Raw genomic sequence first — 143,018 nt, forward strand, 5'->3', positions numbered from 1 at the left:
AGAACATTGTGATAGAAAGACATGCTTTTTTTTTTTAAATGCACATATGATCTGCTGCTTTTGCAAGACAAAAATAAATAAATAAGAATTCTGAAAGCCACTAGAAGCTTTTGACCTTATAAAGATGATAGAATATACAGAGATGTGGTTAGTGAGTGATGGTTGGAGTGTGGGTGTAGATAAGGGAAGGAGAAGGTCAGTTACTCTTATATTACAGTGGTTTAGCATATGAGTCCCATAGTATACCGTTGAAAATCTACAACCGGTCTCATTACACCTTTTTTTTTTAGAACATTGACAGTGTACAACGCTACATACAAGATACAGTGTCATACTGTAGGTTATGGCTGGATGGATCCTCAGAACAAACTGAGGCAGGTCAAATTACAGTACATCATTGCCACGCAGCCTGCAAATACACACTATAGCAACAAGGTTATTGGCTAAGATAAGCTGGGTGTGCTGGCATGAGATGAGACTGGCTTCGATTACCAGTCTATTTAAACAGCTGTGAAAACACAGACAGCACAGAAGTTGGCAGCATGTCATGTCATTTGTAAAGTTGAGTGTGTGTGTATTGTGTCCATATCCAACATCAGAAGTCAGACTCACTTTGTTGACACTACTGACGGCGTTGGGGCTTTGCTACTGGTTATGACTGTCTGGCATCACACCATAGTAGCTTATTATGAAAATGCTTGAACATCAACCCATTCGTCTTCTATACAACCCCTAATCATGGTCACACATTCCCTTACTGTAGCATCTTTTAACCACTTAAATCTTCTAGTAGTCTTAGTAAAACCGACCTGAGTTACAAATGTATTCGGACCGCTTTTTCCCCCCCATCTATTCTACACCAAATCCCTTCGCCAAAAATAGCCAAGATCACAACGCGCCTACAAGCTTATAGATCTACTATTTTTGGCAAATGTTCCCCCCAGAATAGGCATGCTGGGGTTCAAGTGGTTAAGTGTTATGTAGTGTCATTGACCATATTCACACAGAGGCCATTCTGCTCTTACTTCATACTCGGGAAGGGGACTCGAACCCGACAGTGTATGAGTATCAATTAAGATCAAAATGGCCACAGTGTGAATATTGTCAATTGGCATTAGTTGCAGCGTTGATTGCACCCCCATTGCCTCGCTTCTTCCTGTCATGTCACCCAACTCTTTAATAACAACAACGTATCATTAGCCACAGTGCTTGGTATCAGATTCCTTACCCTCCACAAAACAAAAGTTAACATTGGAGGGCATGGGAAATAATCTACACTGCAGACCACTGGCTAAAGAGAGCTGATGTGTGTTCCATCATCAACATGTGCATAACACTTGAATAGTAAAAGCACTGTTCAACACCGTGCATGTGGGTGTGTATAGAGAACACTTGCTCTGTTCCAAGTCGTTAGCCAATGTACATAATGGAACCAACCATCAACCATGGACTGCTCGAGAGAGAGAGGGATTTATACTCGGTTGCGCACTGTGTCGTGCACCAAAAATAGCAGATCTACAAGCTCACAATGCGTCGCACTGCTAAGCGGTGTGAGCTTGTTGATAGCCATTTTCAGTGCATGGCCCCAGAGCACAACTAAGTATAAATCACCCTTTAATACCCCATCTTTCCTATGATGCCCCGCCCTCTCCCCCCCCCCCAGGACGATCCTCGACTTCCTCCCTCGTCCGCCCGTACTTTGCATAACTCCCTCCTCTTCCTCAGTGCTTCTGCAGCTCCTTCATCCTGTTGAGGGCCGAGCCTGCCTGGAACCATTCGATCTGTGTGTCGTTGAAGGTGTGGTTGAGCTGCATGGTTTCCTCGCTGCCGTCGACGTGCTTCACCACCGCTGACAGAGCCTGGGGAGGAGGAGGAGCAAATATTCAAAAAATGCCTCCCAATGTTAGCAAATGCTTGCCGTTTTACCAATATTGGGACCACAATTCAGTGGCTCACCCTGTGCGCACCTCCACACGAGGCGTGTACCACAGGCAGTGTACTTGGGTGCTCAATTCAGCAGCATAGGATTAGAGCAAATGACAGTGAATGCCCTCCGAACAGCTCACCTTTCCTGGAACGAAGGATTTGAGTCCTCTGATGGAGATCTTGTCATCTGGGCGGATCTTGTCGTAGTCTGAGGGGTTGTTGAAGGTCAGAGGCAGCATACCCTGTTTCTTAAGGTTGGTCTCTGAAAGCAGGACATAGACCAGTAAGGAGAGGACATTAGTCATTGTGACTGTGTAAGCAATATTGGACAATATCACAAAGACGTTTGTGTCCAAAATGTTTGTCTACTTGATGAAAATAGAATGAGAAATAAGGTTTTGAATCTTGTAAAAGCAGGGTTACAAGCCAAGATACGTAGCAACTGTGTAGTGTTATAGTTGCAAGACATTGCTTGTGTCCAAATTGTCACAATCCTACAGATAGCAGACAAAGGTTGTGAACAAGGACGGGTGGTGAGAGGAGTACCGTGGATTCTGGCAAAGCTCTTGACGAGGATGACTCTCCCTCCGAGGTGCCTGGGTTCCAGGGCAGCATGCTCTCTGCTGGAGCCCTCACCATAGTTATCGTCTCCGACCACTATCCATGAGAGACCGTTGGCCTAAAGGCACCAACACATACAGTACACACACACAGCTGGGTCAGATTTGAAGTGCACTGCACACAAACGGTGCATGTTTTTCTTTTAGATAGTCATCTCAGGTTTGGAAAAATAATTATGAGGGGAGCAACGCTCCTGTACCTTGTAGTGACGGGCCACATCAGGCACACCTGCGTACTCTCCCGTTAGCAGGTTCTTGAGCTTGTTAATGCCATCATTCTCGATGTTGACGGCTCCAATCAGCATGTTGTTGGAGATGTTGTCCAGGTGGCCACGGAACTTCAGCCAGGGTCCAGCTGCACTGATGTGGTCTGTGGTGCATTTTCCCTTCACCTAGGAAGAAAAGAGGATATTTCTACATGTTTTCTCACAGTGAACAGTAGAGCCCGACTGATGCCAGATTTTTGGGTCTAGTGCCCATTCAGATTTTGGATACTGACCACTGATTACAGATGTTTTGACTGACATTTTGTTAAAACACTTATAAGCAAGCAAAAAGGGTTTCAGTATACTGTATATCTCTGCTGTCCAGCGCGAACCTGCTAACTCCAAAACGCTCATTGTTCAGGAAACGAAAAAACAAAATATAAGTTTTTCAGGAAATTAAAACTTTTTTTAAAACAAAGCAATACTGCCTCATCAAAGTTGGTATAGTGACTTTGTATATTGTCAGATACTTGCATGTGTCATTATATTATCAACACTTTCCCCAAATCGCGGGTAAATCAACACTTTACCCAGCGCAAGTGGAGTTAGTAGTTTCAGACGAGCAGAAATCAAGCTGAAATGGAGTTAGGTGTCCAAACAATAGCTCCACTTGCTGCTGAGGGAGAGGTTTCAGCGCGACAGAAATGCTATGAACGCCTTTCTTCTTGTCACATTGCTCTCCTCATTAAACACTTCATAGATTTTAGAAATATAATTACTTGTTTTCATAACATTAGCGTCAGTGCTAAGTTTTATAAACAGGTACACTGCATAGTTTTAACAGACTACGGGGAGTTTGTTTACATGTTCCTCCTCCTCCACTGCGCAGCGCGCTCTACTACTCATGCTGTGAAAAAGGCAGCACTGGAGAGGAGAGGGGGGAGTTGTTTGTTTTTGACGGACAGTTTGAGGATCCAATGGAGTTGGGAGTTTTCGTCAGAGGCGCTTTTTAATACTTTTCATTGGTTCAAATGTTTTGATTTTTTACACAGACGTAAAGGGTGTTCAATAGCGTCGATTTATGAAAAAAAAAAAAAAAGATGAAAATGGAGTTAGCTGGTTCGTCCTGGACACCGACGATATATTAAACTTCAATATAGGAAAAGAACATTTAATTATATTATACAATGAACAGGCAAATATAAAATAAATAATAAAAATCTACTGTGGCAGGTTACCATGTCAATAGAGGTTTTCTTGCTGAAGCTTGTGCAGAGTAAATTTGGAAATCCATCAGCCATTGTGGCCACTAGCCATGCTGTATGTCTTTTACACCTCATAAAAAAAACATGCTTGTAAACACCCACCACTCCCGCTCTCCCACTGACCTTGATGAGAACCTGGAGGCCCTCCAGGTCTTTTCCGCTCCACTTGTCAAAGGGCTCCAGCAGCTGCAGCCGGTTGCTCGTAGGGCTTACGTCCACCGCCACGGCAGTGCCGTCGGATGGGGGGTGCTGGTAGGTGTCCTGGCCTGGGTCAAAGTCCTTGGTGGGGAGCTCGTCTCCATAGGGCGGTTCCAGCTTCCACTTCTCACCATTTGGAGCTGTCAGGAAGTCTGTCTCCGGGTCGAAGTCGAGGCTGCCGGCAATGGCCATCGCTGTGACGATCTGGGAGGAGGGATAGTATAGCCAAGCAAGTTCAGGTTAAATGAAACTATACAGTGGGAAGTATATACCACACACACACACACACACAAAAGATCACCTAAACATGTCAAACTCCTAATGGAGATAGTTCTGTGCACTGCATGTACCTCGGGGGAGGTGACGAAGGCGTGTGTTTGAGGGTTAGCATCGTTCCTGGCCGTGAAGTTCCTGTTGAAGGAAGTCACGATGGTGTTCTTGTCTCCCTTCTTGATGTCTTGCCTGAATGCAAAACATTCACAACATTGAATTTACAGCACCTCTATAAAACAATGGCCTATGTGCCGTTCACACAGAGCACAATAACTATAAATATGTCATTTAAAAACGTGTTCTAACGGCCTTGGCCGCAGTGTGGTGGTCCAGGCACCCTAGGCTGCAATGCCAGCCTGACAGCGTGTAGCGGGTTCAAATCCCGATCCCGACGACATTTGCTGCGTGTCACTCCCCATCGCTCTCCCCATTTCCTGTCAGTCTACTGTCCTATCATTAAAAAGGCATAAAAGCCCCAAAAAAAACTTAAAAAAAAAGAAAATTGTTCTAACTTAAGTGGATGACAGAATCCACACCACAACGATAGTTGTAAACTATATCGTTTTGATCACTTTCAGAGCTATTCGATGAATGACAAACATTGAAAGCCAGTCAAAGGACATCTGGGATGCATTCTGTCTCACTCACCCTCAGAAAGTTGTGTTATTAACGGAGAGATGAGGAGACGATTATGAACAGCTAACACAGCTGGTAGAATAGCTGGCATTACCTCAGGTAGGCTCACCTCCTTATAATTCATGATCAGTCACATAATTATATTCTGTCTTTCAGCACCACGGAGCTTGTAGCAGATCTACAAGCTCACAATGGGTCGCAGGGCAACACATTGTGAGCAACCAAGTATAAGGGCAGTAAGTCTGCTCATCTCATTTAGATTACATTACAAAAATATGTGGCATGTTGTGTTGTTTGGCCACCCACCTGTCCCACTGTCCGATACATGGACCACATGCGTTGGCCATCACCACGCCTCCTACGTCATTCAGGATCTTTGACTGTGGGAGGACACAAACATGTCGTTAGCTCAAGAATAACAGTTTCTATCAATCTACGCCCCCCCTAAACCCAAAACAAAAACAATCTGCGTAAAGGGTTAGGATTAAGATCCATGTAGTAACATGTAACTTTTCAGAATTCCACCTCAAGTTTTCCACTACTACGGACCACGGCCACGTCACATAACCATAAACATACATGTATACACACACACACACACACACACACACACGCATATATATATATATATATGCGCATATAGAGATTCGGTTGTCCGAGCCACATATCCGCCTGCTATGCCCATATATGGTTATGTGCATATATGGGGCCGACTGATTTCAAGCTCGGCACACGCATCGGCAATTACTTGAGGGAGTGTGGTGCACGCATAGAGTTAAAAATAATAGAGAGGGCACCGGATATCCCAATGGCCAGCATGTCCAACGCGCTTCAATGCGACCACTGGGTTCTGGGGGCTTGGGTGCACGCCGCAGAGTCGTTCGGATATGCGGTTGTCCAGATAGAATCGCCGATCTGACCGATATGCCCATACATGGATATCCAGTTGTCCAGAACTACCGATCCAACCAATATGCCCATATATGGGCATGCCAATATACTAATGACTTCAGGGATCTCCAATATATGGGCATAAAAGGGACACAGACAGACGTGTACAACGGGTACTCTGTAGGCCTGTCCCCAACTAAGGATTTGTTTAGTCTAATCTAATTGGCGACTAATTGCCATTAGTCGACTGGCAGTCGACTAATGCAACACCAAAAAAATTAAATAATGAATCAATCTGATTCGACTGCCAATCTCTCAGTCAAATCATGCAAAAAATATGTTATGCAATAGAGGAACATTACATTTGGGCTGTAGGGGTGCTTAGTGTCCGATTTAACATATACTATTGGTTTCTCCCAATAAATCATGATGTATATCCTATTTTTGGCAAACTATAGTTAATTGATATAACAAACTAGGCCAATCTCTCAGTCAAATAAAAAATAAAAAAACAAGATTCGACTAAGAGACACGCAGTCGACTCGGACCCCCCGCGACTAATTAGTCGACTAGTCGAGGTCAGGCCTAGTACTCTGACAAAGCCCCCGACACTAAAGGCAACTCCGCACCAAACAGACTCGTCCAGACTATTGCAGACTACTCCAGACTGCAACAGACTGGTATTCGGTTGGCAAAAGTTGCCATTTAAGTCTGTCAGCCGACTGGCCATTCATGTGCTAATTTGACTTTTAGCGTGCCAGCGTTGCCAGGTCTGCTTATTATAAGCGACTTTGGGCTTGTTTCCCTGCAAAGCCACTTAGGGATGTTCCCAGCGTTTTTTCTTCACTGACGTGCAGTGGTGTAAAGTAACTAGTACATTTACTCAAGTACTGTACTTAAGTACAATTTTGAGGTACTTTTACTTTACTGGAGTATTTCCAATTGTCTATACTTGTACTCCACAACAATTATTTGAAATGTTTAGTTACTAGTTACTTTGCAGATATAAATCATTATGAAACATACATTAACCACTTTAGCCCTATTTTATACTTTTAAGCTATTTGAAAATAGCAGATCTACAAGCTCACAACGTGTTGCGATGCACGCGTTCTGAGCTTGTAGATCTGCTATTTTCAAACATTTTTGTACTTTTACTTTTGGTACTTTAAGTACATTTTTATACCAATACTTTAGTACTTTTACTCAAGTAAATGTTGAATTCCGGACTTTTACTTGTAACAGACTCAGAGTACATCTATTGCATTCAAGCCTGGAATTTCGTCATTTTAGGGGCAAGGCCACTTGGCCTTTGGTGTTGTAATTTTTTGGAGGGCACAAAGGCCCTGCCCGGCCTTCCTGCCAGGGCAGGAAGGCCATCCAAAAAAATTATAAAGATTTTTAAGTCCAAAAATGATTTTTAAGTCCACGGAAATAATGCATTTAACTTGAAGGTTAAGGATGATTGTATTTTAATATATTATAAGAATAGTATAACTATCTGTGAAATATTACCCATTTATTTCACAAAATAATGTGTTGGCAAATGACCAATATTTAGTTATATAGGTCTCAATATGTCACATTCAGCCCTGGACTTCACTGACTGAAGTAGCGGTCACATTAATCACATTAGATTCACAGAATGTATTTTACCCACAAGTTATTTTCATTCAAATGAAATGTGAATGAACTTGCACTAATAATGACTTTAGTTGATTTTTCACTCTTTAAAATATAGTATTTCTTAATTATTAATAATTACAGCTTGTAGATTGGCTATTTTCACGATTTTAAATTGTTTTTAAATAATAATAAAAAAGGAACATACAAGATTTCCACCCGACAGCCATAATATATAGCCAATATATGGTTCTGTATCAGTATATGAGTCCGTTTTTGAAGATTTCATTCTAATTGGCTACTAGCCTGAATATGAATTTCATGAGCCTGGGTAGGTCACCCTGGCTTGGCGGAGATAGCACTGTAGCACACTCCGCACAGCAGCAGCAGCAGGTGAAAGCAATTCACTTAATTGCTCGTTCTCTCTCCCTCTTTCCGTCTCCTCAATCTCTCTCCTCAATTTACACACCTGCTCCCAATCACCACAGCGCAAAAGTAGGGCAAATCAATCAATCTCTCTCTCTCTGGAAGCAACAACAAGAAACAGTGAATGTAGGTTTTCATAGACATGGTCGCTTGTTTCTCTCACATAATCTGGCAACACCGACAGCCCTCTGTTGTCACTGCCACTGCGCTACCAGTCGGCTAAAAAGCTGAACATGTTCGGTCGGCTCTGGGTCGGCCGAAAAGGTCCCGACGGACCCCCCGACGGACCCCTAACCGACTGGCCGACGCTTCCCGAAGCCAATTCGGCCCAAAATCGGGCCGACTCAGATTGGTCTGGAGAGGGCTTAAGACTCAGACATATTGGTCGGATCGGCGGTGCGACATAGTGTCAGGGCAGGGTAGCGGCCTGAACTCTAGATGTGAGGGCCGCATAGCGGCCCAAACCTCTAGTCACTCAGAATTCCGACTGTCTGTAACAATCCTATATTCAAATTGGCTAATGGGAGGACGGCCGGCGGACGGACAGACCACATTGTCACACTCATGTCACTATGACTCGGCTCTGCCATATAAGGAGTTCCCATTTCAGCTACGCCCAGATATGGAGTGTGCTGTGTAACCTCATAATGTGCCGTCATGGCATCAGGCGCAAACAAATCAGTCAGCTCCATATATGGAGCTCGGCGCCATAGATGTGAGGGCCGCGAAGTGGCCCGAACCTCTAGTAAAGAAGAAATACAAAAAAAGGGGGAATGGATCACTGAGATAGTGAGACAAATAAAGGTTTTACTCTTTTCTCAGTGTGTCGGCCTCAGTACTCACGTATCCATCACGCTCGATGGTGGCACGGATTTGCTCCGAGCCGGGGGAGATAGTGAAAATGGACTTGCACGTCATCCCCTTGTCCAGTGCCTGCTTGGCCAGGGAGGCTGCCCTGCCCATGTCCTCGTAACTGGAGTTGGTGCAGCTGCCAATCAAACCTATAGTAAGAGGAAGAGCTCTTTGAGTCTCAGAATAAGCGGCATGCCACAGAACGTTGGAGAGTGAGATGATGATGAATCTTGTTCAGTAAAAGGTTTGCACAGATAGCCAGCACGTCTGTATATGGTTCCATTTTGCAGACATTGCTTACCGACTTTGACCTCCAGGGGCCAGCCATTCTTCTTAGCCACAGCACCGATTTCGGAGACTGGGTGTGCCAGGTCAGGGGTGAAGGGTCCGTTGATGTGGGGCTTCAGCTGAAGAGGGGATGGAATAGAAAGTCTGAATGTTAGAAGAATATACAGTGCCATGTTGCAATCTTGTCCCTCATGACAACTGATAAGCAAAGATTCTGTTACATGGAAATTAGACATTCTCCAAGTACATTTAACTTCATATTTCACAGTCCGAGCTTAAGTTGTCTCAAACATACACTTGTAAATGATTCAAGATAATTATTTCCCCCTGCATAAGGCTCTAGTATATGCTGAGAAGTAAAACATATTTGGTAAGCATTCTGATTGGGATGCGAAGACAAAGCTTTGCATGCATGAACCATTGAGAAGATATGCAAATAAGTAAATAAAGCACGCACATACAAAGTTAAAATGCCAGGTGCTGGGCAGAAACAAATATTAAAAGAGAACAGAGTTTGCACACTGGATCAAACTCTGAGTGCATTTGTTAATGTAGATTAGATGGTCAATGAGTTAAGGTATGGCCATTACTATACTGTAGGTTATGCATGTGGTGAGGTCATAATTTTGAAGAACTGACCGTGTCCAGGTCGATGTTTATGATCTGATCATATTCACAGCCCTCATCAGGAACCAGCAGGTCTGCGTTCTCATCAGACAGGGCAGCGATATCTGACAAGAGACATCAGGATACAGGACATGAAACAAACTTTCTACATTCTCACCCTTTGAAGATCTCAAAGCTTGCAAAGTATATCAATCACTGTGTAACTTCATCTAGTGAATGAGAAATTGTGAAACAGGATAAATATTCATCTCAATCTGTGGTGAAATGTTTGCTGATCAACAGAATTTGCATGAATATTGTGTTATCACCAAAAGGCTTTCAGCCTGGCTGAGGCAACAGGTAGAGTATGTAGGGGGTGGGGCGGGCGTATGTTCGAAGTCTATGACTTTAAAAGAGATGACTAAGCATAGAATTTTGCTTGTAAATCAATCTTTTTTCCAGGAACTATTTTCAGCTAGACTTTTCAAACGAATCCGTGTGAAAAGCAATGATATCACAACTTTGACCAAAAAAAAACTGCACATTTATATTTAGCGTGTTGGATTACCAATTTCTTTGTTTTTTAATAATAATAAAAAATCTGTAACAAATAGTATGTTCCATACCCATTTCAAGAACCCTTGAAAGAACGTTTCAAGGGTCTGAAAGTTGATTTTCATACTGTACTTTAATTAATGTAATCCAATGGCTATGGCTTCCTCAAAAATCTAACAAACCATTGAATACTTGGTCAAATAGTTAGCAGTAATGTCATGCACACTCTGGGTCGTGGGCTAACCATGGTCTTTTAATAACCCGCATATGATCCAGAGATGTCTACGTGAAACACATTAAAGCCAGAGGAATGACATCATACCTGCACGTCCTGTCTTCTCCAGATAGGTCTTCATGCGGTGATTGTAGGGAAACACTGAGGTTGTGGCTCCAATTTCTGCTCCCATGTTGCAAATAGTGGCCATTCCTGAACCACAACCACACCAACACATCATGTTTTATATTGGAAAACAGACATGCACTTCAACATGTGATAAATATGTGTAAAACAGACCAACAGCTCACATATGGACATAACAAATAAAGCACGTCCAGGTTTCCTGGAGGCATTTTAAAGTTAAAAGCTAAAACTGTGTTTTAGATAATGACTATGATGATGGCATTCTTCATTCAAGAGACACTAGGACAGACACAGAACACCGATACTACATGACGATAAAAGCAACATATTCGAAACTGGGTAAATTTTCTGCAGAAAATAAAAGCCTCAACCTACATGAATGAGGAATCAACTATATGAATAGTTTGATGTAAAATATTATGCGACGCATTTTCAGATCATTTATTTGTCACGTCCCTGGTGTGTAACAACCTTTAGACTCAACAGAACAGCAAGTGCCTGGTAACCCCTCCCTACTGACCGGTGCAGGAGATGGAGTCAACTCCAGGACCGTAGTACTCCACGATGGCTCCGGTGCCTCCCTTCACTGTCAGGATGCCGGCCACCTTCAGGATGACATCCTTAGGAGAGGTCCAGCCTGACAGTCTGCCTGTCAGATTCACTCCTATCACCTGTTATAATTACAGAATTACCAAAGAAGAAGAGTTTGGTAAAGTAATCACAGACAGCTGTCAGGAGGTAGAAAGTAACTTCACTGAACTTCAACAACTGTAATTGTTGTACTCAGATTCTAGTGTGCGTGTACATTCCCACGGTAAACAAGGAGTTAATCACCCACGTGTGCAAGGTCTGCATGAATTACCAATATGTGCATGTAATTTCCCAATCAAGCCTCTGTGGGAATGGGACACGTTTCCAAAAGGAAGAGGCAAACAAGACAGTAACGTAAGGAAAGCAAAACGTCACCAAAATTCAACAGGATGACCTTTGCGCTTAGAATCACTGTCCTACACTGGGGAAGTCACGAGTAGGATCCGGACATCGGCCATGTCTCCTTGAGCACAATGCCGAACAATACTTGATCACCACATTGTAATAACCAGTCTGAATAACAGCTAAAATTGTAATTTCAAAACTACTGACCTTGGGACACTTGAGCTCCCAAGGGATCCCAGCCATGACATCAACGGCGTCGGCTCCACCAACTCCGATGCAGATAGACCCCAATCCACCGCCGTTGGGTGTGTGGGAGTCTGTGCCAATCAGCATTACTCCTGGGTACGCGTAGTTCTCCAAGATAATCTGAATGTTAATGCATAGAATGTTACATCACTGATGGCATCCATCTATAAATTCCAAGAATCAACACAGACAGACAGAATACACAGGCAGACAGCTGCCTGTTCTTCCCCAACATTGTCTCGTCTATTGTCTGTCTATTCCTATAAATACATTTAAAAAAACATAAAGACCTGAGGCAGATTCTACAAATGCCTTTTAAAATCAGTAGTTCTCACACTTTCAAGATAAAAAAGGGGGGGGGGGGAAAGGCAGATTTACAAGCTTGTAGCACGGCACAAAGTGACCCGCTGTGAGCTTGTATATGTGCCATTTTTAAATAGCCAAACGCTAAAATGTAAAATGAACATTTTAATGGGTAAAGAATATATACAGCAGTTACAGTATTTTGACTATTAGTCCAAAAGTTCTAATTCTAAATAAATCCAGTCGTACCTGATGGATGATTCCAGACCCTGGCTTCCAGAATCCTACTCCATATTTGGCTCCAGCGCTGGCCAGGAAGTTGTACACCTCCAGGTTGATATCCTGGGGATAAGAAACATGACGGCCACTTGGTTAAAACCAGGTTAAGCTTAACTACTTCTGGTATAGCAACAGTAAACATATGATATAGAGTACATACAGATGAATACATTAGTACATATAGACAAATATCACATAAAAGCAGTAGTAATAGCAGTATTCATGGTATTTCTTGAAGTGATTTCACTGTCAAATTCTAAGTAACCGAAAGCATGTTTTGAAAATCACTAAAAGACCATCATTAACCCTGGATGTCCGAGCAAACATCCAGACCCTCTGCCTAATGTCACCTCACCTTTGCCCTGGCAAGGTCCTTAGCCCCTCCAATCTGGGCTTCGATCAAGTGGTCGCAGTGGATGGTGGAGGGCACGGCCACCTTGGGCAGACCGCTGCTAATAAACTGCAGCATGGCCATCTGGGCCGTAGCATCCTGCATGGCCACGCGGTCGGGGTGCAGGCGCAGGTAGGTGCGGCCGCGGTCGATCTCTTGGTTGTGGGGGTCATCCAGGTGGCCATAAACAATCTTCTCTGACAGGGTAAGCGGCCGGTTCAACCTTAGGGGTAGACATAGTGTGGTTGTAGGTATGGTACAAAGCACATCTTGAGAATATGCACTTTACTTGTAGAGGATTTAAACATTTTAAGATTTTTTTTTACCAATCTCTATTGTAGAGTATTTAATACAAAAGAAATAACACAACTACAGTGGTTGGAGGTAGTCTCCCTACTCTCCCCCAAACTTTTTATTCTGTGCTTGGGCAGGAACCTATTGGTTGACAAGAGGTATTGCCTGAAGCTTAAAGCGCAATATCTCCCCTGCCCAAGCAGGCATTCCGTCTTAGGTAATGGGTTCAAATCCATGGTAGGACATGAATCTTAATGGATGGCAGCCAGCTGTAAATTCAAGCACATTTCAAGGACCATAAAAGGTGGACAAGTGCACTTTTTCCAGAGCATCAAATTCACAGTAATGATCAATCCAATTCAAAACCCACGCTACAATGATCGGAGTACAGTTGCTACCTGAAACAGTTCAATAAATTCAATAACTATGAATAAAGACAAATATTATCCATTCGAAATATGACCACACACACACACACACACACACACACACACACACACACACACACACACACACACACACACACACACACACACACACACACACACACACACACACACACACACACACACACACACACACACACACACACACACACACACACGTTAAGATATATTACTTAAGTTCACACACACAGCGGACTGGTTAAGATATATTACTTAAGTTTAAATTTGATAATTAAAGCTGCAATGATTGTCTCTTGAAAGAGCTAAGGCTGGTACAGTCTCTAATATGAAGCGGAAAGCTATTCCAAAAGTGAGGTCCTCTGAATTTGATGGAGAATTGATTCTTGTGATGCTTACAGTAGTGCTGATAAAAGAGAAATCATGGTGTATTTATAATAAAGCCAATTGAGGAAATGTTTAATATTTCACTATGATTTGTCTATAGTGCACAATGTAGACTTAAACACCATGGTCAATTTAGAATGCAAGACCACATGAGTGAAACCTCCACCTCCCCCCAACATTCCAACTGTAATTAGCAGCCTAGAGAAGAACGACTGCTGGCCTAAAATGATAGGGTTGCAAAAGCAATGCATAGATGTGCAGTGAACACCCATTACCACGTCTCACTCAACACACAGACAACCCCACTCCCATCCGCCACAAAAATAAAGAAAATACACTAAACACACAAAATTCAGGGGAAAACAAACAAACAAAATCATGCTAGTTCAAACACTGGGAGTCAATTCAAATACTGGGGTTGACACGTGCTACAAATGAATGATGCCAAAAACATGTGGAAAAACTAACAGTAGATAAATAAACTAAATAATACAAAGAGATAAGCAAGTGTTGTACAGAACCGCTTAGTAAAGCCAGTATAAATATTATAGATTACCTTTTGCGTACGATGTCAAGGTTTGACCTTAGCTTCCCATAGTTTACGTAGGATGTGGGTTCAAAGCGGCTCATAGAAACCTTGGCCTTGGCATTGAATGCTGCGGAGACGTGAAACCGCCTCGCACCTTGGCCCAAGGCCAGCTGTAACGATAGAAAGAGGGAAAAAACATTTTAAATTTTAATATGATCTTATTGTCTGATAATATGGACTAAGTTAACCACTTGAACCCTAGCATCCCTATTCTGGGGGGAACATTTTCCAAAAATAGCACATCCACAAGCTCCCAACTGGTCACAACAAAATGTTGTGAGCTTGTAGATCAGCTATTTTCGGCCAAGAGATTTGGAGTGGAAGGAAAAAAGCAGCAATGGAGGACCCCGCTTAACTCAGTACTAGTTTACTATAGAGGATTTAAGTGGTTAATACCTATCCATGGATGTTGCAGAGCTACTGTATCCTATATTATGCAGCAAAACATTTGACTCAGCTGTGATAATTCTAAATCTAATTTAAATTGCAGCATAACTAGGAAACAAGAATATCACTCCCATCTAAGTTCAACTTGAGTCACAGTGTTTGTTGGGTAAATAAACTTGAGCGTAAGGAAGGGAGGGGAAGTCACAGGACAGGTGGAGAGCTTGGCATGCGTGAGGGGCGGGCAAAGTCTTATACAGTATGCAGGGGTTGACACTAAGGCCTCAGAGGCACTTGCCCGTCGGCCAAGTACAGGTCACGTTCTACTTGCCCAAAGGTCATGTCCAGTGACTTGCCAGAAAAGTTGCCATTATAAAATGGTAGGTAAAATTTGAATTACCATTCATTTTAACACTTATTTTTTACTTTCCATTTGCGAATTCTGGGGCTGCATGACATAGACAAAATCGTTCCATTTGCCACTGATGGCGTGTGTGTGTGTGTGGGGGAGAGAGAGAGGGAGTACTCTGGCCACGTGCAAGTGTTTATAGACAGATATCTTGTGTTGTGTTTATGTGCTAATAAAAGACTGTTGCAAATGCAATCGCCACTCAGAAACGTACTTGGCCGTAGGGGCAACCTGAAAGCAAACTCCACCTGCCCGCTGCCCGACCTTTTTATTTACCTGCTACGGTCGGGCAACCGTTGACGTCAACCCCTGGTATGTATGTACTCATAAAGTATTCTAGGACAAATTTTCAGAGTCAAGTCCAGTTGTTGCTGATATAGTTTGATTTCTGAAATCTGAAATTGTGAATATGATTTGGAAAGCCCAACAGAGCCAGCTGTCCTCTACGTTTATCAGTAACGTTATTACAACGTAATGAACCGTTTAGTGAAAGTACAGCTAAACCTACATTCTGTATACTGATCTTTGGCATTTTTCCACTATCAGGGCACTGTGGTAGCTGGTTAGAACATATGTTAGTCAGTCCACACAGTAAAATTTGATTTTTTTTTTACAGTGCAACTAAAATGAAGCTGATTGATTGATTGAACACTTTTTTAACAGTTTGCAAATAAAAATCACGGTGGCAAAGATTTATACAAAAGAATGCTAAAAGGATAACACAAATAAGCCCAGGGTTTGTTTCCATTAACGTCCCGTGTATTCAGCTCATCGAGACATTTAAAGACAAACGATAATATATAGTATAATATGCAAAAACAACATATACTGTATAGGAGTAGTAATAAGAAGGAAAGATAGGTAGGCTACAGTAAACAGTCGGGGTGGAATGACAGCTGTCATTGTTCAGGAATGCAGGTATTGTATTAGCCCTGAAACATGACTGTCATATCATGACAGACAAGCGTCATGTGAACCATGGCTAGTATTGTATATACAGTAGCCATTTAATTTCAATATGACCTTAAATTCGTTTCAACACCAACAGCATAGACATCATGGTGTAGGAGTCATACTCTATATTCGATCCGTCTCTCTGGTATGGTCCCTGCGTCCAATGATGTTAGAAGTACTCACATATTTTACTTAAAGGTAGGGTAAGTGATTTGCGTTGGTTAAAATAATTGTTAAATAGCTCTATATTCTGATAGTACTCATTGCTATAGAGTGTTTGTTCAGTATTAGGAGTCTCCTTGTCTCTCCACCTCTTTATTAAACAGAAAATGCATTTTCGTTTCAGTTTCAGTTTCATTTCCAATTTTATCCAACCAGGACAGAGAACTCAATCAGGATACAGATTAAACAAGTGAAATTGGAAGTGATGACACTAAGAAATGAGCAGACAAAATTGGAACTGGAACACTATACAAATTAAGCTTAAAAATTGGTACTTTCTCCTGATTGGCTGAGATTTTGACACCTACCGAAAAATGTATTTTCTGTTTATTAAAGAGCTGGAGACTCAGGGAGACATCTGTTACTGAAAAAACACTCTATAGCAATGATTACTATCAGAATATAGTATTTTAATCTTTTAACAAAATACTTTTTGTTTTAACCAAAAAATATCACTTACCCTACCTTTAAGTAAAAGGTATCAATACCACAATGTGGAAAGGCCACAATTTACTCCCATTTCACAAGTTCAATATGTATAAAAAGAATCTTTTGAAAGCAGATCTACAAGCTCACAACACGTCGCAGGCTATTTTCAAATAGCCAAAGTACATTATTATATAGGGTTGTTGATGTACATTTTGTAATAATATTCAAAATCTTCCAAGTAACTAGTAACTAAAGTAAAAGCACAATATTTTCCTCAGAGATGTAGTGGAGTAGAAGCAAAAAATATTGAAAATTGGAAATACTTCAAAATTTTACTTAGGTACAGTACTTGAGTAAATGTACTTAGTTACTTTACACCACTGGTCATACTCTATATTAGATCCATCTCTCTGGTATGGTCCCTAGAGTCTCTGGTCAGTCGCCCTGCGCCACTAACCTTGTGTTAACCTTGCTGATAAAAACCCCACAGCCCTCCGTTCAAATCACATCCAGATCAGATCAACTTAAGGCTCAGTGTCACGGTGTTTCAGGTGTGAACGTTAACACAACGATCAGCTTCAAGGTGGTTGTGAAACATCATCCATAAACCTGATCCTCCTCCCAGTGGAGCCACATACAGGGACACTGAGGTGACCTGAGCGAACCTGCGGTCGGTCTCTGATGGGCTTGTCAGTCGTCCCGGCGGCCCGGTGGGGGTCGGCCAGGGCCCGGTTCCCACCCGACCCGGATATATTAATGATAATAACAAATAATATTTAAGAAAACGGGGCTCACAGGTGCTCAAAATGCAGACTCTTACCTGAAGCCGGGCGACGGTCAGACAGTAGGTTGCCATTTTGTTCACTGACAAAGATGTGTCGAGCAATGTTGACGTCACGGTTTTGTTAGAGTTGATGTGTCGCTTGGTGTTGACGTCACGTGTAGCGTTGCCATGTCTGCTTATTGTAAGCGACTTTGGACTTGTTTTTCTGTAAAGTTGCTTGTAAATTATTGGTAGTTGCGGGTTGCGGTTTTTTGGGGCTTGTCTCTAAAGTGTAGTTGCTTATTTAGGCTTGCTTCCTAATGTCTGAATTATCATTTAAACCAGTGGTTCTCAAATATTTTCATGAAAATGTTTGGACCATGGAGCATTTGTGTTGTTAGAATGTTTCGAAAAATATTCCAAATATTCCACATTTTATTGCAAGAGTTTTTGAAAATAGCAGATCTACAAACACACAATGCGTCGCTCATGTGCTCACGTGGCCTAAGTTGCTTCTTTTGGGCTTGTTTTCCTAGATCTGGCTGCTTATTTCTCTCAAAATTTGGCAACACTGGTCACGTAGTGTCGTCTGACACATGGTCCTCGAAGGACAAAGTAAGACTTTATTTTAAATCCTTTTAGAACAATTATCTCCTGCTCAAACAATTGACTGGTTTTGTATCTGAGCACCTGAATTATTTAAATGCGTTATTATGAAGCCAGTTATTTAAAATGTTTAATCTGTTCACAACACATTGGGTGCCAGAGGTTTATTAAAATATTATACTTTGAGTGCCAGGACTTTTTAAACATTTTGAACCTTTTTCGAGTAGTCACAAAATATTTTCAGTGATCACCGTCCTCACGGTGATCCCCTCATTACACACATACAGGTCTCGTACAATCGGGGGGAAAAAAATTAAAACATTCGGAAATCCATTCCATAGTTGCAGCCAGTTCAAAATAGTTAAATTAACATTGTAAAAAAAAAAAGTGCACAGGAGCCGAGATACAGGTTTTTGAAGTTAACCAGGAGGTGGATTGGAGTCTAAATCTTGTAGGAGTGGATATTTCCTGTTGCTGTGAAGGAAATAATAAAAAAAAAAAATATATATATATATATATTTTTTTTTTTTCAAAAACCGTATATATACGGTTTTGGCACTCAACGTTAGTATGCGCAAAACCGTATATATACGGTTTTGGCACCCAAGTCATTTGAATATAAGAGTTTTATAAAGCTGAAAGGACTACGCAGTTATATTCATATAAACTAAGTTATTTTCTGTTATTATTATTTTTTGTACAGATTTCTCTTCAATCTCCATTATAATAATTCAATTAATAAAACAATTATAATTATTTTTTCTTAATTATTATATATTAATACTGCAACAAAAAAAACTAGGTAAAAGTTCAAGTGGAGTTTTTTCTTTCTTCCATGAGGCCATGTGACCAGAGACTAATAAAAAATGTCAGGTTAAACCTGTACTGATTTTCAGATCTCTAGGTTAAAGGTTGTCTACTCTCTCTAGTCTAGACATGAGGTGGAAAGACTGGTGATGCGAGGTTAGTCTAGAGTAGACACATAGACAGAGGCAGACAGACAGACAGACAGACAGACAGACAGACAGACAAGGTCTAGAATCTAGACTCTAGATAGATACACTATATATATATATATATATATATATAGATAGATAGATAGATAGATAGATAGATAGATAGATAGATAGATAGATAGATAGATAGATAGATAGATAGATAGATAGATAGATAGATTGATTGATTGATTGATTGATTGATCGATTGAATACTTTATTAACAGTTTGCTAATAGTACAGTGGTACGATTATACAATGACGCTGAAAGTATAACACAAAAAGCCCTAAGGGCTTGTTTCTAGAGATGCACGATATAATCGGTAACGTATCGGAATCGGCCGATATCGGCCCATATCGGCCATATCTGTACCGAACCGATCTCAAAATAAACCCGATTAAATTCACCGATATTGTATAATAAAATGACCGAGAGGCGAGAGCAGTCTGTCTGCCTGTCTCTGTCTCTTTAAGAGAGCACAGCTGTAGCTCCGCCCCCCTCCACACGCTCTACATGCAATGTCTCTCAGACAGTGCATTGCTGCACTACGCAGCGGAGCAGGCTAGGCTGCACAGAGAGTGGAACTAACAGCAAACTAACAGCAAACAAACTCTTCACGTCCATAGTTCATACCCAGAACAGTCAGAGGGTTTCTTGTACATCTTAAATTAGATTAGAGTAGGGATACTGCGGAGGATATATTTTGCCTCGTTATTTAACATCGACGTAACAAACACTCGTTAGTCGTTACTCGACTCGAGTGCAACCAGCGGCTGCTTTTGAACAAGCAAGCTGCTTGTGTATTTAACCACAGAGAATGAGCACAAATTAACTCTCAGCTGGTAATGTTTCTGTCTTTGACATCCTGTTGTCCTACAATCTGTAGTGTAGTGTACGAGCTAAACTCACTGTCTCTTTCTTTCTCTCACACACACACACACACACACACACACACACACACACACACACACAGTGGTAGTTCCAGGGAGTTGTGATTGGGAGAGCTAAGGGGGGCTTTATTGTTTAGAGCAGAGGGCCAGAGGCTAATTAATTTAGGCAACAGACAATATGAATAACACTAATAACAAACTAGATTCAATGATCTTAGTTCCATAGGCCACATAACATATGGTTTTGTGTTATACAAAGATTCAAATAATTCTGTGATGGCTTATAGCATACAAAAATGATGTCATAGTTAAGTTTGTTACTTATATATAATTATAATTAATGTATTTATTCCATAAATATTTTTCATCACAGTAGGGTTAGTGGAGAGGAGGGTTTACCATCAACTTTCACCAGTAAAACAAATTAAAATAAAAAAATTCAGCAATGAGCTCAATATAAATATGATATATAATATATCGGTATCGGATCGGTATCGGCAGATATGACCCAGCAAATAATCGGTATCGGTATCCAAAAAACAATATCGTGCATCTCTACTAGGGAGTCCTCAGAGTTACTACAGGGGGTCCGCCAAATCTTTGTGTGATGGGGAAAATAGCAATCTACAAGCTCTTGAGCTTGTAGATCTGAAATTTTCAGAGAGTTGGTGGGCTAAATATTGGCTAAATATTGAAGGTTTAAAAGGTTAACTATCTTAAAATACACATTAGCATGAATCCATCTATGAAATCTATGAAAAAGCTTAAAGGTATCATGACATTCATTTTCACTTTTTTTATTTTCAATGTTTTATTTGGGGTTTTATGACCTCAATTACACACCAAAAAACCTGAACTTAGAACATTCAGTGGATTTTCTGTGGTCTGGGGTTTTCTGAATAATTAGGCTGAAAAGTAATCTGAGCTTGGCCCTTCGACAGTGAGGTCACAGTCGATTAATCCCGCCCACTCTCCTCCTCGCCCCTCCCCTATCCTTTCCTTTGGGGGGGCGGAGCAGAGGCGATGATTGACAGGCAAAATCCCTCACCAGCGACACCCGCAGGCAAAGATTTCTTTTTTCATTGCAGTTGAAAAGGCTTTAGAAATGTGAGAGAAAAACACCTGCCATGGATCACTGGAATGGAATTTTCACTTAAAACTTTTTGTACACTTTTGAAGGACCAGGACAAAGACTTTGAATGTGGTGTAAAAGTGAATGTCATTAAACCTTTAATCTGCAACACAACTTTACACAACATGTCCCTGCTTCATCTCTCTCTCAGCTAAGGGGTCCTTGGCCTGAAAAACGTTGAAGACCCCTAGAGAATCACTGGTTTAAACAATGTGCAGTATCTAACACCAACAGTAGAGGGCAGAAATGCGCCAACGGGCTTCTTCTAGTCAGCCGGAAACACACGCAGAAGGCAGAAGAAAGCAAGCTTAGAAGAAGAAGAGTCAAAGGTGAAAGTTGAGCCACCATCTTGTTAGCAACAACATGGCGAAGCATCACCCTGACTTGATATTCTGTCGTAAACAAGCTGGTGTCGGTACGTTTCATTTCACTTCTCCATCGCGCTGGTTGGCTGTTTCGTCACGAGAACGTTACAATATTTATTGTAACTGTTAATGCTTGAGATAATCCTAACTCCGCTCCGTTTAGCTACAATGCTAACGCTACGACCTGGTTACGACGTGCAGTTCATTCATATGAGCTAGGCAGGCTAACCTCACGACGTTGATCAATAATGTTATTATTAGACCAGAACGTTGCGAATGTACATCATGCTTTAATTTTGACGATGAGTGTGGCGAGTTATTCCTGTATACAACGTTACGTTATTTAGACTATGTTGGCTACGATGGCTAGCTGTTAGCCACATAACGTTAGTAGCAGGGTTGCCATGTCCTCATATTATAAGCTAATTTGGGCTTGTTTTTCTGTAAAGTTGCTTTACAGAAAATATTGGTGGTTTTGGTTGTTTGGGCTTATTTCTAAAGTGTAGTTGTTTAAACCAGTGATTCTCAAACATTTTCCAAATTAATATGTATTTGTCCACAGACCCTCCCCCAATCAGAAAATATTTTGTGCCAGGGATACAATATATTTTGTGCCAGGGATACAAGATTTGTGGTGTCAAAATGTTTTTTTTTAAAATGGCAGCTCTGCAAGCTCACAACGCATCGCATCATTGTAAGCTTGTAGTTCGGCTATTTTCAAATAGCCGTTGCCTAGTTGCCTCTTTGGGGCTTGTTTTCACAGACCTGGTTGCTTATTTATCTCGCAGAATCTGGCAACACAGGTTAGTAGCTACATTGTGAGGAGGATGAAGTGTCCTGTCCTGATATTTTGTTTTTCTTTCTCAGCTATTGGAAGACTCTGCGAGAAATGTGAGTACTAGTATGCACAACTACAAACTCACTTTGCTTATGCTTTCTGATTCTCACTTTGTTTCTTGTTTACTCTTAGAGGAGCATTTCACCCAGTTTCAAGTATCTTCATAATTGGTCCTCACTCAGTGATGCTCATTAGAAGATGGCACATTTTCAGTCTACTAATACTGCCTACCAGCGACACCATCGATGGGAATGCCAACTTAGCAGAAACTACAGCCTTTCTCTTGGAAAGATAACACACAAATAGCAGCCTGTTCTTGCGTCAATTAAAATGTTTCAAGTGACCAAACCTGCCTACCACAGCCATCCTTTGAGACACAAAGTAGAGTGAGTATACATAAATGGTGCCTTCTTATGAGCGTTCGTGAGGACCAATTATATGAAGATATGATTGAAAATGGATGAAGTGGTCCTTTAAGACGATTGACTACAGTATTCATTCCATAACCTGGTTAACCACCCTGGCCGTTTGAATTCACATCATCTTGTCTCTCCTGCAGACCGGTCTGGCCCCAAGCGCTGGGTGGGCGTTTTGCAGGAACCAAAAAGTGGAATAACCAATCGGTGTCTGCGCTCAGGGTCCTGTGATTGACAGACGCTGATTGGCCCTCATTTATCAATGCAGCGTAGAAACCAGCTTAAAAATTCGAGCCCAGAAATCGGCGTACGACCACGTCCGCGTGTGATTTATACAGTCAATCCCAGTGTGCAAATCGTCTGAGGCTTCATAAATGTGACGGCTGAAACGAGTCATTTAAATAACACGCCCTTAAATATTCTCGAAACGCCCCGATTTTACGACATGAAGAACCATAATATGACCAAACAAAGTATGGAAAGCCAATAAGAAAGAGTTAACCCCGCCTGCCTCGCTGCCTGTCATGTCCGTGTCCGACAACACACACACACACTCCTACTTGTAAGCCCAACTGTGCATGTTGGCACACTGTGGAAACTGTAGTCCTACAGTCTTTGCCAGTGGGATTACCATGTATTCCGTCAATCTTTTCAAATACTAGTCGACATGAATGACACCAATCACATCGTCATGAATGAAATACGCTTGTATATTAATTTAACCCATTACCAAGCAGTGCATGCTCAAGTTACACTAAAATAAAGCAGTCATGTATCCCCCGTGAGCAGAGGTCTGCAACCTGCGGCACATGTGGCTCTTTAGCCATGTGGCTCTTTAGCCCTTCCCGTGTGGCTCCCTGTAGCTATAGAAAACATTATGGAAATTAACAATGTTTTGGGGGGTTTTCTTTTTCACATTTAAAATTGTATTTATCGTTGCTGTAATATGAGACATGGATTCTTACGTGCTCCAATAAGTGTAGAATAAATAATACATTTCTGTCAAATTTGCGTCAAAGCCTGCAACACATTTCTTGGCACGGCACCGGCAATAGTGGGCTAAAATAGGTTTTGCGTCTTTTTGGTCCAAAATGGCTCTTTGACTTTAAAGGTGTCCGACCCCTGCCCGTGAGTCACGGTTTGCCGTGACACCATGTTTATGAGAGAGAGCCTGGCTCATAATCTGAACGTTTATGGAGTGATTCATGAATGCATAAACATTAATGGATGAAGGCTGGTGTTTGCTGGGATCAGTGGTATAATGGCGATTTTCCCCCCCCCCGCGGTATGGTACGGCGATGGCGTGCACGGCACGCACGTGCACCGTACCGTACATGCGCGTAAAAAAAAACTGGCCACACACCGTGGTGTCCCGTCCAACGACCAAAACACCACAGGCTGGGATGGTTATATCTCCGATCTCCCGTGGCCCAAATCCACAGCGTGAAAATCACCTGCGCTGGGCACCAGTTTGGAGCATCGAGCTTTTATTTTAACCCAGGTTGCACATAACTCCAGAAGACGTAGCTAGTATACGTTTGGAGACTTCACTGTCCATGAAAAGATTACAGTGGCGCCGGTCCCGACTCCCGAGAATGCTCTCGCATAAGCGCTCGTATAGGTCTGAGCCAGATCTGCAATCTTATCTGAATGACTGTTAAAGCACTTGTTTAAATGGGTGAATCATTAAGCACCTAACTTATAACATTGCAAATAGGCTGTTGGATTGTTTTTCATCGCTTGATTTGAATTGCTTGTCATTGTCACATAAAATGGCGTGCATGTCCATATGTGCCTTTTATAAAATGTTATATTTTTACAGGGATTATTTATTAGTGTTAGATATACATTTTGGAGTGGATACATGTGTCCAGATGCCTGTTAAATTGTTATACAATGTTGCACCGCATGTCTACGATGGAACAAACTGGTGTAGCCAAAGCCTACATGACCTGAGACCAGACGTGAGATTTGGTCTGTGCAAGCTTGATAAATGAGGGCCATTTCTATTCCACTTTTTGGTTTCTGCAAAACGCCCCCTTGGCGCTTGTTGCCAGACCGGTCTGCAGGAGACGCATGAGAATTCACGTGACTGGGATGGTTTATGAGGCTATTCGTTCCACAGCCAAATATTTAAATGTGTTTTCAATTACTCTGCACTACCAAGCATGCTGCTATATATGTTACACTTCCTACATACCTCTGTTATACCCTGTACATTTTGTACCTCTTTTTGCCGCCTCCTCCTTTGTTACTGTGACTCATACTCGCATTATGTAATTACTTTTTCCAGGTGATGGTAAATGTGTGATATGTGATTCCTATGTGAGACCATGCACACTGGTGCGTATCTGTGATGAGTGCAACTATGGCTCCTATCAAGGCCGCTGTGTGATCTGTGGAGGACCTGGTGTGTCTGATGCCTACTACTGTAAAGAATGCACCATCCAGGAGAAAGATGTAGGTTGATTCAAAAACTGTTGGTATTGGTCACTTCATGAAAATGGTCTTATTTTAGAATATTAACTAATGTAACAATAGATGAATGCATAACTAAAACAAACCGAAATGTCTTAATAATCTCAAGCACATTCTTAGTCTAAATTATATTAAAAACCTGCTTCCCTGCTCTTTCCCTATTTGTCCATACAGCGAGATGGCTGCCCTAAGATTGTGAACTTGGGCAGCTCCAAAACAGATCTGTTTTATGAAAGGAAGAAATATGGATTCAAGAAGAGGTGAAGACACACTAGACCAATTACCAGCGCCTTTACTACAGATTTTCTGTGAACCTTTTTTAATAACTTTTTGATTTGTCAGTAAAGATCTTTTTATATTACTTCTGTGTTCCTCTCTGGTTTCTTTAAATACTATAATGCTTATGTTCATTATTACACAAATCATGCAAGCCATCTCAAATAAATATAAGCATTTAAACAAGAAATGAACTGGGTCCAATGAACCATTATTGTAAACCCCATAACATTGCTGCTGTTTTCTATTATTTTTCATGAGCCTATGCTTCAGTCAAATGGAACCGTCCACGAATGTCAAGATGAACCTCTAAATTAATCTGCTGTAGAAAAGATGATCGACTAGTTTGTAGCATCACTTGTTATGACTGTAGAGAGACTCTTTCATATTTTGTCCACCAGGTGGCTGTATTCCACATTTGTATACAGATATGAACATTACAGTGTAGTGTAATGTTTTGATAGTGTAGTTACTACACTATATCAGAGGTGGTTAGAAAAGGTAATGGCCAGATAATGTTCCTTAGTATCTTTCTTTAATATATACAGTTTAAATTTAGAAGGGAGTTTTAGCTCACAGCTACACTGAATCATGAATTGATCTGCAAGTTTCAATATTTTGCCAGCTAAAGTCAATTTTGTGTATTGGAAATGGACCAGACTGGTGATGATCAGAATCAATGCATTTGCTTCTATATGTATGATTGTCTTGGTGATGCATAGAATACAGATGTGCTGCAATTTACCACAAATGTGATGAGAGAAAATGCTTCAAAACAATCTAGTTTTTCCAACAATGCTTTACTAATATATACAAGTTTGGACACAAAACACAGTCACACTTAAAATGCCAACTATTCATTTTGTGTACAAAAGAATAAAAACCAAGATAAAAACAAGTCCCTCAAAGTTAAGAAATGTTACCAGTTAAACAGCAACTGCAACTTAAGCATATAAAAAGGAAATTCATAAAAATGACAAAAACAAATCAGGAAGCTCATTTGTTAAGGGTCAGGTCAGCTTTGCCCGTAGATGATCATTCAGTATGATTATTACATTGCCTGCATGTATGGATATCTTGCATTGTTTTAATTTGAGCAACTACAGTAATGTTCTCAATTAAATAAAGTATTTGCATGAGCACACTTCTTTCACATTAGTTTTCACAAGTAAATACCTTTCCCTGAAAAAACATGAAGAGGTGAGAGCTTTGGTTAAATATTCCCTTACTTTTATGGCTTAACAGTAAATGTTGAATACTTGAATATTTTTTTATATAAACAAATATTACAATACAAGGGGATGGAAGCACCACAGCAACATAGCGTAATGCCTTTTCCTCACCTTTCAGTCTGATATTAAAATTATAAATATCCATGGATCATTGTAAAAGTTTTAAAAAAAAGTACAGATAAGTGCAAATCCCAGAAAACCTAGGGACAAAAGCTTGACTTTAGCTTGTGATATGTTCCTAATTTGTTTGTTTCCCCCTGTAAATCTGTAGACTGCATTCATATGGCTGAGGAGTAAGTAGAAGACTGTAGACACAACTAAGGGATGCTTGTTCATGACAGGTAAACAGACCCTGGTCCAAGAGACTTCATGAGACTTCCTGGTTTGTCTAAGGTCAAAATAAAACATAACCCTGCAACCCACATTTCCCACAGCTGTGTGTGAGGGCACTTAAATTTGAGCCCTAAGGTTCATTTGCCCCTCAAATTATTAGCGGTACAGGAGTTAATCCACTATGGCAGATCACACAAGTTTCCCGAGGAGCTAGGTGAGCTAAGTAGTAGTACACAAGAGAAGTTGTGTGATTTTAGGTGTTTGGTAGAGATTGTGTTCTGTGAGTAAAAAACTAAACATTCTAAAACCCCAAAACACAGTTATTACAGCCTATATGCACGAACCTGGGTTCACAATGCTATTTTTATTGTGTGTGTGTATATATATATATATATATCTGTAAAATAATGAAACAAGTATAGAAAATATAGTTCTATTTACATGCGTCAATGTACTCTACACAGTATGACATTTCCGAAGCATTGTTGGCATTAAAATAATAGACACGTCAATGAGACAAATCACAAGAGAATCTGACTTATCACCACGAACAAGAATGAAATGCTATAGGATAAAGCCTAATATTAGGCTTAACAATAGTGAGATGAAGACTCAAAGAAAAGAAACCATTAAGTACAAATCTGTGCTACTGTTGGAGTAGAGTACACATTTTCTCTTTAAAGGTAGGGTAAGTGATTTTCATTGGTTAAAGTAAGTGTTAAATAGCTCTATATTCTGAGAGTACTCATTGCTATAGAGTGTTTGATCAGTATCACTCTCCAGCTCTAGAGTTTTTATTAAACAGAAAATGCATTTTCAGGTCGGGATACCAATTGTATCCAATAAGGATAGAGAACTCAGTCAGGATACAGATTAAACAAGTGAAATTGGAAGTGATGACACAAAGTATTGAACAGACAAAATTGGAACTGGAACACTATAAAAATGAAGCTGATAAATGGGTACTTTCTCGTGATTGGCTGAGATTTTGTCACCTACCTGAAAATGTATTTTCTGTTTGTTAAGAGAGACAGGGAGACAGACCCCTGTTGCTGGACAAACACTCTGTAGCAATGATTACTATCAGAATATAGTGCTTTAACCTTTTAACAAAAAAACGTTTAGTTTCAACCAAATATATCACTTATCCTAACTTTTAAAAAGAAATATCCTATGAAGTTGAAATGACCGGCATCGTCAGTCATCCAAATCTTACTGGACATAAGAAAGAAGTAAATTTGCCATGTAACAATATACAATGTGAAAAATATAAGCGTGGTTTTCAAAACTTATTTAAAATAGTGGAAAGGAGTTGAAGCAAACTTAAATAGTCTGCATTGCTATAATGTCTTTTATCCAAAGCGCTTTGAAAGGTGCGTTACATTCACCCATTCACACACTGACGGCAGAGGCAGCCATGCAAGGCACCACTGCTCATCGGGAACAGTGAGGGGTTCAGTGTCTTGCTCAAGGACACTTGAACACAAATTCAGGAGGAGCTGGGGTTAGACCCTTAATTATTGCAAATTAAAGTTGCAATCAACATTGTTGCTTTTTCAAAGCTATTATGACATCTTTTCTTGGTTACTGAATTTGTTACCTGAAGAATAGTCACCCTCACCCCCCACCCCCAGAAAAACACAAAAAGAACCCACCCATCCATGCCTCTCCACACCAAGTCACATCCCAAATCCTCCCGATTATCTAATTTGGCAAAATGGTGTACAAAACTGAGCTGAACACACCATAAATGCGGTGCACTGAAGAAGCTCTTGGAAGTCCATCAACACACTCACACCACACAAATGTATGGTCTTTTAAAAAACAAAACCAGTGAAATAAAAATAGAAATATTTTTCAAAAGACAAAATCCTATAGCATGCCATTTGTTTATACATGAAAATGTCATGTAAATCTTCACACACCCTTCCTCTTCATCCTCATCTCCATCTGGTCATGCACCAGTCTAGCTGCATGATTCATTTATTCACTTGCCATTTCCCCCAACAGAAAAATAAATGAATAAATCAGTGATAGTCTAGGAGTCTTCCTCTTGCGGCGCACTTGAAAGAGAAGAGAAACAGGGAGGTGAATCACACAGGAAACAGGAAGGAAGTTCAACATGAGGTTAAGGGAAGAGAGGTTAATGCCATATTCATTTTCATACACTGTTAACAAACTGTGATGCCTTTCTGCTGTGTGAGCCTGAGTAAGTTTTTGAAATACTACTACTTGAATGTGAGACTACATGATTCCAAAGAGACAATTTGTATTTTGTCTTCATGTCTGAATGGTTGACAGTTTAACAACTTCTCCCTCCACTTTCTTACCCCCTCGTCTCTTTCTCAGCTCTTTGTCCAATTCCCTGCATACCACAGTTGAGTAACATCTTTTCAGTGGAACAGGAGAAAATGTAATCTATGAGGCACTACTTTGACCACTATAAACTGGTTTATGAAAACAATGACACAGCAAATCCCTGACCTGATTTTCTTTCTTTTTTTAATGACTGATGCAATCTTGTGTGCAAAATGGCAATACTTCTCAACTCCACGTCTAGGCACCCATTGTACTGCTAGTTTTTATTCTAGCCATCTAGGGACTAATTTAAACCTTGGAAACTAGTGTGGAACGCAGCTAACATGTTTGCCTAAACTTTCCTGGTTCCCAAGGACTCGATACAAGAAGTATGGCAATAGGGGCAGGCCAGTTGCTATGTGTTTATGTGCACATATAATTGTTGTTAACACAGTCCCTTACAGTTGTCCGAACTTGGATTCATAGCGGGATACGACATTCTTGGAGCGGCCACATTCCTTCCGGAGCTCAGACACTTCTGTCCGCAGTGCCACGTTTTCGCGCTCAAGGAACGCGGCGCGGACAGTAATCTGGTTTTCCTTTAGCCGGCGAGCATCACGAGAACGCTTTGCCGCAACGTTGTTCTTCTTCCTCCGCTGCCAGTACTTATCATCCTGAGATGAGAAAAGTTTTTTTTAATTTAATTTTAATATTATAAGAACAATATGAATATTAAAGAATAATGTTGCACCTGATGCAGTGTCCGGATTGAGAAACTCTCTCTCTAAGCTTACCTTCTGTTCCTCGGGCACTAACACCTTCTTTGCTTTCTTGATCATTGGCTGAGGCTTGAGCTCCTCATCTGTGAACTTGTGCTTGCGTGGATTGAACAGTTCGCCTCCAGGCACACTGGACAACACCAGGTCAGTGGGGTCGGGCTCAAAGTTGACGTCCACCTCGACTTCCTCATCCTCGGTAGGCTCTGGGGTCATCCTGTTCTCGTCTGTGGTCTCGTCGTCTGTGTGAAGGATGGTGAGAAAGATCATTTAACCCATTAAGATTAACTGCCAGAATTATTTTCATATTTTTTTAGCCAGTGCCAGAGTTTTTCATTGGAAAAAAAAAAGTACTCAGGAGCCGAAATACAGACTTTTTAAGTTTTAAGTTAACAAGGAAGTGGATAGGAGTCTAGATCTTCAACTAATCATATCTCCTTGGTCTTTGGGTGAATTTTTTTTCTTCACTTCACGTAGATCTACGCGATTGGCACGTGGCGGCTTTAAATCGGTTCGCGTAGATCTACGTGATTGGCAGTCAATGTGTTAAGACCTGAGGCTGATTCTGCCTTCTATTAGTTTGCACACTTTCAAGATTTTTCAAAAATGTTCAAAAATAGCACAAAGTGACATTCTATGAGCTTGGGTATAAGGAATTGTACAACATAAACAAACAAGACTACTTCATCGGACATAGTAGATATAGCTTGTTTGTTCATAGGTGCATGCAAAACACTGAACTCCTGCCATCGCTACCCAGTTAGACCAGTTTCAATTTTTTCCCTCCCACTTCCCAACTTCCACACACAGCACATTCTAGTGTTGTATGACTTTCAAAATACACACTAACAGGCATTTCAAAGCATGCCATGTATGTATAGCCTAGGCCCTCAAGAGTTTAAATGCTACATGTGACAGAGTGACTCCAACAGGTGGAGAAAGGGTGCTCAACAGGTCAAAAACATGCTGCTGCTTCTGTCATTCTATGCAAAAATGTCAACTGAAGTATTCAGTGTACAGCAGTTAATACAAAATGCTCCAGCTTATAAAAATGTACATTAAAAAAGGTGACAACAAAGCTGTATGTCTATAAAGTGCTATGTAGTACCACCTTAATGTAATCTACAGAATACTTCAGTAAATATCTTTGTCGGAGGAACCTCAATTTTTCATTATTGCCTGTAACTGAACTTCAAGAATAACTCAAACTGTAATATTATAAATAAATAAAAGTTCTGTGTCAATAATGAAAAAACACTAAACATTTGCATTTGATGACTGGACATACACAGATTGCTGGTTGCTTGTAACAATAATAATCCTACACTGTCAGCTTTAAGATAGCTTGAGGGGACAAAAATCCAGAAATCCAACCTTACATGCCTCCCTTCCTCTCTCCACACTTTCCTCGCTTCCTTCCATCTTTCCCTGCTCACTCACCTGAACCGATGTCTGAGCTCATGACAACTTCCTCTTCACAATGGTCCAGCTCCAGTATGGGCAGCAGGCCCACTTGGGCGGCTGGGGTCTTGGCAACCACAGGGGCCTTGGCGGTCACAGGGCCCTTCGTTGCCTGGGCGGCACGAGCAACCACTGTGACTTTTGTCTTGCTACTCTTTGGCGAGTCTTCATCCAGGGAGGGGGCGATTCCATTCTCAATCAGGAACTCCTCCAGGTCCATGTATTCCAGGTGGAAGTTCTCACCATCGTAAGGGATGGTCTTGTCCCAGATGGCCGGGGTCAGGGCGGCCGAAGGCCCCATCCCACTCCCTCCTCCACCAAGGTCAACATTGTCTTCAAGGGCAAGCTTTTCTTTGTCCGTCTCTGGAAGACAACAGTACACACAACAGTGTATGTCAGCAAAGTAGTAAATACAGTATATGCACACAAGCATGAAGCAGACACACACATTTTCACACATCAACATGCACAATATGTATACACGCAGACAGGACACACACTCAAGAGTTGATTCGATGCTTCCGGAGGAGTGAGCAACTAGGTGGAAGAATGACTTTTTATTTTCGTGAAAAGAGTAATGTGAGATGATGAGTAAGGAGCAGAAGGCAGTCTAATTTAACTATGGAGGTCAATGGAACAATTGATCAGAAAAAGGTCCACTGAAAATGCCCCAAATGCAGACGAGTGACAAAGTAAAGGAAAATCCAACATAAAATATGTTAAAGGTATCATGACATTCATTTTCACTTTTTTTATTTTCAATGTTTTATTTGGGGTTTTATGACCTCAATTACACCCAAAAAACCTGAACTTAGAACATTCAGTGGATTTTCTGTGGTCTGGGGTTTTCTGAATAATTAGGCTGAAAAGTAATCTGAGCTTGGCCCTTCGACAGTGAGGTCACAGTCGATTAATCCCGCCCACTCTCCTCCTCGCCCCTCCCCTCCCCTATCGGGGCGGAGCAGAGGCGATGATTGACAGGCAAAGTCCCTCACCAGCGACACCCGCAGGCAAAGATTTCTTTTTTCATTGCAGTTGAAAAGGCTTTAGAAATGTGAGAGAAAAACACCTGCCATGGATCACTGGAATGGAATTTTCACTTAAAACTTTTTATACACTTTTGAAGGACCAGGACAAAGACTTTGAATGTGGTGTAAAAGTGAATGTCATTAAACCTTTAAGACGTTGGGCCATTATGAGCGACCAGAACAGCTCCAATACACCTTCATTTAGATTCTACAAGTCTCTTGAACTCTACTGGAGGGATGGAACACCATTCTAACAAAGACTGTTCCCCATTTAGTTTTTTAACGTACAAAATATCCCATAGATGTTTTCAATTGGGTTCTGGTTCTTCTTGTGTCTTTAGACCTGCAGCTCTGTTGAGACGAGCCAGAACGTCTCCTTGTTCAGGTCAATCAAACTACATTTGGTTAAGATCTGGTGATTGCGAAGGCCAGCCTATGATTCACGTCATGTTCATACTCATCAAACCATTGCATTCAGTGACCCCTAGTGTCCTGTGCATGGGGTCATTGACATCCTGGGAGAGACCACTCCACCCAGAATAGAAGTGTTTCATCATGGGATGAAGGTGAGCACTCTGAATATCTTTGTATTGATGCTCCAGATTTAAAGTGACTCTTCCCTCTACAAGTAGACCCAAACCATGACAGGAAAATGCCCCCACACCATAACAGAGCCACTGGACCCCCTCACTGTAGGGATCAAACATTCAGGCCCAATTGTGCAGAATATGATTAAGGACTCGGTAGTACCTACGGCTTTTGAAGCACTTAACTCTTAAATGTGTATTTTTCTTTGAAGGGGTTTATACACTGCAACCCTAGGATAAATCCATTTCTGTTTTTTTGGTATGCTTTTTACCCCTTTTTCTCCACAATTAGGTAGTTTTGCCAATAAATCCCTTTCTATGTAGCTGTGGATGGACTGTTCTTGCTGACACAGTGGGATCCCGTCCTGCATTGACATTCTCAGTCACATGAGGAAGAGATGCTCTTGTTTTTCCTTACACATTGCACTAATGCATGAGCGTCACAGTCATTGAATGTACAATTTCGACCATAATTCTCAACCCTATAATGTCCCTATTTATTAATATCTTTCCCATAAATTAAAAAGCAGTTGTCACTTTAGTCACTGTTCCTATTGGAACTCAAACAAGCTGAGTAGTCTTTGTGACCTCCTTTGAGATCCTGCCATCCCTGCCACAATAATGAACCCTCTTTCATAGTCACCCTGGACCCACTCAGCATTTTTATATAGGCTATGCCACAAATAGGATGTTAATTGCTTAATTGTATCATGCAGTCCACCTGTATGAAATCATCTGCATTGTTTTCCACTCACTTATTCAGATTTTCCTTTCATATCTCCTAAATCCATGTAAACCATGTAAATCCCTGTAAACGGTTTGCTTGGCTCCTACTTGTAACTTGCATGTGTGTAGTACATTTCCTCACTAGATTTGTCTTTTCCTTTTTCATATATTTCCTATCTAATATTTCATATCAACCATCCACTTCTTTTTATTCATTTTATGACAAGGCAAAACAAGCATTTGTACAGTACACATTAATAAACCGATGAAAATCTCCTTTTTAAATTACTTAAAGCTCACTCTTTTATTTATCCCCAGTGTCTCAATGTCAAATATCCCAGTTACAATTGACCCCTGAAGACAATGTTTCTAGGTCAGGGGTCTTCAACAGGGGGTCAGGGACCCCTAGGGGGTCCTCAGAGCTACTATAGGGGGTCCACCAAATCTTTGTGTTTTTTACATTAACCACTTGAACCCTAGCATCCCTATTATAAGGGGAACATTAGCGGGAAATAGCAGATCTAAAAGCTCTGCAAGGCATTGTGAGCTTGTAGATCGGCTATTTTCTATTCAGTTATTTATTTGTGTCAGAGTATGCTATGTCTTCTTATTATCCACAATAAGAACTGGCTGGCACACAATGTTCTATTTATGCTTGTTACTTTACCATCAAGCAGTACATGTAAGTTTATCAAGCAATACAAGAATCTGTATGATGGAATTTTTGTAGGGGGGGAAAGGAGCAAATCAAGTACTAAGGTTTTAGTCATTAAATGTCTGAAATGAACAAGAAAACATGAATTTAACACTCATGATAGTCAATGAAGCTATAGTATCTATGAAAAAGTTTAATCTGCAACACAATTGTAAACAATGTAGTGGGGGTCCCTGCTTCATCTCTCTCTAGTCTCAGCTAAGGGGTCCTTGGCCTGAAAAACGTTGAAGACCCCTGTTCTAGGCTGTGGTCCCAACAACGTGCGCACAATAAGCAGTTTCGGGATTTTTCGGCTCAACTCGTTCAAACACGAACTCTTGCTCCACACACGACACGAACCTACTGGACTTACCGTCGTCGCCCTCGAGTAAATTCGGCGGTGGTGTTTCCATGATTTTCTTAAAAACCAAAGGGAGTGACCCATTCAACCCCGTGGTCGTTTCAAGTGTGATGGTTAATGGCTCCAGCTTAGACATCCTTGCTCCTTTAGTTTTATATAATTATTATTAACAAGCAAATGTCCATAAAATGATTCTGTTCGCTCAATAACAAGTGGATCAGCCGATTACCAAATATATGCCCCCACACTGAAGCTGTCGTTGATCTGAAATAAGCGCAATAAGTGCTGAACGGTAAGAACAGTGTTCAAGACATCACAGAACAGTGCAGTGAATGCATGGCCCGATTGTACAATAATTCCGTGGTCAATAGAAGCCGCGCCTCTCCTGCTGTTGATAGGCGAGCTTTGCGTCAAACATCATGAATATTAACCACAGACTTAGCCCTGAAACATGACGGTCATGGATTAACTTCAACCTGGTGTTAGCACTTTCTCCATGTACGGGCCCGTACATCTACATAAACGCTCAAATTTCAAATATAAAGTACTTACCCCATGGCTACGGATGTTACAATTATGTACGGGCTCGCAGAAGTACCCGTATCATCCTTATTGTTCAATAAAAATGATTTTAATCCGATCGGTGGCCATTTTCTCCGTATTTTCGTATATGCTTTCAACTACGCGACCCTATCGATTGGGAGGTGTATTGCACTCTGTCTCTGATAGATTATAACTCTATGAAAAAATGACCACCAATTGGATTAAAATGCTTTTTATTAAACAACACGGAAGATACATGTACTTTTGTGCACTCGTGCATAATTGTAACATCTGTGGCCATGGGGTACGCACTTTATATTTGAAATTTGAACGTTTATGTAGATGTACGGGCCATAAATAGAGAAAGCGCAAACACCAGGTTGAAGTTCATCCATGACGGTCGCGACGTGACAGACGACCGTCGTGTATCCATGGCTACCACAGACCGTAACAAAAAATAAAATAAAATAAAAATATATTAACGTTCTAATGAAACAGCCTGCTGTTGACAGGCAGCTGTTGGGGTCAAGCGTAATGAATATCAACATTGTAAATGAATCAGCCTGCCATTGGTTTGGGGTCGAACAAAATGAATATTAATGTTCTTCATCACGTAAAGGAGGTGTGGCACAATATAGACAAACCCGCGCTGAGACAAACCAATGCAATGGGCAGTGGTGGAAAAAGTACTCATATGTTTTACTTAAGTAAAAGTATCAATTTTCAAATGGCCGAAATGCATATAGGGCTGAAGTGGGTCTGGGTCATGTATGTTTTGTAATAATAATAAAAATCTACAAAGTAACTAGACTAGTGTGTGAGTAAAAAAAAATGCCTCTGAGATGTAGTGGAGTAGATATTGGAAATTGTCAATACTCAAGTAAAGTAAAAGTACCTCAAAAGTGTAATTAAGTACAGTACTTGAGTAAACTTACTTTACACCACTGGAAATAATATGTTCTGAAATTAATAAATGAGAGAAAATGTCTCAGAGGAACGACGTTATTTAAAAAAAAAACTACTAAGAAGTAATGGAATTAAGTCCCTATCACAGCTGTGCAGCCTTCCTTTATCCGTTTCGGATTCAGTTGTTTTAGTAAAGAATGACAAACAAGACGTGTTCCAGCGCTTAAAAAAACAAACAAAACAGGCAATAAACTATTATTGCCAGTTTCTTTTTTTCCCTTTTTTTTAACACTTTGGCGCCTCATTAACAATTTGACTCGGCCTATAAATATTGTTCTTGTACGTTCGCTGTCGTATGTATCTATCTCCAACCAACTATATGCCTCCATGGGGTCCACTAGCATCAGCACATTGCTCTCTCACGTTGGAAAACATGTGCCGTCATATGTTACATGTCGCCAGTGGCCAGCCAATAGAACTGCCAGGTTCCATGATATTCATGTGCAGGGAAATGAGGGTGCTGCTGCATTAAGGAGGAGAAACTGGCGTACGTGTGAAACGTCAGAATCAGATATGAGACAGACATGACATCGCATCCATATACTCGTATTCTTATTATGATACATAATAACGTACTGTTTTATTTCATCATACATCCTTATGATCCAATGAAAATGGGTCCATAAAGCAGTAGCCTACAGTACATGTTGTCCCTTTTGCCCTCCAGTCACTTGTATGTCTGATTTTATTCTGTAATGTAAAGCACTTTGTAAAATTGTTAAGTGGTATACCAATATAATGTAATATTATTATATTTATGTACATTTTAGTGTGGAAGAAATCCAGAGGGAGCCCTTATTCATTGTGTCAGGGTATGTTATGTCTTCTTATTATCCACAATAAGAACTGGTACACAATGTTCTATTTATGCTTGTTACTTTAACTTTACCATCAAGCAGTACATTTTAGTTTATCAAGCAATACAAGAATCTATATGATGGAATACCAAGGGTGAGCGAGAAAATTGCAGCCAGGAGAATGAGACTAGGACGTCCCACATTAACGTATGTTAAAGTGTTTTTGTGAGCTTGTAGATCTGCTATTTTCGGCTAATGTTCCCCTTCGAATAGAGATGCTAGGGCTCAAGTGGTTAATGTAAAAAACACTTAGATTTGGCGGACCCCCTATAGTAGCTCAGAGGACTACCTAGAGGTCCCGGACCCCTGTTGAAGACCCCTGACCTAGAAACATTGTGGTCAATTATAACTGGGATATTTGACATTGACACAACACTGGGGATAAATAAAAGAGTAAGCTTTAAGAAATTTAAAAAGGAGATTTTCATCAGTTTATTAATGTGTACTGAATGCTTGTTTTGCCTTGTCATAAAATGAATAAAAAGAAGTGGATGGTTGATATGAATGTACTCAAGAAAGATGTAGGAGCGCAAAGCACCAACAAGCTGGCCAGATGTATGGAGAACCGGGATGACTGGAAGCGATGGAGGGCTCGTCTGAGGAAGAATGGTAGTGTTTTGGCCACCAGTTGCACTAAGGAGTCAAGGACGTGGTCATTTTGAAGTCATTAGAGCATAATGGCCTTGGCCTATAAAACATGTAACATGTAAATATTAAAGTAGGCCAACTAATCTACTATGATAAGCCTTGTGTCTAGTGAGTTATGGTTAAACTTGCATGTGCTGCATTATGTTGGTGCAATAATATTACGTAAAGTGTGCATCACTCAATCCTAATCCTACAGCCCATAGTGATGGCAAGAGGCGGCTTTGTATAGAGGTGGGTGTATGTTCTCGCCAGTGAGAACCAAATACATACGTCTCGTGATAATCTGTTTTCACCAAAACAGTGTAGCCTGAGCAGGCCACTCCTGTCTTCAAGGTCAACTGCCAGTGGAAGATCAAAGATGGATGGAAGGAATGTGTTGTAGTCTACACTAAAGAAAGCATGTCACTGAAACACTTGCCATCACATTGCTCCAGTAAACAGACAAGAACCCACTAATTAATGTGTCTCTTGAGTTACTATTAATGATACATACCCAGAGACAATCACTATTAACAATCTACCCCTGTAAACTAAATTCTTACCGACAAATGTTTACTAACTTTGTCTCAAGACAAGAGGTTGTTTATTATTACTGTATAACATGATTGATATTGTGTGCGCGTGTGTGAGAGAGAGAGAGAGAGAGAGAGAGAGAGAGAGAGAGAGAGAGAGAGAGAGAGAGAGAGAGAGACAGTGTGGTGGAGATATATGCATAGCCTATATGGATTGGTTACCTGTTCCGAGTATATTCTGAGCACACAGAATTCCAGCCACTTCATTGGCTGCACTAGTCTCCAATCTTGTCACAGCAGAGGAGAGGGGATGAATTATTGATTCTATACTGTAAAGAAGCCCTGGCTTATATCATATATAGGGCAGCATGCACTCAACACAGCCATGACACAGACAAGTGAGCACAGGTCATTTACACCCAAAAGAAAAAACGCCCTTGAGATCATGTGCATACACTATGTATAGCTGGTGAGAAAGACAGCCTCTCAGACAATGTAACTGGCTGTAACTTACACCTCACCCCAGTCCCCCTATAGCTTTTATGAGGTCAAGTGTCAGAAAGACCTTAAAGGGATATTTCACTCATTTTATCGTCTACTCAGGCTTTTGGGGAGCACCCCGGACAGTTTTTAAGTTACTTGATTCAGTATTTAGATATTTGATATTCATTTGATCAAATAAATGAAAAAAACACGGCCCCCTCACGTATTAGGAGGGCAGGATGAGTCACCAGAACCAAGGACGGGTGTTCTTGATGAATCTAACATGTTAAAAATGGAGTTTGAAGTTGCAATGGGTTTGTATAGGAAGGGGGCGTGTCTGATAAAATGAATATCAAAACCTAAATACTGAATCAAGCAACTTAAAAATCACACCCAGTGTGAGTAAGCGGTGCCTACTCTGTTTGATCAGTGTGTGCTGTTATTCAGTTGGTACAAATCTATTTGATGTGTGGGCACTGGCATTCAGACTGGTATTGAGGCAGTACTAAAAGAGTATTTGTCTTTTATCGACTTTTAAGTATTTTTACTCATTTTAACCATGTTTAAGTATTTTTACTCATTTGAAGTACTACTGAGTATTTTTACTCAATTTAAGTACTCTTAAGTATTGTTACTCAATGTATTTACTTGAAAGTATTTTTAATCACTTTATTAACTTTAAAGTATTTTTTACTAATTTTTACAACTTTTAAGTATTTTTACTCTTCTTATAAACTTTTAAGTATTTTTTACTGTTTTTATCAACTTTTAAGTATTTTTACAATTTTTTTCAACTTATAAGTATTTTTACTCAATGTGAGTACTTTTAAGTATTTTCACTCAAGGTATTTACTTTTAAATATTTGTACTCACTTTATTTACTTTTACTAATTTTTACTCACATTGTAGATCGGTCGTTTTAGTGTGTGTGTGTGTGTGTGTGTGTGTGTGTGTGTGTGTGTGTGTGTGTGTGTGTGCGTGTGTGTGTGTGTGTGTGTGTGTGTGTGTCTTTAAGTGGCGCACGTGTTGCAAAGGTGCGCCTCGCAAGACCACATGTTCTGTGTGTGTGTGTGCGTGTGCGTGTGCGTGTGCGTGTGCGTGTGCGTGTGCGTGTGCGTGTGCGTGTGTGTGTGTGTGTGTGTGTGTGTGTACATGTCTTGAAGTGGCGCATGTCCGCAAACATACGGACAGACGGACGGACGGACTGGCACCGCTAAAAACTGTCTGGGGTGCTCACAAAAGCCTGAGTAGACGATAAAATGACCCAAAAATGTTTTTAAAGTAAAATATCCCTTAAACCTATTTGGACCTTGCATTTTCTCTCTAGCACATAGAATTCTGCATTCACTATGATGGTGGGGCCCGGGGTATTAAATATCACAATCATTGTTATCCCTTCAGAACATGTTTTGTTCTATGTCTGGGTCCTAACCTGCTGGTTGAGAAACACTTTATTAAACGGAACATCCACTCAAATTGTTTCAACAGGATCCAGTATTTATTGCAGGATATTGACAGAATATAGCAACTTAATATAGCAACTTAATTGTCTAGCATTGCAGTTGTGACATATTATTATTACTCAGTAAAATCCTTAGTGTCCATTTGGGTCCATCTTTACACTTTCAGAGTTATACTAATACTGATGATTGTATTGTGTATTATTATGTTATTTTGCCATGATTGTGTAGCATAATCTCAGGATAAAGCGATTGAATAGTCCCACAAAGCAAAGTTAACCAGTCTCAGTCACCCAAATATTTGGCTTGCATGAATAAAAGTGAAACCCAAATGGGATCGCCTGCGTCACTACTAGCATGCCACTTCTCTGGCAATACAAATATGGCTGCATGTCTGAGGACAGGACCACTGTCAGCATGACACAGCAGTTTTCACTCACGTGTGTGTGTGTGTGTGTGTGTGTGTGTGTGTGTGTGTGTGTGTGTGTGTGTGTGTGTGTGTGTGTGAGTGTGTGTGAGTGTGTGTGTGTGTGTGTGTGTGTGTCCCATTGCTTGACTATAACACTGTCCAGTCAGTGGGTTCACACAGGGTTCATATGAAGGACTGAATACTCCTCAGTATGTTGGTTAGTCAAACAACTCATGGGAATTGTGCCATGGTCACCATTAGGTCAAAGAGAGATGGATTGGTAAAGACATTTGGGAACAATTTACAAAAACAAACACTGTGGTACAGATTTCCTCTTGAAACCAGGCCCTGTTATTTCAACTATAGAACAAAATTGGAAAGTTACAATGTAAATAACATACATTTTTGTCCACATTCAACCACCTGCACACTTTCTTTGACACATTTAAAATATTTTTTTCTATTTTTGAACAATTATTTGGGTTATTCTTCATTTTGCCACCAATTTTGTCATTGCCAGACAGTTCCCCGTATGTGTACTGTGGTCCCTGTCGTGGCCAACTCCCACTTGTAGGCCTGTGGAGGGTGTGGACAACCACATGCCTCCCCTGATACACATGGAGTCACCTGACAGCGAGACGTTTTACCGGGAGAGTGTAACACACACAGAGGTTCACACTTCCTTTATCTAAATGTATCATACTCAGTTCCCCTCCCCATTGATCAGATGCCCCCACCAACCAGTAGGTGTCACCCATGAACACTTGCGTTCTGGAGGCACTGCTGCCAGAGAGCTAACCGAGCCTCTGCAAGTGGTCTTGTGGGCACATTTTACAAATAGCAGATCTACAAGCTCACAACACATTGTGAGCTTGAAGATATGCTATTTTAGCTATTTTTGGAAAATCTTTGCCTGTAATGACATTCTCAAACAAGGTTGAAAGTGGTATGTCTGTGGGTTTTATAAATATTTAAACAATAAAAACTAATAGATTAATTCATTTGAATCCATCGAAACAAAGGTTATTTACTCAATGTATTCAAAAGTCATGGTTTTGGATACATAAGGATTCCACCCAACAGCAACAATATAGAAATATACTATATTCTCATTTTGATCACTACTGACAAGCCTCCTGCAGAGCCATGCTGTAAAAATGTCCAAAAATGATGTTTGGCAAGTGTAATGTGAAAATAGGATGCTCATGCTAGCAGGGCAAATAATCAATTTTATGCTAGGAAGCTTGTGTGTTACCAGCTCAGTGGCATTGTGGTTAGAGTGTCTGCCCTGAGATTGGGAGGTCAGGGCTCAATCTCCGGCCGAGTCATACCAAAGACTATAAAACAAATAGGTACCCTGCTTGGGACTCGGCATCAAGGGTTGGAATCAGTTGGATTGGGAAAAGACCCTGCGACATACTAACATTATGTCCAGGCTACACTTGGATATCAAGCTGCTTCACGCTAAGGAAACAGAAGACAGGCTCCTGACCTATGGGCCACATAGCTCGGGAACCATTTGTTTTCCACAATAAAAACTGGTATCATCAAGCAGTATTCTTTAGTTTAAATTGAAATAGAATCTCACAGCTTCTCTTTATCTACACATGCAACATTTTTGCCCTTAAAGGTCACATTTTTGCCCTTAAAGGCCACCTTCCTGATCTGTATGTTAATTGTCAGTCATCTTTTCATAAGCAGAACCTGGCCATGCTATTGCAAAAATGTACATGCTTTTTATTAACTCATTAAGCATGTATGATGCAGTGCCATTGTCAGAGAGGTATAATTGTGGTCTGGAAGTTATAGAAAATTCTCTCTGCAAACCAAGCCATCCATATATTACTGGTCCATCTGATATCGTCTTTGATTGAGCTATTATTATTATTATGTTAAGCCTTTAGATCTCTCTACCTTGTTAAGTGCCTTGACATGCTCCCACAATACAGGCACTTGTAGCATGCTGTCATGAAACTGATGCTACACGTGATGTAGGTACAAAGTCATGATTAGGCCTATATGACAAAATGTATCTGTAAGCTCTATAAAATCTTGTAGCCTACAGCACCGCTCTAAGGTTAACAACAGTGCCCAAATTTAAGTTTACTTTATCATAGGAAGAAGCACATGACATGAAGCATGTCAGACTGACACAGAAGGCAAACAGACAACAGTGCCATCTAGTGATGAGATAAAACATTGAATGTCTGCAGTTCTTCCAAGTTCCTCCATGACTCAAAATCCAAATAGTGGAAGTGGTGGAAGAAGTACTCAGCTTTGTAGTAAAAGTAGCCATACCACAATATAAAAAAAATACTCTCTTACAAGTAATAGTCTTCTATTCTATTTAAGTACTCAATAAAAAACGTTCACTTTTTTCCCCCAAAAAAGCACGAGCAAACGTGTGCAATGCAACGCTGTAAGCTTGTGAAGTTGCTAATTTCAAATAACTTACCCTAAGTATAAAATGGCATAATTGGATAATGTACATACTGTTTTGTAATACAAATCTATATCTGCAAAGTAACTAGTAGCTAAAGCTGTCAAATAATTGTAGTGGATTAAAAAGTACAATATTTGCCTCTGAGATAGTGGAGTAGAAAGTATCAAAAAATGTAAATACTCAAGTAAAGTAAAACTACCTCAAAATTGTACTTAAGTACAGTACTTGAGTAAATGTACTTAGTTACTTTCCACCACTGCTCTGAGAACATCATGTCAATATTTAAAGGTAAAAGAGTGGCCTGCAATAAATTGTGTGGTGTCATCTGATTCTACAGTATATTGAGTGCAGTGTTTGTTTTTATGCACTTTAGTTTATGCTTTCCAACAGTTTGGAAAAGTTTTCAGTACCCCGAACAAAACAAGTGGGTACGCTTTTTCCTGTGGCCACCATGCTTGCGCATCAGTAGCCTACTCATTCCTATAATGCACATAGATAGATAATTGCCAGGTGTACTTTGGAAAAATCATTCTTAATGAGACCCTTTCACAATGAGGTCTGTGGATTATCATGAATATCCTGGTCTGGTCATGATATATGAAAGAGAAGTTGCGGTTGAGTTTTTCCAAATGTAAATTTTGGCACTCACACGCACTCACTCACGCACTCACGCACTCACTCACTCACTCACTCACTCACTCACTCACTCACTCACACACTCACACACTCACACACTCACACACACACACACACACACACACACACACACACACACACACACACACACACACACACACACACAGTATAAAGGCCTATATAACTTAAAGGTCCCATGACATGGCCCGGGCCTATATAACTTAAAGCTGCAATGTATAAAAAGTTTTAACCAATATGTATGGTAGTAGAATGTGATATAACTAGTAGACTACAGTGGTTGGAGGTGGTCTCCCTACTCTTCCAATCAGTGGAATCAGTTGAGAAATGTAGACCCTGGACTGGACTGACTGGACTGGTTGACAATTATTAGTCTGTTCATACGTGCAATAGCTCCCGTCTCCCATGGCCAGGCGGGGACGGCCTCTGAGACGAGGTTTGAATCTCACGTAGGACATAAAAGTTACATAATCAGCTTAGGCTTGTCTAGAGCTTTTAGTGCTTTTCAAGCTTTTTTGTGCCAAGGACCCCAAAATTGATATGTACTTGGTCACGGACCCCTATCTGAAAAGGTTTTGTGCCAGGGACGCCCAGAAGAGAAGATTTATGTTATATATATATATATATATATATATATATATATATATATATATATATATATATATATATATATATATATATATATATATATATATATTCAAAAATGTCCAAACATTTTCAATATTTTTCAAAAATCTTAAAAATAGCAGATGTGAGCTTGTAGATCTGCTATTTTGAATAGCCAACGTATAAATGGATAGTGTTTCAAATTGATTGTGATGTTATGTTAACTACTTTTGCTGGGGACCCCCTGGAAACCCCCCCCAAGACCCCTTGGGGGTCCCCACTCCATGGACCCCACTATTGAGAACCAATGGTCTCTAGAACACATAATTTACCAATCGCACGCCAAGTCAACCATTAGGTGTCAACCAGAGCCGGCGCTAGCTGACAACGGTGGGGGCAGAAGCGTAGCGGCCGTTGGGCCACTCGGCCCAGTCAATGGAACACTTGCCCAACCTAGCTGCTGAATGACGAGGGCAAGAAAAAGTGTGCTCCTCCAACAACAATAGATACATTGGCTGCCCCATTCGCACCTTTTACCAAGCTCCAAAAGCTGCCGACTCGTGCCGAGTCTCAACAGCGTGAATGAATGACCCCGGCTGGATGCATATCAATGGTCCATTGTGTGACCTGTTAAATAATGTAGTCTGTAGGTAGGCAAAGGCTACTGTCAGATGTTCTGAAGCAATCCAAAAGAGAATGGATAATGGTCCTGGATTCATGAATTAAATTACAGAAGTGACGTGACTTTCGACTAGCTGTTGAGTCTGTGTGTGTGTGTGTTGCTACAAGTGACAAAGTCACAAGTTGACACGGAACCAGTAGATTATCAACACAGTATTATGGTGCTAAAGGCTGGGATAGTGTGTTGTTACTGTTGTTTTATGGTCGTTTGAATTGAATGGTAGTTTATATTTGGGAATCAACAGGACCACCGTGACATGGCGACACCTGTCAATCTCAAAGACACCTGATTTAATATTTTGAGGAAATTGAAGGCAAAAATAGAATTAATTAATCCCTGCATTGTGTCAAACTTGACCTGTGATTTAAGCCCAAAATACAAAATTATAAATTTCATTTATTTTTTCCCCCCTACCTCATAGCTGACTTATGCATTCATATCGATGTAAACAGTTTTTAAAATATTATTTTGGGGGTTAGGGTTAGGGTTTTGTCTTTCAATGTAGCTCGTTCTCAATGTAAAAATTCACTCATTACATTTCATATAATGAAAACCATGGAGAATGATGTTATCTAGCTATAATAGACTAATATTAGAACACACTTCCAAAAATAAAACACTTGTTTTAGTTTTTTAACTTTAATTGTATTAAAAATAGGGTCAAAATTGAAGTCATTTATTTTTCATGAACCCAAACTTTTTTTTACTCCTAATAGCAAATGCAAATTGAGGACAAGTTTCTCTCACTCTCAAACATGTAAACATTGATTATTGACAATTTGGGGGGAATTGAACCACACTTCTCTGGGTCATATTTGACCCTTAACACCACAGATGTCCCTTTTTTTATATAGAGAGCATCAGAATTAACTAAAATGGTGTAATGAATTTTGTCGCGTTAAAATAGCTGTTTCTGAGGATATCATGAAGCCTTGTTCCAATAAAGAAATGTAAAGGCTACATTTGACCTATTTAAACTTGAAAACGGGTCGAAATTGACCCCAACACAATGAAAGGGTTAATTTAAAAAAAAAGAATGGTGCTGCGCTTAGCACGTGCATGTGGCCCACACAGTATCGGCCAGGCCCATCCAGCACTTCAATCCTAGCTACACCACTGGATTGGGGGGGGGGGGGGGGTATTTTATAATTATTAATTTTTAAGCAGCTGAAGTCCTTGTCTGTCTGTCCATCGGTCCCTCCTCCTGGTACACACAACACAACTGAACACTTTAACGCTGAGGAAGGCTGGACGCCGAAACGCTATTAATTAAAAGGTTAAAAAAAAATGTATAAATAATTTTGACTAAGGGGACGTTTTGGTCCGGTTGAGGGGGCGTCACCCCCCTCACAGCACCCCCGTGTCGCCCCCCGTGTCGCCGGCCGTCAACTCAACAATTCACGTTTCAGAATGAACTGGAAAATTGTAATATTATAGTTTATCAGAGAAGTATTTTTCTAAATAAAGGTTCCTAGGATGAAACAATTCCACCTTTTCAATGAGTCAACCACACACTGCAATGCTGTCGAGTGACTCGAATCACCACAGCCAGGCTCTGGTATTTGGGTTTATACTGGAGGTTATATAACACTCTCTCTCACGCTGTTAGTAGACCAGCTGACTATTACTGAAGCTGCCATACAAATTGGGTAAGTTGACACAATTAAAAACGGCAATCAAATATGAGATACAGCATTATTATGTTAGATTCTCATCTAAGCCATCATACAGTTTGCAACACACATTGACAGCAGTTCTTTCTGTTCTTTGCCGTCTTTCACAGATTCTTACCGTTGTCATCGAGGGCAGGAACAGAAAACGGATACTCAAGGAGAGACTTGAAAATCTCAGGAATCTCTGAAATAATCTCTGAAGTCATCTTTCAGGACTTTTAAAGCTCACAGGTTGTTCCAGCTGATCACCTACAGTATAATGGCCATTTACCGACCAATGCTGAAAGACGTACAGTACCTTTCCAGCAGCCGATCAGCGTTCACTTATTATTACTGTTACTGTCTATTTTGACAGATTGACATGCAGGCACACGATGCTAGAATAGTGAAACTTTTATTTTTTTTGACGCTCCCCAAGGGTTGAGCTGTACAAAACAAGTTATTTAATTCACCACGCCCCCCTTTCACGCATTGGTTTGTGCAGGCTCAACCCTTGGTAACCCTTGGTAACCAGCACATGTATGTGGGCCTATTATTAGGTAACCAACCAGTTGCTACCATGCAACCAACCAATCATGCGAGTCTTGAGCATGATTACCTAAAGAGACAGCATGTGGTCGAACACGTTAGCAGACTGGAGGGAGAAGTACTCTTTTTTTACTTTAGTAAAAGTACCAATACCACAATATAGAAATACTGTTACAAGTGAAAGTTCTCACATTTTACTTGAGATCTAGTGGAGTAGAAGTATAAAGTATCAAAACATTGAAATACTCCAGTAACGTAAAAATACCTCAAAAGTGTACTTAAGTACAATACTTGAGTAAAGTTACTTTCCACCACTGCTGAAGGCTATGTAGAGCAGTGGTTCTCAAACCTTTTCATGTCAAGGACCCCCAAATTAATAGGCTATGTATTTGGACTCTCATCTGAAAATATTTTGTGCCAGGGACCCCCCACCAAATTTCAGTTTTTTTATTTGGCAAGCTCACAGCTATTTTCAAATAGGCGATGTATAGAGTTAAAGTGGGTAAACTGATTTTGATTCTTTATTAACCCATTTTGATGGGGACCCCTGGAACCCCCTCCAGAACCACTGGGGGTCCCCAGACCCCACTTTGAGAACCACTGCGAGAATGCAAATCATGGCTACCTGTTGCTTCTAGTTGGCAATCACAATCACAGTTCATCTCTACACGACGCATCTAATAGTATGGAACTCAGGTGTACAGTATGGTCTTTAGATGGTCTTATAGAAGACTTATTTCTGTAGCCTACATTAGAACCATATACTCAACCCATCTAATGAGAACATTTAACCAGTTCAGGTCTTTCACAGAAGGTTAATTTTGGGGTACAGTTCAAACCCAAGTGTCAAGGGGGTGTCTGGTTACGGCATGGGTTTCCGAGGCTAGGTTACAGGTGATGCAGTGACGAGATCTGAATCCAATGCAGAGCTCAAAGTGGATGTTGTATTCACCCAGCGCCCTTTGTCAAAGTGATGGCAATAATGTACTGAACATTGTGTGTTTGGATAGATGACCTTCCTGTACAATACATGGACAAGTTGGACTGCTGCTTCATAAAATATAAATGGCCAGAAACAGGTTTAAGATCAAGGTATTCACTACTTAAACCCCATTTCACACTTCATCGTGAGATGGTGTCGCATGGCAAAAATAGCTGATCTACAAACGCAACACGTCATATGAGCTTTTTGATCTGCTATTTTTGAAAATGTGAAAATAGTTTTTTTTAAATATTCACCTATGATGACATTGCTAAAATAGGGACTTCAGGTGTAAATGGCACATTTCAAAGGGAACAAATGCCACGACAGTGACCCCAGGCAATATTGAGAGGCATCTGTATTGAAAATGTCAGATTTTCAAACTTTAACTGCAGGGGTGCAATATTATTCACGGTACAAATGTTTTGAAATGCTGGTAGAAAGAAATTGACCAACACATTTTTTCTAAAACGGTCTCCGTTTATTAAATGCTTGCAAGAGATTTGGTCCACTTGTGTTATGATTCACTTCCAACCAGGGAGGAGAAAGGAGAAAACAAAGACAAAAAGGATAGAACAATAGACAACAAAATGTAAAAATACAGTACAAAAAGTGGCCTGGTTTCATCACTTCTTAAAACCCTGGTTTCTTTATCCGAGTTCTTGAAATTAATCCAGGCATCTGCCAACTGATCAATCACTAACGATGAACAAAAATGTATCATCAATACAACTTTTGTGTTTGTGGTTAAGTGGATGTGTGTTTTCTGTGAATCGAATGACAAATATCTGTAGTTGATTTACATTGAGGGCAGTGTGACACATTAAGCATCAGTGTGTTGCAGTTTTATGAACAGATGTGAACTGGTTTTAAAAGCGTAGAACCTTGTTGTTTCACTAACTTTTGAATAAGCCATAACCACGGTGGAGGAACCAAAATTCATGTCAATGTTTCTTTTTGTCAAGAACAGAAAATAATTCATTTAAAAAAATGCCACAAAGTGACACAAAACCATCTTAATCAAACCGAGTGGTTTCAGCACTACTTGGCAAGTTTCTTTATTAAATAGTCATCTATGAATGGAACTGATTAGACTGAGTAAAAAAATAAAACAAAAATTGTCAAAATCTCACCCAAACGGTTTCCATTTACAAAGTGTGCGTGAAGCTTCTGCCTGGAACAAATTAACATAATAGCTGTTGATTGGACTTTTAAAAAATCCATTAACTTGGGGGCATGCTTCTAGACAGAGCAAGTGGTTAACATTTTCCAACAATGGCAGAGTCTGACTATGTCCCTGTTTCTCTTCTTTGTATTGCAGTCAGCTGAAATACCATAGCACACCACTGCAGACAAGACATTAATACAACCCACCACTTGGATTAACATGATTTTCCAAGAACAGGGTACCAAAAAACTGACTGAACGTCTTTCCGTCTTACGGCCGATCTACACCAGAGAATTGTCGTATACACGCACATATACACACACACACACACGCACTTTTAGATCCAGTCCTATTTTAAAGTCTGCGTATGTAGGACTTGCGTATCCGCGCGTGAGAGCCGGTATCATTGATATGAATTGGATCTAAACAAACGCGCCACGCATGCACTTGCTTTGAAAAGTCTGGTATAGATTGGCCGTGAAGAACTTGTCTGCGGGGCATACACAAGCATTTCTATCTGCAGCTGGACAGCAAAATAGACAAGCAAGAAGAGACTATACGATACGTCTTCTTAAAGGGATACTTCACTTTAGGGCCGGGGAAACATTTAAAAAATATATTAAAAATAAATGAAAAAAGTTATGGAAAATTCATGGCCCCCTCACGCATTAGTAGGACACTCTAATGCGTGAGGGGGCCATGAATTTTCCATAACTTTTTTCATTTATTTTTAATATATTTTTTAAATGTTTCCCCGGCCCGAAAGTGAAGTATCCCTTTAACTACCAACCCTTGTAGCAGTGTCATGATTCACCTCCCTGTTACTACACACACACACGCCATGCAGAACAGGGATCCATGTTTTGGATGGGAGGACAGGGAGGTTAGCAAACTTTGTTTTGCCTATCAGCCACAGTGGCTGGTACCTCTCAAATGTTTTCCACCTTGCCTATTTTACAAGCCACTGATATTTCTAGAGCAGAATAACCCCTCCAAATGTTGCTTGATTACGTGCCAAAGTGACTTGCATATCGGACAAATTTAGCAGACAATTTTTGGCAGAATTCTTACTGTTGAGAACATTTGAGTAAAAAAAAAAACAATTTGAATCTAGTCCGGACCACAGCAAATTCTTCCAGACAAGCCACAGAAAAAAAAAAAAAAATCCAAACAGTTCCACCACCATCTCTTATCTAAATTACCTCATAAGGACGTCTAAGTATAATCATAGGTATAAGTATCATATATAGAGAGTAGGATAATAGGGGTATGTATAATCTTATAAGTATAGTATTGAATAAGGCGCTATACTGAAGTATATAGGCCTCTATGTATGCTTTGTTTGCAGTTCTGTCTTTGATTGGCAAACCATTAGGCAACCTAGGCCATAAAAAGTAGAAGAACAAAGGTACATTTCGAACTCATCTTCTAAAACGTAAACACCTTCTAGTTCTACATACACTCAAATTTTTAACAGTTAACTATAAACGTTCATCATTCTTTGGCCAGTATTTGGAGCAGTCCGAAGGCCACCAAAAATGTAAATGTAAGTAAGATAGTGTAACTCAAATATATGGCAGGTCCTTCACACATCCTGCTAGAACAATCTTTAGTGTACTGTGAAGAGATAACCTATATCCGATTGTGGGTGATAAGTTACATAACCACCTATATTACGTAAAGGTATAGGCAGAGTCACTGATCTATCTTCTTCACCAAAGCGGCAAAGTAATCAAGCGAGAACCCCCCATCCTGCACCTGGCTTGCCAAGACAGTCCTGTGTACTGTTTGCATACATAGATGCCTATCTACCTCTGTGGTGGTATCATATTCATACATGAATACATATATAAAGAGAGTTATACATAGCAATTAACATATACGTATATCAATAGCATATAAGAGAGAAATTAGAAATGGTCAATAGATAGCAATCATTATCATCATATTTATCATAATACTAGCGGTAGTAGTAATACGATCCCTCAATAAAGCAGATACATGGGCCATTCCAGACAAGAGACCAGTCTATCACAAATATTACCCAACCTACTGCAGGCTGACAAGCTTAATTGGGATTTGCCGCTAGGAGCCTCCTCTACCTTACCACAAGTTGTTCCAAACTTAGTGTCTAGGTGGGAAATCTACATTAAAATATGCATTGTTTGTTGTAATGCATTTTCTAGTTAAGCCACGAAGCCATGCAAAACTATTGTAATGAGGCCAGTCAGGCCACCGGTTTGTCCAAGTATTTCACCATCCATATATCCGTCCAGAGGGTGCTTAAGCAGCTCATCTATGCACACCTCTAGGTTGTCTTGTTTTAGGTCTGTTTTTGGTATGCAATCCCCCCCCCCCAAACAAGACAAAAAAGAAAAGAAAAAGGGTTTGTCTACAGTCATTAAATATAATGCGATATATCTGGCTGAATAAGAAATTATGTGGGCATCATTACAAAGTAAAGAATGCCCTCTTCCGTGCAGTGCAATAATGTGTTTTTAGCATTATTTGAGTCAGTATGTTACACATTTTGCTTTGTACACAGCAGGGTCTTTGCCCAAGCCCGATCCATCAATCAATCGAAAATATATATTCGTGTCTTCTTTTTTTGAGAGACACCTCCCTTTCTACAACTCTCTGTATGACCCTAATGTCACAGTAGGAGTCTTAACCATCTCTACATGCTTTACTCATGCTCAGCCTGCAAAGTGGAAATTAAACCATCACATTTGGAGCAAAATAAGGCCCCACCTGCAATACTGTCCCACAAATTATGTCTGGAATGACCCTCACAGAAGCGACAAAATAAAATTGTAAATCTTTTTTTTTTTTAAAGGTCACTATTGTCATCTAGTTCAGCGATACATGTCATATAGCAATAGCTCAATAATGAGAGATTCTTCTATGTAATCAATACAAGGTTTTCAGGTTATATATTTAATTAAGCTTAACTGCTAAGTTATCAATTATTATTAGTAGTATACAGTATCTGTAAATATGTATAATATAACATGTGTATAAATGTATTTGAATATAGACATACTTCCTTACGTCCTCTGTCCACATCACAAGTTAGGATTAAATGGCAATAGATATCCTGCCTTTTGTGTGTGTGTGTGTGTGTGTGTGTGTGTGTGTGTGTGTGTGTGTGTGTGTGTGTGTGTGTGTGTGTGTGTGTGTGCGCGCATGTGAATGTGTTTTATAGGCACATCATTTGGTGCTAATCGTTTCCCCCATCACCCAAAATATCGCTTCTTCCCATTGAGGAAAAAAAAATCTTGGGAGCTACCATTAGCAATTAGGAACACAGTCATTTTGATGCATGAGGACCACAAGAGCAAAATACCTTTTCTATAAAATAATGGCCCTATTTGAACTGAATACATGATATCTAACCCTTACTTAATCTGAGCAAATATTCAAACAATATTTCATAGAAAGAAATTAAAACAAAATCAACGACATATTGTCATTACTCCATTATTATTCGATTCTTATGTCTATCTATGGAGATTTTTCTTTTCACAAAACATGCTTCACCAGGGAACAAAATAATTTGATAGTTTTGTTTGTCATACATATAACTAATTTCCTTAGTTGACTATGCTTCAGTTCAATATGGGGTCATTCTTTTTTTTTTTCTTCTTCTCTTCAAAAAACATGATTCACTAGGGAATAAAATAATTTCATCTTTTTGTTAGTCATAAATATCACTCATTTACTTAGTCAACTGTGCTTCAGTTCAATATTGGGTCATTACTTCCGTATGAGAATCTGCGGTCTAATCTGATTGGATGCAGACATCAGCGACGAGTTGGGCTATGCACACCTTCTGTCTTAACCACGTATGCCTTATTTCATCGTACAACGGTGTCATATGGCGAAAATGGCCATTGCCATTTTCTGTATTTTTAAAAATGTTCACCTATGACATGCCCAAAATAGGTATGCCAGGTTGAACGTGGTTAACACTTCCAAGTCGCCCATCCCACCCAAAAAGAGACCCAAAATTGCATTATAAAACAAAATGCCAGACGGCAGGATTAAAGAAAAAAATAGCTAGCCCCATTCTGAAATCGGTTATAAATTTGCCCCATACTCACTATAGCAAGTACGTCTACCGAGTCTTTCTCTATTTGCGTTTGGAAATGTTTCAATGGCCCCGTGACATACACAACAGGTGATTCTAACCAGTATATATTAGCACTATTGTGCAATAGTCAAGTTTTTGGAGGCTGAAATACAAGCATGTAACATTTCACCTGGATACAGGCTGACCGTGAATAAGAGGCCAACAATGGATGTGAATGTGTACCACATCTGTGCGAGTGCTGTGTAGGCATGAAAGGCTTGATCAGATAACCAGCTAGGGGCATTAGTCTGTCCATTAAACATGAGAAGCACAGCGGGAGGAGAGCACGGAAGGAGGAAAACGTAATTGGACAGAAATTAGTTTTTGGGGCGTGTATGCCGAAATACATTCCACAACCATAATCTTGATTAGTTTTTCACTTCTCCAGATCGACTTCCATGATTTAAAGGGCCCATGCAGGCCATACATTCATAAAGCTCTACCAATATGGCAGACAATATAGAAGGGAAGTACAACTCCCATGGAAACAAAAATAGCATTCCTAACCATTAGTCTCCCTTGAAACAAAAACAAAATATTTCTTTCAACCCTCTTCACTACCTTCTCACAAGGGAAGCAGAGTTCGGACTTAGCGATAACAGAACGCAGTCCCTAGACTCAGTGGGGGACAGGGGATAAATGCAGGGACTCTGGGAAGTCTGAGTAGATTCCTGGTTGTATTTCAAGGGTTCTCATTTGCTGGAGGGGGAATTCAAGGTGCTATCTATAACTGTAGCATGGCAGAAAAAGCATTAAACGTTTGCGTTTTCACCAACAGCTTTCTCTGTGTGAATTGGTGCCTGTGATTTGTGGCTGTGTGTGTATAAGTGTGTGTGTGTGTGTGTTTGTGTGTGTATGTGTAGTCAGCCAGTCAGTTATATCTAGGGGTATCTGTACGCTCTCATTATGCTGGTGAGATGCTAGACACATTCAGACTGGTGTGACATAAAGACAGACTCTACTGTAGCAGTAGCAGGTGTGGGCGGCCTGTCTCCTTCGCTTTCTGGTTGCAGGGGACTCTGCTTCTCCCAGTCACGGTGGCACTCAGAGCTCGTCTCCATCAGACAACCTGCGTCCTCCCTGAAACACATACAGGCCAACAGAGAGGGTCAATGAAACCCGGCACACACCAACATGTCTTGTCCTACGTCTCTTGATTATGACTGTGACGTTTTTGACCCCAAGTATAATATACTCTCTCTCTCTTCGGAGATGCCTAATGATTATTATTCCCATCAAGGTTTAGGAAAATCAGTTCTCAAGTTACCTTGCTAACAAACACCCAACCACCCACACACACACCCACATCAGTGAAGTTGGACCGTTTTCAATGTAGTGGGTCCCGGGATCCCCAGGTGGTCATTCCAATGGGTCTCGGGAAAATGTAATGGATCCCCAATAAAATGTTAACTTTTTTTTCTCTCGCTCTCTGTGATCTCCAAGAGTAATAATAAGTATAGCTACATTCATGCATGTTCAAATGATCTGATAATTATCAAAATTTGAAAACTATTTGTAAAAGAAAACCATGTACAAATGTCACATCATAATCTATCATGACATCTACAATTCTTTTTTTTCTGCGTCCTGTGGATGCAGCGATCGACAACCAATGACACATGGGTGCTGGTGAAAATAAGCAAAAACAGTTTTTATCTGGTGTCCAAGTGAAAAATAACACTGAAGGTGTATAATGAATGCGATATTACTTCATACATGCTTAACAGTATTAAATGTACACTTTGATACTCTGCTACTTGGTGCATGATCTTCATACTGAATTAGTCACTCCGATGCCCCACATACAGTACATAAACACACAAATACTTTGCAGCTATTAACAAGTCAAACCTTAACGTATCTCCCATTAACGTCGCTGGCAACCACTCACCATGCCCTCCGAGTAATCCACCGACATGGTAACCTGCTTCTCCTCCGGGGGCGGGGTCATGAGGGAGCCCTCTGCGCGCCTGGTCTGATTGGTCAGCTGCAGCCACATATCATACATCTGCTGCATGTCTCTCACTGGGGAAGACAGAGGAGGAGAGTGAAAAGAAGGGAGGAGGGGAATGAGGGCAAAGAGGGAAAGTAGAAAAGAGGGAAGAGTGGGGCGAAAGAGATAAGGAATGGAAATGACCTTGAGGTAGTATACTCTGCAGGACAACAGTAATTAATAAAGGGCTGAAACGATCGGTTATTTCCCAGGCGACAATTCTGTCGATTACATTTTTTATTCATTAAGTGGGTGTTTTCTAATATTTTAACGAATTGATTAAACACTTAAGCAATATTTTATACTTCATTGCACAACGGTGTCATGCGAAAATAGTGAAAATAGCAGATCTAAAAACTTGCGATGCGACATGTTGTGAACTTGTAGATTGGCTATTTTCACTATATTGAAAGTTTTTGAAATTTTGTTTTAAGATTTTCACAAAACAGAAATATAGAGGCAGTGAAAAAGTGAGCGAGAAAACTAAAAAAGGCAGGGAGCAAAAAGTAGAAAGAAATGGCCAGATCTGATCTAGTCTCAATCGGTTGCCAAAATTAATTACTCTCTTTTCACCGGTGGCTTGTTCTTCTTGCTATTTAGTCTGTGTGTCTTTGACTGCAGCGAGGGTAAATCCCATTGAATGGCTTTTCAACAGAGATATAAACATATATACTGTATAATATATCTTACAGCTGTTGTTCTTCATGTACGTCCACACGTCTCTTTCTTCCAGGCTGTGGGCGAATGAGCAGTTACCAATATAGTGGCACTTCTTCTGTTTCATCACATGGACACACATCTAGAGGAGGGTGAGGGGTTGACAGGCCACAAACATGCGTTAGGAGCTTGTATTATTTATTCATGCATGCATACACCTTTCAGACATTTGAACTAAGCACTTATCTTTTGCATAATGGGTATGGTGGTAAACCTGATGTATACAAGTGTAATATATATTTTCCTGGAGGATGATGTCAGGGGCATGAGATTGTTCCCCGAAAATATTGAAAGTGTGAATTAAAGCACACTATATCAAGTAAATATAAGACTGACATCCCTTGAAGTTTAAAGGACGACTTCACCCATTTTCAATCTATCTTCATATAATAGATCCTCACTAATGCTCCGGATAAAATTGTGTAATTTATTTCTACTCAGACTGTGTCTCATAGGAGGGCTGTGGACACTTCAGAAACCCGTCTACCAGTGACATCATCGCTAGCAAAGTTTTTTTTCCTTCAATATTTAAAAAGAAAAAAAATATTAACGCGAGAACAATGGCTTCCATTATAGCATGCTAACTTTCCAGGAAATAAAGCCTGTAGTTTCTATTAGCTTGGATTCCCTATCGACGATGTCACTGGTCAACCGGGTTTCTGAACTGTCCACAGTCCTCCTCTGAGACACAGACTGAGTATACAAAAATGGTGCCATATTATCATGTGCATTAGTGAGGACCAATTATATGAAGACAGGTTGAAAATGGGTAAAGTCGTCCGTTAAGATCATGTCCAGGGTGCTAGGATGGAGGGCTTATTAATGCCCGCAACGTTTGAAATGATCAACCGTTGCTGAGCTCAAACATCATGTCATCTGCATTATTAGCACAAATTGAACTGAAACAATGGTAAATATCAGATCATAAATGACTGGGTTGTCAGACACAGTCTGGAGGACAAAGTGTGACATTGATGAGCAGCGCTCCTCTGCAAAAGTCGAAATATTTTCAGCTTGAAGCGCTCAGGGCACTCCTCCAAACAACGCTGGACACTAGCACGATATTCTAGCACAATGATCAGAATTTCAATCAGGGTTCATTACAGTACTTTAAGGTTTCATACTCTGACTGCCCATTCCAATTCAAAACAAGCAAGAGGGAAGGAAATGTGTGAGCGGTTGTGTGGATTATAAGGAGCTCAGAATAGAGGGACTCACATCATATTGCTGTGGATAGGTGCGAGAGAAAGGCAGTGGTCGAACCACCACCCATTTCTTCTTCTCAAAGGATTTTACCAGCAGGACCCGTCGCTCCTTAGTCCAGCTGCACAGAGAGGAAATGTTAATATGAAACTGCAGCAAAGCCTATTAGGTTACAAGACTGTAAGCTGTTCACTAATGCACTCAGTAGCAGTGGTTAACCCATTGATACCTGGAACGCATCTGTGTCACTTTAGAAGTCTTTGGCTATTCAAAAATAGCAGATATACAAGCTCATAGCGCGGCACCGAGTGCCGCGCTACGAGCTTGTAGATCTGCTATTTTTGAAAAATCGAAGGAAAAAAAAAGTGTTTTTTTTTTCAAAAAATTGTTAGGATTTAGAAGACATTTCTAGAATCTTCTCAGGTCTTAATGGGTTAAACAATTCCAGTCATGTATTTAGGCCGTTACTACACCTAGTGTGCCAATAACTAGTAGAACAATGAGGGTCAGCGTTAGAACAGGATTAGAACAGACATTCAACATACAGACAGGTGACAAAATAAAAATAAAAAACAACATGGTTGTCCTAGTAAGGCATTGGGCCACCACAAGCTGCCAGAACAGAAACTCAAAGTGGTCCTCTCACCTGTGTCGTGCTTTAGCCGTGCAGTACTTGAGGTTCTTGTCAGGTTCGTTGACCTGGCCGTCCCTCCAGCACTGGCCGCACACAAACTTCATCTTCAGGTTCAGACCCCGCCCCCTCCCTGAACCCACCGCTCCCATGCCCCCTCCCACCGAGTGCACTCCTCCTCCACCAATACCCTCTCCTCCCCCAATCCCCCCAACACCACCAGACATACTGCTGCTGTGGTGGGAGATGTGCATAGGCTGACAGAGAGACAGAGAGAAGGAGAGACAGAGGTTAGAAAGAGGGGAAGAGAATAACATCGGGATACATTCATTCAAAAAGATGCAATCAATCTTCCCTGACCTGATTTGTTTTCCAGGTGACCTTTTGTCTAGGGGGCTTGTAATATTCCACACTTCTGATGTCTTTATCCCCACTTTGTGTCCAAAGCACAGGTTTAATCTCTATAGTACCGTTTAATCTACAGTAACTAAATAGCTGACCATGAGTCAGCTATTATTATTGAACCCATAACGTAGCCACTATGTTTTGTTGTACATGGCACCAGCTGGTCTAGCAAACCCCATCCCAGCATCCTTTTGCAGACTCACCTTCTGTTGGTGCTGCTGCTTCTGTGCATTCTGCTCTAGTCTGTGCCAGTGTCTCTTGGACTCTTGCACCATCTCCTCATGGGTAATACCTAAGAGATGTTGGGAAGTACTGAATAAGTTCAGTGGTTCTCAAGTGCCTCGTGATGGCACACCACACAACACTGCAACAACACGGTTTTAATTCAAGCAGTCATATCAGGTAATAATATAGACCTGGGGCACCAGGCGAGTGCAGTTGACTCGCAATCTTTCAACTTTTATTGGCATAGATGGTTGTTTCGGCAATCAAGAATTACTCGGCGTGCTGACCTGACTGTACAGTTGGATCCAGCACCCACTAAAACTACATTAGTACATTAGAGTTGAGCATGCTTGAACTTTCATATGAATGTATTTAACTACCTGGCTGAATAAGAAAACCAGCAGAGGGGAGAAGAAAGTTCAGTTTATTTGGGCAGCAAATAAACTAAAATGTAGCCTAGAGCTAAGAAAAAGTGATCATTGATAAAAGTACAAGATAATCTTGCACCAGGGGGTGCCCAGCAAAATGTGTTAATATAGCGTCACAATAATTGTAACCACTATATTTTATACTTTGGCAATAGACAGAGAAAAATCACACCCTGTGTGAAGTGGGCGGTGTCTTTAAATCACAATACTGAATGGAGTCAACCAATCATGTACAAAAAATAAATACATTTATTGAAACACTCTTTATGATGGAAGAAACCATAACTTAAAAAAAACAAATTTATGTTTTTTTTAAAGTTATGGTTTCTTATATAGGGCTATGCACATGTGTCATGTGACACTGGCCAATCACAGTCCTGAATAGACTGTGATTGGCCAATCACGGTGCAGGGTTAGGCGGGGTACTTTTTGGCCAATCACAGCGCAGGATTTGTTGTACAAATATCCAAACCTCACTTATAGGGGCGGTTTCACCGCCCAAAAATATATAATGATTTGAAGAAAAAAATCCCCCCCTCACATAAATCTTCTGGCACAAAACATTTTCAGATGGGGGGTCCGCAGCCAAAAACACATCAATTTTGGCCTTGACACAAAAAAGTTTGAGAACCACTCAGAGTGCGTGTAGTGTTCACCTGTGTCCTGCTGCAGGACCCAGCACTTCAGCTCTATGACAGAGTGTGCAAAGGAACAGCTGTCCTCCCGCTGGCAGCCGTAGCGCACCTCATGGCGACACACATCAAACTGGCACAGCGGATGCAGCGGGCGCACTTTGCTGTAGCGCACATTGGCCGACCTCACCACGTGCACCAGGCACCTGGAGGGAGGGAGCACACACACACAATGTTCAGGTCAGTAATTGAAACGGTCACATTTGAACAGCAACAGAATAGAAGCAATGCTACAGAAAACTAGAACAGAGAAAGGTGACTATGAAAATATGATATAAAATAATTTATTGATTGAATGTTTTATTGACAATTTTTTAAGGGTTAGGATAGCAGTACAGCAGAAAGTAAGATCAGGAAACAAGTTCTAGAAAGGAGATAGACATACTGAAAACAAACAAATTAATGGACACGGTGATAATTAAAGCGGAACTATGTAACTTTCTTTTAATGAATAAAACATAATTCTGTCTAATCTGTATGGTAGAGTATGTTAATACAATATAACTTATACAATTGGGGTGGTTGTATATTGTCTCCTTGCTCTTCTATTGAGACATTTAGACGGTGTCAAAGGTCATGTCTCACCTAGACACAGGATCTGACAAATTTTGACCTAATGGTCAATATTCAATATATCCCCTGAGCCAAGTAGGCAGGCTCTATTAGCTCAATGGTAAATAATTCAGAACTTGCGCAGGAAACCGGGTTCAAATCCGGGGTAGAAGGAGAAAGTTACCTAGTGCAGCTTTAACTCTTAAACCATTTTTGTTATTAATAAATTAATGTTTAGGGCCCCTGAACTAGGTCTCTCTTGAGAATGAGACCTAGTCAAGACTCAATGATATTAAATAACGGGTAAATAAAACTTGATGTGGTGCGGGTCTCCTCGTTACTAGCACAAATTGTGGTATTACAGAAAACTTTTAAATTCTGTGACGTTGTACTGTACGACGCCTCCAGAGTACAGTCTAACGCAGCAACGCAGCGTCTCTGCGGCCCCTCATGGTAAAAAAAAAAAAAGCACAGGATAAAAATATACATTTCCGTTCAAATATATGGGTTGCTTAATTTTTTTTCAAAAACAAACAGACAGACATACATACAGGTGCGTCAATTGTTACAGGTATAATGCATAGTTTTCTATGCATTTCGTTTTTTGGGGGGGGGGGGTTGACCCCCAATTTTTTTCGGCCGCGCGGCTTTGCTGCGCGCCCAGGATAGGTGTACCTTATTTCAATCTCTGGGAGTTGGCAACCCTAACCTTGCCATACCTTAGCTTTTGCTGTAACTGATGCCACTGGACATACACACAAAATAAACAGGTACAGTGAAAAGAATATGATGTCAAAATGTACATTTTCTTATAACAATAACAATGTGTGTGTTACAAAATCGAAAATTCCAAAATAGGACTGACATTTTTAGCTTGCGGCCCCTTGGACTTTTGGTATTTTGCTGACTGGCCCCTGAGCCATCTTAAGTTGAGTAGCCCTGGTCTAACGTCATACCACGTTGGCTGCACTCCAGCTGCAGAGCAGACACTGCAATTGATTTAAAACAGGTCTTCCCAGCTGCCTTTTCGATCAAAACAAAACTTGGAGGAGGACCAATCAAATGGCTAAACAGAGGCTGGTTTGTTTTGCCACAACTATGGACTCTTTATACAATCAACCCGATTACTGTAACACACTAATGTTCTCCACTCATCGACCAGAAAGGTGCCAGTTCTCTGTGATTTCTTCAAATGCATTTTTTCTAATATGTGAAAGAGGTGTTGTTTCTCTTTAAAGAAAACATAAAAGTCAAGCCAGAATGATAATAATTACCATGATGATCGTTATCATCTCTAACAGAGATGTGGGGTTAAAATGCTCCATGTCATGATATAAGAAAGAACAGTGAAGTCATGTGAGATCAGTACATTTTAAAGAGAAACAAGACGTCTGTCGGACTCACTTGTTATCGTCGAACGGGTGTCGCGCTGTGAGGTTTGAGCACACGGCTAAGTTTTCTTTGCTGCGTTTACTGATGATGCGAGGTTTACTGTCAAAACATTCCTGTCCAGTGGGGAGAAGAGAGAGAGATTGTAACATAATTTCAAATGAAAAACTGTAACCAACAGGACAATACAATAAGTAAATTGTACATTATATTTAGACTCTAGAACAACTGTACTGTATACCAGAATCATAAAACGCGGGACGTGATGTTGATACTGTCCATTGTGCCAACAGAATCATCCGTTTACCATGACCCAGTATATGGGGTCAAACCTAAGTTAATCCCAGGCATTAAAAAACTCTCTCTGGCTCTCACCTCACAGAGGAACATAAACATGCCCATGTGGAGCTGCAGCAGCCGGGTGACGCTGAGCGCACGGCGCTCTGTGCTGCCCAGGGGGTCGAACAGCAGCTCGCGACTCAGAGCCCCCTTTCTCTCCTGGGTCCACACATCAATCTCCTCCTGACAGTAGGCGAAAGTACAGTTCTCCCCATACTGGCACTCCTGTCGTTCCTGCACCTCTGTGGAGGAGAAGGGGGAGGAGGTGAAGAATAGGGCTTTTTATAGAAAAGATTGTTACATTGTGGAGAAAAAAAAACTGGCTTTGAATTAATTGAATGAGAAATGCTCAGGAGAAAAGGAGACAATAATGTGGCCAACACGTCCAGTCTTTAGCTATCGTCACCAAGTTACTAGGTGTGTGGTTCATGAACGAAGGTGCATTAATCACAATGGGGTGTTCAGGTCAAAAACAAATCATTAACTTCAGTGCCATTTGGTCATGTCTGTTCTCTGCTACAGCTACAGTAACACTTGTTAAATGTCTCTGGTGGGTACTTTTGTGTACAATTACAGTATCTACAGGGAAGGAAACTCATTTTAAACTGGAATACAACAAAAGTTCAAACCCATCAGCAACATACTTAACCAATGTAATTCATTTCCATGCCCATAAAAAAGAAATCCCATCATTTCTATTCCGTTATTTCACCCAAAAACACACCTTTACAGAGTACAAACGCTCCCAGGAAGTTGTTCCGTGCGGGCCGGGGCCGGACCCTCTTCCAGTTGGGGTCTTCTGTGCTTTTGAGGCGACACAGAAGAACGTCTCTCTTACAGCGGTGTGCTGCCTCAGGCTGATACTGGTAGTCCATTACTCGTGGACCTGAGAGAGTGAGATATGAAGAGGCTACAGCCAAATTCAACTAAACATCTGTCAAATCAAATGAACATTTGTTTATATAGCACATTTTGAATATGAAAATAAAATGTAATACACTGCGCCTTACGTTAAAGTAAAGTACACAGATGAAAAGCATGTAATAATTAACAGACAGACAAACCACATATGGAAAAAATAACAGGAGTAAATCAACTAGGTAAGATAATAAGGGAATGTACCTCTAATGGCATTTGTCCATCACCACACTAACCTTTTTCATCAGACAGATGTGACGGATAAACCCCCCAATCAATGACATAACAGGCGCCTTCCCCAACCCCACTCTTTCTCCAACACCACAACCCGGTTTCTACAAAGGCCTGTGTGGTTATGGCAGCGATAATTACAAAACATGATTTACATGATGTAAGACTTCATCCTAAGAGGGCAGCTATCTATACACAATCTGTATAGTTTAACAGGTATTTCACTTTAAAGCACTTCTGGGGTAATTTTAACATCTACTGTGGCTTTTGTGTGCAACCCAGACAGTTAAAGTAATACTAGGTAACTTTAAAACAAAAACTAAAGTTAAATTGTATATCTTTTGTGAGTGGCAAATGTTTCACAACACCCACTCCATGAATTTCACCACCGAAAGCCTTTTATAAACATATTTTCTATTGAAAGTTGACAGGGACGTGTTTCCCGCGAAAATGACGTCATCTTGTCGGAAAACGGAAACGGAAATGCACCGGTTTCCTGTTTGGCCAGGAACTAACGCACTAATAACAAAAAGGAATCTCACGCTGTTTTTAAGAGATTATAGGATTTGAAGATGGAAAAACAACAGCAAAAGAAAACACAACACACGGTAACTAATGCTCCACTGGCTGAGAGAAACGATCCGCAAGCATAGTATAAAACAATTAAAAGAACGCTTTTTGAAACGCTTCCGTCTTCTGGTGAAAACAAATGGAGTTCTGGGTGATGCAGGCATCCACTACAGGCCTGCAATGACGGTAGTGACCAGCAGAGGTTGCAAAAAATCGTTAATTGTGGACCTGCATTGTATTATTTTAAGTTAATATAAGTTGTTTGATTCAATATAAATTTGATCAGACACCCCCCATCCTATAAACAGTACATCAGCCCATTGAACTTCAAACTCAATTTTAACGATGTTAAGACTCATTGACAACACACATCCCTGGTTCTGGTGACTTATATTGTCCTTCTAATGCATGAGGGGGGGGGGGGTCAATTACAGTTGTCTTTTTTTTATTTTCCCCAAAAATTCTAAAAACAATAATGAATAAAATTCAGTCAAAACATGAAAATGACCCCATAATCACAAGTTTTTCAAAGTGAAATACCCCTTTAACCTTTGTGTATGTACCTATGCGGCTGTAACAGGCATGGCAGGCTTGGCGGAACTCATGTGTGGCTGCGAGGGGGTTCCTAGAGAGCAGAGACAGGTTGGTCCCAGATGGACCGTTCTGTAGAAGAGGACAAAGGTTATTATATGGTTACATTCAGAAATCAAAGGCTGGAAGCCTCCATCATAGGTGGGCAGGGCAACCATGTCTTTCGATCTACGAAAATTGTGGGTACACGTCAGTGAAATTAATCGCTGGGAACATCCCTAATCTGAGTCATTTGGCAAGAGCATGTCATTGTGTGTGTGTGTGTGTGTGTGTGTGTGTTTTACTCACTGTGTGTGTGGTGCTATGGTTGCGTATTCCAGGGATAAAGCTGTGAGACACTCGTCCCCCTGGAGACAAAAGGACACAGAGAAATTGAAGTAAGAAGCTGTGGCCTTGCTGCAACGATGCCGAGAATCACATAACATTGTTGATTCACTCACGTTGATGGCAACAACTGTTCATGCACACAACTCAAATCAGTTTGAAAATGAGGAACTGAATTCAAGGTGGAGAAGGAACACATGGGGACATGTGGAAAGAGCAGCACATAATGAGATTTCAAGATAAATAAAAACATAGATTAAAAACATCTTTGAGCCTTCCACTCACCAGGCAATTTGTACTCAGACAGGGAGTCCAGCCCTCCTGCCCCACCACAACTTCCTTTCCCCTCTCCATCCCCAGCTCCTGGCGAAAAGGATCCCAGTGCGTCCCGCGCCTGGGTGGAGCCCTGGTCCCTCTGGGCCAGCGTGGGGTAGGGCTCCAGGGTGGGCATCTGGCTGAAATAGGCAGGGGGTAGCTGAGGAGACGGGGCTGGAAGGCTGGGCGAGTACGGAGGCCGGAGACCCACCGCTGTGTTGGGGAGGTTGGTAGGGATGGCACCCTGCACTGGACTCTGGACCAAAGACACACACACACACACACACACACACACAGGCAAACATCAGCTCAAATACAGATATGTCAACACATGGAGTGAGGATTGCAAGATTTCTGCTAAAATGAAAATTCTTCTTCTGTAGTCACAATAGTTTTACATTTGAGTCTTAACACTATTTATTTTGCATTTATGCTCATATTAAATGGTTCACCTGCTGCTTTACTATTGTGCAGTTAGGGGATTCACATGTACAATGCAGCAATTAGAGTAAATAGCGTAAAAAGGGCAGGGAGACCACCATCAACCACTGCAGTTGTGTTAATTATATTGTATTCACGTACTCTACCAAACAGATTGCTTAAAATAACATTTTATTCACAAAAAAGTTGAATTGCAGCTTTAACACTAAGGTGTCTAGGTATCCTGTCTGGCCCTAAGAAACAACATTTTCAAATCCATCCAGCCATTTTCCTCTGCTAACCTCACTGACTTTCTTGGGGATGCAGTCCAGAAGACTGTCCAGTTCATCGTTGATGACGCTGCTGCTGCACTCATCTATGTGCTCTGATACGGGCACTGAGTATGGCATGGGGGGTAGCCCCTGGCTACTGGGACTCTCTGACAGGTCAGCACATGGAGTCACTACGGGGGTCGCAGGGTCATCGCTGACGGGGATGGGCGTGGCCAAAGGAGCAGGAATACACTGGGCACTGGACTGATCTGCTGGGAGGGAAATGGAAAGAATTTTCAGAAATCCAGATTTAATGGATTAGTAGTAATAGTACATCTTTATTTTCAAAGTGGTTATAAAAAAAACATACACTAAGTGCTTCCTAATTACATAACAAGCAATAAAGGAATTTATAAAAGAGGTGGAAACAGATTAACAAGATAAATATTATTCAACAGAATAGTAGAACAAACCATAAAAAGGAAATTATATGGGTACAGTGAGGGCAAAGCAATGTAGAATTTAGTTTCCCCCATGTGTATAGGGACACTGTATAAGTAACACTGTGTAAATGAGAAAATATGGACGGATGGTGGCACAGTGGATATGAGTAATCTCTAAAATGACATGGTACCCTTCAAGGGGTTTATCCTAAAAAAATAAATTTTAATATGAATTGACAAAATGAGGAAAATAAATTCCACAATCTTTTTTTTTCTCGCAATGTGTGAAAGATTCTGGTATTTAATTCCTTGGCCTACTGGCAGTGTGCACAAGAAATGTGGCGTTGTTTGGCCCAGTGGCTTGCGAGATTAGCTGTGGAGACAGACACAAAAAACAGACCCATTTCTAGACAGCTTGCCTCCTAGGAGCCATGCTGTACAACGGAATGGGTCAAAAATATAACCACTGTCCAACTCTGTTGGTTAAGGTAACAAACAGAACAGAAGAACGATACATCCGGAGATATTATCTCTATTGCTAATACACACAAAGCAAAAATACCTGGTCCGATGTCAGTCAAAGACTCCAAGCCATTGGAGGACATCTAAAAACAAGAAGAAAATATATTTTATTGAGCTCAAAATCGTTATGCGAATCTACACACACACACACACAGCCAAATGTTTGCACTGGAATTAATTAAGCTCTAATTGTACTACCTACCTCTCCTGTGGGTGGGGATGTATCTCCATGATTCTCTCCTCCTGTGGCACTACTGGACTCAACCTGAGGGCTGATGTATGCCTTACGAACCTTCAGACCAAGTTTATTAGCCAGCTCCTGGGCGAGGTCGCTCACCTGCCTGTCCTGGAAATGAGACAACAAAGCAAAAAGGTTTGAAAAAACAAACAAGGAGAACAAACTTAATCTGAATTAATCTTAATTTATAAACAAACGAAGAACACTCTAATGGTGACAGACAATCAACCTTTCATTCACAGAGGCAAAGATATTTTTGTGTTTTGTGCTGACAACTTACGAGCGGTGCAATGAGCAGGCATTTAGTGCCACACTCGTAGGCCTCCCTGAGGCGTCCCAGCTCCCTTAGACAAAGGGCCTTGCGGTACAGAGCTCTGCGACTGCCCTCAGACACGCACAGCGCGCTGTCACAGTCTTGAACGCCACGATCGTACTCCCTCTGACAAGAGATGCAGAGAGGAAAAACCGTGAGTAAGGGTGTGGACGTTGAAGGAATTTGGTCAACAGAACAGCACACGAGGAGACTAAAGTAAGTGTCCTTGTGTGCACATACAAGATTCTATAGATACAACTTTATTGATCCCCAAGAGGGTAAATGATAGTTTCTTTCTCTTCTGGTCCTTCCTCACCACGTGATAGTGTGCAGCAGCCCGGTTGACATAGAGGCACTCCAGCAGCTCCGTGGGAATGACAAGGGCTTCGGCCTGGGCATAGCGAGCCACGCTGACTCCTTCCCCATAGTAGTGCGCTGCCTGGCGCCAGTCACCATCTCGGAACACTGTGTTTCCCTCATCCTGTAGGTTGCACACGAGTTGGGTCAAGAAGGCCTGCAGGTAAGAAACGGTAGAAAAATATTAATCTTTTGAGTGAAACTTGTACCAGATTCTAATTTTTAAACCACGCCCCATAGGGTTTCTCAGTGGTGCACTAAAAAAACATGACCAGTGTGACTGTAATGTGCCCTTTCACACTGTGTTTGTGCAGTTTCCTCTTTCACACTGTAATGTTTCCTCTTTCACACTGTAATGTGAAAGAGTCCAAAAGAAAAGCAGCGTACATGAAACCACTTAGCCATATGTTATGTGGTGTCGCATGGCAAAGATTTAAGATCTACAGGCGCATATGCATATATATATATATATATATATATATATATATATATATATATATATATATATATATATATATATATATATATATATATATATATATATATATATATATATATATATATATATATATATATATATATATATATATATAGAGAGAGAGAGAGAGAGAGAGAGAGAGAGAGAGAGAGAGAGAGAGAGAGAGAGAGAGAGAGAGAGAGAGAGAGAGAGAGAGAGAGAGAGAGAGAGAGAGAGAGAGAGAGAGAGAGAGAGAGAGAGAGATTAGTTTTTATATATTCTAAAAACAATGATGTAGTGAGATGAACAACATGATCAGGGAGAGAAAAGAAAACAGTCCGGCAAAAATTGCTAAAAGGGAATAGGAGGGTTAGATCAGGAGGTTAGGGTGAGAGAAAGACTCAAGGGGCAAGAGAGAGCTATAGAGAAAGATTGAGGTCATCAAAAACGACAACGCAGCAGCTCAAACATGGAGCCAGATTCCAAAAGTTGATTCTGTGCAAGGCCAATGTTTTCTCAGCCAATGGATTGGTTGAGGGAGGCTCTTACAGGGTCATGGACAAAGAACACATTTAATAGGAGGAACACTTTGTTACTTAATATCTTGGCTGCTGACTCCATGGTTTCCTTAGAATAAAAGTCAGGTTGCGGTGCAAAACCAGTTGTGAACAACAATGATGATAAGCATGTAGAAGTTATCATACACGTGAACAATTTGCAAACGGCACAAACACAAAGTAAAGAACTGTCAGCTAAAAGAAACAGGATATAGTGTAATACCTCATAGGTCTCTGGCTCTGGGAAGGGTAGAGAGGACCTGTGGATAAAAACAACAGAGTCACAGAATGATAATGATAGTCAGTGTTTCTGCATCCATGTGAGTTAGCAGGTTACCAAAAGAAAGAGGAAAAAAGAGACAATGTTATTGTTAACTTACTGGATGAAGCCCATTGATTTCTGAATCTCCTCTTGTCGCTTCTGTCTCTCAGGATCCATGACCTGAGGGCAAAGACAAAGTTTACTTGTAGACTAACAACAACAACAACCATCAAATATTATGGCCATACAATAATGACATGTATTAGTTTAGTAGACACATGCGTTATTTGTAATAATTTGCAAGGATAATATTTGCACACTGCTGGCTCTCATTCTTATCTTGCATTCCAACCAAGCCAGGCCTTGCTTCTAGCAATCCTCACGTCTATGTAAACAGTGACTAAAGGTTAGCATTAATATTGAAATGTTAATGGCCTGTGCATTGCCAGTGGAGTCTTCAATCAAATGCCAGACTTGAGCCTGTCAAACACCAACCATGGGCATTATTTTGTTAAGTATTGTGCCTTAATAAGCCTGCCTACCTAGAACAACATGTTAGCTAAGATCTGTGGGTCAAGAACCCCAGGGGGTGCCCACACGATTTTTTGGGGGTCCCCAGATGACAGTTAAAGGACTTTTAAGACATTTTTAATACCAAAAAAATCTATAAAAACTGGTCAAACATTGGTCAAATTGTAAAATAGTATAAGAAAGAGGATTTTTTCTTTAAATAGCTGATCTACAAACTCACAACGTGGTGAGCTTGTAGATCTGCTATTTTCACAATATTTATCTCATTATCTGTGGAACCGAGAGAAACAAAATGTAATGCCTCAACCCCTACAATTCCAAGTGCTTGTCGGGGTGGGGGGGTCCCCAGTTCAAATATGATTATTATGGGGGGGGGTCTCCCAGTTCAAATATGATTATTATGGGGGGGTCTCCCAGTTCAAATCTGATTATTTTGGGGGGTCGCGGCCTAAAGAGGCTGAGAACCATTGAGCTAAGTAAGTAACGTTGGTATTAAAGTGACTGACTGACTGTTAGCTGTAGCTAACCTGTCAGGACCAGACTATCACCTGGAACAACATCCTGACATGTAAATAAATAATGTCAATGTTACCACACTCTTGGCTATTTGGGATTAGCTAAAGCTACTATAGGTCGTATGCTAGCCACACAAGCTACTCACAGTCAGAGCCCCCTATTAATGCAAAAATACAAAAGATAGCTAATATTAAGTTATACTTAATAAATGTGTGAGAACCCTGGACTTTTATTAAGACATTCTTCTTCAGTCTCGTCACCAGTGACAACTCGTGGTTAGTGTGTTTAGTCTAGTTTCGCATTTGGTGGCTGCATGTTTAATGCACTGTTGCCAGATTGTGCGAGAGAAATAAGCAACGAGGTCTAGGAAAACAAGCCCAAAAGAAGCAACTAGGCTAGGCCACATGACATGAGCACTTTAGACCTATCATGCATCGGCTATTTGAGAACAGCCCATCTACAAGCTCACAGCGCGTCACCTCTGCTATTTTCAAACACTCTAGCAATGATATGTGGAATTTTTGGAATGTTTTTGAAACATTCTAACAACACAAATGCTCCCTGGCACAAGACATTCATGAACATATTTGAGAACCACTGGTTTAAGTAATAACAATCCAAAAAAAATTGGAAGCAAGCCTAAATGGGCAACACTTTAGAAACAACGCAACCAACAATATTTACAAGCAACTTCACAGACAAACAAGCCAAGGTCGCTTATAATAAGCCCGACATGGCAACACTGACGGAGGCCTCTCAGCCACAACTCACCGAGCTGTTTGTCTCTTTTTATTTCAGCTTTTCAGGGAAACGATGCGTTGTCGTTATATTAATTGTCTGGCAAGAAAAAGATCCGATCAGATATCAAACCCTGCTACATCCGCACGCATGTCTGTGACAGCACTAGTGTCCCTGTGATGACGGGATGTAGCATCTGGACGGTACATGAGTTTTGATCGTTGTGGTCGCTGGGCTGGCTAACGGTAGCAAGGGTTGCCAGATCTGCTTATTATAATTTCGCCGCAAGATTTTATTTGAAAATAGCCGATCTACAAGCTCACAACGCGTCGCATCGCGACGCGTTGTGAGCTTGTAGATCGGCTATTTTCAAATAGCTGATGTATATGTTAAAGTGCACATGTGGCCCATAGTCGCTTCTTTTGGGCTGGTTTTCCTAGACCTGGTTGCTTGTTTCTCTCACAGAATCTGGCAACACTGGCTAGGCTAGCTGCCTGGCTGGTGCCGCACAGCTCTTTGAAACTATCTCAACAAGTTTCTTTGAAGTGCTTCGGCGCTAGGGGGCACTGTCTGGTGGCACCATTGTTTTTTTTGTTTTGTTTTTTATCAGTGGTGGAAAGTAACAAAGTACATTTACTCAAGTACTGTACTTAAGTACAATTTTGAGGTATTTGTACTTTACTTGAGTATTTCCAATTTCCAATACTTTTACTCCACTACATCTCTGATCCAAATATTGTACTTTTACTCCACTACAATTATTTAAAAACTTTGGTTACTAGTTACTTTGTAGATTTTGATTATTACAATATTAACCACTTCAGGCATTTGAAAATAGCCGATCTACATGCTCGGTGCTGTGGTCAGCGAAGAAGCACTGTTGCCAGATTGTGTGAGAAAAGTAAGCAGCCAGGTCTAGGAAAACAAGCCCAAAAGAAGCATCTTGGCCACATCATGAGCACTTTAAAGTTTAAATTAAACATATTCAATTCAAAGGGCTTTATTGGCATGAGAAAACATACGTTTACATTGCCAAAGCAGAAAGCATAATACAACAATACAGCAATACAATCAAAACAAAAAATATGTACATTTGAAAGTCAGAATCTTCAATAGATCAATTTCTATGTACCAAGATCACTGGGTGCAGTTATAGTGCCGGAATATACCCAATGATTAGTCTTTAGGGTGGTTGTGTTCCGTTTGATATCCTTTTCCTATCACAGCAACTCACGAATCTTGCTGCTGTGTTTGCACATTGTTGTACTTCGCCCAGCAGATATGGGAGTTTTTTGTCATTGGTCATGTTTTCAAAATCTCCGTGTGTGGTTGTAATCTGTGGGAAGTATGTGTCTCTGATGTCTTGGTACAATGGACAGACGGTTAGGAAGTGTAGCTCGGTTTCCACTTCATTTTGTGTGCAGTGGGTGCATAGTCTGTCTTCTCTCGGGATACAGGTCTGCCTGTGACGACCTTTCTCGATCGCAAGACTGTGCTCACTGAGTCTGTACCTAGTTAAGATTTTTCTTTGTTTTGGGTCAGTCACAGTGCTCAGGTATTCTGCCACTGCGTATTCTCTGTTTAGGGCCAGATAGCATTCTAGTTTACTCTGCTTTTGTGTTGCTTCTTTCCAGTGTGTCAGGTAGTTTTCCTTTTGCTGTTTTATAATTTGGTTTAGTCCAATGGGTTTTCTATCTCGTGGCTCTGTTTGTGTTTGTGCCCGGAGTTCCAGGGCCAGCTGGCTGAGGGGGCATCTCTCTAGGGTTTCGCTGTGTGTGAGTGCCTTGTTATGGAGTGCATCTAGGTCGCTTTCTTTTAGGTGGTTGTAGAACTTAAGTGCTCTCTTTTTTATTTTGATAATTAGTGGGTATCGTCCTAATTCTGCCCTGCATGCATTATTTGGTGTTTTTCGCTGGGTACGGATATATATATATATATATGCACCAGCTATTTTAAAATAGCCGATCTAGCTTGTAGATCTGCTATTTTCAAATATTTGGAATTTGGAATATATATTCCAAATCCAAATCCTTGACATGCAAATGTTTGAGAACTGATTTAAACAATAATAATAAAAAGATGGGAAGAAGCAAGCCCAAGTAACTACACTTTAAAAACAAGGCCAAAAAACCGCAAGCCCAACGTCGCTTATAATAAGCCGACATGGCAACAGTGCGAACAAGTTGTGGGAACTGACGTCACGCACATTGTAACGTAAGTGGCGCGCGGAACGGAACCGAACAGCGTGTAGAGATAGGGCTGTTCACCGCGTCAACAACTGGAAGTTTCATGTAAAGTATGTTACATTATTATGTTTAACAGTTTTACGTTCTAGGCTGGTACATTATAACAGTTGTATAGGCTTCATGTAAAGTATTTACATTATGTCTAACATTTGTACGGCCTATGCTTCATGTAAAGTATGTTACATTATGTCCAACAGTGGTACGGCCTAGGCTTGCCTTCATGTTGGGCCGTATTGATAAAACACTAACATTAGTTTTACAATGGCCAAACAATGTTGAATTCAAGGTTAGCTTAGCCACACTGTGTGTGACAGCGATGTCAGTAGGACCAGGCTAATGTAATGGCATTGTAATATGCAGTGGTGGAAAATGCTCTTATATTTTACTTAAGTTAAAGTATCGATACTGCCATGTAGAAATACTCTGTTATAAGTAAAGGTCTGGAATTCAAAATTTACTTGAGTAAAAGTACAAAAGTGTTGGTATCAAAAGTCAAAATGCGCTTAAAGTACAAAAAGTAGAAAGTAGTCATTATGCAGAATGTCTCATTTAAGTTTTCAAATTTAATAAAACCTTTTGAAAATAGCAGATCTACAAGCTCACAACGCCTCGCTTTGCGATGTGTTGTGAGCTTGTAGATCTGCTATTTTCAAGTGGCCAAAATGTATATAGGGTGGAAGTGGTTAATGTATGTTTTGTAATAATAATCCAAATCTACAAAGTAACTATTATAATTGTTGTGTAGTGGATATTTGCCTCTGAGATGTAGTGGAGCAGTAAAGGTACTGAAAATTGGAACTACTACAGTAAAGTAGAAATACCAACATTTTACTTAAGTATAGTACTTGAGTAAATGTACTTAGTTACTTTACACCACTGGTAATATGACATTGCATCTCTAATGTCACAATTCTTAGGATTAACATACAAGTACCATGTATGGATACTGGATAGGTGGGCACTAGGGACATCTGGGAACCTCAATGTAAAATTGGCTATTTTGTCAAAATCATATCATATTTAAAATCATATTTGGTCTTAAGTAATGTAAAGTATAGGTGATGTGAACATGCACGGTACATCATTATCAGACTTAAAATTATCCTTCAACTTCTTGTTTATGCCCCAAAATGACTGGATATACAGGTTTTGTAGCAATTGTAGAAATGGTAGACCTTAATTGTCGATTGTTTAAGCATGTTTCAATTGTGTATCTAATCTATCTAATTACTTTACTTATTAATATTTTCCAAATATATATATTTGTATTTGTTTTTACATTTTGGACAAAATAGCCAATTTTACATTGAGGTGCCCAGATGATCCTAGTGCCCACCTATCCTGTTACCCCATGGTATCACTGAGGCATGTTTTTTGTTTACCCCCTTTCATCATGCATTTCACTGTCTCCCTACTCACTAGCAACGCAATGGCTTCGGATGATATTGCCCAGCTGGCTGATGCTTTGTCCAAGACGCATGTCGGAGATGGCGGAGAGTTGAGTTACAAAGGTCTGGGACTCAAACTGGACAACGCAGAGACAGGTGAGACTATCTGAGATCGGATCTACCTCTACAACTGCAGCATTAACATGACATTCTTACCCAGAGAACTTCTAATGAGTCAGTACGTAAAGGTTAATTCTTTGAAAGACTACTGTACATTGCTGTTGTTGTACACATTGGCGTTTGTGAGGATTAAACATGATATTCTGATTACAGGACCCCCCCCCATCACTAAGCCATCCTCCTGCTGTCTCACCCATTGTGTACTGTTAAACAAAGGACTTGTCTCACATTGATCTTCTGTTGACATCTTGATCTCTGTCCCTGTTCATCCAGTGAAGGAGTTGGTACGTGACATTGAGCAGTTCCAGGGTCTCCGGGCTTTGCGCTTGGAGGGGAACACGGTCGGCGTAGAAGCAGCACAGGCCATTGCCAAAGCCCTGGAGAACAAAGACGAACTTCAGGTGCTCTATGTTTCTTTTTCCTTTTTTTGCCTGTGCATAACAGGCTTGGAACTCCTTACAAGCTTGGTGTTGAGTTCTGTGTCACATTGTTTCATCCATCTTTCAGAGATGTCTCTGGAGTGACATGTTTACTGGAAGACTTCGCTCTGAAATACCCACTGCCCTGGTGAGTGGCTGACCAACCAACCTTTTGTATTTTTTATTATGGGGTGAAATCAAAGCGCAGTGTTCCTATTGAGGACTAGAAACCAGCTGATTTCACATTGTTTTGTTTCTTTTGATTGCAATGAGGCTGCATATATTTGACTCACCAAGGCACTTGAGAGACAATTCATGTTGATCTCTATGGTCTTTTCAGAGGTCACTGGGAGGTGCGTTGATGAGTGCAGGGGCCAGACTGACAGAGCTCGACCTGTCGGACAATGCCTTTGGTCCGGATGGGGTGAAGGGCATTGAACAGCTGCTGAAGAGCCCCTCTTGCCACTCACTGAGGGAGCTGAAACTCAACAATTGTGGCATGGGCATCGGAGGAGGCAAGGTGAGCTCACCTGGGCCATGTAGTATCTGAGGATGTGTGCTCTTCTACACCTACTGTATATGTTTCATGTTTACTTTGCTAGGTTGAGCAAGTGTACAAAAACGGTGCAGTATATAATTCAGTGGAATACGATTGAAAATACAGTCATCTGCTTACACACACAGATGCGTTAATATAATAACCTATACAGTCGTCACGGTGCACACCCTCAGCATAAACATACACGCATATAAGCTGCACATCCGCTTACACACTTACTCGAATCTTGCACTTAATGTCATGTCATGTGTTGTGTAGATCCTGGCAACAGCACTGACTGAGTGCCATAAGGTGTCTTCAGCCCAGGGAGCAGCACTCAGACTGAGGGTGTTCATCGCCGGGAGGAACCGGCTGGAGAATGAGGGTGCCACGGCCCTTGCGAAGGCCTTCAAGGTACAACACATTCTGTACCTGTTAAAGACTTGGCCTTGTAAAAGCACAGCAACTGTACTGTAGATCACGGCACTCAAGGTTGTCAGGGCATGATATATTCATACAGAATATCTGTTCATAAGAATAGCATTACATGTGACAAAGTTGATATTCAATCATAATAATTCGAATGGATGCATTTGAATTAATAATTAAAATACAACACATTATATAACGGCCTCATACTGTATGTATTCAATCTAAAAAAAGAATCTCCCCGTTTCCGTTTTCCATTCTTAACAGTTGATGGGCAGCCTGGAGGAGGTCCACCTGCCCCAGAACGGTATCACCCACCCAGGCATCACAGCCTTGGCTTCGGCCATGCAGCTCAACCCAGAGCTCCGCACCCTCAACCTCAATGACAACACCTTCACCAAGAGAGGAGCACTGGCCATGGCACAGGTACTGTAGGAGGGCAATTGAATGTACTGTAAGTACTAAGGTTTCCCTCAGGAAAAAACATAAGTCTAGAAGGTATGTACCAGAGTACCACAATATGGACAAAATGTGGGTTCACAATTGTTATTTTGAATTATAAGTGTAACAACAGTTACAACAGAAAACGAATTCTTAAAAAAACTGCATACTACAATGCTGTTCTGAAGTCGACAGAGCGCGGTGAGCGTGGTGGTAACAAAACCACTTCTGCTCAGACTATTCTGTCAGTGTGACACTGACGAAGGCTAGATAGCCGAAACGTTTGTTTCTAGTGTAAGGCATGTGGAGAAATAGAAAAACTCCATGATCTTGTAATTCTGAGTGCGACCCTTCTCTTGTCAATGACTGAGCAGAAGTCGAATGTTTTCCTATCCACCTATCAACACAAAGGGAATGTGGACTGCCACTTAAAAGTTTTAAAAGGAAATAAATACAAATGTGTGTATCTTTTGTATGTTCCAGGCTCTGAGACATTTGAGGAATGTCCAGGTGATTAACTTTGGTGACTGTCTGGTCCGCTCCGAGGGAGCCATTGCCCTCTCAGCTGTCCTGAGAGAGGGGCTGCCGATTCTCAAGGTCAGCCTGCATACAGCCTAACGTCATCAAGTGCCCCATGAGCATTGTTTGTGCAATGCTGAATTATGTGACTTGTCTTATATGCTGTTCAGGAACTGAACCTGTCCTATGGAGAGATCACTGAGACTGCAGCTCTCGTTGTGGCACAGGCTGTCACAGACAAAACTCACATGGAGAAAGTGGATCTGAATGGTATACACTACTCACTAGTTGTAACATAGTATTGTTTTTTGTTTTGTTTTGTTAAACGTTATTTATTGAGATTTTCAAGTGAAACAGTGTTGTATTATATAATCAGTGACACACTATGTTAGTTGTAAAGTAGTATTGTAAATGCACAATTATAGATTTCTATGTAACTTCTTGCTTTTAGAAATATTAGTAATATTTATCATAACAATAATTATCACTATTAAAATAATTAACTTATTATGTATTAAGTGTTGTTAAAGGGATGGTTCACCACAAAAAATGCTTTTTTTTCTATTTGATTAGTCACCCCATTGAGACTAGTTTTTGTCGCATTCCTAAGCCAATAATTTGATGACCAGCGGACCGATAGGCAGCGGTTCCGGTAGGAGACACAAAGGAGACTTTTTGTGTCTCCTACCGGAACCGCTGCCGGTCATCAAATTATTGGCTTAGGAATGCGACAAAAACAAAAAAATATCCATGAATTCAAGTCTCCATGGGGTGACTAATCGATAGGAAAAAAAAACATTTTGGGGGTGAACTATCCCTTTAAGGGGCTGTTAACAGCGTGTGACTCTGAACAGGCAACTGTCTGGGAGAGGAGGGTTGTGAGGCTCTAACGGAATTCATGGAAAGCATGGACAGAGGAGACATGCTGGCCTCTCTCAGGTAATGTTTGTAAGAATGTGTGTGTGTGTAACCCATGTAATTTCAGAGAAGTTTCAAGATTGCCCCTCCAATTGTATAATTTTGTTACCTTTCCATTACACATATAGTGATGATGAGGGAGAGCCTGAAGATGACGAGGAAGGAGAAGGAGAAGAAGAAGAAGAAGAGGAAGACGAGGATGAAAATGGAGTGGAGGAAAATGGAGAAGCTGGAGAGAGTGATGAAAATGTGAAGGAGAACGGAGTGTCAAATGGAGAAAGCAGCCCCACAAAATCTCAGAGCTCAGTAAGGCAGCAGAAAATTCACATTAATTAACATATTTAAACGGTAATAAACATATTTGAGTCATATCTCTACTTTGTTTGTAATACATTTAAATACAATACCAAACTGCTTTCACAATCAGGTTGTTTTATGTACCAAGGTACATAAAACAGCACCGCCCTGACCAATTTGGTAAGATTTTACCGGGTTCATACTGTATACTCAAATACAATATTTGCATCTTAAAAACAAACATTTAATAAGTAATAACATTTAATAAATAGTCTAATAGTAAAATAAATAGGGCTATTGCATAAAATACTAACATTTAAAACATAACAATGATTTGAAGAATCCAGTGACACAGTAAATGCTTAAGGAATGATAATATAATGACGATTTCGCACAAAATACAAACCTAATTGGAAACAAAACTAAGATCTAAATAGATCAGTGCTAAATAAATACCTTAAACATACTTTACAAGTAATTATGATCTAAGTAGATAAACATGGTGTTTTATTCCTAATCAGAGAAATCTCCTCATATCTAGCACAAACACATACGCAGAGGGAGAGAATAGGGGGAAACCAACCAGAGTGACAAGACAACTTTTTTTTCTTTCTGCTCTGATGCCTCAATGTGATAATTTGTCTCCACTTGTAGGCAGAGGTGGAATCGTTCTTGAACAGCCCCTCCAGTGAAAAGCTTCTTCAGCTCGGAGAGGAGAGAACACTTCTAATACGACAGGTGGGAATGTAGAGAAAACTATGCTGACCCACACCCCCTCAAACACACTGAGATTCGGTGCGTGCTCATCAGAATCAATGCGTCCTCCATGGTCTAGGGACAGACACTTACAGACATGTGTGGGTTTTCGGTCCTCAGAAACCGTTGATCCGACCGAATTGCCACTCAGCACAGCACTCCCGAGTTATGCTCGGGACACACACACACACAAACACAAATTACATGAATTAGTAGACAGATGTAATGCTGGTTCTATGTATCAATAGTGGATGAGACGTTTCAACGGTTAACCATTTAAACAAAAAAACTATAGGAACATGTCTTCAGTTAAAGTAGTGTAATAAGTAGTGACTAATTACTTATCTCAGGGGGTAATAAGTAAAGCAATGTGTTACTGATGTAAGTAAGCAACAAGTAATGTTATATTATATATATATAACATCATATAATATATATAGTGTATACTGTAGTATACTCTTTTTGTAACTTGTTCGCAACACTGATAATAATGAACTTTATTTGTATAGCATCTTAATTACGTACTGTAGAATGCAGCTCAAAGTGGTTTGCAAGCAGCACTATACCAGATACAAATGTGAAGATTAGATCAAGAGCATCATTTTCTTAGTGAGTATGTCTTATTTAGATTTTCTCTTCTCAGGTGGAAGTGTCGGACCCAGACAAGGCAGCAGACATCCTTATGAAGATATCCTCTGTCTACAGTGACCAGCCAGAGACCAAGAAAGTGGTTCTAGAAACTGTTGGTAAAAAAAATAAAGAACGAATACTACACTTTCTCTTAAACTTAAACAATTTGTACATGTCATGTCACAATTCAGTTTGTCTGTTTTTTGTCAACATTTTTTGTTTGTGAGCTAGTGCTCACGATAAAATAAGAATGGAATTGACAGTTAACCTGCACTTTAACCCATGCATTGCTGTTTGTCTCTGTGTCCCATAGACGCAGTGTTTGAGAGGCTCTTTTCTGGTTCAGCCGTCCAATCCTACTGCTTCCTCTCCAGCCTAATGGTCCTGACAGGACTGCTCAAGGTACATGCAACTAGGGGTGCAATAGTTAATTGAACTATTTAATTATAAAATATTTTATACTTGATCATTTACTAAAATAATCGATTAATAACCGATATTTTGGGCATGTCATTATAGGCGAAAAGCTTCCAAAACTTGTTGTGCGACGCCGACAACCTATAAAATAGCGCTTAAGTGGTTGATTAATTAGTTGATATATATGTAATGTACAGTACATTTTGGTTTGTAGATCCTCAAGCGCTAACCGACCTATGTGTTGATTATTGTGTTCCTCAGGGTGAGGGGAATGGCAGGAAGTTGTTTGTGGTCCCAGGTCATCTGTTGTGTCTGGAACACGCCGTCCAACAGGAATACTTCCCCCAGGACCATGCCTCACTGTTGCACACCTTCCTTTCCAAGTAAGTAAGGCCCTCTGTGTGTCTTGGTGTAAAGACCTTTTTAAGTGTTTTGCGGTTAGGTTTAGGGTTAATATGTCCGTGAGATGATTATTTTGTTTCCCCACCTGTTTTCCAGCAATTCCCACCTCAAAGTGCTGTGATTGGACTGTTCTAAGTGCTGTGATTGGACAGTGGTCAGAGCAGGAAGAGTTTGCTAGCCAACAGTTTTAGAAAGCAAATGTTGGGTGGCAGCAATCAATGACAATTCACCAGTCAATGTATGCTCATAAAACACTTATAGGATTTTAATGGTTGTCAACTACGTATTCGAATGGGTATCAAGAAGACTCACTCCAAAACCAACTCACCCCATTGCTAGGAAAACTCACTCCGGAAAACTCACCCCACAGGGTAGGAAAACTCACCCCCAAGATTTTCGGGGGTAGGAAAACTCACCCCAGGACCTGAGAAAACTCACTCCGGAAAACTCACCCCAATGGTTTTTAACTTTGTGAGCTTTCCATTTTCACAGAATGCTTGGGTCATCCGCAGACTTCTTTTTTTCGCCGATAAAGTATAGTTTTGGACCATGACGGAGGCGCGCCGACTCAGCAGACCTTGAGGCTGAGGAGTTGCGTCCGAGCGCCTCCAGGCGCGAGTGCCCGCAACGACCAGCCGATGGTCTGCTAGTCGAATCAGCGCCGTCCGAGTTATGTACCGATAGGGACAGAATAGTAAATATTTTTGGTGGGGACTGCGTTTGCCCTACTCACTGCGTTTGCCCCACTGACTACGTTTGCCCCAACTGCCACTCAAAGTGGCTACTGGCCAATCACAGTGCGTCTCCCCCGGGGTGAGTTTTCGTACCCCCGGGGTGAGTTTTCCTACCCCCGGGGTGAGTGTTCCGGAGTGAGTTTTCTCAGGTCCTGGGGTGAGTTTACCCACCCCCCCGGGGTGAGTGTTCCTAGCTCCGGGGTGAGTTTTCCTTTTTGAGTTGGGGTGAGTTGGTTTTGGAGTGAGTCTTCTTGTATTCAGATTATCTTTACAGTATATAATAATTATTATAATTATAATAAAATAGCATTTTTCAAACCATCCACGGTGGCCAGCAATAGTATTTATATTTAACAGTCAATCATACTTTTAATTGGCCAATGGCCGGCATACCGGCTAACGGAAACCTTGAGTGGAATACAGTTTAACTCAAGCAATCAATACCTGTGCCTGTGGAGGTATTTCTCATGTGACTGTGATGACATGATGTCACTTCTTGTCTTTTCGTGCCAGGAATTACAAGGCTCTGAAGTCAGGTGGTGGCGCCACACAGAGCCTGCAGTTGGCCCTGGAGAAAAGGTGCTCTCCAGAATACTGAGTCCATGTACACCTTACCACCAGTCTCAACCACTGCCAGTACTACACCCCCCTCACACACAACACACACACACACACACACACACACACACACACACACACACACACATACACAGACACAGACACAGACACAGACACAGACACAGACACACTGCACTGATGGATACTCCGTGATTTGTCTCCCAACAAAGCAATGGAAGCTTTGAGGGCCATTCACACCAAGCACTAATTTGATTGATTGACATTTCTATTGACAAATTGCATTGATGACAGATGCACAACAATAGTCTAATCTAAAGGATAAACACAAGAAAGGTTATTTACATTGTGGTCCTTTGGTTGTGACAGTAGAAAGACAGGGGGGTTGCTGTACTGGGGAAAACTGCTCTAAGATGGAAACAATGGACTGTTGCATATATCAAATAGCCTACACTTACAGTTACATTTTTCTGATAACGGGTGTAGGATTAACAAGCCTGGATGCTAACTATAAAGATAGTTTTAAATATCCTTCTAACTCGAGTGGATGGCCACAACACAACTATAACCAAGTTAATTATGTTCGGATATGGACCAAAATTGCATAATTTTTTTCATCTTTTAGTGCATCACTAGTGTTGGAATGCAGTGTTTACATGACAAAGTTTGAACTTGTTTTTATACAGATAATAATGACATCTGTAAATATCGGTTACCGGCCAGCAATGTTGATATCGGTTCTTGGTATCGGCCAGAAACTTCACATCGGTGCATCCCTAGTTATCATTATAATTATAGTGCTTGGTGTAAACAGCTCTTTACACTTGAAAAAGGGATGGGGGACATAAGCAGCGGATTAAAGAAACCAGGATTCTCTGCCTTTCAATATTTTCTTATTTGTGCTCGCTACTTCTATTTTTGTACAAAAAATATTTACGAAAAAATAATAAAAAGTTTGACATACAGGGCTAACTATGCTTGCAATAGTTATTGGGGGGGTGTACATTTTTTGTAATTTAGAGAGGGACTAACTTGGTGAGACCACTGATTTATGTTGCAGTTCTTTAATTTAAATGAAAATTTTGATTGAATTTCTGATTACATGCTTTTTTTGTTTCCTTTATTTTGTATTTCTTTTCGGGAAGTGACTGTATTCGACTTCCCTCTGGGGAATATCTTTCTGTTTGTTAAATAATCCAATAAACATATTTTGAAGGAGGAAAAAAAAGAATGGTCTAACAATAGTCATTGCCAACATGAGGATAGTACATTTTGCTGCATATTATTCCTAAGCGATAACTTAAAGCATTTAGTAGTCTTTTTTTTCTCAATTGGTTGCAGTTTGATTTTGAAACAAAGCACTGCCCTCCTGTACTTGTCTTGCATTTCAGGCTAGATTAGAGCAATAAGAAGAAGTTCTACTTAATGAAGTTGACTACTAGCGAGGTCAACGTAAAATTTCCAAGATGGGGAAAGAGGATGCATTTTTGTGGGCCTGTCAGTCAAATCAAAGCTATATTATTGTTGGTCATTGGGCAGGGTTCAGCTGGGTCAGAACGCTCAGTGCATCAGACTGTGAGCAGGAATGAGTTGCATGCATGAGCATTCTCTCCTACCAGTATGGACCTGAATGTACAGTATGTGTGCGCATTGTCCTGCACTGTACACAGTCATTACACTGCAGTGCCCATGAGGCCTAAGGGGCCAATACAAAATGTGTATGTTTTTGTATGCAACAGCAAATGGACAAAGTTGTTCCTTCACAGAACAAAATGTCACCTGGAGATACTATGCAAACAAAGATGGATTCTATTAGTCGAGTTTATTTAACACAAGGGCAATTCAAAGTGCTTCGCACAAAACAATAAGCATCAAGACATCAAGATGGCAAAAATAAACACATTATGAAAGGACATTTTAATAATAAGAAATAAGTAAGTAATAAGAGTAAAATTACAGTGCAGAAGAATGATAAATAAGGTAGACATTATCTCTCAAAATTGAGATTGAATGTTTCGGAATTAAACTATTCCATAACTGGTCAGCCAGCAACATTATGACCTAGTTAAATAATAATAATATTGACCTACTTGATCCTGTGGGGGAAATTCGGTTTCAGCTCAAGTTCAACTCAGCTGATCGCTGCCCACAAGGGGCGTGGAGCAGTTAAGGTCAAGGACACTTCGACCAGTCATATTCTACACAGGCCTGGAATCGTACCTGGCTGGGACAACTGGGGAATGTGTTTCCCCAGGCTGGCTCTCTCACCATTCAGCTACTGTATGCTGCCCCTCAAAAAGGTTAAAGTGGTCTTTATAACACATCTAATGCAGTCAAAAATAATAAAAGCAAGTGTCCTAGAACAGGGGTTCTCAATCTATTGCTGGATACTGCCAGGTAATTACATCCACCTGGTGTCCTAGATGTACATATCCAGTATAATGATAGTTATAATGAAAACCAGCAGTGTTTTGGGCCCCCAAGAACCAAAGGTGAGAACCACAGCCTATAGAACCAATGCCAACCATCTCTCATATTGTTCATGTATGTTTTAGAATATAGGGAAAATAGGAAATGAAAAGGAATATACTTTTGAAATCTGAATATTAATCTAGCCTACTTCTATGAATGAAAACATTGGATAGGATTGCATGTAGCTAAGACTACAACACTATTATGACATTGGCTGCAGTAGTAGTAGCCTACCATTTCTTTCTTTGTATACATCATTGACACCTGTGAGTGCATAAAAGATACTGCTAATCATATGTTGTTTCTTCAAATCAGTGGTTGATAATATTAACCAACGATGTTTAATTGTTATAGCAGTGTAGTATAGTTTCCCAAACAGTGGGTCGGGACCCAATTGTGGTTCGTGGACCGATTTTTGTGGGTCGCGAGTAAATATCACCCTTTTTTCATACATTAAAAAAGAAATTCAAACAATTTTTCATAAATAAAATTAAAACAACTAAAAGAAATTCCACAAATTAAACTTTTAAGGGGAAGTGAAAATAGCCGATCTACAAGCTCGTGAGCTTGCAGATCTGCTATTTTCACTAGTTTGGTTTCTGGGGAGACATCAACTTTCTCTTTGGGGTAACGGGCTAAAAGGTTTGGGAACCACTGTTATGTAGATGGCATTTTATGTCATGACTCGGTCCGTGTCATTCTTGGAACTCGGCAGAAGTGAGGAGAAAGACGGGGGGTCGGGCAGGCTGAATGGAAGGGATAAGCTGAGTTTGTTTTAGATGGGGGACAACCAGGGGAAGAGCATCGGAGGGAGACCAGAGACCGTGAGAGAATCTACGGACAAGTAGCAAACAGCTGGAGAACAGAACAACCGACACCGGGGCAAAGTGAGTGCTTCACCGCGTAAATTAGAATGAATTTAGGCCGATCTTTGTGTATATATAGGCCTAGATCTAGAAGTTTGATGCTAAACTGTGTGCATGTAACCGAAATGACAGATAACTGGATTTATATATTATAGGGGGCAGGTCAAAAGTGCGCAAATTATTTTATTGTATTTGAAAAGTATAGGCTACGCTTTTAACAGCCTACACTTAAAACCTAAAGAGGATAATAACACAATAAAGTCCAGGACTACTACACTTAAAACCTAAAGAGGATAATAACACAATAAAGTGCAGGACTAAGACGACTTATTTGTTTCCATTGTGGCCCACTCCTCATACAACAAACACGCGATCGTTTCTCTGATATATTTCACGCACCACATTTGCATTCGGCAATTCATTGATTGAATACTTTTTGCAAACTTTCACAGAAAAAGTACAGTTCTATACAAGGTCTGCTAAAGGGATTAAACCCCAAGAAAGCACTATGGCTTGTTTACATTGGGGTCCTGTGTGATGTGTATTCAATTCATCGAAATGGGGAATGGGGGGGGGGGCATTTCTGGTGATAGGCTTGGACTTTTTACAGGGGCCAGTTCCGAATTGCAGCCATCTGTAAAAAGCTCTTTTAGAGTGGTTTTGAAGGAGAGTTTAAGGATTCACACTTTTGGCAGGGCGTTCCACATTTTGGTGCCATAGCAGTAGAACGAATTCAACCCCTTGTTTGAGCCTGGGTTGAATCTACTGGGTTTGAACGCATGTAATGCGAATTATGGCAGGTAATTTACAAGCTAGTCACTTATCATTCCTGGGGTTTATTTACAGGACACTGCAGTAGTCGCTACTCCGGATGGTGCCCGACACGAATACACTGCGCGTCTTTGTGCGCGCACAGCGTGCCAGCTCCACTGCGGTCTGACTGTTTGGTCCCCCGAGGGACACTGACACACGGGCTTAGCCCGAGGAAATTCCACCGTCTCCAGTTTCTTTGCCTCTTTCTAACCTTTCCTTCTCTGATCGTCGCTCAGGCGTCCGAGGTATTATCCAAAAAAATAGCAAAAAGGACGAACGGATCTAGAAATATGAGCATTTGTTGAGTTTTATCTTGGAAAGGGTTGATTGGATCGATTCGACTTTTCATCTGGGATCTTTTCAGTGTTCAGGTAATGACAGGAACATGAATGAATATAAAAACAACTTTAGATTAACGTGTTTATAGTTTTACGTGAGTGGAGGGTTAACTTGTGTTGGTCTTGTCCCTCTCGGCCCATGTATCACTCTCATATTTAATAGGAGTTTGACCATAACGATGCATGCATTTTGAAGCAGCCTAGAGTGCAGAACTGAAGCTTTTTCATTCGTCAGACTAGCCTACTAACTAATGTGGCCATAATGCATTCCATTGAAGACTATGGCAGCATTGGCAGCGCAATCTGGCCAAAATCGTAATCCCTAAAATAAAATCTGGGATTTGTGTTGAGATTTCCTTTTTTCCTTTTTGAATCAGATTATGGTTTAGAGGAGCATAAAATGTATCCTAATACACAGTGATAGGCACCTTGCACCTTACACAGTCCTATACCGTGTAAACTAAGTAGGCTACATTTACTCAAGTACTGTAGGCTACTTAAGTACAGTTTTGAGGTATTTTTACTTTACTGGAGTATTTCCAATTTTCAGTAGTACTACTACTTTTACGTCTACTCCACTACATCCCAGAGGCAAATATTGTACTTTTTACTCCACTACAATTATTTGAAAACTTTAGTTAATAGTTACTTTATAGATTTTGATTATTATTACAAAACATAAAGTAACCACTTCAGCCATATACATTTTGGCCATTTGAAAATACCAGATTTACAAGCTCGCAATGATCTATTTTCAAAAGATTTTTATACATTTGAAAACTTGTGAAATGGCACATTCTGCATAATGCGTGGAATTCCTGACTTTTACTTGTAGCAGAGTATTTCTACATTGCAGTATTGATACTTTTACTTAAGTAAAAAATGTGAGTACCTTTTCCACCACTAACAGTACTGTATACAAAGGATACATAGTGGAGAATTAAGACATAAGATGCAGTGACTCACTCGTCTTAATTGTCAATAGGAGCGAGCTTGATTCCTGTTTGTGAATGGGTTTTTCCTCTCAGATGTATTCCAAGGTCTCTCTCGACGCCCTCTACTGGCCGCTGCTAGCTCTGCTCCTCTTTGTGCCCGGAGCGCACCTGGCCAAATGCCCCAAGCAGTGCGTCTGCGACCCCATCCAGCTCACCGTCACCTGCGTCAACAAAAACCTGACCGAAGTTCCTCCAACAATAGATGAGGTTATGGTTCATTTGATCATTTTGCATATTTTCATCTCTGTGTGTGGAAGGCAACTTTTGAATTCCAGTGTTGAAAAGATATTGATAAAGAACTTCAAATATGTGGTGATTTGTTTTCTTCAGACTCGATGCAATTGTTCAAAGTAATGCTTGGTTTAAAATATTCCACCACTCTATTTCTTTCTTTGAAGGAAAATGGACCTCTCCTTTCTCCTTATTTTTACTCTCAGAGTTAAATTAACACTCAGGATTTTACAGTGTGAGCAGTCGATTCCCCCTTTACTAAGTTTTCCCCTAGTTATGAATATTGCATGCAGAGAGAGAGAGAGAGAGAGAGAGAGCATAGTGTAGAATCAAGTGGTGGTTCTGGCAGGATTTGACCCTAGACTAGGAAGCACTTATGGTTCCAGAACTGCAGCAGGGTTAACCAATATACTAATCTGTCTGTTGCTAATAGATCACTGTAAAGCTGGATCTGAGGGGCAATGACATCAAGGAGCTTCCCACGGGGGCATTTAAACACACCCCCTACCTGACTCACCTGACCTTGCAACGCTGCAACATACGCACTGTGAAGGAAGGAGCCTTCCGCAGCCTGGGACGCCTGGTCTTTCTCAACTTGGCCAATAACAACATAGAGATCCTCTACCAGGTTGGATAAATAAAAACCTTTTCTTTCTCTCTCCCCTCAATCTCTCTCTCTCTGAGCGCCTCTGGGTGAGACCTGCTCCATCTCTCTATTTTTAAAGTTGACTATTCCTACAAGATGCACTGTTCTGGCAATTGTCCTCACTTTGTGATACCTTCCATAGTGTTTTAGGTATTTCTGCTACATTATATCCTAAACAATGGAGATTGACAGGAGCTACAAGTGGTGGTGGCTGGTGGGAGACATGCTGGTCCTGAGTGGGATTCAAGCCACTAATCATATTAATGGCTCTTTGTTTCTGTGGTGTGCAGGAATCGTTTGATGGCCTGTCGTCCCTGAAGCAGCTGATGATCGATCGAAACCGCGTGGAGGAGATCAAGGCTGGAGCTTTCTCTCAGCTGGGCTTTCTCAACCTGCTTTCCCTCACACACAACCAGCTGGTCTATATACCCAACATGGCCTTCCAGGTTCTCTCACACATACACCTACAAGCACAAATGTACACACAATACGTACATAGATGCAGTTCATGCACATACTAGAAAGATGGAGACAGAGAGTCAAAGAGAACAGACTATTTACCAATAATAATTACATGACATTTATTGCAAATACTTCTTCCAGGGCATGCAGAACATCAAGTGGCTGCGTCTCAGCCACAACTCTCTGAACTACCTGGACATAGAGGCCTTCGCTGGTCTCTTCACACTGACCAGACTCAGTCTGGACCACAATGAGCTGCAGTTCTTCCCTACAGAGACCATGACCAGGTACGCTGCTGTGCGGCCAAGCCTGGGCTGAGTACATATCAGTCATTTCACCAGGACAGGGCACTGTAAAATTGGCACGCCTAAATTAGGCCTTACATTTTCCTCAGTTTGTTCTTGTTGACTGTTTTTTAAAGCTCTCCTCCTTCCTCTCTTGTCATCCAGACTACCAGAGGTCACTCGTCTGGACATGAGCTACAACCCTATGACCTACCTGGGGGAGGAGGTGGTGTCCATGGCCAAGCTCACTCACCTCTTCCTGGACCACATGTCCCTCCAGGACCTGGCCAGCTCGGCCGTAGCCACGTCTCCCCGCCTCACCCACCTGGATATCAGCCACAACCAGCTGCGCGTGGTTCAGCCGTTCTCCGCCGGATCACCCAAGCTGGCGCGCCTCAACCTGGCCGGCAACCCCATCTACTGCAACTGCTACCTGCGCCCTCTCAGGTGGGATTCTGTGACACGTTGTCATGGGTCGCTAACGAGCGGAATTGTGTTCTTCAACCTGTTGTCCCTATTTTGGGCATGTTTTCTAAAAATATTCACGAATATTCGAAAGATAGCGCAAATCGATGATGTACATGTCCACAAAGCGTCAAAGTGGTTAATGTGTTTTGATCCGAGTTCTGTTGTAAAACAACTTTCTAAAAACAGAGTTTACAAAGTGTAAACAAAAATAATCACACCATTCATCGAACCATTCAGTGACACTGACAAATGGAGGCATTGGCTGTGTCTTTTTACAGTGTGGCTCTGCAGGAGTCTAGTGTCTATGTGAGGGTTGTTCTGTCCGTCTGTCTTTCTGTCTGTGTGTCTGGAGATACTCTCTCAAACCCCTGGACTAAGCAGTGTCAAATTTATTGTGCACACTGCCAGTAGTTCACAGAAGTAGTTCTTTATTTTTTTACATTATGTTTTATACACCTTTATAATGGAAGTCAATGGAGCTCTGATCGGGGTGAAACCTTGCCCACATTTGGAGGCCACACCGTTCCCATGCACATCCCAAGATCCACATGATTAGATTTTTTCCCTCAACCCGCCCATAGGGAGTGGGCTATCGGTGGTAAGGTGAAGCTGATTGGGGCATGCGGAGGACCGAGCCATTTGTCCGGAGAAAGCATAGAGTCCCTCTACCCTGGAGACCTACGCTGCCAGAGCCAGGAGGCCATGTTGAAGGCAGAGTTTGAGGAGGCTCAGGCCACCAGGATCATGCCCCCGCCTACCCAAGAGCCCGAAAACAAGGTCAAGTGTCCCGCCAACTGTGCCTGTGAGGTAAGTGTTCTACAGTAACAATACAGAAGTTAATTGGTTATTCTACAGTTCCTGCACTAATGTCGCAATATATAAATAAAGTAAGAATGGAAGTAAATCTATTAAAATAATATATGCTGTGTACATACTGTGTACTTTGAGAGCAAATAAGGGTTATAGGTTGTGGAGTGTTTCTGAAGACAGTGAGACCCTGTCCACACGTATACAGATATTTAGCAAAATAAACATTTCCCTCTATGTTTGGGCTTCTCATCCACATGCAAAGTGCATTTTAGGTCACCTTCTAAAGTGGAGATTTTGTGGTTTCTATGTATCCGTGTGTGGACATGTATCCGTGTGCGAAACGATGACACCTCAATGTGCGCATAGCCGCATACCCATTGTTGCTTTGCGTACTGAGCATGGGTCTAACAACAATATCACCATATATCACGCAACACTAAGCAGCATTTCCACGTCGTCATCTGTCCACACATAAGAATCACATTTTGCTGTTCGCCATACCAGATTTGTCTTTTGTCGAACAAAGTTTGTGTGGACAGAATTTTTATTTTTAAATGGAGGAGGAAAATATATATCTGTATATGTGTGGACAGGGCCTCTCTGGGTAAGAGAGGAACAGGATTATTGTGTATAATACTGTGTACCTTCGGGGTGCAACGTTTTGAGCTTGTAGATCTATTTTTGAAAATGTAAATGTAAATGTAGAAGAAAATGTATATCATCGTCACAGTACAATATTATCATCACAATGTTGATATTGAGGTATTTGGACAATAGTATCGTGATATCGTGATAAAAAAAGTATGAGGATGAGATGAAGTGCGTGCGTGCCTGCGTGCGTGTGTGCGCGCAGGAGTACTAAATAGGGATGAAAATTGCACCTAGGCTGACAGAGGTCCATCAAATATGCCTTGGTGTATAAGCACTCTCGTGTTTCAACGGCCATGTTCAAACTGTGCAATAATGAAATTGATGCCTTTTCAAATGTTAAAGCTAATACACCAGATTTTAGAAGTGGGTTGTACATTCGACCACAGCCTGGAAGAGGCATTCCTTACCAAGGTGCTAAAGTACCAATGCCTTAAGGATGCTTACTGTATCCGTGATCTGTATGCTAAAACCCTTATTGAGTTTCCCAAGTTTGAGCATCTACTTTTGTTTGTGTTCAAGAATTTCTTGTTAAATGTGAACGCAAATAATTGCAGGAGGTGCAGGAGTACCAAATAGGGATGAAAATTCCACCCATCCCACTAGGCTGACAGAGGTCCATCAAATATGCCTTGGTTTACAGATTCTGATCCCCAGTACATGGCAGTGTCACAATATTTGCTGTGGTACTGAAGTGGTTCCCATGCGGGATTCCGTGGGCCTTGTTCTCTCAGTCTGTGAGTAGTTGCGTTTGCACCTGGGCTGAACAGTGTGTCTAATACTGTTTTCTCTACCTGCCTGTCCACTCTTCTTCTCCTCCATCCTTTTCACATTTCCCTCCCAATCTCTCTCTCTCTGCTCCTTCTGCCTCTTCCCCCAGGGTGAGACGCACCATTCGTCCTGCGAAAACCGCGGCCACACCAAGGTGCCGCGTGGCTTCTCTCCCAGCACGCGACTCCTGGATCTGCGCAGCAACCACTTCCACTATCTGTCCAGCAACAGCTTCCCCGGCCTCGCGCAGGTGGTGTCGCTGCATCTACAGCGTTGCAAGATCGTGGAGGTGGAGGGCGGAGCCTTCAGTGGCATGAAGGGGCTGGTCTACCTGTATCTGTCAGAGAATGACCTCACCTCCCTCAGCCCTGATGCCTTCAAAGGTAATTCCAAATGAGTGGATGAATAGATGGATAGATAGATCAATATTTATCAATGTCAATATTGATTGATACATAGATAGATATGTTTCACAAACACAATCTGTTCACTTCACTGGCTCCCCATCACCTTCAGGACTGAATACAAGACCTCCCTTCTGACACATCAGTGCACCCCCTCCCCCTCAAAGAACTTCTCAAACCACAACCCTCCACTTGAAACCTTCCCTCGTCCAACACCAACCTTCTCTTTGCCCCATGACCAAGCTCCGCACCATGGGTGACAGGGCTTTTGCTTAGCCTTTCTTTCTTAGGTCTTTAACTCTATGCCTTAATTAGTTTTTGATCAACTTTTTACCCCAAGAAGGGTCTTGTTTTTAGTTTTTGTCTTGCCTTTGTTATTTTTAAACCCTGTAGCACTTTGTGATTGGTAAAGTGCGTTATCATTTGTATTATTATTAATCCCCAGGTCTCCCCCAGCTGACCTACCTCCACCTGGAGAAGAATCGCTTCACCAGCTTCCCAAAGGGAGCCTTCAACCTGCTACCCGGCCTGCTCGCCCTCCACCTGGAGAACAACGCCGTTACAAGGCTGGAGGCCGGGGCCCTGGCCGGCGCCGAGGGCCTGAGGGGCCTCTACCTCACCGGGAATGCTATCGGCACGGTGGCCACCAGGGCTTTGGACCAGGCCACCGACCTCGACACGCTCCACCTGGGAGGGAACAAGCTGAAAGAGCTGCCGACGGAGGCTCTGGGTAAAGCAGGGAACCTTGGGGACCTGAGGCTGTCGGGGAACCCCATCCGCTGGGTGGGGGCCGATGCTTTCCTGCCATTAGCTGGATCGCTGAAGGAGCTGTATCTGAACAACATGGGGTTGGAGAAGGTGAGTGGACCATGTTTGGATGTGCTTCTCAAATAGTGTGAAGATTCAGCACAGTTTCTCAACCCATTAAAACCGGGAACGCATCTGTCATTTTAGATTTCTTTGGCTATTAAAAAATAGCAGATATACAAGCTCATAGGCCGGCATGATCCAAAACCCAATGTAGAATTTTCCAAAATCTGTGGCAGAAGTCATTTCTGCAATGGCCAACAAACATCTTTCCTGTAGCATGCTGTACCATTTCCCTCTGCCACCTCAGATGTCTAAGGATGCCCTGGCAGGGCTGGGTCCCAGTCTGAGGAGCCTCTTCCTCGAAGGCAACCAGCTAGAGGAGATACCCGACCTACACCCCCTGACCTCTCTGGAGGTCATCAACCTGGCTGAAAACCCCCTGCTCTGTGACTGCCCCCTGCTGCCACTACGCATGTAAGACACACACAGGCATGAGTGTAGGAAGATATATAATAGTGAAACAATTTTATTTCCTCCAGATCACTCACTGTGGTATAAAATACTAAAGATGTTAGATATTCTTTATATATATATTTTAATACATAGATATTTTACACGCGCGGCCGCACACACACACACACACACACACACACACACACACCCCCTGTGTATGTCTGGTTATATTTTAGTCAATATTAGAATACTTTTTTAGACTCATGTCAGTATAGAAAATATAGTATACAATATAGATAATGTTAACTTTTAAACAATTCTTATTGTTGGAACAATGTATGTTTTATTCCAGGTGGATTGAGAAAGTCAACCTGAAGGTGCGCGCCACCTGTGCTAACCCTCCTGAGCTCCGAGGTCGCAGGGTCAAGGATGTCCACATCTTCAAGGCCTGTCCTGGGGGTGAGAGCCTCCCCTCCGCCCCGGTCCTGCCTGCCCCAAAGATCTCCAAGGCGCCCAAGTCCACCAAAACTAAGCCAGCACATCTTAATGGCCCTCATCACACCAAAATGCTCAAAGCGAAAGCCAAGCCTCGCAAGAGTCACACCCCGGTCACCAAGAAACCAGCAAAGAGAAGCAAGACAGCTTGAAACTGCCTTTGTGGGGGGGATGAGCGGGCACCCTCTGGGTTCTGTACTGACGATCAATGAACTGTGCACAGCTCAGCATGAGATAAGTTTCATTCACACATTGAGCTCTGCTTTTTATTACATTTCTGCTGTTAAACCCACCATCCAAGAATACTTTAATGAACACATTTATGCCTCTTTAAAAGGCAAACAAAAGTCACTGATAGGCATTCTCTTTGTCTCATCAGTACTAGAGGTGTGGGGGAGAGGGGGGAGTATAAAAAACTATTCATCCAGATCAGGTATTTTGGACATCTTTTACAATGATGCACTGCTCTACCTTCGTACAATTAGCCATGCAGTTACAGCTGAGAGATCTTGGACCTTGCCAAAGAGGCAAAGAGATAATAAGAGGTAATAGAAGTCCAATCCACCAGCTTATAGTTGTTTAGAAGTACTTCTCATTTTGATGAACCAAATGGTCTCTTATATTACTGTTTAGGCATTTATAGGATTTTTTTTTACCGTTCTGAGGCATCTACAGCTTCAGGCTAACTTACCTTAACCACTACCACCATGACTGTCTCTATGGATAGCCTCTACTTCTACAGAAAGTATAACATTTACTGGTTTTGTGAATGTCATTTCAAGCATCTTTCAAATCAACAGCTTTGGTACAGTATTTTAATCAACGGTTATTAATCTACCAATCATACCGTGATGTAAAAGAACAAGAAGGAATAAACATAATACAACAGAAGAATGTCAGTAGTGTCCTTACATTTAAGATCTATACCCTTTTAAACCTTGTGTTCAGATGTTAATGTGTTTATGCCACATGCATTATTCTGTCTTTTTAAAATTCAGAATCCCATGATAATGGAAAAGATAATAGTGTAGCAGTTAGAGCACACGCCTTTCGTGCGGATGGTTGTGGGTTCGAACCCTGCCTGGGGTCGACATCAGCAAGGGCATGCGGTCACAACGGGTTTCTAACGCCAAATCAATCAGATCTGAGCCAAGTCTCCTGAGGAGGCGCATCTGATGCCTGTCCTGAACGGCAGTCTCCAGAGGTAAAAACAGATACAACCAAGAGAATAGCTGAAGGCAATTACAGCAGTTATTTGATCCAAAATGCTGTGTCCCACTTTTGAAAAAGTAGGGAAAAAGTAGAGTACTGGTCCATACACAGGGAAAAATGTCATATTGCCATCATTAGCCGCCAATCCCAATATGATACAAAATGCTAATATCAGCCTGATATATCAGTGTTTTTTGTAACACACTGTCCATTGTTACAATTGTTCAGGGACAAGAAGTGTCCAAGCTGCTGAAATGTCAGTGTTCCATTGGTTCCGCTTCCTGCTCTGCCTGGTTCTTTGCGTCGTTTACATCCCCCTGGTTCTGCTCTAACAAGTCTGTCCCGCTCTTGTCTGTCGCATGACCATGTCTGCCTTCTAATGATTCACTGTGGTGGGCCTCTCTTCCCTTGCTCTCTTCCCTACCCTGTTCCGTCACATGAACATCCTTTACTCTCTGCTCTCTGTCCGCCACACTTTGCTGTGCAGTCTGCTCCACATCTGCTGAGGTCTCCTGGTCGTTACTTTGCCCTTCCACCCGCTCAGTACCGTCCCCTCCCTCCCCTGCGTCCAATGTCTTTTCCACAGGGCTCTGGATGCTCCTGGTCTCCACTTCTTCGTCCAACTTCTTGTACTGCTCTGTCAACTTGTCCGTCCTGCTCTCATCTGTCGCGTATCCCTCTCTGCCATCCAATATTCCCCTTTGGACCTCGCTCTCCTCCCGTCCCTGCTCTGTCATATGAACATCCTCCACTCTCTGCTCTCTCTCTGCCACACTTTGCTCTGCAGTCGGCTCCACATTTTCTCTGGTCTCCCGGTCGTCTCTTTGCACTTCCGGCCTCTCCGTACTGTCCCCTCCATCCCCTGCGTCCAACATCTTTTCCGTGGGGCTCGGGATACTTCTGGACTCCCCTTCTTGGTCCAACTTCTGTCTCTGCTTTAAGTTGATGCTCTCCTCATTTCCGCTCAGCTCTTCATCGCTCTCGTTTGCCGTCTCCTCAGTCGTCGAGCACGCTCTTCCTCCCGCTGAGTCCCTAGCCTTCCTGTCACACTCTTCCTTCATTTGGCCACCCGCCTTTCCTGCCGTTCCCTGTTCCATTGCCTCGTATTCCCTTGTCTTGGTCTGTGCCTCCGCCTGGCTCTCCTGCTTCACAGTGGCCAGAGGGAGTGGAGCGACGGGAATGTACGAAGCAGAGATGGGGCACTCCACCTCCAACTCCTCCACCTTCACCTGCACAGCAACGACTAGAGAGACGGGATGGGAGAGGTGGTTTCAGTAAATGACTAAAACTGTGCATTTAATATCGCTGTCTGGCAGTCGAATATTCTTTATAGAACAAACAACCCATTAGAATATATTCGAATATATCTATTTGTAATGGCTTACACTTTTTGTTTAAATAACATTGAGGCATACTGAGAAATGAAGTGAGTTTTACCCTGAGGGACAACTCCAAATATGTTTTTTACATGGCTTCTTTGGTCGAGTCTGGGTGTAAACTGTCTTGTCTGGCATCTTTATCAAAAGGATCGCCTGTTTTAGCTTGACCTATATTGTCAGTTTGCCTCAATTAAAGTGAGGTGTGATTCCCTAGTGTGCATTCAGTGCAGCTTTCTATTGGGTTTGTCTCTGCTGTGCGGTGAGCAAGGGAGGGGCATAACTTGAAGCTAGCAAGTAATCTGCAAACAGATGACTATGATTTTAGTTATTCTTTATTGTTTTAATTCAAATCTGAATTTTTACAGTCAAATATTCCTTTATTTTTTATATTGAAATATATATTTGAATATGGAATATTCGTTGACAGCCCTAATAGGGACACCAGGTTGAAAGTGATTACATCTGTCTGTGGGTTTTATAAATGTTTGACCAATAAAAAGATTGTTTCTAAAGAGCTTTCGACTAAATAACAATTTTGGATCCATTGGAACACAGGTTCTTTTTTACATTTCCTGAAAAGTAACCGTTTTGGACATACAAGGTTCGTCTCCGACAGCGACGATATGGACAAAGAAAAATAACATTTGAGACGAACACCTGAATTTGTACTCCACAAAAACACTGTTGTTAACAGTTTCATTCTACTTACTCTCCTGCTCTTCTGGCTCTGTCTTGGGTACAACCAGGCCGGGTTCTGGAGGTGCAGATGGGCCAACGAGCCCCAGGGGACCATTGGGGCCGACGACACTGGAATGCTGGAGGTCTGGAGTCTGGCGCGAACTGTGATCCTCGTCGGACTGTTGTTCAACGCGGTTTCTCTTCCTCCCTCTCTCTTGAGTGGCGGAACAAGACAAGTAGAGAGACATTAGTCATTCATTCATTGAGGGGGAGGAGTAGCCTTTCTATTCTTTCACATCATCATCATCAGGATTCCGAGGCATTTCAAGGGAGATATAACCGCCCTACCTGGACCTCGGTCTGTTCCATGACCTCCTTCCAGCTGGGTGTGAAAACCTCCCTGGGGAGGCATCCTTACTAGATGCCCAAACCACCTCAACTGGCTCCTTTCTACATAAAGGAGCAGCGGCTCTACTCAGAGTCTCTCCTTCTCACTCTCCGTCTCACCTTATCCCAGGGAACAACATTAACATCAACCAACGGCGTGTAGATTTTCTCTTAGGCTGATAAATTACAGAAACTTAACCAGCCACTCTGATGTGTTAACACATTGGGTGCCAGAGGTTTATTAAAATATTATACTTTGAGTGCCAGGACTTTTTAAACATTTTGAACCTTTTTCAAGTAGTCACAAAATATTTTCAGTGATCACCGTCCTCACGGTGATCCCCTCATTACACACATACAGGTCTCGTACAATCGGGGGGAAAAAATTTAAAACATTTGGAAATCCATTCCATAGTTGCAGCCAGTTGAAAATAGTTAAATTAACATTGTAAAAAAAAAAAGTGCACAGGAGCCGAGATACAGGTTTTTGAAGTCATAAGTTAACCAGGAGGTGGATTGGAGTCTAAATCTTGTAGGAGTGATATTTCCTGTTGCTGTGAAGAAAAGAAAAAAAAAAAAAAAAAAAATAATAATAAATTTTTTTTTTTTTCTTCCAAAAAACGTATATATACGGTTTTGGCACTCAACGTTAGTATGCGCAAAACCGTATATATACGGTTTTGGCACCCAATGTGTTAAGAAATTAGGAGCCAATTTTTTTATTGAAAAAATAAATAGCTTCCGTTCTGTGATTCTGTCTAAAGCGCCACTTTTATAGAGTCTGCCTTCAGTCCACTAACATTATGCCAATATATATATTATAATATTTAAGTTATTTATAATAGTTATTGAAAACAATGACCAGGAATGAATCTGCCTGGCTGGTAGACTTTTAAACCTACTAGCCACTTTGACGGGTAAGCCAAAACGTTACGTTTGTTCCCTGCTCACCCTCAAGGGAGATGCCAGCCAACCTCTTGAGAAAACCCATTTCAGCCGCTTGTATCCGCAATCTTGTTCTTTTGGTTATGACCCACATAGAAAATAAGTAGGAACGAAGATTGACCAATAGATCGAGAGCTTTGCCTTCTGGCTCAGCTCTCTTATAATTATGATCTCTACTGTTGTCTAATATCTGTGCACACTACAACAGTGCAGTACACTACAGCAAGTCACAGAGGACCAAAGTGTTTTTGAGGCGGAAGAACTTACTCTTTCCCTTTCCCTTATACACGTAAGCCTTTGGTTTCTTGGGGCGCACTGTCTGGTTCTCTGCTGCGTCTTGGAGAGGGAACAAAGAATCTGTCAGTTTTAAATAGAAAAAAGATTATGTTGACAACACCATAGGGCAGAGGGTCGGGATATTGTAGTTCTCCATCTCTGGAAAGTTGAAACTCAATGTTATCTTCCCTATTGGTTGCCTCAATGTGGTTTAACTACCACAATGAAGGCCTCCGGTGGTTCTGTGGTAGTATGAGCTGTGTTTTATGATAACACCATAATGTCATTCATAGAGGGCTGGGTGATTTCTAATGATTGAGAAATGGGTGAGTTTCTAGGTTCAACACCCACGCCAACCATTAGCCCTGCTCACTTATTTGAACTCACTCAGTGTCAGCTAAACTCAACAATGTAAAAATATAAAATAGTTTATTCTATCAGATTATTATTTATTATATATAATAATCTCTATATAAGACTTTTTGGGGGCTTTTTGCCTTTATTGATAGATTACAGTAGGCTGACAGGAAATGGGGGGAGAGATGGGGGGGTGACACACAGCAAAGGTCGTTGTGATCGGGAGTCGAACCCGTGACACGCTGTCAGGCAGGATTACCATGCTAGGTGCCCAGATGGTTACGCTAACCGTCCGGGCCAAACTATCAGATCTTGCGTATTGGTGTTCGAGACAGCGATCAGATTTCGTCCAGGGAATCTCAGCCACACCAGCCCAGAACTTATAGCACTTATAGTATGTGGTACACACAGTATTACGTTTTTTGTTTTGTTTTCTAAATGTATGTATCATTATGTATTCTGTAATTGTGGATCCACTTGAATTGAATTTCAACACACATTACTGCATGTGGGCTTTAGAGTAAAGGCCTCTGTATTAACAGAGGTAACTGTGTGCTTTGTTAATACAGGGTACATCAGACCCTTGTTATAGTGTTAGTAAGTTCTGTACATCAGAAGAACCTCTATATTGGTAAAGAGTAAAGACCCTTACCGATAGGCGGTTGGAGCTGGTAGCCGGTGACATCACACCAGCCAACAGGGTAGATGTCTGGGGACTGGTGGTCCACCCACTGGTCAAACTCCTCCTCCCAGCCATCAAAGTGAATGAGAAGCAGGCGACCCACACAGCGCCTCACAGTGGCCACACACACCAACCGCGGCTCCATGAGGTCAGACGCCTCCAGTTTCATGTTGGGGGAGAAGCCATGTCCTGGGTAGTCCTGAAGATACAATCAGATAATAATAATTAATAATAATAATTAGGATGTTTTTTAGGACAATTACTGGTTAGGACAATCTCAACTTACAGTGTTGAAGAGCCGTGGTGGTGCAGCTTTTTCTCTGGTTTCCTTCAAGTATTTTTCCCAGGTGAATGTCTGAGAGTCATAATCTGGTGGCAGAAGGAGAAACACCAAATTGTCGAAACCCCCTTGAATTTTTCGGTATATTCACAGAAGTAACTTCTGCTTGATGTAGATGACATTGAGGACGGATGCCATGCACTACAGGTCTTGGATTGAGCTAGGACCATCAGAAGACCACCACAAAAATCTACTAACGATTATTTTTACAGCGTGGCTCCTACATGTAGAAGGCGAGACATACCCATTCCTGAAAATTGGGACATAATTGTTTAAAGACAATTGATGTCAACTCCATAAGATGGCATATTTGAGTTGACAAAATTTTATATTTTTTCAACAGCACAGTCATAGTGAGAGTAGACAATTATTTTTTTTCAACGTTGCTCAGAGTTCTCTTAATGCTAATAAATCTACACATTTTAAACCATATTTTTTATTTAGTTTTGATTTAGAAGGACTTGCGGAGTTGACATACGGTTGAGACACATCTACACTATTTAATCCATTTATCACAAGTAAGACGCGTGAACGCTGGAAGCGAACGCAGCGCGAAAATATTGTGTGTGTGTGTGTGTGTGTGTGTGTGTGTGTGTGTGTGTGTGTGTGGCAGGCTGGTGTGCATTGTCTAAATTCCTGCACTCTGGCGCACTCTGGAGGCTGCTTACAGGCAGTGCACGCATGTGAGTCACATGGGGGCCTGAGCCAATGAGAGCATGAACACAGACAGAATTACAGACAGACACACACACACACACACACACACAACCTGAGCAGGGTGACATAGTAAGCTCCACTTGGTCCTCCTTCCGCGTTCGCAAAAAAATAGAAACCTTACATTAGCTTCAGCAGCTTTCCTGTCTATTTTGTTAAATGCTTTTAACAAAAATAAAAATTGTTTGTTGTGAATCCTTACACGGGTGTTTTCTAGCAGATTGCAAGTAAAAAATTAATAATAAAAAAAGGAAACCAGACCAAAACATTGTATAAATCATATGTAATTCAATATATTTTCACCCAACATTTTTTTTTTAATGAGTTTAATGAGTTAATTAGTAATAATTTAAAATGTTTTGGTAGGACATGATATGTCCCAATTCTCAAGGGTGCTTAGGAGGTGTGTGTGGGTGTGTGTGTGTGTGTGTGTGTGTGTGTGTGTGTGTGTGTGTGTGTAGGTCTAATCTCACAAATAACTGGACAGATCAGCAAATTTGTTGTGCACGCTGCCAATAGCCCAAGGAAGTAAATCCCCAATTATATTATTTGGTGAATACTTTTTACAGTTTGTGAATTCATAATCTCAGATCCACCGTCCCTCCGTATTTGGGCAAGACTGACATGACCAATATGATGTCAGAGATTCAGATGGAAGTCACGCCAAGACGCCTTTATTACACCCTGTCTTGTTTGTTTAAGTGGAGAGAGAATAAGAGGATGTACCTGGAGGTACTGTGAGGGGGATGTTGTTCTTCAGGCAGAAGCCAATGGGCAGGATGGCATGAGAGGAGGCGTGGTAACAAAATTTGTCACCACCGTTTTCTGGATCAGCACCATCAATGCTAACCATCAGATATCCGTCCAACAACACCTGAGAGACAGAGATGGAGGATGGACAAGGAGGACAAGAGTGTCACAACTCACACAATCAAGCCAATGCAAGGCAAATAATGGGGGGGGGGGGGCTCTTTTACCTTGTGTACAGAAGCCACACAGATGTTAACTAGGTTGAGGGGGTCTATAGCCTCTAGTTTCATTCCCTCCTCAAAGAATCCTCCTGCCATGTACACCATCCTGGGCTGTGGATCAGAGACATTACAAGGAGTCATCCTGTGACCTTTTCTTTATGAAAACTAACACCTGCTTTATACTTAGTTGTGTGACGCAATGCGCAACAACTTAATCATGCATCAGTGAGAATCTTCACTTTACCCTTTTAAACAGCATGAATAAAGTGTCTGGATGAGCCTTCCGAGACAGACCACTGGTTTCTCTCTTAGCTGGAAGATAAAAAATAAAATGCCATGATATGACGATGCAGGGTTGGATAGGGGTTGAATTGCTGCATGTACTATCAATAAAGGCAGAATTCTTAAAAAGAAATATATATATATACTGTATATGGTTAGTTGTAGAAAAGTGTACTGAGTACTGATCAATGTCACTTGAAAACAGTATGCCTCAAATTCCCTTCGTCTTTATTCTCTCCATTTAATTTTCCCTAGTATTGAAACATTTGTACTTCTTTTATTTTTTTTACTTAAGAGCTACTACACACAGCAAGACATTTTCCACGATTGTGCTGATCAATCATAGTGTGAAAACCACAACGATATTATGACAGACGATTTCAAGAAAGAGTGTGAAATGCATAACGATCTGATGACTCCCTGACGACTTTAAAAGTCAGACAGTGAGTAGGCTGCACCAACGCTCCTGATTTCGTGTATAGAGGGGCGGGTGTATAGAGGCGCAGAGAGACTGCGCCTGATCCCATTGGTTCACCGATCTGTCCGTCAACCCCCGCCCCGTTAACACAACATTACGAGCGACGCCCACGGCACTCTGGTTGGTTGGGGAAATGAAACCCTTCCTATACCGGGTACACCGACACGTTCCTCCAGGCTTTTATTTTTTAGCAAAACTAAACAATAAAAGTCTGGAGATCGAGGCTAGACAGTGAGTATCTCGCTGCCTTAAGTAATTTGCTCACTCTTGGTCTCACTGTCTGTCTTGTCAACCCTACCCTACCCTCCCCTCCCAGGGCGTATGGCTTCATACCTGGGGATTTAATGGTGTGTCCCACTTTATTGGACCAGGTAATCGGGTGGAGGAGGGGGCTCCACATGTGGCACCAGAAATCTGGGATGACTTTATCTGGTCCATCAGGATTTGAGTCCTCATACAGCAGCCGAAGGCGCCCCCCGATCACCTTGTCCACCACGGCCACTCGTGTCCGAGACACGTGCTTGTTGTCGACCACTTCCACCCGCAAGCCTGGCTTGAATGAGCACTTCATGCTCTCTGCTAACTGGAGGGATAAGGGTATTGTTGCACTCATGTAGAAATGACCAGCCTATACTGATAGTTTATGAACTAGTTTCACACTGAGAGACAAATTTCACTTTGACCAACGGATGGCAATACATTCTACATCTACCTCATGCCCTACCTTGATGTAGAAGTCGACAGGTAGAGTGTTGGCCCCAACCAGTTTCCTCATCAGATACTCCTTCCAATCAGGGATGAACTGCTGCACATCTATAAAGACATTTTCATTTCTTTTCAGAATTCATTGCTCGTTTCAAAGTGATTCCCCACCTACATATGTTTTTTATCCTATTAAAACCATTTAATGTCTTCACTTTAAAAGGTTTTCACACTACGTAAATGTATTAAACAAAGGCATGTGTGATGACTATTTAAGTTCTGTGTAGCATCTCAGCTTCACCTCTGTCAATCTGACCACAAAAATATCTATATATATCCACAATAATTAATCTATAGCCAGTATTCATGTTAGAATATGCTGGCTAAAGGGGCAAATACACATACACTACGAACAGTGGGGGGTTCCGTACAGCAGTTGTCGAAAGTTGTTGCCCCTCAAAAGGTTCCGATTCTCTGTTAAAACTGACACACTTCACGCACATGTCGGTTTCTGAATTTCCGTCAGGCGCAAACAAATCACTCAACTCCATATATGGGCACAAAAGGGGGCATGCACATACATGGGCATATACTGAAGACATCAGAGATCTCCATATATGGGCATAAAAGGGACAAGGACTGATAGATACAGAGATCTACATACTGTATATGAACATATCAGCATGTCCATATATGGGCATATATGTCCATATATGGCCAGATCAGTCGGATTGGTGGTGCGATGTAGATGGGAGGGCCACGCAGCGGCCTGCATTCTAGATGTGAATACTCACCTTGAGGTGGAACCAGCAACTTGCTGGTCATTGCGCACCAGCCGATTGGGTACAATTCCCCTGAACCGAGGTTGCACCAGAAATCATGGCTGCTGTCGTATTCAAAGCCTTCATACCTTAACAGAGCTTTGTATCCTGGAGACAAGGACAGAGAGGTAGGCCATGGTGACACCAAGAATTATTACATTTCCATGGAATGGAAAGGATCAGAAAAAAGTAGTTACCACAGGTTTACGACGACATGATGTAAACAGTCACTTCCAGACATGAGAAGTGCTACTTTGCCACGCACCAACACATACAGGTGTACAGTACAGACCTGCTAACTGAATGATAGTGGCGATCCAGTAGACTTTACTGGGCAGGACTGCGTTGGTGTTCAACACCTCCACCTTCATCCCTACAGTGATGTCATCCCACTGGGCACACAGGGGAGCCTGCAGGAAGGGGAAGAGTCAAAGAAAAACCCTTTTAGTCAGGAATATTGGCTGTGTAAAGTAGTGGTAAAGTGGTAAAGTAGCTGCCCATCACCGCAGAGGGTTGTGGGTTCAAATCCATTGTTGAGCATCCTGCTTTGTCGAGCGTCTGTACGAACACACTCCCTGTCAGCAGGGAGTGTTGAGTGGGAGTAGGACGTGCGTTTATACAAACTACGGCGGTGCTTGGCCAAGACCCGCCCTTAGAAACACCCCGCCTGCCTCTGATTGACCGCTTCCAGCCTGTACACACACACACACACACACACACACACACACACACACACACACGCGAGCACTGGTCTTTACCGTGTGTGAACATGAACGAACGGGTGTGGCGAAAAAATGCGGGGTTTATGAAATCATGCAAGCCCGCATATTTTGCGCAGAAATATGCGATTATTGAGCACCAACGTTGCCTTGCATGATTTCATAAACCCCGCATTTCTCTACATAAAGTTTATAAAGTCATCGCCTCACCCGGCCGTTTCGTGAAAAAACAGTCTGAAAGTGGCCAATCAGAGGCGGCCAAGGGCGGGCCTTGGCAAAGCACCGCAGCAATGGCTAAAAAAAAGGAGTATAAAGAACCTCCTCCTAGTCCCAACTCACGTGTCTGAAGCAGGAGACAGAAGCAGCCAGAGATGTTTCCCTGTCCAGGTAGGAGCCCCAATCAAAGCCTGAGGTTAGAATAGAAAAATTGTTTCTTGTCATTATACAGGAATTAAACCAACGAATCATACAGTCAACAATCAACAGATAAGGTTGTCTAATGTTCAAAATAAAGATTTCATTCATTCATTCAAGGTTAAGCAACCCAATACCATAGTAAGACCTCATGAAGCTATACTACAGAGAACAGAGCACAGTCAGTCAGAGAAGATGGGATTAAATATGCATACTAGTGTATTGAATAAACTCAAGTGTTTCGGGGGTGCTTGGTGGATGGATCAGTGTCAGTTAGTACAGTACACTGAACATACTCCTTGTGAGTTGTGAGGACCCGGGGTTCGAATCTAACACCCATCTTTTTTTATATATATTTATTTTAGGGTTTTTATGCCTTTATTGACAGACACAGTAGGCTGACAGGAAATGGAGAGAGATGGGGAGTGACATGCAGCAAAGGCCGTCGGGATCAGGACTCGAACCCACGATGCGCTGTCAGGCTACACTGAGCCCAATCTGGGAACCCATCGTCAAAATTGAATTTGACCGACCAAGAGAATGTTGATAACAGGATGTTCGCCCGTTTGGTCCACCCTCAGCCCTACTCTTCCGGTGGGGGTGCCTATGGTTTCATTCCCACTAACAGCATTTCTCCCACGGAACACCAACAACATTTCTCCCACGGAACATGGATCGTTTTGGTTATAAGCCCACTTGTTTCTATAATGGAAGAACAAGTTAAAATGTTACTAACTTTCCGTGGTGTTGTCAGCTCCGAGGACCCCATTGTTGAATGAGTTTGGGTTTGTTTCCAGTGGGAACACATTAGAAAGCGAGTGCACAGATGTAAATCCCACCCACTACATTTGATTGGGTAAAGCAAAGGCCCGCCCACTTGTAGGCCAACAGTCACACGTTCTGAATGGCCCTCCCGACAGATGCAGTAGCGCAGCTCCGTCTGGGGATCGGCAAGTTTGGGACACTAGCGTACGCGACCTTGCTAAATATGATACATCACGGAGATTGATTCACATCAATCGATCCATGAGACGCTTTAAGTCAAAATTTTTGGTAATGTTTGTGCATGTGTGTGTTCTCACCACCCGGTCCAGAGGTAGGAGGAGCCTTGGCCACCTTGCTCAGCACTATTGCTTTCTTTGATGGGGGCTTTCCCTTGGGAGACAAAGGCACTTAATGAGTTCTAATTAATGAGCTTGTACATCTGCTATTTTCACTATTTTTAATAATCATATATTCAATCATAATTGAGGCAAAAGTTTGAAACAATTGTGATATCGATTTGAAGTTTTCCTGACATTGCTATTTTGGGCATGTAATAAAAAATGTTTTTTTAAGATTTTTGAAAATGGCCAATCTACAAGCTTTGCAGGTAGCTAGTATAAAATAGGGATTAGGGAAGTAGTTAATGAGACAGAGGGGAAGTTGAGAGGGAGGGGAAAAGTATGGGAAGGAACCACTTATTGAATATATTATTATATTGAAACTTTTGAAATATATTGAAAGAACTTTAATAGATAAATATTTAGTAATTGAATATATTATTGGTTCATTATCCCAGTTGAGAACATCTTGGAGATAGAAAGTCAAGAGTGTCAACGTTATCATTAAATTCATTGATTTATAAATCATCCATTTCTCTCCCCCTCCATTACTTGTGATTACCTGAATCATATCTCCATTTCTCTTACCTGTAGACGTGCTAGTACGGAGGACTTCTTAGAATTGGAGGAATAGGAGCGCGAGCAGGAGACATTGCAGAAGCGTTTGGTCTTGGAGAAGAATGTACCAGTGGTCCCACTGGTACCACACATCTCGCACACAGCTGGAGAACAAAAAGAATGGTAGAACCAAGAATTTACCATATTCACACAGCAGCCATTTTGCTCTTACATCATACCCGATTACCCGTCGACAAGCACACGTTATCAATGTTATAATACGGCAAACAAACAGGAGAAGGGCGCACACCAGTATTGCTGAGGTGCTGCTGACCTTGGTGCAGATGTCTAAAAGTGAAGAAAAGGCTGCACACTCATAGCCACGATGTAAAATAATTTAACGATAGACAACGTTTCGCCCTGGAATGGTCTTCTTCAGGGAATCATTGTTATAATACAACATGTTGTCATTTGCTCCTTACCTGGTCTGTCTTCCTTGACCTTTTTTCGAGAAAAAAAAACCCTTCCTTCCTTGTAGACTTCCTCACCACCTAGCTCAGTCTCCTCCAACTCATCATCTGTCTGTTGAGAGAAAAACATATATACAAGTGTAAACATAAACAAGAGTGTGAGGAATGCTAGAGTCTATACAGGCCGATTTTGAGCGCACATGCACCAAAAAAATCGAATGCAACTAAAAATTGTCATTGGTTGCACCAGTGCACCTTACATTTACCAGGTCTGTGTGTGTGTGTGTGTGTGTGTGTGTGTGTGTGTGTGTGTGAGAGAGTGAGGGGGTGCATCTAAATGATATGCTGGTGCACCTACATATGACAAAGTTAGGCGCACCAGTGCAACCAACTATAAAGTGAGTCTGGAGCCCTGCTAGTGCAATGTGTTATTTTGTTAAGGAGAGTGTGCAGTTGTTTTAGGGTTTGATCTAAAAAAATATATATATATTATTATTAACGGTGACAGTAGGAAAGCTGAGAGGAAGACAGTGTAGGAGAGCCAGGGGATTACAAGCCTATGCGGAACAAGGCACAACTGGCACAACGGTGAACAGCACAAATGAAGCACTATTGGCTATTGCCCTGAATTAAAATCCTGTCCAGATTACATGTCCAGACTCTTTATTATTGTATGTCCCCTTCACAGCCAACTATCTGGCTCAGTAAAATACTACGCATCAGAAAGGTTCCCCATCCTCCTTTAAAATAAAAGGACAGACTAATATATCGAACACTGCAGCCCCAATTTCAAAATAAGTATTTATCACACAATCTCTGAAACAATGACTTACTGGGGGATTGGATTCTGTCTTGCCCAATGCTATGAGCTTTCTTTGGATGGGAGGCAGGCACTCGATGCAGCCCACTCCATTACAGGTGAAGCAGGTGGGTCGGATGAACACTGTTGGTACAGCCCCGGGCTTCAGCTTCAAGTTCCCGGAAGCAATCACTGATTTGAGCATGCTATAGGGCTGCTTCAAATCAAAGTACTCCCTGCCAAAATGATCACTGCACAGGTGAGACCTGGGGGTGGCGGTCCAGTGGCTGCGAGTCCGCTGCACCTGTTTCTCCCATTTTCGCAACTCCTCAGGATCTTTGGGGAATTTGTACAGAGTAACACCATCTTCCACCGTTTTTCCACAGCCATAAGCCACACAGTGGTAGGGCATTGTGTCTTCTGTGGCCAAGTGAGTTGATGTTGGATCCAACAGTCATACACCCTCTCTTCTTCACAACTCTTATGCGTCATACAGCGTTGCTTGTTCTTGGTTCTGTAAGGAACAATGTTGATATTATGTTATAACAAACCAGGTCACTCTTGAGAATGGGACCTCGCAGGACATGTCTCAATGGGATTACCTGTACACATAAGTGTGTGTGTATGTGTGTACATACATACATACATACATACATACATACATACATACATACATACATACATACATACATACATACATACATACATACATACATACATACATACATACATACATACATACATACGGATGACAATGATGGCAGAGTTCATTCGTCCTTTGAAAGAACCAGAATAAAAATGAGACAGACAATGCTGGGAAAAAAATCACTCATTCCCAATCCCAGCCTTTTCTCATCTCCGAGGAGGCATTAGGATGAGCACACTTCATAACCAATATTAACATCAGAATTTGTGCAACCTAAGTGATATTCTTTTCACGTTTGTAAACTTTGCTGGCTGATCAAAACAAACAGTCAAGCTAGCTCGCTAGCACACGTGCAAGCTAAATGGGCAAAAGCGTAGTAACTTTATGCATGTTTTTTCCACACAATTATGTATGTTTCAAGTGTGTCTTGAGATGTTTAATACATGCATAAATACATGGTCTGTACTACAGTATTATGTTATCATATTTATAGTAGTAGTTTAGTCACCTACCCGCCACCTGAATGTTGTTTTTACGCGCAAGGAATGCTGGGACTTGAAGTTCGTATCCAATGAAAATCATCGGTGACTCCAAGCCAGCGTTACCAGGTTCTGAGAGAGAAACAAGCAACCAGGTCTATAAAAACAAGCCCAAAAGAGCCCTTCGCCCTAAATTAAAGACATAAATTGGCTATTTGAAAATAGCCGATCTACAAGCTCACGGAGCTTGTTGTAGGTTGGCTATTTTCAAAACAATCTTGAAAACAATTTGACATTTTAACAACACAAATCTTGTATGGGGTCTCACTATCTGGTATAAAAATGTTTTCAGATTGATTGATGTACTTTATTTAGTAAGACATGAGAATAACAGTACATGGAAGTACAAATTCACAATACAAGGTCTACTAAACTGGAAGACTCATTAAGCACTGAGCTTGTTTAAGATGAGATCCCCATGCACACAAATCATGATATGGGTCTGGGGCTCGTAAAGCCTGGATTAAAAATGTCTTGTTGTCTTGTTGAAAGAGAAAGAAAACAGTGTAAGGGGAAACTTACACTTTTAATTGAGTAAACATGTTTATTACTTTTTTTCACCACTGCTTTTCGGCACCCGACCCGACACCGTCGTATGAAGCATAAATAACAAATAAGGCATAATGACAGTTTAAGAGAATGGTTTTAGCTAATATTCTCTTCTTAGATTGAAAGAAGGCAGTCAAAAACATCACGTTCACTTTATTTGTGAAATTGTAACATCACATGTTTGTTTACAGTTGTAAAAGAGTGGGAGAAAAAATATTTGTATAATAAATAATAATAGAGGTAAAACAAACATTAAAGAACAGTCGCTTAAAATAAAAGGACATGGCAACACTGCTCCGGGCAAGTCAACAGGACCAATGAGCATGAGTCACGACCCTATGGTCACGACCAATCTTTTTTCAAGCAAACAGTGATTTATTTTGTATTTTACATTTTATTAAGGGTTCGAGGCCTATCAGGCTCGAAGCCTTATTGCATTCCTTGACTTTCGTGTTCTTCCGCCGTTTTTGCAGTTCTGGCCTAACCGTGCATACGCTTTTTACGAAATTCGGCAATATGGTAGAGGGCTATGCCAAACGGCATAGCTATGCCAAAGGGTGGCGCTATAGCACTCAATTGAAAATGCCAACTTGAACAGGTACAACTCATGCCCTGTTTGACCTACAGCCATGAGACTTCAATACACACATGCGTCTCTTCATGCCTAACAACTTTCACACTCTGACTTTTGACCTCTGACCTTTAGATCTCCCACCATTTTGAATTATATGTAAAACAGTAAAAATCTATCTCCTCCTGGGATCTTTGAGCAATCTGCACGAAACATTTTACGCATGAGCTTTGGACCTATGCCGACAAACTGGGGAAGCGGATTTTCCATAAGTGAAAAAATGAAGCTTTTATGAGCCAATGAATATTGCGGTTTTATGAAAATTATTCGTTTGCCCCTAACACATACATGCAGACTCACATTTGTTTGAAACTTTGCAGTAATGTAGAGGGTCATTCCAAGTATCACTGAAACCAATCTTACTCCAATTGGTCAAAGGGGGGCGCTATAGCAATGTTTTGAAAATGCAAACTTTAAACAGGCAAAAGTCATGCCTTGTTTGGCCGACAGCCCTGAAACTTGCTTACACATGTGCCTTGACTCATGAGGAACACATCTATCACTTTGACCAGTAAGCTCCGCCCTTAGATTTTCCGCCATATTGAGCAGTTTGAAAAACATTTAAATCCAGGATTTCTGAGCAATTTGCGTGAAACTGTGTCATCTGTGTGAACTCCTTTTTCACCAGTTCAGGTCTGTTGGTCCAATGGCTGATTGGTAAACCATATGCCTTGCAACCACAGGGTCGCCGGTTTGAGTCTCACCTCATACAGACTTCATCTCAATTGCATTGCACACAACATGACTGTATAAATGAATATATATGCAATTGTTAAATGTAACATGAAATGCTTATTTGAGAGTAGTTATTTTCAATGTATGACGTACTTCATTCCCCCTTTTGTTTTGTTGGATTCTCCTTTTTCACTGACTGTGGATTGAATAGCTCAATCAGTAAGGTATTAGCCTCTTGTGCCGAAGGTCCCCGGTTCTAACTCCACTCTGTACAGTTTACATTCAAATTGCATTGTACAAAACATGACCCTGTTAATTCAGACATGTGCAATTTAAAAAAAATAACATTAAATGCTTTTTTGAGAGTAGTTGTTTTTTATGTATGACATACTTTCTTGTGAAAATAGCCGATCTACAATCTCACAGCTTTTCAGATAGCAACGCGTTGTGAGCTTGTAGATCGACTATTTTCACTAGATTCCATTCCGAGGAGACAAAAAAAATCTTTATTGGTAAATGTTTTGTGAACCAGTGATCTAGACTAGTTAGTGAAACAGAGGCTTGGTTCATAACGGACGGAAAAACCTATAGATATCAACAGACACCATCAGGGAGGCCATATCTCTAGCTCAATGAGAAGAGAGGCAGCCTGTGATTTCATAGGTCGCTGGATCGATCCCTGTCCTCAAAAATGTGTTGAGGTGATCATCATTTGGAATTCTTAGTTTTACAAATAGTGTTTCTTGAGGTTAGGTTGTTGTTAAGGTTAAGGTTGTTAAGGTTAAGGTTAGTGAGGGTGGGTGTAGAAAAGAGTCATCTAGTCAGCAACCTTCCCCCTATTCCCATGGATTGGATCCACCCCTCTCACCTTGAATGCCAGCAATTCAAAAGAACGCATTGATGCGTTCTTTTGAATTTTCATTGTTTAATCTGTGATCGCACAGCTTTGTTTATTTCTCATCAGCACTTTCGTTTTCCACTTACGTCACACTCACCCGGAGCCGTATGTAAAAAAAAAAATCATTTCCGGGTCACATTGTTTTTCTCCGGTCATTTTCGGCCAGAATAGGGAAAAACACGGTTTTTCACACGGTATAAAAACGAACGGACAGCTCAACTTCTATTTTCTTTGGTCCGGGTGACTAACAGTCATCGTCGTAGTGTATCACATCGTTTTCAGGCCGATCAGCGGATCAGGGATTGTCGAAAACATAACATCCGGTGAATGACAGGATATGACGTGGGCCTGTTTGGGAGGGGGCGAGCGAGCTGATCAATGTGTGGATTTGCTGCTCTCTACTGGTGGAACTGTCGTATGTGCTTAACACCACAATCAGAGAATTTATTTGAACGAAAAATTTCAAAATTAAAAAATGAAAAAACACGCAAATTGCTGGCACAGGGGTGAGTACATTATGAATAAACTCTGGCAGTCAATGTGTTAAAGGGTAGCAACATTAACAAACAAATGAGTCTATACCTATAACAATGCTCTATACACCAGGGAACCAGATTACTCATATGCTGTGTTGCTTTTGCCAGGATTCGATCCCATGACCTTGCGGTTCAGAGTCAATAGCTCTTCCAACTGAGCTACCCAGACACAAGTAACAATATACATTGACATTTCATGAACTTGCAACTTTTACACTACAGATTTTTTTTACATCACTCTCCTATTTAATCAAAAAAAATCTAAGCTGTGTGATATATACATTTTGAGTTAAGACCATTCATATCAACCCATGTCCCTGATCAGTGCACCTGGTGATACCTAGCCTGTCAGTGATTGTCTCCTCAATGGTGCTGAAAAGTAACTATGTACATTTACTCAAGTACCCATTAGGGGTGTGCCGATTTAACTGACACTAATTTCACCAAACGATACGATACGATATTTGGCTCACAACTTCGATACGATTTCGATACGATACGCACTTTTTTATTAAGAAAATATATGGGGGAGAACAAATAATTCTGTTTTTGCATTATTCAGACGCAAACTTGTAGCTTTTCAGCTACAATAGCCGTTTTGAATCCAAATAGGGCAATAGTGTGACACCTGACCCGAAAAAAAACATGTCACCCTTTTCACCTCGGGGCTGTTTGCATGCCTGATTATTATTAACGATATATTTTTTTCCCAAAACGATACATATCGTCACGAAAACGTATCGCGATATATTGTGGGACCGCCGGGACGATATATCGGCACACCCCTATACCCATACAAGTGCTTACAATGCACAGTACAATTTTGAGGTACTTTTACTTTACTTTCCATTTTTGTTACTTCTACTCTACTACAATTACAGCATATGACAGTTACTTGTTACATTGCAGATTTAATTATTAATACAACACCTACAGTAACCACATACAGCCGATCTACAATGTGACGCGTTATGAGCTTGTAGATATATAATAAGCAATCCATGCTGTATGATAACTTACCACACATGAAATCCAATTCTGTCTATCCAGTGGCTCAGTCAGTACACTGTCTACCTGCAAGTCTGTAGGACCCTGGTTAAAACCCCAATTTAACCATTCCAAATATAATTTACTGAACAAAAATCATGACTTTGTTAATTAATGCATGTTCACTTCTCTCTCTCTCTCTCTCTCTCTCTCTCTCTCTCTCTCTCTCTCTCTCTCTCTCTCTCTCTCTGCCTCTCTCTCTCTCTCTCTCTCTCTCTCTCTCTCTCTCTCTCTCTCTCTCTCTCTCTCTCTCTCTCTCTCTCTCTCTCTCACTGCCTCTCTTTCTCTCTCTCTCTCTCTCTCTCTCTCTCTCTCTCTCTCTCTCTCTCTCTCTCTCTCTCTCTCTCGCTCTCGCTCTCACTCTCTCACTCTCTTTCTCTCTCTCTCTGCCTGCCTATTCCTGCCCTCTTCCTTATCCCTCGAACCCGCTTATTGCTGCTTGCAGCTATATTTTGATTTGTATTTACATTTATTTTATGAATGAGGGGACAAATACATATAATATTTTTTTAATTGAATCTAAGCCCCAATACTTCTACAAATTGTTGCAAAACCTTTGATATCCAGTCATTTCGGGGATAAACAAGAAATTGATGGGTACATTTAGGATAGGTCTGATAATGATGTACCGTGACCACCGGAGAGACGGTTGACAGCCGGAATGTAGACAGCACCCGGGAGCAGTATGGGTTGGCCCCCCAGTCTGTGTCTTCCGTGAGGAAGAAGCCCAACAAACCCACGGTGAGGCCTTTAAGGAGGGCCTTTCAAAGCCGCAAGTGGGGCCTGCAGTACCACCACGGCCCAAGACACCATCACGCTGGAGTAAAATGTTTGGAGCGGGGGAGTCTGGTGCAACGCTCAGCTCCTGGACCTGGTGAGACGATGGAGGGGCACGGACAGGACTCAGGAGGCCATCCACAGAGCCTAGTCCCTCCACGTGCCAGAGCCTCCCCCGGTCCCGGCAGAGTAGTTCCGGAGAAGTGGACTGAGGGGCCCTGTCTTGCCCTAAGAGGACTGACTGTGGGTAGCTACTGGGACGTAAGTCAGGGCTTGATCAACCCTGGCTGGGTCACCTGGGCGAGGGTGTATGTTGCGAGACCTGAAACACCCATCGACCCCAGGCTACAACACTAATGATACGTCCCACTCCCAGGTGCATCCACGTGATGTTTTTTTATTTACCGTGCATGTTCAAATCATATATACTTTACATTATATCCAATCGTTTTCCAAAGCATACATTTATTGTCTTCGCCAGGCCGACAGCCTGGCCCAATTCCAATGTCTGCCCTAAGCCCCTCAAGCCCTGCACCCTCACTGACTTAAGTGACACGACAACGACAACCAAAGACACACATGTGTCTCGTTCCAACGGCACCTGTCAGCTGTCAGATTGTCTCTGAAACAAAACTAAGCGTATATGCCGTATCTTTAACTTATCTATATTAAAATTTTAATGACAATCACATTGGCAATCACTTAATTCAGAAGTGCGCTGTAATGACTCTGCAGCCACACTGAGGTATCATGTAGCCTAATGTCGGACAAATCCCGATGCTTGCATCATAAGCTCTAGCCTTTGATTGCATTTGAATAAAACAATATTTGAATCACATACTGTAAGTATCACCCACATGTGACTGATTATAATGTTAAATTATTGTAATCCTTTCTTGATTTCCTGCGCTATGGATTAATCAAAAGGATATGGCCGTGTGCGCTGCCGCTTGGTATCGGCACGCAGTGTTTATTGTTTTAATAAAGATATAGGCTACACCAAAATAGTCTAAATACAGATAACCTTGTGCCCATGCCCTAAGCACCCTGCAGTGCAGTAGTTATGTTTATAATTTCTCAAATGATTTAAGCATATGTTTGTTGTTGAAAAAGACATCACACCATGGGCTATTTTTAGCACCATATAGTAGCCGTCTGTCGGTGTCGGCTCTTAGATGCATGTTCAGCAACCTTTTTCCCACACCTTCCAACCGACTGATCTCCAGAGTCGTCCCGACTTCATTCGACTGCCAGTCTGTAGTAGTCTGAAATAGTCTGTTTGGTGGAGAGCCACTGTAAGTCTGTAAAGGAGCGGATTGGAATTGGGCCACTTATCTATTCGCCCATGTCCGTCCGTGTGTGTGTGTGTGTGTGTGTGTGTGTGTGTGTGTGTGTGTGTGTGTGCGTTCGTCTGTCCGTCTGTGGACAGCTAATCTACGGCACCGTTGGACAGATCAGCGTGAAACTGTGCACGTACACTCCCTGGCCAGAACAGAACCAGTTGCCCAAATCTTTCACCAAATCTTTCACATCGGACTGTTATAGCACCACCAGCAGGCAGATTTTTGGCTATTACGCCAACAGATTTTGTCCAAACATCACGCAAATCGGTACACATTATCTCTATAGTCATGTGATCAAGACGGATCTGTCTGATTTTTCATATTACATCCTGAATGCAGCATCCAATTGCCGTGAAACTTTGCACGAGCATTCCCACTAGGCAGAGGAAATAAAATGCCACCCTTTTCACATTGGCCTATTGTAGCGCCACCAGCAGACCGATTTTTTCAAAACATTTTTTTTGATATTACTCCTATAGATTTTGTTCAAACATCACGCAAATCGGTACATGTATCCTCATTTATCAATGGAACGTAGAGACCAGCTTAAATTCGAGCCCAGGATTCAACTTACGACCATGTCCACGTGTGATTTATCTGTTTCAAATCTTTTTTATTGTGAAGCACAGGGTTATATTATACATTTGTTCATATGGATTGCTTCCTTTTTTCTTTTTTTTTAAACAAAAACCAACAGACATACACACAAAACGGAGTACGTGTGATTTATCAAGCAATCGAATACAGCCAATCCCTGCGTACAAGTGGTCTGAGGCTTGATAAATCTGACGGCTGAAACCGACCGTCATTTATTTAGTTTTTATTTTTATTTTTTTATTTCTAAATTTAGAGTAGCCAATTATTTTTCACCACCTTTTCTCCCCAATTTAGTCATTATGTCAATTGATTCCTCCCCACACATTTCTGTGTCGTCACTGACTGCTGTCGTATCCTACTGACTCACCTGCCAGTGAGGAGCCCCCACCAGGAGGACATAGGGCTTTCGTCCTACTCCTCCTGCCCAACACTCCCCGCTGACAGGTGCCGCCCCAGCCGTAGGAGTAGGTCTACGTGCAATGACCATTAGAATAGTCACTCCGGGGCCCCCGGGGACAATAGTTACACCAGGAGGCACACGTGGCCCCCAGGAGCTCCGCCAGGGGACCGCAGGGGCCACAGGTGCACAGTTGCTCTAATCTGCACCGAACTTGGCACAAACATTGTTCAGGTATCTGCATGAGAATAGTCACACCTCACAAAAACAATTGCACACGGGGTACTACAGCTGTGTTTAACACTTGAAATGGTCATGACTCTGTGACCATTGCAATAGGATTAGGTTTTCAGGCTGCATAGCGGCCTGCAATGCGTGTGTGGAGCTGACAATGGGTACAACGAGTACATCAGATAACAGGAGTATTGCACAACAGGTATATCTCATAATATTTTAGATTATTTTTCGACGGTGTAGCCGCCCCTATAAGTGCGGTTGGGACACCTCATTAGCTGTATTGTGATTGGCTCATTAGTACACCCCTAGCTGTACTGTGATTGGCTGACTCTATTGGCTGACTCTATTCAGCACTGTGATTGGCTGGCGAGACACATGATGACATTAATAACCTATAAATAGGATTATGCACTTCCAAAAATCTTTTTTTTGGAAGTGAGCTTCCATCACTATGATGACCACTGTGATGACCACACCGCCCACTTCACACTGGGTGTGATTTTTATTTTTATGAATGAACACCAGAGTAGTCAGATTTAGCTTCTTGGCGTTATCCAAAATTCCATAATGCCTGGAGTAATTGCTTAAAATTCACAGGGTAGTCTTGTACCAGGACAGGAGACTTTAAGTGTTAATAGTTCCATCCATTTTAATGTTCCTGAGACTATATAACCAGGGAGCTCTGCAATGACCCAAATTTCCATCAGAAGCTTACTTCATTATCAGTTTATACAAGGCGATTTAAAGTTATTGCTTTTGCATATCCTACCTACAACAGTACTCCCATGCATGCAAAGCCTACACAAATGTATTTTCTCTTTTTGTTTAATGTTTAATATGAGATGCGATCATTGTATTATAAATTATGTGTGTATACGTATGTTCATTTGCCTTGATTACATTATGGATGAATAGGGAAATAAAAGTCAAGTGCAGAAGTGGAGAAGTTTAATGCCTTGCACAAAGACATTTGGCAATGTGGACATAATAGTTTTGATTCCATGTCATCCATTTTCTCAGGAACACTCTCAGAACTTCGCACAGAACTCAGAACCAGAGTCTGGTTCTTCATCTCAATTCTGTCTTCATGAGCATGGAATACTGGGAGTTGTATCCAATGAAGAGGTGACTCCAGGAAAGGCAGCAGGACCAATTAGCATTAGTCTCTGGTACCCTTGTAGTTTAAGCCTATTTTTATACTTTCCTGCTACCAGGACAAGTGCTGTTCACCGAAAATACATTCGAAATCAAGTATTTTCAGCGAGCGACAAAATCATGCAACAAAGTATAATTTTGTGTGTGTGCATCTGTCTGTCTGTCTGTCTGTCTGTCTGTCTGACTGATAGATTTGACAATGATTTGACATTGTCAACATGAATCAAATTCACAGGGAAGCCTAGCTGTTATTTTGTTGTGAGTTGTGACGAAGCCCGACTTGTCTTCCTTTTAGTGGGCTCGCTTTTGTTTAGGCCGCTCGCTGTTTGATCTTGAGTTTCTTTTTAGTGGGCTCACTTATTTCTTTTTTTTGTGGGCTTGCTGTTGAATTTCTAGTGGGCTCGCTGGAAACAAGCACACTCATGTTCTTTCTTTTTCTGCTGCTCCTGTTGCTAGTCATGGCTGCCAGTTCCCATCTGATGTGTCGGTGTACTGACTGTTCCAGACCATACTTAGTAACTGCTAGTTTGCATAACGACTTCAGAGTAGGGTTTAAGTCTAAGATGTAAATGTCATGGGGTGTGTATCCTCCAAAGAGGATGATGCGATCTCCCACAATGCTACAGCACATCCCAGACTTCCTACATGGGCCTTTCCCCTTGGGCTCGACCTTCTTCCAGTCGAAGATCTCTGGATTGAATTTCCACAGAACATTGAACGTCTGATCCGGATGATCGTTGCAGCCACCAAATATGTACAGCTCTCCATTGTAGGCAAAGGCTGAATGATCTCCACTGTAGGCAAAGGCTGAATGATCCTCACGTCCTTCTGAAAGAAGCTGTGCAGAAGGCGTTCTCAGCCAGAGGCTGGTCTCTGTGTCAAACACTCTGATTTTGTTGTAGTGGTCTTTATACCGTCGGCCCCCAAATACAAACATCTTCGTCCCGATGATGGTGGCAGAGTGGCTTGCTGAAACAGGTACCGAAGTACCTCCGGTGTTAATTAAAGACCAGACCATTGTGGTGATGTCCAACTTGTGGATATCACTAGTGCGTCCAGACAGCTTGTTAAAGCCTCCGAAGATAAACATGACATTCCCCAAGACACAGGCTGAGTGGTCGACCCTTGTCTCTGGAACAGTGCCAGAAACATTGGGCTTGAACCATCTGTGGGTATTGACATTAAATGCATAAAGCACATTGCAGTACTCCTGTTTCTTAGTAACCCCTCCCCAGATATAGATAATATCTTCGATAAGCACAGCTGTGTGGCTCCAACGCATTGAGGGAACTTCGAGGAGGGTATGTTCTCTTCTTCCAGCTGCCACCGGGGGCAACTTCATCCAGCACAAAGCTACTGTGTTGAAGACGAGCACCTCAATCTGACCCATGTTGTAGTCATCTCTGAAATAGTCCCCTCCAAAGGAGTACACCTTATCCCCCACTGCTACAGCAGCATGACCGGGTCTATTTAGACGTCTGTTCAGATGCAATGTCCAGGACAACATCTCCCTCTCTCTTGTCTATCTTCTGTGTGTCTCTCCCTGGGTCTCTTTCTTCTCTGTGTGTCCCCCTTTGTCTTCTTGCAATGTCTCTGACTAAATGTTTGCATCGCCTTATATAGCCTGACCAAAGCTATACCCTAGGCTGACCAGAGCTCTGGTCTGACATCACACATAACACAAAACATTAACATACATGGATGCCTAACAACGCCGATTTGCACAGCCATTGTTACTGACATGTAATACTCCATTCCAAACGAAAACACAGGATCTTGAACTTCATCTAGCCAGTCTGTGACAACAGTCACCTATGATGTATCTATGGTGTATGACTCCATATTTGGACCAACTTTGACTTTCATTACAACATAGTTGCGGGTTGTGTTTTTTTGGGCCGAAAGGCATGGCCGAGACTACGTTTTGCACCCTGTCCGTCCGTCCGTCTGTGTGTCCGTGTGTCTGTCTGTGAACAGCTAATCTCCGGCACTGTTGGCCTGGTCGCTGCGAAACTGTGCACACTAGTGATGAGGGGGGCGACCCGTAACCCGCGGGTCAACCCGCAGCGCGGGTGGTCGAGTCAGGATTTCAAAGGCAATTATGCGGGGCTGCGGGTGAGCGGGTCAGCCGCTCTCACACGCAAAAAAAAATAAAAAATTTGAACAACATGCTTGTTTATTTAGCCCATGACAATGTTGTGCTACTGTAGACATTTAAAGCGACTTTGGGTACTTAAAAGAGCGCTATATAAATCTGAGCTATTATGATGATGATTATCTTTTTTTTCCCACCGCGGGTCGCGGGGCGGGTTGAGCCATAGATTTATATGGGTTCGCGGGGCGGGTTGAGGCGGGTTGGGTTCCGTGGCGGGGCGGGGCGGGTCATGAAAAAACCCGACCCGCACATCACTAGTGCACACACACTCCCTTGATGCCAAAGCCGAACCTCTGCCCCGAATTTTTCAGATTGGCCTGTTATAGCGCCACCAGGAGGCCAATTCTTGCAAAACAATTTTTTTTATATTACTCCTACAGATTCTGTCAAAATATCACACAAATTGGTACACAGTATCTCTAGTCATGTGATCAAGACGGATGTGTCCGATATTTCATTTTCCATCCTAATTGGCTAACATTGGCTTCCAAAGTTTGCAGGATAGGTTTGTTTTGAAGAAAATGCCTTAAATCATGAACACAGCGTGCGATTTCCGTGAAATTGTGCACGCACATTCCCACTAGGCCGATGAAGAAATGCCACCCTTTTCACATTGGGCTGTTATAGCGCCACCAGCAGGTCTAATTTAGCAAAGCAATTTTTTGGAACAAAATGCCTCAAATCATGAATCGAGTGTCCGATTGCCATGAAAAGCCTAAGAAGAAATGGCACCTTTCACATTGGCCTATTATAGCGCCACCAGTAGGCCACATTAGCCACAATAACCTACCTGACCTGGTGGAGACCTGTGCTCTGAGGAGCACTTTTTCTAGTTGGGCTTGTTTCTTAACCTGCACACTACGTGACCTGACGTTGAAATGGACAGCTGTTGTTTCTGATGCTTCATCTGCAAATGCCTGTGCATTGTTCTTGATTTGTGGTTAGACAACTTTGTGTATTTATTTAATTTCTCTCTCTCTCTCTCTCTCTCTCTCTCTCTCTCTCTCTCTCTCTCTACTGTATATCTATATCTATATCTATATCTATATCTATATCTATATCTATATATGTGTATATATATATATATATCTATATCTATATATATATATATATATATATATATATATATATATATATATATATATATATATATATATATATCATCTTATAATCATAATAATATTAATAATCATATACATATAATGCATCATCATATATTTTGTTAATAATCATAGTATAATAATAATAATGCTAAAAACCAACATGAATGCCCACCCCTATGAAAAGTAGTTATATCAGCATGCCCATATATGGGCAATTGGGCATATACTGACATCAGGGATCTCCATACATGGGAATAAAAGGGACAAGGACTGACAAATACAGATATCTCCATATATTATGGCCATAAAAGGGACAAGGACTGACAGACACACCGATCTCCATATATGGGCATTTCAGTCACATCGGTGGTGGCACGAAGGTGTCCGGCCCGAACTTCTAGTTATGATTCCATAGCCAGTACATGACGTCAGTCATCTATGACATATCTATGACGTATGAAGCCGATTCCATAGCCAGTATATGATGTCAGTCATCTATGACATACAGAATATAGTACATTTTCAGGTATAGGTGACACATTTTAAGCCAATCAGGAGAGAGCACTGAAAATGCATTTTCTGTTTAATAAAGAGCTGGAGAGACATGGGAGACTCCTTTTACTGAACAAACAATGAGCAATGAGTACTATGAGCTATTTAACACTTATTTTAACCAAAGTAAATCACTTACCCTACCTTTAACTTCCATTATAACATGTAAGTTAAAATATCTAAAAAATATACACAACACATGAAAAACTAAATGCTCTTCTTTGGATACTGGCAGTGTGCACTAGAAATTTGGCACTGATCTGTCCTTTGGTTTGTGAAATTACCGTCAGATAGACAGTCACACAGGGGCTAAAACATAATATCCACCTTGCCTTCAAGCCTGGTGGAGATAATTAGGCTTTAGTCTATCTAATTCCAGGTCAAGTTGCTACTCTCTTAATCACATAACCCTTTAAATCAGGTGTCTTCAATGTTTTTTAGACCAAGGAGGACCCCTTAGGTGATACATAGACAAAGCAGGGACCCCCTACTACATAATATTTTGTCAAATTGTTTTGCATATTAACCAACTTCTGATCTTAAAAAAAGAAAAGAAAGCCTCCTATTCTATCATGGTATAAGTATTGTGGTCTTGCATGGATTGTCAAGTTTGTTGATCTCAGAAATGATTTCTGCCAGATATGTGAATGTTGTGACCCATGGCCGTTTACTGAAATTTGCAGCCAGCTCTGTACAGTTTTAGAGAATGGGTGTGCAGGGGTGATTCTAGGCATAGGTGGTAGGCAACCTCCCCAAAATAAAACAAAAATAACAGTATCTAGCGCTGGGAGGATTGGTCGGTGGGTGAGTGCACTGCTGGTCTCTACCAATGAAAAGTTCAAAGTCATCATGGGCAATTTAGAAAGAGCAAAGATGAGGAAGAAAGGAGACAAAAGTACTTTATATAGGGGTGTTTTGATAGAGATTTCTCCCGATTGCTTTGAAAAGTCAAAGCCATCAAAGGCGATTTAGAGAGGAAAGATGGTAGAAAGATGACCAAAAGTACAGAGGTGGCCTTGGAGATAATAATATAATTTACAGGGTTACAAGTGCTCCTTCTATACCATCCCTCTTAGCTTCCCTACCATCTTATTAAAAACATTGTTGGATATTTTCCGACATATTTAAATATTTGAAAAATAAAATAAACGTTACTATCAAACAATAACTTGGATGACTCTGAGGACCCCCTAGGGGTCGCGGACCCCGTGTTGAATACCCATGCGCTCTAAAATGTAGCTTCATTTAGAGTCTAAATGAAGATAAAGAACTTGTGCAATATATATATGCCTATACAGTGCCTTGCGAAAGTATTCACCCCCTTCACTTTTTCCACATTTTGTTATGTTACAGCCTTATTCAAAAATGTATTAAATTCATTTTTTTACTCAACATTCTCCACACTATACCCCATAATGACAAAATAAAACATATTTTTGCAAATGTATAAAAAAACATTTAAAAGACAAAATCACATGTGCATAAGTATTCACATCCTTTGCTATGACACTCAAAGTTTAGCTGAGGTGCATCCTGTTTCCACTGATCATCCTTGAGATGTTTCTATAACTTCATTGGAGTCTGCCTATGGTAAATTAATTTGATTTGACATAATTTAGAAAGGCACACACATGTCTCTATCAGGTCCTACAGTTAACTAACAATGCATGTCGGAGCACAAACCAAGCCATGAAGTCAAAGGAATTGTCTGTGGACCTCTTGAGACAGGATTGTATCGAGGCACAGATCTGGGGATGGTCTCTCCATCATTCGTAAATGCAAGAAGTTTGGAACCACCAGGACTCTTCCTAGAGCTGGTCACCTGGCCAAACTGAGCAATTGGGGGAGATGGGTCTTGGTTTCTTGGTCAGGGAGGTGACATGTTCTTACTCAGAGAGTCGCTACGCCGTACCGAGCGGCTGCAATCCCTGTTGCTCTGTACAAGCAAAACCTTGTTGTATGCGTATTGCATTCGTGGCGTTTTGAAGCTATGAGAAAGGTGTGCACTAGGGAGGATCTCCTTATGCTACAGCGGAACAAAGGATGATTTGTATTCCCAGTGACACCTTTTAAATGCTTTTTTATGCTTATTCATAATATATCTTTTATATTTGTCTTCTCTCAGTTTTAACCTGTGCCCCCCCCCTCTTTTTGTGATGTGTTTTTAACTAACCTTGCCTGTATGAGCTATGGGATATCTGAATTTCCCCTCTGGGATTAATAAAGTATCTATCTATCTATCTATCTATCTATCTATCTATCTATCTATCTATCTATGTTGAACTAACCTGATTTAATCCTGGCCTCTATGCACTCGAGGAATCTGCCATGATGTCAGGTGTTGTGCTCACACAGATCTCTCTACTACATGGGGAAACTGTTTAGTTTATAATCTTACATTATGTAATTACGACACATTAGACTGAGAATCAGCCCAGGATAGATTAAGGTTTGGGGATAAAACAAGTCAAGAGATGCAAGGTTGAGAATGGTTTGGACATTTGGTGCAGAGGAGGGATGAGGGGTACATTGGGAGAAGGATGCTGAAGATGGAGCTGCCAGGCAAGAGAAGAGGAAGGCCAAAGAGGAGTTCTATGGAAGCGGTGAGAGAGGTCATGCAGGTGCCTGGAGTGACTGAGGAAGATGCAGAAAACAGAAGCAGATGGAAACAGATGATCCGCTGTGAGACTTGCTGAAAGAAGAAGAAAAGATGTATAATTACAACAGATACAGAATAACAATGAATGACAATGTATGCAACATGTACAGTATATTAGAAATGCCCCTGAACCCACGTGTTTGCTTTATTACACAAAAACTCAGACAGTATGGGTTTGGCAGCAGTTTACATAACACCTTATTAAAGAAATAAGTCTAATAATTAATTTTACCCGCAGTTACCCTTACCACACACACTAAGTTAACATTTTCTTTTCTTTTTTTATTATATCCGATCAACTATCTGAAACATGTTGTAAATGCTTTATTAGTTCCTTTTATACTTCAGAGTTCTTTACATTTAGAGTATTAGAACAATTTCTTTCTTTCTTTCTTTTTAAGAGAACTTAGCCTCCCAAAGAATAGTTTTCTGTTCTTAACCACTTAAACCCCAGCATCGGTATTGTGGGGAAAGCTTTCGCTGAAAATAGCAGATCGACAAGCTCACAATGCTATGCGTGTTCTGAGCTTATCGATCTACTATTTTCAGCAAAAACTTTCCCCACAATAACGGAAAACAGAAAATACACTAGTATTGAGCCCTGAGGGACTCCAGTTACCCATGGGGTTTAAGTGGTTAATTGATTTTGGCTTTAAAATAATAACAAATAAATAAACACGCAATTTTTTTTAAATTCTATCATGCATATACAAATGAATATGCATAATATTCATCCGACAATGCATATATGGATATGCGTCTAATTTATTTATTGCATGCCTTCATGTTAACCCGCTATACCAGCAGCAGCACCACCTCCACCACCACACCATCACTTCACAGCCAAACAAGCTGTTTCTCTGCCCGACATTATCTTCCACCCAGACTCCGCTACGGGAGGCTGAAATGACGGATGCAATCATGGGAGAGGGACGCTGCCGGGGCGGTTTATTTACATCTGAAGAGGCTGTATTATAACTTTAGAGGGAAGCCGCTATTACGTGCGTCTCCCTCTTTTACTTTTCACCGACCCCCTCCTCCTCCTCCACCACCACCACCACCACCTCCTCCTCCGCTCGCTAGAAATTTATAAAGAACAAAAAATCCGAGCAGGGAGGGAGGGGGGTTGATACGCCGAGGACTGAAATCGAGAGGCGAACACACAGGAAAGAGGAGTAATTTGTACACGGGACTTTCCCCCTCTTAGTCCCCCTAAAAGGAGGGGGAAAAGTCGCAATAGTGGACGCGAAAAGGAGCGAGGTTCTCGAGACGTGAAAAACGTCCGCGAATTGTGGATACTTTGTATATTTTTATTTCGAAAAAAAAATATGGCCGAGAACGTTCTGGACTCTGGCCCGCCTTCAGCCAAGAGGCCTAAACTCTCCTCTCCGGCACTTTCTGCCTCCGCCAGCGATGGAAATGGTAAATATTTGTTTTGGATATGATTCGTTACGGTGTTATTGGTCGAATTGGGCCGTTTTCGTCGGCCCGTGTTCGCTCAAAAGAGGAAGGAAACGTGGGATTCCTCTTGTGTTTTTGTCGTAGCCTGGCTAGCGTTAGCATGTTAGCGTTGTGTGTGTCGGACTTGGAGTAGAGACATTAGCTGAAGCTAGCTCTACTCTAGAATTGAGCATCAAGGATGCGTGAGTGATGTCACGACTAGGCTTCATCCTAACGGAAGTGCTTCGGACGGACTACCGGGCCCTTGCACCGTAAAACCTCATTTATAGTTGCATGTCGGTGTTGGGCTCAGTAAATGGCACATCAACAAGCTCACAACGCGTCAAATTAGTGACACATTCGTGACACGTTGTGAGCTTGTAGATCTGCTATTTACTGCATGCAACACCAGCGTGCAGCTATGTATCAACAAGGCTTTGAACCGAGCCGCTGGCTTGACATAAATGACGGATCAACACATTTTTCATTTGAAAATACGTCATTTAGTCCTAGTGATGCAGGGATCGTGGGACGACGTACGTAAAAGCCATAACGGAACCCATGAAATTACAGGCTACACACTTCCGATAGTTTTTGACGTCACCGGCTCATCCTTGGTGTCTTCATCCGAGGCTCTACTAGCCATAGCTAGTTGGCTTCCAATGATGGTCCCATCCATGTCTAATGGCTAGTTTAGCCAGGTTGCTAATGAGCTAAAACGGCCAGCCAACTTATAATAAAGTTTTCCTCGGCGATGTTTTGAATGATCGCCACAGCAAAACACTAGACATGTCCGACAACTCCTCTTCTGTCCACGGAGCCGTGTAGACATGCTTCCTACAAACACGGAACCACATTATTTTGCCTCATCATAAACCAAATGGGATCTTTTCCCTGCTAACGTTGGTGTAAGCAGAGGTAGCTAACGGTGCTAACGTTGTGGGGGAGCTAAATTTAGGCCCATGGGTCTGAGTGATTGTTATGCTCAAATTGCCATTGTTAGTTTTTCTGTGGATGGTGTGTGGCAGAGGGCTGGAGTAACGTAGTGGGCTCAGTAAGGACACAACTCTGTCTGGGGAACAGGGACAGCGTCGTGTGGGTCTTATCACTACTACCACTGAAATATCACGTTAGTTAGACAGACTGCTGTTAAAACTTCATATAGTTGTCTTGATTTCATCACCTATGCATATGGTCATTAACTGCTGCAGTTGAGCTTGTCTAGCTATGATCTGAGGTGGTCAGCATCTTTGCAAGTGGACATGTTCCATCATTCTGTCATTGCACAAGCCTTTACTGTTGTCCGCCTAGGTAGTTAAGCTTGCATTACTGTATTTGAGGATCTTAAAAGAACGGCGAGAATAATCTCTCCCTGTTGATAACATCTAACTAGTTGTAGAGAATAATTTAAATTGAATTGAGTTTGACACACCATGTGTGTCAAGAAATTTCACATGTTGAATGGAAGCATGTTTCAGTGATAACATTACAGGCCTAAACACTTGTGGATAAGATATCAACATCATATATTATTGAAGTTGAGTTTTTGTGCTAGAAGTTGTTATGACATGGTTGTTGTTTTATAAAGTTAGTTGCATGAAGTATTACATTGTTAGTAATATTGTATTGTACATGAGATGTTATCTTAATTTACCTTAGCTGAATAGTTTGTAAATAGTGGTTGCCTTTGAGGATTCAGATTTCCTTTATTTAAGTATATTGATGCTGAATTTACCCAGTGCATTATCCAATTAATTAATAACCAGTCGTAGTGTGTCTCTATACCTAAGTGACAGTGTCCCAATGTGATACCCTAATCTTATGGGAGAAAAACACACACACAAACAACTGTATCCATTGACAGAGTGAGACAAATAATCACCCATTTAAATTCTTGATTTGAAGAATTCCAAAAATGTGCCATTTGGTCTCCCATGTGCCTGTCTTGTCATTGGAATAGCGAATTGGTCTCTCTTTGCGTTCTTGATTGCCCAAGAGTTTTGCTCAGCACACAGCATGGAGTCGTGCACACCCAGTGTGTTTCCTACCAGCTTGGCTCTATCACTGTGGCAATAACACTGTGAATCAGGCCATCCGTCAGCTTGTGTGCATGAACCTGTCTCGCCATCATGTTAAATCACATTGTCACATGTTCACCGGTCTCCACTAATGGGCTAGTTATGTGACACATGTTTCTGGGGTGGCATTTATACAATAAACTGTAAGGCTGTCATTCTGGATGTCACCTGTAGTTTTGTGCATGGATAGACCATCTGCATGTCAGGATTTCATTTTGTTTGAAGGCACTGGCGCTGAGAAAATGTCCCGGGCATCCTCCTTCCCAAATGGCTTTCATCACTGTTGGTTAAGCAATAAGCATTATGTCCTTGCTCAGTTCTGCTGAATGATCTGGACTTCATACAACCTTAACAAACCTTGATGCACTTTTGTTTTCCTTATTTTTGTCTTAGTGTCTCTTCATGCTTCTCATGTGACTGTCTTTTTTCCCCCTTGCTCTCCTTGCATCCCCTCTCTCAGACTTCGGTTCACTGTTTGACCTGGAGCATGACCTCCCAGATGAGCTCATCAGCTCGTCGGACCTGGGCTTGGTCAACGGTGGGGACCTCAACCAGTTGCACACCAGTCTTGGAGGAGGCCCCGGCAGCCTGGGTCCTGGAGGCGGAGGAATGGGTCTGGGTCTAGGCCCGGGTCCTGGAGGAGGTGGTCCGGGTGGAGGGGGCGGCGGCCCGGACGCGGTGGCCAAGCACAAGCAGCTCTCCGACCTCTTGCGCGCGGGGGCACCACCCACCTCCACCCAACAACAGGGGCACCAGGGATCCATGGGCAGCCCAGGAGGGCCAACCTCCATGGGGCAACACCTTGGGAACATGAAGGCGTCCCCCAACCAGGGGCCCCAGCAAGTGATGGGCCAGGGGGGGCAGCATATGTCTCCCCAGCAGCAGGTCAGCATGATGCAGCAGCAACAGAACAGTGCAGCCGGCATGGTGGGCGGTGGCATGAACAGAGGCATGATGGGAACGCAGCAGAAAGGCAACAACGGACAGCAGCAGCCGGGCATGATGGGGGGCCAGGTGATGAATGGCTCCCCCAGGATGGGCTTTGGGAATCAAGGGATGGGGGGTAATGGTAACTTGCTGGCGGAGACCCTACAGCAGCAGCAAGGATCAGGGGGACCGGCTGGGATGAGAGGTCAGCAACCTGGAGCACTGAACAAGGTAAGGCTCCTGGCTCCTTCAACTCTGTGATGCATGTGACTTTAAAATGATGTGGAAATTGTTTAACTGCTTATTGGAGTTATGTCAGTCAAAGCCTGATAATCACATTTGTGTATAGTTTTTAGCCACTTAGTACTACTTGGGTACTAGGTAGTAGTGATGAGCGGGCCGACCCGTAACCCGCGGGTCAACCCGCGGCGCGGGTGGTCGAGTCAGGATTTCAGAGGCAATTATGCGGGCTGCGGGTGAGCGGGTCAGCCGCTCTCACACGCAAAAAAATAAAATAAAACTATTTTGAACAACATGCTTGTTCATTTAGCCCATGACAATGTTGTGCTACTGTAGACATTTAAAGCGACGTTGGGTACTTAAAAGAGCGCTATATGATATATATATTCCACCGCGGGTCGCGGGGCGGGTTGAGCCATAGATTTATATATGGGTTCGCGGGGTGGGTTGAGGTGGGTTGGGTTCCGTGGCGGGGTGGGGCGGGTCATGAAAAAACCCGACCCGCACATCACTACTAGGTAGTGAATAGAATAGTAATTTGAAAATGTATAGTCTGGTAAATATTTACAGGCTATAAGTCAAAGGCTGGTGAATTACTGGTGAATTAACCTGTCAATACGGTCGCGTGGGAGGTACAAGCGACTGGAAATGTTAAAACAATTTCGTTGCTTTTAAAATGCTTGCTGTATTCGGAAATGGTGACTGTATTGATATAAGATGCAAAAATGTCCATGAATAAATATTTTTGTTCAAGAAGAAACAGAAATGAAAGAGCATGTCTATTCAGCTAAATAATTGTAATGTGAGCTGTAATCACACAGCATTTATTTAAAGATGACAACTAGTGAGGAGGTTGAGGAGGGAGTAAGAGAGGGATGGAGAGAGGGAAAGGGAAGAATATTGGATGGGAGAATAGGATAAAAGGGATAATAAACGTGTTAGTTTTCATTCTCAGTCCTCATGGAGGAATTGGGGGATGTGTTCATGACGTATTTGCATATGTAGTAAGTCATGTACTTAAGGCCTGAAGAGTTAATAAAAAAAAGAAACCTCACCACCATCGTGTCGTAAATAGCTTCCTATAAAGGTAGTCTGGTGGTGTTGTGTAGAATTACTGGCCCACAAATTAAGCTGCATATTTGGGGGGTGGTATATATTTTTTTATATATATATATTTTTTTTTTTTGATAGAGAGAGAGAGAGAGACAGGAAAGGTGGGAGATAGAATGGGGATGACATTAGAGTTCTCAATGGGCCTGAAAATTAAGGCCGGGGCGGCCCGAACAATAACCATAATTTTAGGCCCGAAAAAACAGATATGAGCTTAATTTCCTCAGTCACGCATCCAACAAGCTTTGAACTGAGCAGATTGGACCTTACGTTCCAGAGATAATGGCCAAACCATCTTGAAAACGGACACTTTCGCTTTCGATGTTTGAGTTCTGGCCATTTGCGGCAGTTTCTTTTTATAACACAGGCTAGGAAAGTCGGACGGCGACAAACTAGATACCTGAGTAAAGTTCACTTTGAGCTGCATTCAACGCATCCACTGCCATTTCCGTCTGCCTTACCGTTCGGCCGCTAGGGGCAGTTGAAATGTCTTTTTGGGGATAATCGATTTCCCCCTTTTTTTCTTTGCACGGTACCCGAGGCTCGGCTCAGCCCGACTAATTAGCATACATTTTCGACCCGGCCCCAAAACGTCGGGTCGGGATCGGGCAGAATTTGAGAAATCTAGATGACATGCAGCAAAGAGCCTCCAGAATTTGAGAAATCTAGATGACATGCAGCAAAGAGCCTCCAGTCGGATTTGAACCTGGGTCAGTTGTGGGAGGGATTATAGCTTATTTATAATGTGCTCTTACCAGGTGGGACAATCTTTGATTTGACTTTTAACATCTAGGCATGTTTTCATTGTCCACATTTTGGTCAAGTTGGCAAAAAGTAATTGTGTAGACTAGAAAAGGCCGTATCTGCACGTGTCACACTGTCAGATATCGCAGGTAAGGTTTTCCCTTCACGTGGCCCACACACACAGTGTTAACGACATGAAAACCAGAAATTACCAGCCATAGATTGGTGGGCGAGGGGAAACCCCCCATTAATTAATTAAGTGCATCACAGTGAGTGGTTACACGGTCCCGGAGATGTCAAGCCACGACAAACTTAATTGGGTTTATGTATGTTTTAAACCATCGTTAATGGCTTAATTGAACTAAATGCCATAACCCACCTAATTGATTAGAAATGGAAAGCAGCGTGTCTATTCAGAAAGTAGACGTATTTAATTGCTCTCTCAGATGTAAGGGAACGCAGCTCAACGGTATGAAAAATGGAACGCGATTAACGTCCTCTACCCGTGTACCCGCACCCCACTGGGAGAAGGAACGTTCATCTCTCATCGCTTCCATCTTCCTTTCGCAAGACTGATACTCCTTTTCATCTGCTGTGTTTTCTGAGATCCAGGAGTGAGGTGCAATGCTAGAGTATGAATATGCGCTGCATGTTGGGTGAGCAGTCTTGAGCACAATATGTTTGATTGTAAACTCAGCGAAGCAGTTGAAAGGTTGTGTGTTTGGACTCTGTGAACATGAATACTGTTCACCGTTCTTTTGCTGTCTTCTTTTTTTATTCCATTGTTTTGTGCTCCTTAAATACCTTACATCACTACCTCTCTCTCCTTGTCTTCCATCACTTCTCTGTCCCCCTCCTGTCTTTGTGCTCCACTCTCTTGCTCTCCCCTCCTCTCATCTCTATCCCCTTTCTTCACCATTCCCTCATCATTGTCTCAATCCTTCACCCTTCCTGCTCCTATTTGCCCCTTCACACCCTTCATCCCTCATCCTCCCCATCTCATATCTTTTTCCGTGTCTCCCTACCTCCCTCTCCTCCTCCCATCTCCACTTGTTCCACTTCTACCCCATCTCCCTGTTTTCAATCTCTGCACACCTTTCCTGTATATTATCTTCTCCTACTCTCTTCCCTCTCTCCTCATCCATTTCTCTCTGCTCTGCTTTCTTGCTCTCCCCTGCACATAACTTCTCTCTTCCCACTCGCCTACATCTTTTCCTCCCCCTGTGCACCTTTCCGCATCCACTTTTCCCTTTATTCTCTCTCTCCTCCATCTCTCCCCACTGCTTATTTGAACCCTCTCCCTACTCACTTTCTCCTTCTCTCCCTTCACTCCTCTCAGATGGGTATGATGGGGACCCCAGGGGCCCAATACGGAGGTCCATACGGAGGGCAGGGGAACCAGGGTCTCGGGGGAGCAGGGCTGGGCCCTCAGCTCCAGAACAAGGGGCCTATGGCCAATAGCTTGGCCCAGTTCAGCATGGACAAGAAGAACCAGCCCATGCAAGGCATGGCTGCCATGGTAGGACCAATTTTTTGTCTGTACGTTCTCGTCTGTCATAGTGATGCTTGTAAAAAAAACGTTATTATACCGTAATAAACAAAATTCTCATTATTTCCTTCTCACCTCTTCCTCTATGTTCTCTACCACCTCACTGGTGCAGGCCTCCCAACAGCCACAGCCAGGGGTGGGAGGTCCTTCTGGGCCCGTGGGGGGCGGAGCTCCGGGGATGGTCCCCAGCGGCCAGGGCGGTCTGGTGGGCCCGGGAGGCCAGGCGTCTGCGGCAGCGGCAGCAGCTGCCGCCGCGGCCGGGGCGCCCCCTACCGCTGACCCTGAGAAGCGCAAGCTGATCCAGCAGCAGCTGGTGCTCCTGCTCCACGCCCACAAGTGCCAGCGGCGTGAGCAGGCCAACGGGGAGGTGCGCCAGTGCAACCTACCCCACTGCCGCACCATGAAGAACGTCCTCAACCACATGACCCACTGCCAGGCCGGCAAGTCCTGTCAAGGTAAGTGGGAGTTCAAGGATTGGGCGAAGGCTATTGTTATTGTATTGATACCCATTGCAGCTGCAGTGTCTTTGAGCAACAGAAGAACCTCTCCCCTTTCACATAGGCTTGCTAAGTCCTATCTTACAATTTTAACCACTGCGCTATCGATAGACAATGATGAAGACATCTGTTAGCGGGCTGTGTCCACAGAACGATTTTTTTTCATGGCGGAACGTGTTGGAGCACTTCCTCAGCGCACGGAACACTTGGTTCCTCTGCGTTAAACCAAATCCTTGTGGCGGGTCTCAATGAAAATCCCACTGTGAGGAGAATTGGTAGGAGTGCGGGTGCACAGCGGCCTCTCCTCATGCCTTGTTTGTTATCTTTTTAGTCCCGCCTCTTCCTCGATTTTGATTGGGTAGTTGAAAAAAGTGACTCTGCTAAAAGCTTTACTATTTTCTACCTGAAGTGACCACGGCGCTCCGGGAAAAAATGCTATCTGCCGAGAGCACTAAAGCGCAAAGCGTGGTGCAGGGAAGAGGACCGTGCCTAGCACGTCTTTTCCATAGAAATGCATGGCAGAAAGGCACAAAACGCTTTCTGTGGAATAGGGTTGTAAAAATTTAATATAAATAGAAATAATAAATAAAATAGAAAACCTTTTTGAAATGTATAAAATATTGTATGTGGTACCGCAGACCACTCTTTCTGTCTCTCTCTGCGCCGTGGTTGGTGCTAAGAAACATGCTCTCTTGGAGCGATATCAAATTAATGATTCATACTTTTATTATTCTATAGCCTCATTTAATAAAGAGAATGGACATGCATCGCTCCAAGCGTGCTGCGATAAACATGGAACAATCTATTCCTTGACATGAAACTGAAATTCCGTACAAATTTTCAGTTTCATGTCAAGCAACTCAACTAAATTGTTATCAAACACTTTACCTGGATTGTAGCTTGCAGTCTGCAGTGAGATGGCTCTCTGATCTCGTTTGCCCAGCTGCTGGGCAAGATCCCAGTACCCCAGGGCTACGTGACAGCTCACGAGGCAGATAACATTTTTGTCTTTAATTTTAGTTCAGTATTTGAATGTAGGTTTAACTATCGAATATTTGTTGGCAGCCCTACTGTATACACAGCGCCTAAATCTTGAGCAGCACCATTTTTTTGTTGCAGCATCTTGAAAGTTCAAACTCACTCACTTTGCCTTCTTTTCCAACTCGTCCCTGTTACCCCTCTTTATTGTCCCCCACTCTCCCCCTCGTGGTTCCTCAGTCGCTCACTGTGCGTCATCCAGGCAGATCATCTCCCACTGGAAGAACTGCACGCGACACGACTGTCCTGTCTGCCTGCCGCTGAAGAATGCCGGAGACAAGAGGAACCCCCAGTGTGAGTGTCTGTATCTGACCATACGACAGCTATACTATACTAAAGCCGAAAATAACAATGCTGATTTTCAAGCTGTCAACAGACCGCTTGCGATGGCCAGTGGTCTGTTGGCAGTTGTTTCCATGCAACAGAGTATAACTTCTGGTCATACCAGAAATGATCTAAGTGAAATTGATTTGTGTCCTTCTGGGACCAGAAGCTTGCTGACAAAAAAGCAAGTAATTCGCCTGGTGTGAGGTATTGTACAGTAGATCAACATTTGTGACAGACGACACTAAACACAAATTAAGAAAAAACATAGTTGCCATCTATCCCAGCCTCATGAGTCATAACTGATTTTTATGACGATGTTACAGTTTCTGCCAGAGCAGAATTGTGCAAAAAATATAAAATAATAGCTTCCTCCCCAATAGTACGGCTCCTTCCCCATCCAAGGTAAGTGCAATAAAAGTATTGTTATTGGTTGATCGCGCAAATTTGCATGCCAAGTTCACCAGTACGTGCTCCTTCACTGCAAATTTACAGGGCCACCAGAAGCGAAAATCCACTGGTTACATTCAAATGAATATAATTACAGTAGGAGCGTGCTATCCTTCCCAGTTCTGCTATTTGCTGAACAGGCATCCAACCAACCTGTATCAATCGATAGTGCAGCGACAGAGATCGCCCTCCCAACTGGCTTCCCACCTGTAAACATGGCTAATTGTGTTAGTTGGTGTGCCTTGCCAAGCTGAAAGCACCATGGAGGATTTAAAGGCCAGTCTCCATGGCTGTGAGCAGAACTTTACCCCCGCGCCACCCGGATGCCCCAGTGTTTGGTTTTCTTTCTTGAATTACATTTTTATAAATTGCAACATTGTGTTGGTGCTTTGTTGCATTGGCTTATACTTCGCAGCTGTTAACAACTCAGGTGTGCAAAAGTATTGTTGTTAATCTCTCGTGTCATCAACGGAAATGCTTACCTGCTGTCTTCTGTCCTCTGTCTCCCAACAGCTCTGCTGGGCGGTGCAAGTGCTGGTCTAGGCAGCTCTCTAGGCGGGGCAGTACCGGGCGGCCAACCGAGTGCTCCCAGTCTCAACCCACCCAGCCAAATTGATCCCAGCTCCATAGAGCGGGCCTACGCAGCCCTGGGCCTCACCTACCAGGGTAACCAACTCCAGGCACAACCTGCCCAGCCCAACATGCCCAACCAGGGCCTGCAAGGACAGCCAGGCATGAGGCCACTCAACCCCATGGGTGAGCTTGAGTGACATTTGCTGAAATTTGGTTTGATAATTTGGTTTACCAATGAATTGAAACTTAGAGGAATACTTCAACCCCAAAAAGCATTTTTTTTTGTCAATAATTGACTGTTAAAAAGGAAGCCTTGAAGAAAATAGGGGTCCAGGATTAACAACAGAAAAACTATTTGAAAAATCCATTTGAAACTTCAGCAAAGATGTTGGGGTTAAGGTTAGGGTTATCCTCATCACTTTCAAAACACAGCATTTTTGCTGATACGTATTTAAAACACTTCCAGGATAAACTGTCTCATGTCCTAAGGAGGAATACGTGCGGACGTGCATGTGGAGTTCAACACAGCTGAGCTAACACGCATGTGCTGGCCTAGGTGTGTGTGTGTCGTTTCAAATATCGATGATACCCTAGTTCCCTTCTGACATGCAGACAAATGAACAGGTTGTGACAGCAGGTGAAACTGGAACGGTACATGAGATTACCAGACCAAACTGTCTAGTCAACTGGTTCTAAATTCTGGCCATTAAAACCCTGAATATTGCTAGTTTTATATTCTACCAGGTACATGAGTAGCATTGACCTAGATTTCCAGGTCTAAGGGCTAGAATGAAGACCTGACATAGTCTGGTGAGTTTACAGTCTTGGAGTCATTGGTGACCCTCGATGTTGAGAGAGGTGTGTACTTAATGTCACATGTCCCCACTGTGCAAATACTACAGTGCCAGACTGACAACATGTTGCAGATTGAGCAAGATCTCGTTGGAAATGGTGGTTATAAACTCAGGTTCACTGCTATAGAATGATTATTGTGCACAATTCCTCTGGTATAAATGCAATAGAGTTGATTATCATACAATGTGGAAACTTTAAAGTTCATATCCTTTATGAAAACGTGCTTTTGTTGAAAGTAGGCAAATTGAATAAACAAAAACAAACATAATTTTTGTTGTGCATCTGTTGTGTTGAAGTGTAAGATACTTAAAAACTCAGTTAAAAAGCCTAAAATCCAAATGATCCTAATGTTGCTCCCCCCTCTCTGTGTCCAGGTGCTAATCCAATGGGAGTGAATGGAGGAGTTGGGGTCTCTGCTCAGAGTCAACAGGCCAGCCTGCTACAGGACACAATGATGCATCTCAATGTCAACAGCCAGGGGTGAGAGCATGGACACATCACAACAAAACATGACCCCAGCCTCCCCCGCCACACATGTCAGATAGAGAATATCACGCACACACTTATTCTAGCGCTCCAAAGCATGTATTTATTTTTGTTTTAATTTTCACTTCAGACTGATGGGCGACGGTGTGGGTTCAATGCCGACGGCCAACCCTCCCTCCGCCCCGGGCATGAGGAAGAGCTGGCATGAGGACATCACACAGGACCTGAGAAACCACCTGGTGGACAAACTGTAAGGCACTGGGAAAATCATCACTGTATTGCCTCAGTGGTATACCTGGTTGCCCTCTAACACCAGACCTCTCTCTCTCTTCTCACCCACAGTGTCCAGGCCATCTTTCCTACCCCAGATCCTGCCGCCCTTAAAGACAGACGGATGGAGAACTTGGTGGCCTATGCCAGGAAGGTGGAGGGAGACATGTATGAGTCGGCCAACAGCAGAGTAAGCAACATTATTAACTATCCTAATGGTTAATATTAATAATATCTGACATAAATAAGACATTTGTTGTAATGGGCCTTTTTGGAGGTGTCACAGGCCAAGGTATCCCTGTGAATGAAGAGTACCATAATGTTTGACGTGATGATGACGAATTCAGTAAAATGCCTGAGATGGGTGTTGAATTGATAACTCACCCTCCCAGGGTATTCCTCCTCTTCTGTATTATTTTAATGTTATCTTGTGAACAGGACCTGTGTGTTGTTTTCCCTGGCTGCTGCAACCAACATCCACATTTTTATGGGACAAAGACTGGAACCTGATTTCTCACTGTGACAAATAAATAAAGGCATACTGTGTAACTTTTTCAATAAAACAAGTGATTTTTGATATAACCTTTCTCTGGTATATTTTTCACAATAGCCATTCCACATAAATGTGTTTTTTTACAACTTGACAAACAACGTAGGCAACGGAAATTAATATTTCTATGTATTTTACAGTTCATAAATACTGTTCCTGATGACGTGTTGTTGTTTTCCAAAATATCCTCCGCAGTATGACTGTAACTTAGATATTTTTTAGTCTTATTCCTCCTGTACTCCACTCTCTAATTGTCTTTACCCTCCTCTCCCCCTGCCTAGGCGGAGTACTACCACCTGCTAGCGGAGAAGATCTATAAGATCCAGAAGGAGTTGGAGGAGAAAAGGAGGACCAGGCTACAAAAGCAGGGCCTGGGGCTGGGGCCTCCCGGGATGGGTCAGCCTCCCACGGGACTACCTCCAAGTGAGTGAGACATGCTGCACGTTGTCCCAGCAGCGTGTCAATATTTAATTTAGTGTTCATCCAGCACCCTGAGGTCTAATCAAACCAATTTGTCCATTTGTGTGAGGGGACGTGTCCAACAAGACGTTTTTTTCCAGAGCATATTTTTTCAATTGTTTACAATGGGAATGCCGGGTTTTTGGAAGCACCAGCAGTGTGATAAAGCGCTGAGCGTTTATTTTGCGCTCACACGTTCACGTGCGCCGTTTTTAATCTGCTTGCTGAGCACTGAAGTATTTTCAACTCGGGCGTTTGGAAGGGTTTTTATGTGAGCGTCTTGGCGTTTTCAGCCAGGAAAAAACATCTTGGTGGATACGGTCCCTAAAGGTCCCGAAGAAGTGGCTGTTGAACTTAATGTTGGAGTAGATGATGTCTGCTCTGCTTTAAATCAAACGGGCGTAAAACCTTCCTGTCTACTTGTTTACAGATGGTCCCCTCCCTGACCCACCAATGGTGAGACCCCCAGGACCCAACCAGATGGTCAACAGGATGCAGGGTCCAGGTAAGAGATACATTTTACGTCACGTTTTACTCATTTTGGCTGTGACTTGTAGCCATTTGACAACATTCATTTGATGCTCTGGGGATTGACCCTGTGACTGTTTGGATACAGGGCCACAGCTCTAACCACCACTGTGCCTTCAGGCTGGCCCCAAAATTTGGTTTGTTATATTTGCATTCGGATCTCAATTCCAAGATTATAATGTTTTGCCTTATTACTATATTATTGCATAATTGCAAGAAGGAGCATATATTTTGATTGAAGTTTATTGAAAAAACGTGCATATACCGAGGTTATTTCCATCGTGGTGGAGTGCAAATGTGTGTGTAAACTGAGTGCCAGGTGTTTGCGGGAGGTAGCGGAGACATACAGAAAAATCCATAATAAATGCATTCATAAAATTAAAGTAAAATGGCAAAGAACAACAAGGTTCCTGTAAAAGGAACCTGTTACAACCCATCTAATTGACATATATATATATATATATATGTTACAGGGAAATTGGCATTCCAGGGAAATTGAAAAAGGAGCGCTTGTTTTTACCACCCACCCAGGCAATTCTGTAGAACCAACGCTAGAGGGCAATGAAGCCACACGCACACGTGTGTCGTCGTGGATAGTAACCCATATAAAGATCTATTCTCCCCCTATCGGGTTACAACTCGGACGGCGCTGATTCGACTAGCAGACCTTCGGCCAGTCGGCGCGGGCACTCGCGCCTGGAGGCGCTCAGGCGCGTCTCCTCGGCCTCGAGCTCTGCTGAGTCGGCGCGCCTCCGTCATGGACAACAACTACTATCACGTGTGAGTGTGAACGCGTGTTCAGCGTTCCCCTAGCGTAGCTTCCTGGTTGCTGTGTGGGGGGAACAACAAAAGCCAGGTCCGCGCGTCGCATCAAAGCCCCGCCTCGCGCCTCCTCCTCGCGCCGCCTCGTATCAAAGCCCCGCCTAGCACCTCCTCCTCGCGCCGCCTCCTCGCACCGCCTCGTATCAAAGCCCCGCCTCGCGCCTCCTCCTCCTCCTCCTCGCGAGCCTCGCGTAAAAAAAAAGAAAAAAAGAAAAGCCCCGCCTCGCCCCGCGCCTAAAAGTAAGCGCTCCTCTTTCAATTTCCCTGGAATGCCAATTTCCCTGTGACATATGTACACACACACACACACACACACACACACACACACACACACACACACACACTCTACTAGGTACAATGTACGTGGAAATCCCTCTGGAATAACTGATACTCTCTCCTCCACTCCATAAAATGAGCAGCGAGAAGTGTTCTGGTTTGGAGTTTGGTTTGGAGTCTGGTTTGGAGTTTAAGGATCAAACTAACTTATTTATTTTGCGAGGTCTGTAGCTTCTTTTTAAGGATCTTTGGGATGTTAGTGTACCAGGATGTGCAGGCGTAATCAAAATGACATTGAACAAGTGTCCCAGCCAATATTTCAAGAGCCCCTCTATCTATAAAAGTGGAAGGAGAATAGGGGAGTGACATCAGAGTCCTGCAACGGGCCGGGTACCCGCGGATACCCGACGGGTACCCGCGTTTGACGGGTGAAAATTTTACTTTGATAAGATCACGGGTACGGGGACGGGCGGTACTGAACTAATCGCGGGCGGGTATCATTTTATTGTGAAAATCAGAAAGCACTGTTTCCGCCCAAACAACGTCACTTGTGTAACTTAACTCAGCACAACTGCATGGAGCACGCTGGTCAGTTATCTTAACTCACAAAAACACATTGAACATCCTGTTAAACCTTCAAATTAAAACTATCTGTCGACGTAAACAACGACACATTTGTGCTGCGTAGATGCGCGTTCGCGCGCGTGGCTTAAGCTCGCTCCGCCGTCTTCACTTGATTTCTGTACAAACCTGACCACTGAAGGTAGCGCTGTTGTTGAAGGCTGCTATCTTTTTCAACACACTTTTCAATAGGATTTACATTTTACTCTGCATCACTGGTAAACGGGCGGACAACGGGTCGTTTATTTGACGGGCGGGGCGGGTCTGGTTCGTATTTTGAAATAATCACGGGTGACGGGTCGGTCTACGGATCTGAGTATTGACGGGCGGGGCGGGCGCGGGTTCTCAAAATTGGACCCGTGCAGGACTCTGAGTGACATGAAGAAAATGGTCCGGCCGGCCCATGTGGTATGCGCCCTAAACATTCGGCTATCAGATCGCCCCAACCATGTTTATAAGTCAATTGATGAATAGCCAGAACTAATGGTAATTCTTTTCACAGTTTACAGTTTTTTTCTTCTTGAGCAGTTTGAGACCATATCCTCGCAACTGTGGTTAACACATTGCATGCCAGTCGCGTAGATCTACGCGAACCTATTTAAAGCCGCAGCGTGCCAGTCGCGTAGATCTACGCGAACCGCCGATTCCCATGTTAAGTGCCCCAGGTGCACTTTCCGAATTTTTTTGATCCATTTCCGTTTCCGGTTTCCGGTCGGAAACGGAATTATTCGGGTTCCGGTTTTTTCGATCGTATCCGCTTCCTGTCTGGGATCCTGTTTAAAACTCGATTTTCTCTGGTTGTTGTTTTTCTCCTCGCTGATCACTGTTTACCGTTGATCGGCTGTAGCTTCAAGATGGCGGCACGGATTTGGAAACTGTTTTCGCTCGCCGTTTCTCACGGATCCGCTGTGTGTTTAGAACCAAATGAACGCGCACTTTTAACTTATTTAGCGAGGTCTGTGGCGACATGAAAAAAACTAAAAAACAACAATAAAACGCTGGCACTGGTGAGTACATTATGAGATTAAACTCTGGCATGGAATGTGTTAATGTGGCCATAAAGTGAATCTGAACATCTGAAAAAAACTTTCTGCCTTTTATTGATAGTACACAGTAGAGAGAGAGACAGGAAACAGGGAGAGAGAGAGATGGGGAGTGACATGCAGCAAAGGTTGTCGGGAATCGAACCTGCGATTCGCTGTCAGGCGTATTAGTGCCTATGTGGTATGCGTGTTAACCGCTAGGCCAGCGGCGCCTCTGAGCATTGGAATCCATCTTGCAGTGTGCTTCATTCTCTGCTTTAGTACACCATGTCTTATTTTTACTAACCCCTATGTTATTGTTCTTTCTCTGTTACTGTAGGTATGAACCAGTTCAATCAGATGGGAATGTCACCCATGGGCCAAAGGTCTACACCTCCTCTTCCTATGGGCACAGCTGGCAACCAGGTCAGAACTCACCCATCCATACATACACTAACATATTGCTTTGTAGTTTGTACCATCTCAAAAGCTAATTGTTGCACTGATTTTTGACACAAGAACTGTTAATAACCGGGACTCCCTCTTTCTTTGCTGTTTCGCCCAGTAAACCCTAACCTTTAACCTCACAAAAACTATGCTTAAACCTAACCTCAAAACCAATATCACGGGGGCGAAACAGCGGGAAAAGAGGGAGTCCGGTTAATAACCACTGTCTGTTCCATCTACAGATGGGTATGGTGGGAGCCAGGATGGGCCAGCCCAACGTCAACCAGCTCCAGAACCAGTACATGTCCCAAGGACAGTTCCCTGGGTCAGGCCCAGGGCTCGGCACAGCTCAGCCTAGCATGGCCCAGCATGGAGCGCAGGGAGGGATGCCACAGGTAAAATGGCCTGCTCTGTCTGGACTTTAAGACTGCACAATTTATCTGGTGTAACTTGCTGGCTAATCTAATAATGTGCCTGCTGTAGTTGAAAATGGTCAACTTAATTGTGGATGATAAAATGATTTTATTCTATAAAACTCCAAGGCCAATATTCAGGATTAATATTAACTCACTATATTTGTTAAAATATTTGTCATTTTAGCCTCATCATTCAACCCTACTGTAAACACTTTACATTATAGCAAACTAAGAGTGTGGCAGGTTCCTCTGTTTATTATTAATTTATAGATATCATTTATAGATAAATATTAATTAACATCAAATGATCAAGATATGAATGTGTACCTTTTACCTATTATTATTTAATACATTTATTATTAAAGGGATTTGTTGACAATATATCTGATTCTCTACCTAGTACACTATCTGTTTTAGTGGAACCTCATGTAGTGGTGCGTGACAACTTGGAATGAATGATCTTCTTTGACCGTTTCCTCATTATGAGGACCACAATGTATATACGTTTGACTTACAGTATGTCATCCTGTACAGTGTGTCAATCTCTGATTAT

At 41.9% G+C, this 143,018-nt stretch overlaps 8 protein-coding genes across 14 annotated transcripts in view; 4 read left to right on the forward strand and 4 right to left on the reverse strand.

The window, feature by feature from the left end:
• Positions 1–17,822, reverse strand: part of aco2 (aconitase 2, mitochondrial) — an 18,387-nt gene extending 565 nt beyond the window's left edge. Inside the window, exons 1-17 of the mRNA XM_080456030.1 lie at positions 17,774–17,822; positions 14,523–14,665; positions 12,846–13,104; positions 12,461–12,553; positions 11,870–12,028; positions 11,247–11,397; positions 10,688–10,792; positions 9,844–9,935; positions 9,218–9,323; positions 8,908–9,065; positions 5,431–5,504; positions 4,566–4,677; positions 4,141–4,419; positions 2,747–2,938; positions 2,473–2,605; positions 2,067–2,188; positions 1–1,859 (exon numbers count right to left, since the gene is read on the reverse strand). The exon at positions 1–1,859 is cut by the window's left edge and continues 565 nt beyond it. Coding sequence (XP_080312156.1) covers positions 1,722–1,859; positions 2,067–2,188; positions 2,473–2,605; positions 2,747–2,938; positions 4,141–4,419; positions 4,566–4,677; positions 5,431–5,504; positions 8,908–9,065; positions 9,218–9,323; positions 9,844–9,935; positions 10,688–10,792; positions 11,247–11,397; positions 11,870–12,028; positions 12,461–12,553; positions 12,846–13,104; positions 14,523–14,665; positions 17,774–17,809 — 2,352 coding nt within the window. The 5' untranslated portion in view covers positions 17,810–17,822 and the 3' untranslated portion in view covers positions 1–1,721. The remainder of the gene's footprint in view (positions 1,860–2,066; positions 2,189–2,472; positions 2,606–2,746; positions 2,939–4,140; positions 4,420–4,565; positions 4,678–5,430; positions 5,505–8,907; positions 9,066–9,217; positions 9,324–9,843; positions 9,936–10,687; positions 10,793–11,246; positions 11,398–11,869; positions 12,029–12,460; positions 12,554–12,845; positions 13,105–14,522; positions 14,666–17,773) is intronic.
• Positions 17,823–21,627: 3,805 nt separating this feature from the next.
• On the forward strand, positions 21,628–25,797 carry phf5a (PHD finger protein 5A). The gene is made up of 4 exons (XM_080454638.1): positions 21,628–21,755; positions 22,573–22,596; positions 25,253–25,419; positions 25,612–25,797. The coding sequence occupies exons 1-4, from the start codon at positions 21,704–21,706 to the stop codon at positions 25,699–25,701; spliced, it is 333 nt and encodes a 110-aa protein (XP_080310764.1). The 5' UTR covers positions 21,628–21,703; the 3' UTR covers positions 25,702–25,797.
• A 1,317-nt stretch (positions 25,798–27,114) lies between these two features.
• tefa (TEF transcription factor, PAR bZIP family member a) lies at positions 27,115–47,544 on the reverse strand. Of its 2 annotated transcripts, none has more exons than XM_080454637.1 (5): positions 47,264–47,544; positions 31,793–32,176; positions 30,371–30,594; positions 30,039–30,250; positions 27,115–29,341 (listed from the first exon to the last, which is right to left on the reverse strand). In XM_080454637.1, the coding sequence occupies exons 1-5, from the start codon at positions 47,349–47,351 to the stop codon at positions 29,317–29,319; spliced, it is 933 nt and encodes a 310-aa protein (XP_080310763.1). In that variant the 5' UTR covers positions 47,352–47,544; the 3' UTR covers positions 27,115–29,316. The 2 variants fall into 2 exon arrangements, with proteins under 2 accessions (XP_080310763.1, XP_080310762.1); XM_080454636.1 differs by lacking the exon at positions 47,264–47,544 and adding an exon at positions 35,222–35,550.
• A 3,023-nt stretch (positions 47,545–50,567) lies between these two features.
• zc3h7bb (zinc finger CCCH-type containing 7Bb) lies at positions 50,568–71,352 on the reverse strand. Of its 3 annotated transcripts, none has more exons than XM_080455949.1 (21): positions 71,138–71,352; positions 69,438–69,499; positions 69,281–69,317; positions 68,003–68,200; positions 67,654–67,812; positions 67,338–67,481; positions 67,176–67,218; positions 66,201–66,439; positions 65,449–65,734; positions 65,128–65,186; positions 64,812–64,911; positions 63,254–63,415; positions 62,566–62,771; positions 62,206–62,306; positions 60,214–60,395; positions 59,108–59,196; positions 58,515–58,756; positions 57,884–57,989; positions 56,639–56,747; positions 55,847–55,980; positions 50,568–55,035 (listed from the first exon to the last, which is right to left on the reverse strand). In XM_080455949.1, exons 2-21 carry the CDS (start codon positions 69,494–69,496, stop codon positions 55,000–55,002), a joined length of 2,691 nt encoding a protein of 896 aa, XP_080312075.1. In that variant the 5' UTR covers positions 69,497–69,499; positions 71,138–71,352; the 3' UTR covers positions 50,568–54,999. The 3 variants fall into 3 exon arrangements, with proteins under 3 accessions (XP_080312075.1, XP_080312076.1, XP_080312074.1); XM_080455950.1 differs by having other exon boundaries at positions 66,210–66,442; XM_080455948.1 differs by having other exon boundaries at positions 66,201–66,442.
• A 1,953-nt stretch (positions 71,353–73,305) lies between these two features.
• On the forward strand, positions 73,306–83,215 carry rangap1b (Ran GTPase activating protein 1b). 2 transcript variants are annotated; one of them, XM_080455231.1, is made up of 16 exons: positions 73,306–73,400; positions 74,773–74,894; positions 75,192–75,319; positions 75,426–75,485; positions 75,678–75,857; positions 76,155–76,289; positions 76,572–76,730; positions 77,229–77,342; positions 77,435–77,534; positions 78,119–78,203; positions 78,311–78,488; positions 79,134–79,217; positions 79,879–79,981; positions 80,179–80,267; positions 80,544–80,665; positions 81,932–83,215. In XM_080455231.1, exons 2-16 carry the CDS (start codon positions 74,780–74,782, stop codon positions 82,014–82,016), a joined length of 1,737 nt encoding a protein of 578 aa, XP_080311357.1. In that variant the 5' UTR covers positions 73,306–73,400; positions 74,773–74,779; the 3' UTR covers positions 82,017–83,215. The 2 variants fall into 2 exon arrangements, with proteins under 2 accessions (XP_080311357.1, XP_080311358.1); XM_080455232.1 differs by lacking the exons at positions 80,544–80,665; positions 81,932–83,215 and having other exon boundaries at positions 79,879–80,070; positions 80,115–80,219.
• Positions 83,216–85,257: 2,042 nt separating this feature from the next.
• Positions 85,258–94,633, forward strand: chadlb (chondroadherin-like b). Of its 2 annotated transcripts, none has more exons than XM_080454661.1 (11): positions 85,258–85,353; positions 87,512–87,685; positions 88,143–88,337; positions 88,646–88,801; positions 88,959–89,104; positions 89,267–89,548; positions 90,151–90,376; positions 91,908–92,181; positions 92,648–93,060; positions 93,320–93,486; positions 93,818–94,633. In XM_080454661.1, exons 2-11 carry the CDS (start codon positions 87,512–87,514, stop codon positions 94,110–94,112), a joined length of 2,328 nt encoding a protein of 775 aa, XP_080310787.1. In that variant the 5' UTR covers positions 85,258–85,353; the 3' UTR covers positions 94,113–94,633. The 2 variants fall into 2 exon arrangements, with proteins under 2 accessions (XP_080310787.1, XP_080310786.1); XM_080454660.1 differs by lacking the exon at positions 85,258–85,353 and adding an exon at positions 86,392–86,516.
• Positions 94,634–94,761: 128 nt separating this feature from the next.
• On the reverse strand, positions 94,762–109,448 carry l3mbtl2 (L3MBTL histone methyl-lysine binding protein 2). Its single transcript, XM_080454659.1, has 18 exons — positions 109,406–109,448; positions 108,282–108,761; positions 107,461–107,560; positions 107,009–107,142; positions 106,400–106,472; positions 105,243–105,310; positions 104,477–104,594; positions 104,158–104,292; positions 103,386–103,474; positions 102,995–103,244; positions 102,146–102,213; positions 101,908–102,012; positions 101,657–101,804; positions 100,163–100,245; positions 99,847–100,075; positions 98,829–98,897; positions 97,261–97,443; positions 94,762–96,415 (listed from the first exon to the last, which is right to left on the reverse strand). The coding sequence occupies exons 2-18, from the start codon at positions 108,657–108,659 to the stop codon at positions 95,430–95,432; spliced, it is 3,216 nt and encodes a 1,071-aa protein (XP_080310785.1). The 5' UTR covers positions 108,660–108,761; positions 109,406–109,448; the 3' UTR covers positions 94,762–95,429.
• Positions 109,449–125,657: 16,209 nt separating this feature from the next.
• Positions 125,658–143,018, forward strand: part of ep300a (EP300 lysine acetyltransferase a) — a 37,719-nt gene continuing 20,358 nt past the window's right edge. Inside the window, exons 1-13 of one of the 2 annotated variants that reach the window (XM_080454435.1) lie at positions 125,658–126,165; positions 128,722–129,419; positions 132,622–132,801; positions 132,944–133,286; positions 134,547–134,666; positions 135,654–135,896; positions 136,943–137,048; positions 137,185–137,304; positions 137,397–137,514; positions 138,156–138,297; positions 138,764–138,838; positions 141,943–142,028; positions 142,292–142,444. In XM_080454435.1, the coding sequence (XP_080310561.1) occupies positions 126,072–126,165; positions 128,722–129,419; positions 132,622–132,801; positions 132,944–133,286; positions 134,547–134,666; positions 135,654–135,896; positions 136,943–137,048; positions 137,185–137,304; positions 137,397–137,514; positions 138,156–138,297; positions 138,764–138,838; positions 141,943–142,028; positions 142,292–142,444 (2,478 nt within the window). In that variant the 5' untranslated portion in view covers positions 125,658–126,071. The remainder of the gene's footprint in view (positions 126,166–128,721; positions 129,420–132,621; positions 132,802–132,943; positions 133,287–134,546; positions 134,667–135,653; positions 135,897–136,942; positions 137,049–137,184; positions 137,305–137,396; positions 137,515–138,155; positions 138,298–138,763; positions 138,839–141,942; positions 142,029–142,291; positions 142,445–143,018) is intronic. The other variant, XM_080454436.1, reaches the window with a different exon arrangement.

The sequence above is a fragment of the Gymnoscopelus braueri genome (genome assembly GCF_963280865.1).
Source record: "Gymnoscopelus braueri genome assembly, chromosome: 17".
Classification (NCBI taxonomy): domain Eukaryota; kingdom Metazoa; phylum Chordata; class Actinopteri; order Myctophiformes; family Myctophidae; genus Gymnoscopelus; species Gymnoscopelus braueri.

Coding starts and splice junctions, on each gene's coding strand:
- tefa (XM_080454636.1), bottom strand. CDS start 35,345: ATGTCTAAGCTGGAGCCATTAACCATCACACTTGAAACGACCACGGGG. Junction 32,177..35,221: donor TTTACTCGAGGGCGACGACG/GTAAGTCCAGTA, acceptor GTTGTCTTCCAG/AGACGGACAAAGAAAAGCTT. Junction 30,251..30,370: donor TAGTGCCCGAGGAACAGAAG/GTAAGCTTAGAG, acceptor TTCTCATCTCAG/GATGATAAGTACTGGCAGCG.
- chadlb (XM_080454661.1), top strand. CDS start 87,512: ATGTATTCCAAGGTCTCTCTCGACGCCCTCTACTGGCCGCTGCTAGCT. Junction 88,802..88,958: donor TACCCAACATGGCCTTCCAG/GTTCTCTCACAC, acceptor TACTTCTTCCAG/GGCATGCAGAACATCAAGTG. Junction 93,061..93,319: donor ACAACATGGGGTTGGAGAAG/GTGAGTGGACCA, acceptor CTGCCACCTCAG/ATGTCTAAGGATGCCCTGGC.
- l3mbtl2 (XM_080454659.1), bottom strand. CDS start 108,659: ATGCCCTACCACTGTGTGGCTTATGGCTGTGGAAAAACGGTGGAAGAT. Junction 98,898..99,846: donor CCAGCTCCAACCGCCTATCG/GTAAGGGTCTTT, acceptor TCCCTCTCCAAG/ACGCAGCAGAGAACCAGACA. Junction 97,444..98,828: donor GTATAAGGGAAAGGGAAAGA/GTAAGTTCTTCC, acceptor CCGCCACTCAAG/AGAGAGGGAGGAAGAGAAAC.
- rangap1b (XM_080455231.1), top strand. CDS start 74,780: ATGGCTTCGGATGATATTGCCCAGCTGGCTGATGCTTTGTCCAAGACG. Junction 78,204..78,310: donor GACATGCTGGCCTCTCTCAG/GTAATGTTTGTA, acceptor TTACACATATAG/TGATGATGAGGGAGAGCCTG. Junction 79,982..80,178: donor AGTGGTTCTAGAAACTGTTG/GTAAAAAAAATA, acceptor TGTGTCCCATAG/ACGCAGTGTTTGAGAGGCTC.
- zc3h7bb (XM_080455948.1), bottom strand. CDS start 69,496: ATGGATCCTGAGAGACAGAAGCGACAAGAGGAGATTCAGAAATCAATG. Junction 65,187..65,448: donor GTCTGAGTACAAATTGCCTG/GTGAGTGGAAGG, acceptor TTTTGTCTCCAG/GGGGACGAGTGTCTCACAGC. Junction 62,307..62,565: donor TGTTTATGTTCCTCTGTGAG/GTGAGAGCCAGA, acceptor CCCACTGGACAG/GAATGTTTTGACAGTAAACC.
- phf5a (XM_080454638.1), top strand. CDS start 21,704: ATGGCGAAGCATCACCCTGACTTGATATTCTGTCGTAAACAAGCTGGT. Junction 21,756..22,572: donor TCGTAAACAAGCTGGTGTCG/GTACGTTTCATT, acceptor TTTCTTTCTCAG/CTATTGGAAGACTCTGCGAG. Junction 25,420..25,611: donor GCACCATCCAGGAGAAAGAT/GTAGGTTGATTC, acceptor TTGTCCATACAG/CGAGATGGCTGCCCTAAGAT.